The sequence below is a fragment of the Carcharodon carcharias genome, chromosome 15 (genome assembly GCF_017639515.1).
Source record: "Carcharodon carcharias isolate sCarCar2 chromosome 15, sCarCar2.pri, whole genome shotgun sequence".
Classification (NCBI taxonomy): domain Eukaryota; kingdom Metazoa; phylum Chordata; class Chondrichthyes; order Lamniformes; family Lamnidae; genus Carcharodon; species Carcharodon carcharias.
In genome coordinates, this window is record NC_054481.1 from 75,147,578 (window position 1) to 75,291,756 (window position 144,179).

At 45.8% G+C, this 144,179-nt stretch overlaps 4 protein-coding genes across 4 annotated transcripts; 3 read left to right on the forward strand and 1 right to left on the reverse strand.

Annotated features, from left to right (window-relative positions):
- The first annotated feature begins 15,615 nt into the window (after positions 1 to 15,615).
- LOC121288390 (hemoglobin subunit alpha-2-like) lies at positions 15,616 to 71,662 on the forward strand. The gene is made up of 5 exons (XM_041206943.1): positions 15,616 to 15,693; positions 18,356 to 18,501; positions 18,806 to 19,013; positions 53,708 to 53,821; positions 71,498 to 71,662. The coding sequence occupies exons 1-5, from the start codon at positions 15,616 to 15,618 to the stop codon at positions 71,645 to 71,647; spliced, it is 696 nt and encodes a 231-aa protein (XP_041062877.1). The 3' UTR covers positions 71,648 to 71,662.
- Positions 36,387 to 37,851, reverse strand: LOC121287787 (hemoglobin subunit beta-like). The gene is made up of 3 exons (XM_041205710.1): positions 37,691 to 37,851; positions 37,257 to 37,449; positions 36,387 to 36,748 (listed from the first exon to the last, which is right to left on the reverse strand). The coding sequence occupies exons 1-3, from the start codon at positions 37,780 to 37,782 to the stop codon at positions 36,620 to 36,622; spliced, it is 414 nt and encodes a 137-aa protein (XP_041061644.1). The 5' UTR covers positions 37,783 to 37,851; the 3' UTR covers positions 36,387 to 36,619.
- A 40,729-nt stretch (positions 71,663 to 112,391) lies between the features above and the next one.
- Positions 112,392 to 113,681, forward strand: LOC121287782 (hemoglobin subunit alpha-like). The gene is made up of 3 exons (XM_041205705.1): positions 112,392 to 112,550; positions 112,848 to 113,055; positions 113,358 to 113,681. Exons 1-3 carry the CDS (start codon positions 112,447 to 112,449, stop codon positions 113,481 to 113,483), a joined length of 438 nt encoding a protein of 145 aa, XP_041061639.1. The 5' UTR covers positions 112,392 to 112,446; the 3' UTR covers positions 113,484 to 113,681.
- A 24,669-nt stretch (positions 113,682 to 138,350) lies between these two features.
- Positions 138,351 to 139,825, forward strand: LOC121287872 (hemoglobin subunit beta-like). Its single transcript, XM_041205864.1, has 3 exons — positions 138,351 to 138,512; positions 138,753 to 138,945; positions 139,445 to 139,825. Exons 1-3 carry the CDS (start codon positions 138,421 to 138,423, stop codon positions 139,571 to 139,573), a joined length of 414 nt encoding a protein of 137 aa, XP_041061798.1. The 5' UTR covers positions 138,351 to 138,420; the 3' UTR covers positions 139,574 to 139,825.
- Positions 139,826 to 144,179: the final 4,354 nt, after the last annotated feature.

Here is a 144,179-nt window from a genome sequence, read left to right on the forward strand (position 1 = left end):
ATGCATTGGTCTTAATTTTCCAAAATTCCCTAGATTAAGGGAAGTTCCCATTAGATTGGAAGATAGCAAATGTAACTCCATTATTCAAAAAGGGAGAGAGACAGTAATTGGGAATCTACAGGTTAGCTTAACATCCTCCATAGGAAAAATGTTAGAAGCTATTATTAAAGAAGCTATAGCAGAGCACTTAGATAACATCAAGCTCATCACACAGAGGTAACATGGTTTATGAAAGGGAAATCATGTTTAACCAATTTATTAGAGCTCTTTGAGGAAGTAACATGTGCTTTAGATAAAGGGGAACCGGTGGATGTACTGTACGTAAATGTCCAGAAGGCATTTGTTAAAGGTTATTGTGGAAAATAAAAGCTCATGGTATAGGGGGTAACATATTGGCATGGATAGAAGATTGGCTGACTGACTGGAAGCAGAGAGGAGGCATGAATGGGTCTTATTCAGATTGGCAAGACTAACGATTGGTGTGCCACAGGGATCAGTGCTGGGAACTCAACTGTTTAAAATTTATATAAATGTCTTGGAGGAAGGGGTGGATTGGATGGTTGCCAAATTTGCTGATGACACAAAGATAGGTAGGAAAGTGAGTTGTGAAGAGGACATAAGGAGGTTACAAAATGATATAGATAGATTAAGTAAGAGGGCAAAGATCTGGCAAATGGAGTATAATGTGGGAAAACGTGAAATTGTCCAATTTGGCAGAAAGAATAAAAGAGCTGAATTAAATATAATCTAAGTGGTGAGAGATTGCAGAGCTCTGAGATTCAGAGGGATCTGGATGTCCTAGTGCATGAATCACAAAAGGCTAACATGCAAGTACAGCAAGTAATTAGGAAAGCCAATAGAGATTTATCATTTATTGCAGGGGAAATTGAATATAAAAGTAGGGAGGTTATGCTTCACTTGTACAGGGCACTTGTGTGGCCATATTTGTAGTACTGTCTACAGTGTGGATCACCTTATTTAAGGAAGGATGTAAGTGCATTGGAAACAATTCAGAGAAGGTTTACCAGACTAATACCTAGAATGGATGGGTTGTCTTAAGAGCAAAGGTTGGACAGACTAGGCTTGTATCTGCTGGAGTTTGGAAGAGTAAGAGGCGACTTGATGGAAACATTTAAGACCCTGAGGTGTCTTTACAGGGTGATGGGAAGAAAGTGTTTACTCTTGTGGAAAAATCTAGAACTAGGGGTCACTGTTTTAAAATAAGGGGTGGCCCACTTAAAATTGAGGTGAGATGAAATTTTTTTCACTCAGAGGGTCATGAGTCTTTCAAACGCCCTTCCTGAAAAGGTGGTGGAAGCAGAGTCTTTGAATATTTATAATGCAGAGGTGGATCGATTCTTGGTAGGCAACGGGGTGATAGGTTATCGGGGGCAGGTGGGATGCAGATTTCAGATTACTATCAGATCAGCCATGATCTTATTTAATGCTGGAGCAGGCTCGAGGGGCTGAATGGCCTACTCCTGCTCCTTGTTCATAAGTTTGTAACTCTCACACACACACTCTCACATCTTCCTCAGGCTCATATGCTCTCGAGCTCGCATCCCCATCCTGTCCATGGCTCCGCTTACCACACAAACATTCCACGCAGTGCCATGCATCCAGTTCACACTCTCTCCATCTGTTTTCATGCAGGAGAAGCTGGCTCACATCAGCAGGGAGAGGTCCCAGGCCAGGGGTGGAGTGGCTCACATTAGGCCCCTCACTCACTTTGGGAAGCTTGCCAGCGTACTGACTGGTGAGGATGTGGACTGTGCCTGCAGTGACAGTGAGATCGGCGGCGAACACCCATGTGAGGATCCTGCACCACATCATCCCTCTCTCAACACAACTAAGAGTGCTCTCTCTCTCCTGCTTCTGACTCTGCTGCCATGCACTAATTATCTCTAACAAAAGTACAAATTCCTGAAAAAACTCAGCAGGGCTGGCAGCATCTAACACAGTTAAAATTTCGAGTCCATATGACTCTTCAACAGACCTAAGTAAAAATAGAAAAGGGGTGAAATATAAGCTGGTTTAAAGGTGGGGGTGGGAAAGGTAGAACTGGATAGAGGGTCAGTGATAGGCGGAGATAGCCAAAAGATGTCATAGACAAAAGGACAAAGAGGTGTTGAAGGTGGTGATATTATCTAAGGATTGTGCTAATTAAGGGTAGAAAGCAGGATAAGCAAGGTACAGAAAGCCCTAGTGGGGGTGGGGTGAAGGGAAGGGATCGAAATAGGCTAAAAGATAGAGATAAAACAATGGATGGAAATACATTTAAAAATAATGGAAATAGGTGGGAAAAGAAAAATCTATATAAATTATTGGGGAAAAAAAGGGGGATCAGAAACGCACCCCAAGTGACCAACACCTTCAGCCAGCCAGTCCCTCAGCTCCATCCACATCCTCACCTCCAGCCAAGAGGACACCGCCTCCATTGAAAAGCTGGAAATAAGCAGCCCAGAAGATCCATCACAGCGCTTACCCACCCCCTCAACCAGCGCAGAGACACGCACCTCGGTGAGATCTAGATCTAGGGCAGGCACAGGTTCACAATCTGGTGGGCACCGCACGGACACATGTCCATAGCAGGAGGCAGGTTCGTGTGAGCTCCCTAGTACTTGGAGGACTGCTGGGGAAGAGGCATCTGTGAAATCTGAGTCAGATGGTGAGCTTCTAGGTTTGGCATTCCAACTCATCTTGGAGCGTAAGCAAAAGGTATGGGAACATCATGTAGAGTGGTTGGAAGCCTTCAGCAGAGAGGCACACGAATCGGCTAATAAAGGCAAGTATCCCATATGCCTTCTTAAACACTTTATCTACATGCCCTACTACCCTCAGGGATCTGTGGATATGCGCACCGAGGTCTCCTCGATCTTCAATGCTTTCCAGGGTCCCACCTTGCCTTGTTAGCCCTCCCCAAGTGCATTACCTCACAAGTTTCTGGGTTGAATTCCATTTGCCAGTGCTCTGCCCACCTGACCAGTCCATTGATAGCCTCCTACAGTTTACAGGTTATCCTCCTCACTATTTACCACCCTACCAAATTTCATGTCATCCATGAACCTCTTCACCATACCCCCTGTAATTAAGTCCAAATCATTTATGTACACCACAAACAGCAAGGGCCCCAGTACTGAGCCCTGCGGGACCCCACTGGAAACAGACTTCCAGTCACAGAAACATCCCTCTACCATCACCTTCTGCTTCCTGCATCTCAGACAATTTTGGATCCAACATGCCACTTTGCCTTGGATCCCATGGGCTCTTAATTTCTTGACCAGCCTTGCTAAAGTCCATGTAGACCACATCAAGTGCATTACCCTCATCAACACGTCTAGTTATCTCCTCAAAAAATTGGATCAAATTTGTCGAACACGACATTCCCTTAACAAATCCATGTTGACTATCCCTGATTAATCCGTGTCTCTCCAAGAGCAGATATATTCTGTCCCTCAGAATTCTTTCCAGTAACTTCCCCACCACCAAAGTTAGACTGACTGGCCTGTAATTTCCTGGTCTATCCCTTCGTCCCTTTTTTAACAATGGGAAAACATTTGCAGTCCTCCAGTCCTCTGGCACCTCACCTGTGGCCAGAGAGGATTTCAAAATTACTGCCAAGGCCCCTGATATCTCTTCCCTTGCCTCCCTCAATAGCCTGGGATACCTCTCATCTGGGCCAGAGGATTTATCCACTTTTAAGGCCACTAAACCTGCTAGTACCTCCACTCTATGTTAATTTACTCTAATATTTCACAGTCTTCCACCCTGATGTCTATACCTGTATCGTCCTTCGCTATTGTGAAGATTAGTGCAAGGTAGCCATTGAGGACTGTACCATGTCTTCTGGGATCACACACCTCTATGGTCCCTAATTGCCCCTTTCCCTAGTTATTCCCTTGCCCTTTGTATATTTAAAAAAACAATTTGGGTTTTCCTTTATTCTACCCATCAATGCTTTCTCATGCATTCTCTTAGCTTTCCTAATTTGCTTTTTAAGTTCCCACCTGCATTTTTATAACCCTCTAGGGACTCTGCCATATTGAGCCCTTTGTATCTGCCATAAATTCTCTATTTTTTTTAATCTTAACCTTCATGCCCCTTGACATCCAGGGTTATCTGAACTTGGTCCCCACCCTTTGTCTTTACGGGAAGATATTTGCCCTGTACTGTCGCTATTTCCTCCTTGAATGCCTCCCACTGCTCTGACAATTTTATCTGCAAGTAGCTGCTCCCAGTCCATTTGGGCCAAATCATATCTCATCTTAGTAAAATTAGTCTTATCCTAATTTAGAACTTTTATCCCTGGCCCAATCTTCTCCTTTTCCATAACTATCCTAAAACTAACTGAGTTAGGTCACTATCTCCATAATGCTCCCCCCACTGACACATCTTCCACCTGCCCAGGCTCAATTCTGAATATTAGGTACAGGACTGCCCCCTCCCTTGTTGGGCTGTCTATGAACTGGCTAAAAAAGTTCTCCTGGATACAACCTAAGAATTTTGCTCCCTCCCTCCCTTGCACACTAAAACTATCCCAGTTAATATTTGGGTAGTTAAAATCCCCTGCTATTCCTATTATTACTGCCTTATTATTCTTACACTTCTCTGTAATTTGATTACATATTTGATCCTCTATCTCTCCCTGACTGTTTGGGGCCCTATAGTACACACCCAACAGTGTGTTTGCCCCTTTTGTGTTTGTTACTTCTTTCTACCCTTATGGCTTCATTTAATGAACCTTCCAAGATATCGTCCCTCCTCACTTCTATAATTGAATCTTTGATCAATTTTGCAACCCCTCTCCCGCTTCCTCTTCTATCCCCCTCTCTACCTTGTCTGAATATCCTATAACCAGGAATGTTGAGCTGCCAATCCTGCCTTCTTTTAGCCAAGACTCGATCATAGCAATGATATCATACTCCCATGTGCCTATCTGTGCCCTTAGCTTGTCTGTCTTACTCCTCAGGCTCTTTGCATTAAAATATAATCCATTTAACCTTGCCAAACTCACTCCTTTCTTATCTTGTCTATGTTTCCTCTGCCTTCCAGACTCACTTCCTAGTATTTTAACTTCTAATTCCATCTCAGCTTCTCTCCCCTCTGAACTACTTTTTAGGATCTCATCACCCTGCCAATTTAGTTTAAATCCGCCCCAACTGCATTGACAAACCTCCCCGCGAGGATGTTGGTCCCGTTCCTGTTCAGATGTAACCCATCCAACTTGTACAGGTCCCACCTCCCCCAGAAGCAGTCCCAATGCCCCAGGAATCTAAAGCCTCCCTCTTGCACCATTTCTCCCGCCACGCATTCATCTGCTTTATCCTTCTGTTCCTATACTCACTGCTGCGTGGCACAGGGAGTAATCCGGGTATTACTACTTTGAGGTTCTGATTTTCAATTTCCTACTTAACTCCCTAAAGTCTGCTTGCAGGACTTCATTTCTCTTTCTTCCTACGTCATTGGTCCCAACATGGACCACGACCTCTGGCTGTTCACCCTCCCCCTTCAGAATGTCTGCAGCCTTGACCCTGGCACCCGGGAAGCAACATACCATCCTAGAGTCATGTCTATGACCACAGAAGCGCCTGACTACTCCCCTCACTAACAAATTCTCTACCACTATTACCCTTTCACACTTCTTCTTCCCACCCTGAGCAGCTGGACCACCCACAGTGCCACGGCCTTGGCTCTAGTTGGCCTCCTCAGAGGAACCGTCACTCTCACCGTTTTCCAAGGCCGAAAAAAAGTTTGTGAGTGAGATGCACTCGGAGGATTCCCTCACTACCTGCCTGGTCCCCTTCTTCTGTCTGGCAGTCACCCATTCCCACTCCGCTTGCACTTCCTTAAGCTGCAGGGTGACCACATCCTGGAACGTGCTATCCACGGACCTCTCAGTCTCGTGAATGCACCGACTGCTCCCAGCTGCTGCTCAAACCCCAAAACCCAGAGTTCCAGTTGCTCCATTCGGAGGCACGTCCTGCACATGTGGTCATCCAGACCACCTGGAACGTCTAGGATTTCCCACATAGTGCAGGATGTGCAAATCATGGGACTGAGCTCCCCAGACATATCTTATCAAAATAGAATATGGACCCTTGCTTTTATTTAACCCTTACTCCTACTTGAGTGTAGGCTAGATGCTAGATCCTTTAGATAGACTAGATCCTCTAGGTGCTGCTGACTGCCTGTCCCAGGGATCTCCTCTCACACTCTTTCTAGGTGCTGCTGACTGCTTATCCCAGGGTCCTCCTCTCACATTCTCCTCTAGGTGCTGCTGACTGCCTGTCCCCGGGTCCTCTTCTCACACTCTCCTCTAGGTGATGCTGACTGCCTTTCCCAGGGTCCTCCTCTCACACTCTCCTCTAGGTGCTGCTGACTGCTTGTCCCAGGGACCTTCTCTCACATTCTCCTCTAGGTGCTGCTGACTGCTTGTCCCAGGGACCTTCTCTCACATTCTCCTCTATGTACCTGCTGACTGCTTGTCCCAGGGTCCTCCTCTCACACTCTCCTCTAGGTGCTGCTGACTGCCTATCCCAGGGTCCTCCTCTCACACTCTCCACTAGGTTCTGCTGACTCCCTGACTCAGGGTTCTCCTCTCGCACAATCCTCTAGGTGCTGCTGACTGTCTGCCCCAGGGTCCTCCCATCGCATTATCCTCCAGGTGCTGATGACTGCCTGTCCCAGGGTCCTCCTCTCACACTCTGGCAGTAAGTCCCGACTTCTGCACAACACACCTGTCAAGACATGTTCTGCATCGATGTGTTTTCCCATTGATGTGGGCAGACAATCCACTGTAGGGGGATGATTCCGGTGAGCTGGGATATAATGATATGCCGATGTATAACAATGAGGCTCCCGATGGCTGGAAACGCGGCCTGCCACTGACAGGCAGAGCGGACGATTGCAACCTGGTTTCACGATGTCGTGAAACTAATTTTTGGCCTTCTCGCCATATTGCCCACTCGCTGCCAAACACGACCGACGCCAACAGGCGTGGAAAATTCCTCCATCTGTCTCTTTCTGCTCAGGCAATCTCCTGACCTGGTCAATAATTTGTCTTCAATTCCATGAGCTATAACCTACACTGTCTTTTGTGGGACTTAATCAAATATATCTCCAGATAAATAAAATCCATAGATATTCCCCTGTACACTACTCTCAACTACCAAAAACCTTAATCAGGATTGTCTGCTATGACCTTCCCTTTACAACCCCATGCTGGATCTCTCTCATTAGCTGACAATTTATAAGATGTTCAGTCACTCTATCCTTCATTATATACTCTGCTAACTTCCCGACAATAGGTTGTAGACTAACTGATCTAAGTAACTGATCTATAATTCCCTGGTTTACCCCTGGCACTTTTCTTAAATAACTGAGCGACATGCATAATTTTCCAGTTTAAAGGAATGGTGCCTAAACTGAGAGAACCTGGAAAAACCTCTTCATCTTTAACAATAGGCATTTAGTGTTCATTCCCAACTTGGTGCATCCGGGATCCACTGTTCAGTCTGCATTCCCTTAACCTCTCCCTCCTTATGAAATCACCTAACCATATTCTTAGCCATTTCCTCAATCCTGCCATCTCACAAGGTCCCTCTACTCCCATTGTGTCAATCACAGATAAGGCCTTTTCTCATCATTTGCTTGTAACCCTCTCCACTCACAACCCCATTCTCCCTCATCCCTCACTTTCTTCTGTGTTCTTCCCTGGAAAAGTGTCTCCCTAAGTTATTTACAACAGCACTTCAAATTGCCAAAGTCATTAGCAACTCTCCCAGCTCATCTTTCTTGTCTTGTCTACAACTTTGACAAGGCTGACCTCACCATCCTCCTGTAATTCATTCCCACCCCATTTCCGCAGCTACTGATCTACTCAATCACACTCTCATCTCAACCTCTCATGGCATTGAAGAACTCTGAAGAAGAGTCATATGGACTTGAAAAGTTAACTCTGTTTCTCTCTCTACAGATGCTGCCAGACCTGCTGAGCTTTTCCAGCATTTTCTGTTTTCATTTTGATGTCCTTGTCCCCATTCAAACTATTCTCTCTCACCAGGACTTTCTCCATGGTATGGTGCCATATCATCTCCCTTAAGTCCAAGGAATGCCAACTATAATGTTTACAGTGGATTACTGGTTTATCCATTCATCACTGAGCTTGTTGTGCTCTCCTCTGCCAAAAATGTTCTCTATTCTCAGATCATCCTGCAATGCAAAGATTAACCCCAGCTTAGACTTCTCACACCACTACAAACTATTTTCTGAAACCCCTGTTTTCTGTCCTTCCTATTGTCATCTCCAACAACAAATGAGAAAACCCATGGACTTCTCTGTCATTAAGATTGAATCCATGTGTTCAGCTGCCTCTACCACTCCCTCCCTTTCCCAATCCCATTGTTCTGTAAAGGGTTAATAGAATGGATAGGCTAATCTATGGTGCACATGCTGATGTGGCACTGACACAGCATGGGTGAAGAACTGTGTGGAACAGACGGACAGCCCTGAGGGAAGAAGTGTCTTCCCAATAACTCACTATGTACATACTGTAACTAGTGTAAATAAACTCATTTTTTAAGTAAATATCCTGGTATGTCTGCAGCTCTTCCTTGCTAGAATCCTGGCCTAGCACCTTCTACAACACCCACCAGGCCCAAACTTCCCTTCAGATTCTCCCCTACCCTAGATCTGAACTTGCATCTTTCTCTAATTTCCTTCCTAGTTCTGCCCATTGTCACCCCAAGCTCATCTTGCCCATAAGACCCACTTCCTGCTCCCTCGTTCTGATTCTCATCAAAGTGTTGACCAACCTACTCCCTATCTGGGCCCCTTCGTCATCTGCTATTGCTATCAACTCTCTCTCCACAGTTAATGTTGCTTTCACCTTCCAATCTGCCAGCAGTGCCTCCTCCTCAAAATAGCTACCCTTGATCCCTCTTTACTGGCAAATTACCAGCCCATTTCCAAACTCCCTTGGCAGAATTTTCTGCCTGTCGGGCGGGCCCAACCCAACCTCTGGTGGGTGGGGAGCCCAGCGTGACATCCGGCAGGAAGCACTATGCGCTTCCTGTGCAGGTGGGGGAGGTGGGGATTCCCCAAAAGCGAGAGTGCGTTCTTTCTACACATGTGCACGAAAGAGCACATATCTCCCTGAGGCTAAGATTTGCCTCAGGGATATTGCTGACAAGTCTAAAAATTTCCTAAAATGTCCACCTCATGTGACAATGTCACATGAGATGGGACGTGTTCATAATTTACATTATAAGCTTATTAAACTCTTTAAATCCCTACATGAAACCTCATCCTGCCGGTGGATGAGGTTTCATGTTTTTTCTATTTGCCACCAGGGCTCCTGGCCGACTCACCAACTTTAAGGTTGGACAGGCAGGTCCTTTAATTGGTTAAATGATCCTGTCAATGGCCTCAATTGACGATTGACAGGTCGGCGGGCCCGCAGCTGATTTTCCTGCGCCCCCACCTTCCTGTAAATTTAAATAGGGCGGGGTGACATTGGGGGTTCCACCCGACGTCATCCCGCGTCATTTTACGCGTTGGCAAGCGGGCCTCGCCCCTGCTCGCCGACGACAAAATTCTGTCCCCTATTTCCAAAGTCCTTGAATGTATTGTCATCTCCCAAATTTATGCCCACTTTTCCTACATCAATATGTTTGAATTCATTGAATCAGAATTCGGTTCTTGCCACAGGACTGAAATTAGCCTTTCAAATGACATCTTATGTGACTGTGACTGTGGTAACGTATCATTCCTTGTCCTTCTTCACCTTTGATCTGGGTGACCATACTATCCTTCCCCAATGCCTGTCTTCTACCATTGCGCCGGTTGGCATTGGCTTCACCTGGTTCCAAATCCTATCATAGACAGAGAATCACCAGCAACGAAGTCACTTCCTGTTCCTGCATAGTTAACTCTAGAGTTCCTCAAGGCTCAGTACTTGGGGTCTTTAATTTCTCCTTTACGTGAGGCCTTTCTGTGGCATCATCTGACAACACATCAGGTGCCACACGTACATTAACAAAATCCAGCTCTAGCTCAACACTGCATCTCTTGACCCCTCCACTGCCTTTGATTTGTCACTCTGCTAGTTAAACATCTAGTACTGGATGAGCAGAAATTTGCTCCAATTAAATATTGGGAAGGTCAAAGCCATTGTGTTTGTATCCCCCTCCAACATACTCAGTTCACTAGCCATCAATTCCATCCATCATCCTGACAACTACCTGAGGCTGGGCCAGGTCATTCACAGCCTCGGAGCACTGTTTGATCTGAACTGAGCCGCGGATCCCTCATCATCTTCATCACCATTTGGGGGAGGAAATCTGCCACCCTAACCTGATCTGGCCTACATGTGGTTCCAGACCCAGAACACTGCCCTCTGAAACGGCCTATCAAGCCACTCAGTTGTAACAAACTGCTACAGAGAAATCTAGTAAAAGAAGATCGGACGGACCACCCGTAAGCACCGGAAATTTCAAACGCCCAGTTGACCCTGCAAAGTTCATATCAATAACATCTGGGAACTTGTGCCAAAATTGGGAGAACAGTCCCATAGACTAGTCAAACAACAACCTGAGATAGTTTTAGTCACAGAATCATATCTTACAGCCAATTTCCTAGACACCTGTATCACCATCCTTGGTATGTCCTGTCCCACCAGCAGGGCAAACTGACCAGAGGTGTTGGCACAGTGATATACAGTCAGGAGTCATCAACATTAACTCTGGACCCCATGAAGTCTCATGGCATCAGGTCGAACATGAGGGAGGAAACCTCCTGCTGATTATCACCTACCGCCCTTCCTCAGTTGATGAATCAGTGCTCCTCCATGTTGAACACCACTTGGAAGATACATTGAGGGTGGCAAGAGCACAGAATGTACTCTGGGTGGGGGATTTCAATGTCCACCATCAAGAATTGCTCATTAGCACCACTATTGACTGAACTGGCCGAGTCCTGAAGGACATAGCTGCTAGACTGGGTCTGCAGCAGGTGGTGAAGGAACCAACAAGAGGGAAAAAAAACTACTTGGCCTTATTGTCACCAATCTACTTGTCACATCTGTCCATGACAGTACTGGTAGGAGTGACCACTGCACAGTACTTGTTCAGACAAAATCCAATTTTCACACTAAGGATATGCTCCATTGTTTCATGTGGCGCTACCACTGTAATAAAAGGGACAGGTTCATAACAGATTTAGCAACTCAAAGCTGGGCATCCAAGAAGTACTGTGGGTTATCATCAGCAGCAGAATTGTATTCAGCCACAATCTGTAACCTCATGATTCAGCATATTCCTCACTAATATTGCCATCAAGTATGGGACCATCCCTCATTCAAAAAGGACTGCAGGAGACCATGCCAGAAGCAGTACCAGATAAAAATGATGTGCTACCTGGTGAACCAAAGCACATGACTACATGTATGTTAAACAGAGGAAGAAACATACCATAGACAGGGATTGGCGATCCTACAACTAACAGATCAGATCAAAGCTGCACAGTCCTGCCGCATCCGGTCATGAATGGAATCGGATACTCAACAACTAACGAGGGGAGGAGGCTTCACAAAACATCCTTATTCTCATTGATGTGAGAGCATTGACGTCAGGGCAAAGAAAAGAACAAGCACTTGCAATAGCCTTCAGCCAGAAGTCCTGAGTTAATGATCCATCTCCCCCTCCTCTTGAGGTCCTCACCATCATAAATTCCGTCTTCAACTAATTCAATTCACTCCATGTGCTATCAAGAAACAGCTGGAGGTATTGGATACGACTAATGCAAGGGGCTCTCAACAACATTGATAGTGGAGGAAGTGAAATGAAGAAAGGGAATACACTTAGGATCAAAGGGGAAACATTAAATTGAAAAACAGGAAATTACTTTGAGAAAATTAATTCTCCAGGACATCTCTGCAGGAGTTCCTCAGGGTAATGTCCTCAGCCCAACCATCTTCAGCTGCTTCATCAATGACCTTCCTTCCATCATAAGGTCAGAAGTGGGGATGTTCACTGATGATTGCACAATGTTCAGCACCATTCGCAACTCCTCACATACTGAAGCAGTCCATGTCCAAATGCAACAAGACCTGGACAATATCCAGGCTTGGGCTGACAAGTGGCAAGTAACATTCACGCCACAGAAGCATCAGGCAATGACCATCTCCAACAAGAGAGAATCTAACCATTGCCCCTTGATATTCAATGGCATTACTATCACTGAATCCCCCACTATCAACATCTTGGGGGTTATCATTGACCAGAAACTGAACTGGACTAGCCATATAAATACTGTGGCTACAAGAGCAGGTCAGAGGCCAGGAATCATGCGGTGGGTAACTCATCTCCTGACTCCCCAAAGCCTGTCCACCATCTACAAGGCACACATCAGGTGTGTGATGGAATACACCCCACTTGCCTGGATGAGTGCAGCTCCCACAACACTGAAGAAGCTGGACACCACGAAGGACAAAGCAGTCCATTTAACTGGCACCACATCCACAAACATTCACTCCCTCCACCATTGACACACAGTGGCAGCAGTGTGTACCATCTACAAGATGCAGTTCAGGAATTCACCAAGGCTCCTTCAACAGCACCTTCCAAACCAATGAACGCTGCCATCTAGAAGGACTTGGGCAGTAGATAGATGGATACACTACCATCTGGATGTTCCCCTCCAAGCCACTCACCATCCTGACTTGGAAATATACCACCCTTCCTTCACTGTTGCTGGGTCAAATTCCTGGAACTCCCTCCCTAACAGCACTGTGGCTGTACCTACACCACATGGACTGCAGCGGTTTAAGAAGGCAGCTTTCCATCGCCTTCTCAAGGGTAATTAGGGATGGGCAATAAATGCTGGCCTAGCCAGTGAAAACCACGTCCCATGAATGAATAAAAACAAATGTCACTTAGTGTGCTGTTAGAACCTCAGTTATCCCTGAAACCGCAAGGTTTACTTTTTGCAAGTCTCGATCTTATTCATTGTTAAAAGTTAATGGGGATGATTTGCCCTGGGTACCTGAGATTCTAAAGAGCTACCAAGAAGGCCAAGATACAGTCTTAAACTGAAACGCTGATTTGACACAGATTTGGCACAAGTTATTTTGGTTAAAGAGTTGAAGTTTACTCTAAGAATGGCCACCCAGGTTGGGATATTACTGCTTCATAAGTTGACTGCACTCCATTCAATTCACATGTCGCACTCCATTCTCTTAGGTTCAACCCCAAATTTGTTATCAAAAATGCTCCCGAGGATGGTGCTGTTATTGTCTGGCATACTGACCTCTACCTCGCAGAGACTGAGCGCCAACTCGCAGACACTTCCTCGTACCTCCCCCTGGACCATGACCCCACCACCGAACATCAAGCCATTGTTTCCATGGCTGTCACTTGCCTCATCTCCTCTGGAGATCTTCCCTCCAAATCTTCCAACCTCATAGTCTCCTAAACATGGACAGCCCGCTTGTACCTCTTCCTCAAAATCCACAAACAGGACTGTCCCGGCAGAACCATTATGTCATCCTGTTCCTGCCCCACGAAACTCCTTTCTTCCTATCTTGACTCCGTTCTCTCTCCCCTTGTCCAGCTGCTTCCTATCTACACCCATAATTCCTCTGATGCCCTAAGTCGTATCAAAAATTTCCAGTTTTCTCGTCCTAACCATTTCCTCTTCACCATGGATGTCCAATCCCTCTACATCTCCATCCCCCACCGGGATGGTCTGAGGGCTCTCCAATTCTTCCTTGAACAGAGGCTTGAACAATCCCCATCCTCCACCGCTCTCCTCTGTCTGACTGAACTTGTGCTCTCACTGAACAATTTCTCCTTAAACTTGTCTCACTTCCTCCAAATAAAAGGTGTGGCCATGGGTACCCACATGGACCCCAGTTATGCCTGTCTCTTTATGGTGCATGTGGCACATTCCTTGTTCCAGTCCTACTCAGGCCCCCTCCCACAACTCTTTCTCCAGTACATAGATGACTGCTTCGGTGCTGATTCATGCTCTCGTCTGGACCTGGAAAAATTCATTAGTTTTGCTTCCAGTTTCCATCCCTCTATCACCTTCACGTGGTCCATCACCGATCTTCTCTTCCCCTCCTTGACCTCTCTGCCTCCATTTCAAGAGATAGGCAGTCCACCAATATTCATTACAAGCCCACCGACTCCCACAGCTAGCTTGACTGCAGCTCCTCACACCCCGCTTCCTGTAAGGAGTCCATCCCATTCTCCCACTTTATTCATCTCTGTTGCACCAGTACCAATGATGCCGCTTTCCAAAACGTTCTCCTGACCTGTCTCCCTTCTTCCTTAACCAATGTTTCCCACCCACTGTGGTTGACAGGGCCCTCAGCCATATCCAACCCACCTCCCGCGCCTCTGCCCTCACACTTTCTCCTCCCTCCGAGAACCATGATAGGGTCATCCTCGTCCTCACTTTTCATCCCACCAGCCTCCGCATTCAAAGGATCATCCTCCGCTATTTCTGCCAACCCCAGCATGATGTCACCATCAAACACATCTTCCCCTCACCCCCACCTGTCAGCATTCTGTATGGACCGTTCCCTCTGGGACACCTTGGTTCAATCCTCCATCGCTCCCAACATCTCATCCCCTTCACACAGCACCTTCCCATTGCAGAAGGTGCAACACCTGCCCCTTTACCTCCTCCCTCCTCATCATCCAAGGGCCCAAACACTCCTTTTAGGTGAAGCAGCGCTTCAGACTGGGTGACCGCGTTGTGGAACACCTTGGGTCTGTCCGCAAGCATGACCCAGACCTTCCTGTCACTTGCCATTTCAACACACGACCCTGCTCTCATGCCCGCATGTCCATTCTTGGCCTGCTGCAATGTTCCAGTGAAGCTCAACGCAAACTGGAGGAACAGCACCTCATCTTCCGATTAAGCACTTTACAGCCTTCCGGATTTAACACTGAGTTCAACAACTTCAGACCATGAACTCTTCACCATCTTCACCCCCTTTTTAATCCCCGTTTCTTTTTTAAATTCATTTTTATTTTTTATCCACTTATTTTCATTTTTATTAATTTATTCATTGTCTTATCGCCTTTTTTAAATCCCCTTTTTATCCCTTTTTCCTTTCTTTTTCCCCAGCCACTGCCCCCTCCCCACACCCTATCCCCAAAAGGGCCATCTGTTCCTTGTTCCATGTTGTTCTTTGACAAAGTGCTTACCCTTGTTCTGCTATTAACACATTCTGCTTTCTTACCTGTAAGCAACTATCAGCACCTCCTTTAGTCCTTACTGCTACCATTGACACTCCTGTTGTCTTTTGTCCATGACACCTTTGTCAGTCTCTCCTTAGCCCCCATCTATTTCTGGCCTTCTATCCAGCTTCACCTGCTCCACCCTCTTAAACAGTATAATTTCCATCACATTTCTACTTCTCTTTAGCTCAGAAGAAGGGTCATACGGACTTGAAATGTCAACTCTGTTTCTGTCTCCATAGATGCTGTCAGACCTGCTGAGTTTTTCCAGCATTTTCTGTTTTTATTTCAGATTTCAAGCATCTGCAGTATTTTGCTTTTAACACAAATTGTCTGATTGTGCTCATTAACGAGGCTCTGTGGCACAATGGTGGCCAACACTTCAACTAACAGCAACCAGCTGTTTGGGAGTAAACTGGCTGTGGATTTTGAGCACAATTTCAAGGTTAAATCTTGCGCTGCAGCTGGAGGTTTGAAGAAGATTTTTAAATACATTGGTAGTCATCTGAAACATTTGATCAAGTCTTCAACAATAATCTATCAACACTTATTCCAGAAATTATCTGAGGACATCACCCTGAAAGAGTAAGGGCTGTGCGGCTCTCTGGATAATTCTAAAATATAAGGTACAACAAATAATTGGAAGGACCAAAGGAATCTGTCAGTGGATTGTGATAAAATGGTGGAATGAGCAACAAAATGGCAGATGGAGTTCAGTGTATGTAAGTGTGCGGTGGTACACAATGGTTAAAAAGGAAAAGTGTGTACTTTGATGGGAAGCAAGATGGGTGAGGTCAAAGAGTAGCCTGGTCTGGGCAGTAACGCTCATAAGACATTTAAAGCAGCACAAAAACTTTAAACCCTGAATTCTTTTAGCTTTTCATGTCAAGGTACAGTCTACAAGAGTCGCAATCTCATGGTAAATCTGCACCGAATCTTAGGGAGACTGCTGTTGGCACACGGTGTACATTTTTGGACTCCAAATTATAGGAAAGATGTTGAGGCAGATTCATTTGGATGCGACAATGTCTGGCAGCAGGAAATATAAATACAAAGAAGGTCTTTGAAAATTGAAACTGTTTTCATTTAAGCTGTGAAAATTAAGAGGTGACTTGATTGAGTTACTTGTCTAACTAACTTCTCTAAGACTTTTCATAAAGTGAATATCTACCATTGGCATGACTGAGGGGAGAAATTATGAAGAACTATGATATAAATGGGGCATGTGGACACTTAAGGGTTGTGAGGTGATATTGCTGATTTTAAAGGGTCAATTTCTTTTAGCAAAAGAATCAATAGCCAAAAGGAATTGACTTAAAATAATTGTTAGAAGAATTATACAGGAGTTGAAAAAGTACTTGTTCACTCAGAGGGAGAGTGGGGTTCTGGAACTTTGATGAGCCGGAACCTAAAAGGTTATGGACCAAGAGTGGGTTTACACTGGATAGCGCTGTTTTGGCTGGCATGGATACAATGGGCCAAATTGTGGCACTCCTTCTGTACCAGAAATATTTCTACATTTCTATGAGAGATCATCTAGACAATGACAAGTAATTGTATCTTTTGCAGAACCAGAGGACAGCCCGGGCTTGAAAGGGGGTAATTTCCAAATTAATCTGCAGAAACAATATTTCAGTGAGTGAGTGATTAATCCAATCGAAGAGGCTCTTCGTGAAATGCTGCAAGCTGTTAGAATTCATTCATTCAAAGGTAAAACTAGATCGATCAATTTCAGAAATTAACATGTTGGGATCCAATATGTGAGTAATTAGAAAAGTAGTGGGGTAAGTATAGAACAGTTGGCAGAAAAAAGGTGATTTTGGACTTTGCTTCCCAACCTTTTCCACCACGGAGTTTTTCCTCACCTCATGTCTAGGTGCATTGTGGGTAGAGATTGATTGATATGAATTGTCGAATATCATTATATTGTACAACTTCCTAGATCATAGAAAACAAACCAGAGGGGCATTAGCAATTGTTAGAAGAGAAATGACCATGTTCTCTCTTCATTTCTAACCAATTTAGGATTTACCTCCTCCCAAATATCCTTCTCTTTTGTAAACACAAATGAGAAGTCCTTGTTCAGCATCCAAGCTTCTCCAATAACCTGCCGGTAACTCAGTATCAGCTCCTCTCAAGAGGAGCCACCTGGTGTTTAATCATTCCTTCTTAGAGATTATTTGTAGAATATTTTACTGCTCTTTAATATTTCAAGATACTCTTCTCATAATTAGTTAGGCAGAGAATGAGCATTACCCATAATGTTAACATCAAGCTGTGTGATGAATGCTGTTTGACAAAGCCCTTGGTTATTTAGCATCTTCTAATATTGTGGCTGAACACAGTCTAAAAAGAGCAGATGAATCCACTGGAGTAAAAGAGAAATGATGTGGTATTTAATGTTCGCTGATGAACAGGCATTAAAATGAAATACAGCAACCAAAATGACATTTTAGGCCAGAGTAATGATTTATATATAGAGAGAAGAGTTGTGTGTCTTTTTTGTTTGAAGCAATCGGTGACATTTGCCACAAAATAATTGTGTTTCTGACAAGTGTCCCCTTTAACAATGAAGATACCACAAAAAGATTGGCTCACAACAAACTAAAAAGGGTTGTGAGTTAAGAATATTATTCTATTTTGACAGTAAGTAAAAGTGAATATGTCCAGTGGTGCTCAGCAGTGTTTGCTGCGGAGGTAGTAATCCAAACATTGAATGTCCTCTGATTGCAATTAATTGTTCACGTTATAATTAGCACTAACTCACACTAATTGCCTACCATCTGTTTTGCTATACATGCCATATTTGTATTGCTCCATTATAGTGTATTTATTAACACAATAATTTAAATCATTGAAACTTGTTTCAAATGAAATGTGCAGAAGGTGGAGTTTGGTAGCATTTCTCAAACTCGGGTTATCTTTGCTAACAGTTGCAAATGGAAGTGATCGTTGGTTCTTTCTCACTCGATGTTGCATCTTATCATTGCCTTTGCAATAAATCCAACAAAACGAAAAGGAGACCAGCAGCCAATCAGATAAATGGGGACTGGAGGGCGGGCCTAGGAGAAATGCAATAAAAACAAGCGAAAACCGACTACGGACAGCTCGAAAGTGTTAAGACTGGAAGAGTAACGAGAGCAGTAACCATACCAAGCAAACAATTCAGTGCAGCCGACAGGACTGCGCTCGCTCAGGTCGGCAAGGTTTTGTCGCAGCATGCGGAAGCTTTCGGTGCAGAATCTTTGGCTAGGTAATTTAGTTAGATTTGTATTCTGTTCAATCCATTTTTGACGGGAATCTGTGATGATGAATATTTGATTTATTTTGTTCTAGAATCATGAGGTAAATGAAACGAAAATTTCTACATAAAAGCAACAACTTTCTAAAGCAGTGTTTGGTGGTTTTAATACGAACTAACATGAATCTTCCTGAGATTCCTTTTCCTTGTATTCCAGAAGAAACTTTAAATATTAGAATTGGGATACTGGGTTTGGATTGGGCTAGGTATTGCAGGTTTCAAAAATGGAATAATGGTTTGTTTTATGTTCCTAAAGGTTGATTGGAACTCATCCTGCATCCAAGATTTATTTCAGTGAGTTCACTGACTACAGTGCTGCCGGCTCTCGGGTCAGAGTCCACGGTGCTAAAGTACTCGGAGCTGTGGCCAAAGCGATTGGGCACTTGGATGATCTGCATACTCACCTGGAACCGCTTGCCGCCAAACATGGCCATGAACTTCTGGTGGATCCTCAAAACTTCCCGGTACGTATCCACTTCACAGATTCTTACTGGTGTCCATCTGACCACTCTGATGATCAGAACTGTAACTGGACATTTCGATTGCTGCATTTCCAATGGAAATGTCAGTCTGTAAATACTTCAGGCCTGTACACATTTATGGCGGTAAAAGTATAAACGTCCGCTATTCATTTCTCTTTTTAAAAATGGGGAACAGCTTCTGACCAATACTCCATCTGGGGTGCACACTCCAAATCAGGAACTCCACAAAAATAGAGGGAACGTTGTTTCCAATTCATTTTCTCTTGATTTTTTTTTTACTGATATGTGCTACATGTATCTTGATAACCGTGGCCTGCCACCTGGATGATTTCGGTCCTGCTACCCACTGTGCTCTGGACAAGTTGCTTACTCTAATTTGCCGAGAACTGAGCTCCCAGTATCGTTAGAAATGTAGCAGAAAGCAGTTTGATTCACATCCTTCAAACCTCTGTGCACCTTCCCTGCAAGGCAATAAATCCTCGCTCTTGTAAACAAACTTGATTTTGCTGTAGCTCCCACTGTTTAATCTAGTTTGCATATTTCATCAGTTTTTTTCCATTTTCTAATTGTTACTGAGGAACAATAAACATTTGCTTTCATCAATGATACCTAGTCTGCTGCGTGTGATTTACATAAACACATTGCATTTAAGAATAAAAAAAACTTGTAGAAATAAGTAAGAATGAGGGAGACAAGTGCAGCCTGTACCTGAACTTTTACATGACAACTTAAGTGGGAAGAACAAATAGTGAAGTAAAGACATTTTAGCAACTATAAAGCCATTGGTGGTCTTGCATTCGGAAATGAACAGATTCATAGCAGTACTTCATTCAATCAGAACTAAGAGTATTTCTGTTTTATGTGATCTGTACACAGAAACCAATGTAATAAAAGCTACCTTCATAACAAGGATAACATTTTAAATTTGTTCTTTGTTTAAAAAAAATAATTAAATTAACTATTACCAAGTTTGCTTAGATTAAAATTTAAAATGTTAACTTACTTGGTGCTTCATGGTTTACCAGTAGTTCCATTAGAGCATTTCTTTTCTTTGATTAAGGGTTCATCCACAAACCTCCCATGGCAATATCCAGTTGATTCATATTTCAGTCTCTATTCTCTGGGAATCTATCCCAGCTGTTCAGCATTCTTTCTGTGAAGAGAACACCCTGATATCACTCCTAAACTTCTCTTTCAGAACTTTCAGCCTGTGTTCTCCTTTCCAGGTGAAAGGTCTGAGGAACACTCTGGTACAAAATATCAACACTCGGAGTCCAGATGCAAGGTTCAAGTAGTCCCTTTATTACACATGCAGGGAGCAAACGCTGGGCAATCCAGTTGCTTCTCCACAGAAGTTCAAATGAGCAGAGTTTATTTATTTTTTACTTTCAGTTACAGCTTAATGGTATTAGACAAAGGCCACAGCACAAATGATTCCATCCCACCCTCCCCCGCTAGGCTGATAATTGTATTCTTGTATAGTAATTGCAGTGCAGAGACTAAGCATTGTCCTTTTGGGAGATAGCAAAGAATATGTTTGTTCTGGACAAAAGGTTTTCAAGGGCTGACTGGATGTGGTTCGAGGCCATTAGACAGTGTGAAATGGCCTTCCTCATTTCACAGAATCACAGTGCAGACAAGGCCACTTGGCTCATCAAGTCTGCACTGACACGTGGGAAACATGTGTTTCTACTTACCTAATCCCATTTACCAGCACTTGGCCCATAGCCTTGAATGTTATGACATGCCAAGTGCTCATCCAGATACTTTTTAAAGGATGTGAGGCAACCCGCTTCCACCACCCTCCCAGGCAGTGCATTCCAGACCATCAGCACCCTCTGGGTAAAAAATGTTTTCTCACATACCCCCTAAACCTCCTGCCCCTCACTTGAACTTATGCCCCCTTGTGACTGACCCTTCAACTAAGGGGAACAGCTGCTCCCTATCTACCCTGTCCATGCCCCTTATAATCTTGTGCACCTCGATCAGGTCGCCCCTCAGACTTCTCTGCTCCAACGAAAACAACCCAAGTCTATCCAACCTCTTCACAATTTAAATCTATCAGCCCAGGCAACATCCTGGTGAATCTCCTCTGCGCCCCCTCCAGTGCAATCACATCCTTCCTATAATGATCGAGATATCCTGTGTCCCCACCTGTGTGTGTCTCCCATTTCCTAACTGCAAATTTACAGCTGAGCCTTTTGTGCAGATTTTTAGCTTTCATGTAAGGCTGTGATTGTGTTTGATTTGGTGCCCGAGCTGCTTGTCCTGGCTGGCACTTCAAAGTAAATCCAAATTTTCTGCATCTTCAGTCTCCCCTTTTGGGTGCGTAACCGTTAGGTTAAGCTGGCCAATTAATCTGCGGCCGATGGTTCTGTCACGGATCCAGTGGTACCGATCTGAGCAAGTCCTATGGTCCATGGCATCACCCGGACCTCTCCCCAAGTTTTTAAGCTTACTAATGCCCGAGATTCCTGTCATTCTGATGGTGCGCGGCCACCAAGACGGGAGGCTGGGACGCTACTACATTAATATTGTGTTGTGTCCCAGCAGCCGTTCTTGCTCCCTTACCATTATTTTTGCCCTATGCCTAAGGGCTTCCTTCTTACAGATGCGACATGCTGCAATTCCTCACGCCAATGCTAACACTAGCTGCACTGCGACGAGTATATGAGAGATTATTCTTATCCAGGGGTGTATATCCACATTCAGCCCCCAGTCCCACACTTAATCCCACCATGTCAGATCTCTCAATTGTTCTTCCATATCATTCATTAGCTGTTTAAACACTGTCCGTAACACGTGGTACTGTATCATCACCTTTCATAAGTCACCTTTAATCTTTGTGAGACTTTCAGGAAGGTGGTGATTTGGGGCCTGCTTAGGTTCCTTATACTGTTCCAGGGTATCATGGAGTGTGTCGGAGGTGATGACTGAGACCTGACCCCTTTGTTGGATGTACACCATTCACGTGTGTCCGATAGTAACTGGGAGCCAGGTTTAAAGCAGAAGCTGGGGGTGGTGATGTTGCAATGGAGGCTCTTGTATGTGTATGATTACTCAGTAGGTGTTTCACAGTATTTCCCCTTTCCCTTGTATAGAGCAGGTGTGATGGTTTTCTCTGTGAGTAATTTCTAACATACAACCCTCCGTTCGGTTGGATCCACATTCGTCCAGCCCCCCCAGTTCTGACTGGATGGGGGCAAATCGTGAGGGTACCTTTCCTCCTGCACCCGCTCAGTGATACCCCGTAAATGATGTCATTTTTGCATTTGGCATGCATGTCTATGGGGTAGTACCGGAGGAAGTCGTTGTCTCAGATTAACCCAATGTTCTCCACTTGGTACTGAGGATACGGGTCCATGTCTGCGGTGATTGTAGGGATTGCCAATACCTTGCCTATCACGTTCATTTGGTTTTTGGTGCACTTCTGAATCACCGGATAGCCCCTGGACATTCCTTTCAATGTACAGGCATCAATGACGCCTGGGTTCTTGGCCATCACCCACAACCGGGCACTGTTGATCCAGCCCGGTTCCTCCATCCTTTGGATCTGGGCCAGATTGTGCCTTAATTACCTGATCATCCACTGGCCGTAAGCATGGCACAGCTGGCTTTTTTGGGTGCTGTCCTCTTTTCGTTCCTCCCTTTCTATTAATTGGCTGATAGTTTTAGCATGGCTCTCTATGACGTGTACACTTTCCAATAGAGATGCCACACTCTTGCCCCGTTGGGCCCCTGCCATTTCACCGCCCCTCGCTGCCTCATGACCCCTTTAAGATTTTTGACCTCGGAGTTGATTCCTTGAATGTCGAGAGAGTTTACCAGGGAAGTCCCTGTGTTCAACCCTGTCAGTACATTGTTAACTAACCCTGTCTTCTGGTAGTGGAAAGCAGCAGGTCCCCTGAATCTAATGGCGCCCGTGGCATCAACCGCCTGATTAATCACAGCCTTTCTCAGTCATTTGTATAGTTTTCGTCAGGGCGCTTGGTTACTGCAATACTCAGGCAGTTGTACACCTGCCAGCTTCACAATTACTGGTACAAATTCATGTTTAACGTTATCACACATTAGTTCACCGTCCATATATAGTACCAGTCCATTCTGTGGCCCAGGGGTCATGTCTGGGCAAGATAGTCTCTGTGGTGTCATTGAGTCCTGTGATAGCGGGGTGGTGTCAGTCAACGGGTCTGCCATTGTTGTCAACTCCGCGTGTTTGTGCCTCAGGATCCAATGCCAGGTATCTGTCAATCCCAAGTCCTCCTCCCCGTGACAGTGACCCCAGTTGTTGTTGTCCAGGGATGTGAAGGTAAATTGCGAAAAACCTCTCACCCATTCTATCAGGACCTGTGCCCCCTTCGCATATGTCCAGGGTCCGTCTGATCCATCGCTGATCTGGAAGCATGTTGGGCCCTTGTTTTCCCATCGGAGTTCCATTCCCATATGTGAGCTCTGCCCTAGGCTCTCTCCATCGCTCATTCCAATGGATAGTTGCATAAACCCAGTGCCACACTTGAAGGGCATTGACCTTTCCATTGTGACATTCACACCTCCTTTCACGCAATATCCGTTGCTGACATTCTTGTAGTATAAGCCCATACCGGCCGCTGCTTCACGGTTTACATTCTGTATGCTGGTGGCTGCGATAGCCAGGGCCCTGGTAATGATTATTGACACCCAGCTTTTTCCATCTTGGTGTGGAGGTTACCCAGTTATTGTCATTTCTGTAATGAAGCATATTGCTGGTGATCACCAGGGGTTAGGTCGTATATAAGAGGCAGCTTTCTCCTTTTCACCCCTCCTTGTACACAGCCCACGGTGACCCTCCCCGTAGTTGTGGATTCCCCCTTTGTCTTTCGGATAGCCAGTCCTCCAGATTGGGAATGAATCCTAAACCACTTGGCTAACACAGTATGGACTGCTCGTTGTCCGGTTTCCTCCCACTGCCCAGTAATTCAGTCTTTCTTACTCACATCATACCTTTACAGTCGATTCAACTTACCTTTTCCCTTCATATCGACGCAGGCACATGACTCGCTGGTCAAAATAATTTTGTACGGTCCAGTCCATTTTGGGGCAAAACCTGGTTGGCTAGGGGTGATTTGAACAAACACCATGTCTCCAACCTCAGCTGGTGATGACAGGTTTCCCCCCATTTGTCCTCTCTTCTGAATCCCTGATAGCCTGTTGGTTTTTCACTTCCTCTTATTATACCTTTAGCTGTCCATACAATCGCTTAAAATAGTTTTTAATTTTATCTCTGATGGGTCCCATATCCTCGCTTCTGGTGCCTATACCCCCTGGCAGGTGCATAGCCCTCCCGGTCATCAACTCATAAGGGGTTAACCCAGTTGTCCTGTTAGGGGCAGCCCTCAGTCACATCAATATGCAGGGGAGCACATCCACTCATCCCCTTCCAGTTGCTGTGATTGCCTTTCCAATAGCGTTTTTTAATGTGCAGTTGATATGTTCTACCCATCCCTGAGCTTTGCGGATGGTAAGGTAAGTGAAATTTCTGTTTTACCCCGAGCAGCTCACATGTCCTTTTCATAACACTGCCCGTAAAATGCGTTCCTTGATCCGAATCAATCTGTAAAGGGATTCCCCACCTTGGTACTACTTCAAAAGCGAGGATCTTTGCCACCATGGTGGCGCTGCAGTCCCTGGCGGGGAAAGCCCCCAACTATCTAGTGAACTGGTCAATTATGATCAGGCAGTATTTCTTTTCCATGCTGTCGGAAGGGGTCCCATAAAATCTATCCGTAGGTTTTCCCACGGGCCCTTGGGACACGACTGATGTGATAGCCTTACTTTGATTGGTTTGCCAGGGTTATGCTGGGCGCAAATGTTGCATCTCTGATAATACTTGGCTACATCCCTGCCAATGCCAGCCTACCACCAGTCCTGAAGCTGCCTACTGAGCATACTGCCCCGTCCGCTGTGGTTTGGTTCGTGATACAGTTTCAACAGAGTATATTGTATACAATTCGGGGCCATTGCTAACAACCTTTTCCTCCAAATTCCGTCCTTTCCAGTGGTGGCCCCTACCCTTCTCCATTTTTCCTTCTCCTTGGGATCTGTATCTGCCTGTAATTTCTGCACATTCATCTCCTCTGGGCTATATGCAGCACCCAGACTATGCACGATTCCTCTTTCTCGGCTGCCTCTTAGGCCGCTGCATCTGCCAGCATATTACCCCTTTGTTGCTGGTTTTCCACCTTCCTATGCACATGTATTTTAATAACTGCTGCCTCTGCAGGCGCCAGAGCTGCTTCCACTAACTCTCATACTACATTCTCGTGCCTTATGTGCCCCCTTCCTGAGGTGATGAATCCCCTCCTATTCCAGGCTGCCATGTAATTGTGGACTACCGGGAATGCATACCAGCTGTCAGTATACACATTCACCCTCTTGCCGTTAGCCGCTTTGAGGGCCTCTGTAAGGGGAATCAGTTCGGCTACCTGAGCTGACAGGGCCCCTTCTAATCCGTCTTTTAGGATAGCCTCTTCGTTCTGGTCTACGACTGCCCACCCAGTCTGAAATTGCCCATTTATGTATCTTCTAGATCCATTCTCATAGAGGATCAAATCTGTGTTTTCAAGCAGTTTCATCTGAGATACCCCCCTCCACCTTTTGGTCTAATCTCATCTGACATTGGTGTGGTTCTCCTTCAGATATCAATCCGTCTGCTGAATTAACTTCAGTATCCCTTATAGTCTGTACTGCCTTATCTTTTGGCAGTAACACAGCTTCCCATGCTGCCTGTCTGGGGTCTGTCACTGCTTTCAGTTTCCCAGTGTTTAACAACTCCACTAAAGTATGCTGGGTGTGCAGTCTTGTTTATCCAGACATGGTGACAGTTTCACACACCTGGACTGCCCACGCGGCACAGTCTAGCGCTGCCATGCACCTAGCCAGTCCCTTCGCTACAGGGGGCTGCTGAGTGGAATAATATGCTACGGGTCTCATACTTTCTCCTCGTTGCTGTGTCACTGCTGCTTTGTAAAAATCCCCATCAGCTGTAAACGTGGAATGGTTGGGACATGTTGGGTAGTGTGAGGGCCGGGGCTGACATGAGACCAGCCTTCAACTCTGTATACGCTGTCTCTTGCTCTCGTCCACATTCGATCTTTTCTATCCTGGGCTTTCCTCCCTTTACTCAGCTCTGTATCGGCGTGGCCGTTGCTGCAAACTGGGGTAGGAAGTTGTGACAGTAATTGAACAGCCCCATGACCTTTCGGACCCCACTTATGTAGTGGGGAGAGGCATGTCCGTGATGGCCATTTTCCTGTCCTATGGTAGAATCTTGTTTCCCTGACAGATCTCGTGTCCTATTTACCTAACCAGTGTTTGCCCTACTTGCGCCTTTTTGGGGTTTACTTTTAATCCAGCATTTTTCAGTGTCCTTAAGACAACCAGGAGAGCTCCAATGTGGCCCCTTTTTGATTCTGATGCTATTAGGATATCATCTACATATTGTAAGATTGTACTGCTATAAGACTCTACGTTGCACTGACTCAGCTTCTCACTCGTGACCCGATGGAAGATGTTCGGGCTGTTGTGGAATCCCTGTGGGACCCTCGCCCAGGTAAACTGTCTCCCTCCCACTGTGAAAGTGAATTTATCTTGGGATTCCTGGTCCAGTGGTATTGACCAAAATCCATTGGCTACGTCTAAAGCTGTAAATATTTTATGTTCAGGTTTTTACAATTAAAGCACACCTCGGGTTTAGGGATGGCTGTCGCAGTGTCTCACCGTTTCAGTGGGGTCTGTAACCTCCACTGCCAACACCTTTATCTTAGATTTCCCCATGTGGTTATCTACCCAGGTGGCCCATCTTCCTTGCTCAGCATATCTGTTCTTGTCTGCTAGCCTGATGTCTAGGATTGCCTGGTGTACAATCCTTGTACAATTTCATAAACTGTACATCATCTCGGTTCAGCGCAGATCGTACACCCCCATAGTTACAATATGCCTCAAACTTCTGATTGGCATATTCATGGGCACCCTCACCCTTTTCTTGTTTTACTCCAGTCACTATATTCCAATTAACTGGGGCTTGCCCTAAGACTAGCGCTATTTCTGCTTGAAAGACTCGGAAATCGGCTTGCTGCTGTGCCTGGACTGCCTGGATGTCTGGGCACCAGGGGCACATACTCTATCTTAATTGGGGCCATGAAACATGGGGGTGGTGATTCCCAACCCACTTCCCATTGTTCCTCAAATCCTGCTGTCTGTTCCACCAGTCCGTTCCAATCTACATTATCTGCCTATTGTGGAGCTACTGGTGGCTGTGTTAAAGCTGGTGAAAGTGACATGAGATGTTTTTGCTGGTACTAGCTCTTCATTTTGGGATTTGTTGGCCAATATTCTATTTACTTTCTTAATTAATTCTACATGTTGTCTTAACATTAGGATCCATGCTTTATCATCTTTGTCTTTTTTCTGATTATCCCACCATTTTCCCTGATGAGTGGGTGAGTCAAATGGGTTCCAATTGTTCTTTATCATTTTGCCTATCAATTTCTTATTTTGTCAGCTAAATGCTGTGTCAGGGATCCCTCTGGTCCCCACTCGAGTTTGTTACTACCGGCCATCTCTGGGTAATACGTTCAGGGTATAGTTGTTGTCAGCGGTACGGTTCTTATCTGGGTCCTTTCTGACCGAACTTGTTACTTGCAACTAATACCGGATGTGATTATAACAATCTATAATACAAGTGTTTCTACACCACCCTTACCACCTCTTGAACTATTGCCTGGAGCAATGGTTTCGGATATGCGGAGCACCTGACACTTCCTGGGTTCGGACGAAGTCGGATTCAGTATGAATAAAAATGTACTCACGCTGTGACTCGTCCTGGTTCCCCATTGGTGTGGTGCATCTTTTGTACCCTGCTCGCAGCGCCAATTGAAAGGTTTGAGGAATACTCTGGTACAAAATTTCAACACTTGGAGTCCAGATGCAATATTCAAGTGGTTCCTTTATTATGCATGCAGGGAGCAAACGCTGTGCAATCCAGGCACTTCTCCACCAAGGTTCAAATCAGCAGAGTTGATATATTTTTACTATCAGTTACAGCTTAATGGTATTAGTTAGACTAAGGCCACAGCACAATGAGCCCCCCCCCCCCCCCCCCCCCCCCCCCCCCCCCCCCCCCCTCCCCCCCGGTGGGTTGATAATTGTGTTCTTGTGCAGTAATTCCAGTGCAGAGACTGGGTATTGTTCTTTTGGAGACAGCAAAGAATGTATGTTTGTTCTATACAAATGGTTTACAGGGGCTGACTAGATGTGGTTCAAGGCTCTCAGACAGTGTGAAATGGCCTTCTCCATTTCTTTACCAAGTCATCCTGTGTCCCTGCCCGTGTGTGTCTCCCACTTGCTAATTGCAAATTTACAGCTGAGCCCTTTGTACAGGTTTTTAGCTTTCATGTAAGGCTGTGATTGTTTGTGTATGCTCTGGTGCCTGAGCTGCTGGTCCTGGCTGGCACATTTAAATAAATCCAAATTTTCTGCATCTTCACAGGCAAGTAATTTATTTCTGGAAGGCAGGTTAAAATGTTTGGGGGCCTGTACATGGATTTGACAATCGGCTTAGCTGAGAATTTCTTATAATCACAGTGGATCCAAAGGTAGTGCAAATTGTCATGTGTTGGAACAAGCAGCAGGAACTGTGAAGTTTTCAGAAAATTAGTTCACCACAACAATGACAGGCCTCATCCAGCTCCCAAAGCCCATCTATGTGGCCCTCAGAGCCAGTTTTCAAAATGCTGGTCAAACAGATAAATTGGAGTAGAAGATTCTGTGAGGAACTACTCCTCCAATTACTGTCCGCTCCTCTCCCACATTTGCTGCTGGTAGGCTCACTTGTGAGAGAAACAGCCTGTTATTGGAGGAGCAGCAAACACCAGTGGTGGTAAGTTTGCTGGGGAGAGATGAGAGAGAAAGAGTACCATATTTGGTGAGAGTGCCAGAGCTCCTGGAAGGAGAGGCTGCCAGGGACTGGGAAAGATAGGCTGGCTGTGAGGCCCAGGAGTAAGATACTGCAGAGCCCAGGGTCATTGGAGCAGCAGAGGGAAGATACTGGCTGGCTTGTGAGAGATTGAGTGAATGTGTGTGTGTGGGAATGAGAGAGTGAGCGTGTGTGTGTGTGTGTGTGTGTGTATGAGAGAGTGAGCATGTGTGTGTGTGTGTGTGTGTGTGTGTGTGTGTTTGGAAGTGAGAGAGTGAGTGAGTGTGTAGGGGAATGAGAGAGTGAGTGAGACAGTGAAAGCATGAGTATGTGTGGGAGTAAGTGCATGTGTGTTTGGGGGTGGTTGAGAGAGTGTGTGTGAGAGTGAGAAAGTGAGTGTGTATGAGAGAGAGAGAGAATGTGTGTGTGGGAATGAGAGAATGATTGAGTATGTATGTGAGGGGGATGAGAGAATGAGCGTGTGTGGAAGTGAGAAAGTGAGAGTGAAAGAGAGTGTGTGTGGGAATGAGAGAGTGATGGAGTGTGTGTGGGAGACAGTGATTGAGCATGTGTGTGTGTGAGTGAGTGAGTGTAGGGGGTGTTGAGAGAGCAAATGTGTGTGGTAGTGAAAAAGTGAGAGAGAGTGCGTATGTGGGGATGAGAAAGTGAGTGAGTGTGTATGTGCGGGAGTGAGTAAGCGAGTGTGTGTGAGAGAGAGTGTGTTTGTGAGAATGAGAGTGCGCGTGAGTATATGTGTGTAGGGGTGGGGTGAGAGAGAGAGTATGTGGCTGCCTTATTCCCAGTCTCAGGTTTCTCACCACTCTCATCACCATACACACACTGTTTATTAATTACTCTTTTTTAATTTAGCAATTTATTGCTTTATTTTTGCTCAGCAATTGTTTCTTTTTTTAATGCCACAACTATTTTTGAAATTCATGTTTAAAGTTGTGCCAAACTTTCTGAAAAGTGCTCATCGGCCCTTTGAATGAGAGAAAAAATGGAATATGTCCCCCCCAACCAAGTGAAAAGGTTGGACAAGCTTGGTTTATATGCTGCCTTCAATATCATAAAACATCCCAAGGCATTTCACAGAGCGATTGTAAAACAAAATATGACACCGAGCCACAACAGGAAATATTGGGACAGATAAAGAAAAGCTTGGTTAAAGAGGTAGATTTTAAGGAGCACCTTAAAGGAGGAAAGTGAGGTGGAGAGGCAGAGTGGTTTAGAGAGGGAATTCCAGAGCTCAGGGCTGAGGCAGTATTCAGTACCTTCACAGTAGAAAACAAAAGTCACATCACAGAAATAGAGATTAATCTAGGAGTGAAGAAATTTCGGTAGTTATTGTCTGAAGGGGCTTGACATGGTAAACACTGAGAGCTTGTTTTCCGTGGCTGCGAATCTAGAACAATGGGGCACAATTCTAGATCAGGGCATTCACACTTATATGAGGAGAAATTTTTTTCATTCCAAGGATTGTGAATCTTTGGAATTCTCTGCCCCAGAGGGCTGTGCAAGCTCCATCACTGAATATATTTAAGGCTGAAATAGACAGATTTGTGGTCTCTCAGGGAATCAAGAGATATGGGGAGCAGGCAGGAAAGTGGAGTTGATACTGAAGATCAGCCACGATTGTACTGAATGATGGAACAGGCAGTATTGTCTGCACCTGCTCCCATTTCTTATTTTCTTAGGCATGAGAAGCCACAGCCAACCATGTCCAGCTGCTTCATCAATGACCTTCCCTCCATCATAAGGTCAGAAGTAGAGATGTTCGCTGGTGATTGCACAATGTTCAGCGCCATTTACAACTTGTCAGATACTGAAGCTGTCCATGTCCAAATGCAGCAAGACCTGGACAATATCCAGGCTTGGGCTGACAAGTGTCAAGTAACATTCACTCCACACAAGTGCCAGGCAATGACCATCTCCAACAAGAGAGATCTAACCATCACCCTTTGACATTCAATGGCATTACCATCACTGAATCTCCCACTATCAACATTCTAGGGATTACCATTGAACTGGACTAGCCACATAAATACTGTGGCTACTGGAGCAGGTCAGAGGCTGGGAATCCTGCAGTGAGTAACTCACTTCCTGACTCCCCAAAGCCTGTCCACCTTCTACAAGACACAAGTCAGGAGGGTGATGGAATACTCCCTACTTGCCTGGATGAGTGCAGCTCCAACAACATTCAAGAAGCTTGGAACCATCCAGGACAAATCAGTCCGCTTGATCCAATAGCATTCACTCCCTCTGCCACTAACGCACAGTGGCAGCAGCATGCACCATCTGCAAGATGCACTGCAAGAACTCACCAAGCCTCTTTAGACAGCACCTTCCAAACCCATGACAGCTACCATCTAAAAGGACAAAGGCAGCAAGACACATGGGAACACCACCACATGGAAGTCCCCCTCCAAGTTACACACCATACTGATTTGGAAATATATCACCATTCCTTCACTGTCACTGGGTCAAAATCCTGGAACTGCCTCCCTAACAGTGCTATGGGGTAGCTACACCACATGGACTGCAGCGGTTCAAGGAGGGAACTCACCACCATCTTCAAGGGCAAATAGGGCTGGGCAATAAATACTGGCCCAGCCAGTGACGTCCACATCCCATGAATGAATTTAAAAAATGGCAGAGCCATTAAAATCAGGGATACTCAAGAGGCCAGAATTAGAGGAGTGTAGATATCTGGAAGGGTTATGGGCTGACGGAGATTACAGAGATAGCGAGGTGTGAGGCCATGGAGGAATTTGAAAACAGGACTGAGAATTTTAAGATCAGAATTTGCTTAACTGTGTAGGTCAGGGAGCACAGGTTTGATGGGTGATTGGGACTTGCAGCAAGTAATGACACAGGCACAGACAAAATCAAATATGGAACTGAGGTTACAAACAACCTGGTTCAATGTCAGTCAATTGCCAGGGAGAGGGATTTGTACTAATTTTTAATCTTTGAGAGATAGTTGATATTATCACTGTGAAACTTCTGACAGCCAGTTTCTGTCCCCGATACTGAAGCGCTTGGCGCCAAAGTCAAAGATGGGGAGAGGACATCTTCACCACCCCTGTCGCCACCACCCAACCACCCAATGTATGGGCCAATATTAGTCGAAGCCTCCAGCTCTGCACCCTCCCTCGCACCTAAGACAGGCCCTGGGAATGTTTAGGCCTCATCAGAGTGAATTTAACCTCAGACTCATGTGTGGCCACAGGATCAACGCCAGCATTACCTATGGGCATTGGTACACTCACAGGCATGGGGACAAGCATGGACTCAATCATGGACCAGTTTGCATTTTCAAAGGGACTCGCCATGATGTTTTTAGTTTTACGTCCCACCTTCCTTCCACATAGACCGACTTCAACAGAGGGTTGAGTTGGGGTAGTGAGGGAGATGCAGTAGTGCCAGGCTCTACTGCCTGAGTGGTATGGGCAGCCTGGGAAGCAGAGCAGTTTTTCCAAACATGACCCATTTCCTTGCATGTTGGCACCACACACCGTCTGTTGTCCAGAAGACAATGGATAACCCCCACTCCATCATCTCCCCTCGTGCATCTCCATGAAAACCTGGAAGGAGAAGACATGTCGAGGCTTGCATCCCTGAACCCAAGTAAGATCGTCACTGTCCCTGACATCATCTCACCCGGTTAGCGAAGGTTGTAAAGGAGGAGCTCACTCACGGCAAATGGTGGCACATTAGAAATGATGACGCTCCATTCAGTGGCTCCAGAGGGTACACCAGTAAGAATGTCCTGCTCATCACGAGGCCCCTTTGGAGGGCCAGGTGCACTTCAGGAAGAATATGGCCTTCCTGTGTGTTTTTGAATAAGCAGCAATAGCTGAGGGGCCGACAGCCAGAACCATGGCTTTCACGCATGCCTCAAGCATTTGTAACCAACTTCAGCTATAAGTGGAGAATGGATGATCCATCTCAGATTCTTCCACAGTCCTAAGATCACAGATGTCAGTCTTCAACCAATTCGATTCACTCCACGTGATATCAAGAAAGGGCTGAAGGCACTAGATACTGCAAAGGTGATGGGCCCTGACAATGTTCCAACAATAGTACTGAAGAGTGGTGCTGCAGAACTTGTCGTGCCCCTAGCCAAGCTGTTCCAGTACAGCTATAACACTGGCATCTACCCAGCTATGTGGAAAATTGCCCAGGTATGTCCTGCCCACAAAACCGGGACAAAACCAACCAGCCCAATTAATGCCCCATCTGTCTAATCTCAATCATCAGCAAAGTGATTGAAGGAATCATCAACTGTGGCATCAAACGGCTCTTGCTCAGCAATATCCTGCTCACTGATGCTTGAAAACAATGTTTTCTGCCAGGACCACTCAGATTTTTTTTTAAATTCGCTCTTGGAATGTGGGCAAACCTGGCAAGGCCAGCATATGTTGCCTATCCCTAATTGCCCTTGAACTGAGTGGCTTGCTCAGCCTATCCAGAGTGCAGTTAAGAGTCAACAACATTACTGTGGATCTGAAATCACTTGTAAGCCAGGCAGGGTGAAGATGGCCGATTTCATTCCCTAAAGGACATTAGTGAACCATTAGTTCCTGACCTCATTACAGCCTTGGCCCAAACAGGCACAAAATAGCTGAATTCAACAGCTGAGGTGAGAGTGACTGCCCTTAACATCAAGGCAGCATCTGACTAAATGTGGCATCAAGGAGCCCTGGCAAAATTGAAGTCAATAGAATCAGGGGGAAAACCCTCCACTGGTTCGAGTCATACCTAGCACAAAGGAAGATGGTTGTGGTTCTTTGAGGTCATCATCTCAGTCCCAGGAGCTCCTCAGAGAAGTGTCCTAGGCCCAACCATCTTCAGTTACTTCATCAATGACCTTCCCTTCAACTTAAGATCAGAAGTTGGGATGTTTGTGGATGATCGCTCAATGTTCAGCACCATTCACGACTCCTGAGATACTGAAGCATTCCATGTCCATATGCAGCAATATCTGGACAAATTGGGCAGGTAAGTGGCAAATATTGCCACAGAAATGGCAGGCAGTGACCATTTCCAAGGACAAAGAGTCCAAATTCTTCCAATTAAAATTCAATGGCATTGCCAAATATTCCACTCTCAATATTCAGGAAATTGCTATTAACCAGGAACTCAACTACACCAGTCATGTGGCTATTAGAGCAGGTCAGGGGGCAGGTATTCTACAGTGAGTGACTCACGTCCTGGCTCCAGAATCTTCTCTACAACCTACAAGCGGAAGTCAGGAGTGTGATGGAATAGTCTCCTATTGCCTGGATGAGGACAGCTGCAACAAAACTCAAGAAGCTCAACACCATCCAGGACAAAGCAGCCCATTCACCAGCAGCCAATCCAACAACTCTGACAGAAATGTGTAGAGCAGACAAATGCTGATGTCAATCAGTGTGCAAGTCTATTTTGTGACTGAAAGTGCCATTTTGGAGCCCCACGATCCAGCTAACACCTTCTCTTAACGTTGCAGTGTTAAGCAGCATGACCGATTCCCACACAAGTGCTATTTAAATAGATCATTCACTACTTACAGGTTGGTTGTCTGTTTATTTCTTCTGGCTGCTGCTGCAATGCCACTTGTTTTTGCTGCTTTCCATAGTGTTACAAGTTGCAAAAGTGCACAGAGAGCGGTTTGGGCAATGTTGAAGGACATTTTGCTGACTTCAGGGCTAAAGCACAATCCAATTGCTCACAGATATGGCTGCACTAGTAGGCCTGGTCTTTCTCTTGGAACTGAGTATAACTGGGAGAATGAGTGGAAACCATTCAGAACAGGAGAAGCTGCTGGAAAAGGGAATCGATGGAGGAGGAGAGGGCTCTTAATGGAAGGCCATATCAATAGAGGGTGCTCAGGGAGCAACTTTCCTGTCTGAACGTCAGCAACAACCAATGTTTGACACATCTGCACTTTTACAAGGGAGTTGTTACAGAAATATGTCAACTGCTGAAGTCACAAATTCAAGCTCAAGTTAAAGAATACAATTTCCCCTGACATGTCCCCTCATGTGACACTGCCACGTGAGTTGGTACATGTCCATCACTTTTTAAAAAACTTTAAGTTTTTACAAAACCTACATGAAATCTCATCCCGCTGGTGGATGAGGTCTCATGCTTTTTCTAATTCCCATCAGGGCTCCTGGCCTGCCCGCAAACCTTAAGGTTGTTCGGGCAGGTCCGTTAATTACTTAAATGACTCTGTCAATGGCCTCAGTTGGCCATTGACAGATCGGCGGGTGCGCAGCTGATTTTGCTGAGCCCCCACCGTCCTGAAAATTTAAATGGGGTGGGGTGACATCGAGGGTTCTGCCCGATGTCATCCTGCGTCATTTTACACGTCGGCATGCGGGTCCCGCCCCCTGCTCGCCAACAGGAAAATCCTGGCCAAGGAAAACATGACTCTGTCACATGAGCAAGCACTTGATAAAAATTAGTTTTAACAGTTTATATATTTCTTTAAATCACTGGTCGAAACATCCTGGCCCTAAATAAGGTTTCGCAAGAAATGAAAAGGCCGCTTGACCTATTTGCCTCTTAATTGCTGGCGGGTGTGCTACCGCCTCTTACACGTGCCAACCGAGTGAAATATCGCGAGAGTGCGCAATGACGTCGGGACGCTTGCCTGATGTGGGAAGAACTCTGCCCTTGAATTCAGGAAAGTTTGTTGCCCACAAATGCCTACAGCATTCCAGCTGAGGCCTGACCAATGATTTATGAAGTTTTAGCATGATCGAGTTCACTTTCTATAATATTCCCCTCTTTATAAAGCTGAGTAACCTGTAAGCTGTTTTTAACTGCCGAATCAACTTTTTCTGTCACCTTTAGGATTTAGTGTATATGGACACCAGGGTTTTTTGGCTCAATTACATTTTTCAGAATTGTGCCATGTAATACATACTGTCACTCCATATTAGTTCTCCTCACATGTGTCAATTCACACTTCTCCATATTGACCTCTACCTACCATGCTTCTGTCTATTTCACCATTTCAATCTGAAGCCTAGAAAAACCCTTATCAGCGTCAACCTTGATCAATCTTATGGTGAGGTGGGGCACAGTCGTATTGTCTATGTCCCTCACTATCGAATCCCCTATGATTGCTGCATTTTGACTCTTTCACCCCCGTGAACAGTCCAATCTCAAAGGGTGCAGAGGAGGTTTGATTCCTATTGGATTCCGCCAAGAAGTCATCATTCTCTTTGATGTACTGAAAATTAACTGATGAAATGTTGATTAAAATTATTAGTTTTATTTAATACATTACGTGTGGAGATTTCAGAACTGACAGAGAAATGGATCCTGAATTTTCATCTCACCATGTTACCTCATGTGTCCTTCTGGATTACAATAAAATTAAATGCAGAATTCACATCTGGCAAATGTCAGGTTAATATTGATTCTTTATTGTTGTTCTAAGCAATTGAAGGAAAATACATGGAGATATTTTCAGGAATTTGAGTCAAAATTAGCATATAAAGAGGAACATTGTTTTCAAGAATACATCAGTTTTATTTGAACATAACTTGTTATTTATTTTGTTTTAGGTGTTGATAAGGGAACATTTTCATCAGTTGCATTTCTTGATCAAAGCTGAAGGGTTTATGTCATCTTGGATTTAATGGTACTGCTTGGATATAGCATCGACCACCACCTTAAAAAATTTATCCCAAATTGCATGGATGTGAGGGGTGAACTTGTCCTTCTTGGACAAAGCCAGTTCGATAATGATGCAGTCAGTCAGCAGCTATGAGAAAACAAAGATCCATTATCTAATTTGAAAAAAAATGTGTGCTAATAGGTTAAATTTAAAATTTAAATTTAAAATTTAAAGCACCAAAAGATTTTGTCAGAAAATATTAAATGGGAAAGTTAATCACTCCAGGAAAAATCTCTGCATGCATGGAACAATGAAATCAAATATTCATTAAGATCAGCTTGTAATCTTGTTAAAACATTGTACGAGCCAATGAGAAGATGTGAGGACAACCTAGAACCAGTTGATGTATTTAAGTTTTGTGAACCTGTGCACTCCATGTCCAGAGTTATGGCTCCACCTGACTTTGTAGCAAGAGAGTGAGACTCTCTTTTTCATTGGAAACCAGGTAACCCCAAAGCAATACTTTCCCTCTTTCAGGAAGTCTCAGTCTACTTTATTTCATTGTCATGTCAACTCTAATTCTGGAATTAGCTTTCATTTACAGCATAACTTTAGTAAAAATGGAACATATATTTAAAAAAGATTAGTTTCTTACATGGAAGCTTCCAGCATCCACATGCAACTCATCAGCGTGCTTGCTGCTGAGCACCTTAAACTGCGACTTAACATCATCCAAATGGGTGACCGCAGTATCCAGAGCACCAGACACTTTAGCTGCATGTCCTTGAACAGTAAATCCAGGCCGCTCTTTAAAGTAGTGTGAAGTCCAGGGATAGGCATGAAACATCCTGGAGGGAAAAAGCATAATAATTCAAATTAACATCAAACAATAGATTGAATTTAAATCTCAAATCGAATCAATGAATCATTTGAAATAATAAAAAGTTAAGCTTTACATCAGTTTGACTGGAACTTCAATGAAACCTTTAATACTAATTCCCTTACCACGTAGCAATAAACACCCATCACCACAACATTTGTGCAAAGAATAATGAATTACATTGAAATCAAACTGTATTCACACTATACCTTCCAAGGGCACTGGATATAATTTTGATTTTATCGATACTGCCCCATGTGTGGGTGATTTCCTCTTTCTCTCCTTGAGTCCAGTGCACCATTTTGCCTGTTAATATCTCACCGCAGTAGCTCGTACAAAAAGGCTGTGTTGATCTGCAGTTTCTGTCTGATTTTTATAGTCTGCAATAGGGCATGTCCCAAAGCAAAATCCCAATATAATAGGCTGACTGATTGGTAGGTGGGACTCTCTTCCCTATCGCTGGGCATCACTCTTCTGTGTTTGAGTGTTAAGATAAACACATGTTAAACATTCAGTCCTTCCTGCCTCTCTTGTGTTCACTCATTCCAAAGAGTAGTTGTACTATTTTGCTGAATAATATGTTAACAAGAGGGCCAGAGAGAAAAGTCATGGGCCTTATTGCTTCTCCCTCATTCCATCTGCCTGTTCCTTTAACCCTCCCCCTCAGTCATGCATGACATTTTTTCCCTGTTCAAGATTCACTAACTAATTTACCAAACAATCACAGAAAGGAATGATAACGCACATTGTTGGCATCTGGTTACAAATATCCTCTGATATATATGCAGCATGGGTCATTAACATTAAGGCAGTGTTAGTTTGTATGCGTCCTATAGGTGATGCCACTAGGACCATTAAACAAACCAGGGACAATACAAATTTTACTGTATCAGCTTCATGTAATATTGTTAATTTGACAGGAAAATATCCCATTGGTTATTTATAACACTGTGCAGGTGATAACATTGATATCTATGACTGCCTCAGCCCTCAATGAAATGTTCTGCACATTGCAACATATCAACACGCTGATAGGAAATTCATATTTGGGGGAAAGATTCAATACTTGCAACCCAGTTAAACTGCACAAGATCTTTTCCTTTCTGTAGAGGTTGAAGGCTTTCTCCCATCTGGGTGCCCATAACCTCTGAGCTCCAGAGCAGTGTACCTGGTGGGTACCCCAAAGATGCTCTGGAGAACTCCCCAGGCAGTTCCCAGGTAAGGATTGCACGGCAATTGACCAGGAAGTTCAGACTTCCAATGGGCAATTGCCCTGCACCGGGAACCATCCAATACTCTGATTTAAGTCACAAAATTTTGGATGGTTCCAATTGTCATACAACAATAGTTAGCCAAAAAATTTAGGCCACTTCTGGCTTCTGGGTAACTATTGTTCTGACCCTCCTCAAACTCCCTTGGGCCCCTGACTACCCCCACCCCCCTCTACACCACTCTGACCCCCACGGGATCATCCTCCACACCCCCAAGTGACCCCCCAGCTCCCCAACTACTCCCAACCTGTTCGAGCCCCCCCATCACCCCTCTGATCCCCCATTAAACATCCCTTTTCCAACCCCGCAACCCCCACAGGACACCCTAACTAAACCACCCCCAACTTCACACTCCCGACAGTACCACACTGACTGCACTCATCAACAGCACACCACACCATGCTTGTGCACTCCCCGTGATTGCACACTCCCCCCAACAGCACCCTCCCCACCCCTGACTGCACCCCCTGACTTAACTCCCTTTGATAGCAGCTGCTCGAATACACACCCCAAGCCTGCACCATCCCCACTTCCCACCCCCAACTTCAGCCTCCTCGAGTGCACCCCTTGACTGACCACCCCTGAATAAACACCCCACCCTGACCACCAACCCCCACCTCCCCACCCTTAGCACTGACTGTCCAATCCAAGCCCCTGACAACCCTATCACTGACAACTAATGATACCCCACCCCCCTCCCCAAACCTGCCCATTTACCTTACAAACTTAGCTTCTCCCTGGTTTGAGAGTGGCTGGGGCTTTAAACCAACATGATTAACGGCATCTAGTGACTTAAAAAAGGGGGCACGGCCTTCCTGCATCCAACTCCGTAGCCCTCAACTGAATCTCTCAGGAGCGCAGTGCCCTATGCAGTTCCCACCCAGTCTGCGTCAGAAAGTCTGGTGTCAAAGGATCATCTGGATTTCAGTGAAGGAGAGGAGGAGTGAAGTGGCAGTCCAATTGGAATTTCCACTCCGTGCAAGTTCAAGTCCATTATTTCATAGAAGGGGCGCAATTGGATTCTATTTTATCAGTAATGTCACACAATAGAAAGAACAAATTATTCCTGAGCAACAAACTGGCATAATTGTATAAAACAATTCTTCACTGTTAGTGAGAAATGTTGGAGCCCTCAGGTGCCTCTCTGCGACACATCCTTTAAGAAGCCAGAGGACAAAGACTGAATGGTTTACAAAAGTTTTTGTGTTTGCTTGGTCAGCAAGTCTGGAGACTCTACTGTTTGCTGGTTCTCACCACAATATATTTTCAATATCTCCTCGCAACATAGCCTTATCACCATGGATGTAAGCGTCCCAGATTTCCACAAGGTGTGGTGCAGACGGGAAAATGTATGTTTTTCCCACCGGCCGGAATGGTGGGTTTATGCCAATCCCAATCCTGCCTCATTAATCATGCATTCCTGGGAAACACGCTGTTTCAATGGTGGGTGGGCTCTCATTTGCCTGCCATGCCTCACCCAGCCATTTCATCATTCCAGACGCCACGACCACTTGGCCCCAAAAGGCAAAAAGTTTGCAGGCCCCAGGTTTAGTGACACATCCCTCGAACACCTTTCGGATGCAATGGAAACCTGCCATGATGTGCTCTACTCTCGCTCCAGCCGCAGGGTGGGCAGCACATCACTAACCTGGCTTGGGAGGCAGTGGCAGCGGTGGTTAGTGCCAATGCCCTGCAAAAGAGGAAAGGCACCCAGTGCCACAAGAGGGTGAATGATGTCCTCCATTTTTTCAGGATAGGTTACTCTACTGACCACTCTTAACTCACACTCACAAACCCATCACACATCCCAGGGACCTTGCTCATTGTCAGTTCAAGGACATCACCATTCATTCTCTCACACACACCTTCATTGTCCTCATCCTGTCCATGGGGCCACTTACCACACATGCCAGGCATGCTTATAATCTGGCCTGGCAGGCATCCCGCTTACTCTCTCTCCATCTGATTTCATGCAGGATAAGCTGGCACACAACAAGAGGGACAGGCTACAGACTGATGGAGGAATGCCTGAAATCAAGGTCTTAATGCACTTTGAAAACAGAGCCAACCAGTTGGTCTGGACTCTGGACCAGGTGAGGTTGGCGCTGCTGTAACATGTGAGGATCCAGCAGTGCAACTTCCATCAGACAACCATGCTGTGAGTGATGTGTCCTGTTTCACAGGCCACTGCCATGCACTAATTATCTCCCCTTGCTTCTGCAGGCACATCTGGGAGATAGCTAATGGCCCAGGGCCTCCAATCAAGCCCCGAAGAAGAATTTGAAAAAGAATCTGAAGGCACCCTCTCTGAAGTCCCGTTACAGCGCTCACCCACACCCTCCACCAATGCAGAGACACACACCTCGGTGGGACCGAGCTTTAGAATATTTTCGGGATCACAATTTGGTGAGCACATCGCACTGTTTGATACGCAGCAGGAGGCGACAGGGAGTTCCCAGGTCTCTGGCACTTGGAGGACTGCTGGCGACCAGAGATTTGCTGAGTCTGAGACAGATGAAGAACCTCTGGACTTGATCAGATCTCAGTTGCTGGAGCTTGGGAACATCAGGAAGGGATGTCCGCGGCACTCATCAGATTGCAAGGCACAATGGAGGAGTCCCTCCACCTTCAGGCTGAGATGATAGCGCCAACATGCCAACACACCAAGGTCAACACTGGTAGAATGGCAGCCACCATGGAGATCTTGGTTCTGGACATCGTTCCTGCATTGCTGCGCAGGCTGAACTCCATCGCTGATGCCATATTTGGCCTCCAAAAGTGTGTACACAGGAGGGGTGCCGGGCAGCTCGATGTCACTTCAGTTACTCCTTCCCCTCAAGCGGTCAGCCAAGGACTGTCGGACACCTATAGGGAGGAGGACCAGCAGCTCGACACTCTGGGCCATCCATCCAGGTGACTCCATTATTGTCTGGCTCATCCAAATCCCCTTTTCCTGTGGCCAGAGCAGCTCCAGCTCCACAGTTCCAGGAGGGTGCCACTGCCACACAGCAGGGCCCTGAAAGCAGGGCGGGGACCTCCAGGTCTCAGCCCTCCATAGGACACCTGCCAAGGTTATCACAGACAGAGCTTAGCAGTCAGCAGGCTGCCTCCACCTCCACTGTGGATGTTGGAGGAGCACCAAGACATACAACAGGGTTAGGAAGGTTAAGAAGATGTAGTTGCACAGCCTGAGTATGGATGTTAAAAACTTGTACATACTGTTCACTGCTGTAATTAAACTCTCAAGAGTGTCTCCCTGCCTATGGCTCCTCATTCTAATGATCAGTGTTAGTGTCACTCAGATGTGAAAACTTTCTGCACAAGATAAAGTCAGGTGTCTCATTCCAGGGCCTCTTCCTTGTGCTCTGTGCTGCCTTCAGAGTAAAGTCATGGTCCAGCCTCACACTCCCTGATACATTACTGATGCCTGCACCTCGATGGTGCTGGTCATTGATGTCAGAATGTGGTGGGCAGGCGTCACAGAATTCCGTCATTCTCTCTGTTTGCCCTCAGCACCTTTAAGGTGGGTCTGGCCCCCATCTTTTCAGCATCTGTGACCAGTGACACTGTGCTCCTGAAGGGCTCAGGTGCTGAAGGCAGACAAAGGATCAGGTGCATTTAAAGTTTCATGGCTGCATCTCCATGATATGACCCTGATCATAGAGCACAAGCGACATGCCCTTGGCCAGACAGGAGTCAGACATTCTCAGAGACTATGTGAAGATCTATGGAGTGTCCTCACTGGATCTCAGCATCATCCTCCTGCCATCGAGCGACTGTTCGGCCCTCCTTTCATCCCTATCAAAGGAACTTTATCACAGAATGTATGTGTGCTCTCGTCAGCCAGAATGGGGTCAAACATTCACAGATGTAATGTAATTACCTATGGCATCTCCTCACTGCATGTCATCATCATCCTCCACAAATCTAGCAGCTATGAGGGCCTCCCGAGCATGCCTGCCTTGTCTGGCCAGTACAATGGCCCCATCGCCTTCATCATCGCCTTCGAGAATCACCTCACCCTTATACCCATTGACATCCTCCTCATTGGAGGAGACCTCCAGCTCCTCCATCTCCTCCTCAGCCAGCTCCTCTCCCAGTTTCAGTGCTAGGTTGAAAAGGGTGTGGCAGGCGATGATGATGCGTGACACGCCCTGCGGACTGTATTGCAGGGCTCCACCAGACCGGTCCAGGCACCGGAACCACATCTTCAGCATCCTGATGGTCTGCTCCACCAAGTTGTGAGCTGCTGCATGAGCCTCATTATAGTGTCGCTGTGCTGCCGTCTGAGTCTGCCGCTCGGGTGTCATCAGCCATGGCCTCTTTGGGTCGCTCTTGTCCCCGAGGAGCCAACCCTACAGCTTCTGTGGACCCTGGAAGACATCAGGGATCTGAGACCAACTGAGAATGTAGGAGTCATGGACGCTCCCTGGGAATTGTGCACAGACCTGCAGGATTTGGTGCCATGGGGTCGCACACCAGCTGCACATTCAGCAAGTGGAATTCTTTGCAGTCAATGTTGTTGACCGCTTGTTGCCACAGAGATCTGAGCATCAAGTGAGTGAATTTGATGGCATCTCATATCTGTGCAGGATGGCACCTGAGTTGTGGGCAAATCCCAGTGCTCTTGCATCCTGATTTTCCTGGTCCCAGGCAAAATGCAGTAACTTGTGAGTCCTTGGCGAAGGTGACATCTGTGATCTCATGGATGTATTTGTGGGTGGAGACTTGCGATGTCCCACAGAGGTCATCTGTAGAGCACTGAAAGGAGCCACTGGGGTAGAAATTGAGCACAGCTGTCACTTTCACAGCCACTGGCAGTGGTTGCCCTCCATGTCCCCATGGCACCAAATCCTGCAGCAGCTGGCAGATGTGACTAACCAGCTCCCTAGACATGCACAGTCTTCAGCGACATGGGTTCTCTGTCATCTGCAGGTAGGAGATGTAGAGTCTGTAAACCCTGGCTCTAGCTAGGTGCCGACCAGTGACAGCTCACTGTGACTCTTCAGTGGTATCTGCAGGTGCCCCAGCCACCCCTTCTTCCAGAGGGTGCTGCTTCTCCCTCTGCGCAGCAGGTAACTCCGTCACTCTCTCCTCCTTCGTCTTCTCTCTCTGTATGCTGTGAGGCGTACACCTAATTCAACAGGCTCCATGTTCCTGATGTGCTCCTCCTGCAGGATGAAAGAGAGATGCCTGGGTTAGCTTGGTTATACTAAGAATCCCTCTCGGTTCAGTCTGAAGGCCTCTTAATGTATCCCGGAGAGTGTTAGCAACCATTTGGGCGGCCAGAGTTTAGTGCACTACATGGCTGCCCGAAACCACACCCACCCCTGCACCACTCCACCTGACCAATTGGCAGCAGCTTTGCCCATTGGACTGCATGCTGTGCTCTCAGCTCAGGCACAGACATTCTCCTAACCCACACAGCAAGGCTGCACTGTTAGCTTGAACCATGGGGGAGACTGGTCCAAACCGGGATGATGACATTGTAAGGAGCTGTGAGCACCTCTACCAGTGACTGCTCCATGGCCAGCTTTAGCAAGGTGATTGTACAATGTGCCCAGTCATCCAACTGTTCTGCTGTCAACTAAAATGATCAATAGTTTGCAGTCTGTGCCGGGTGGGGGCGGGGGGGTGGTGGTGAAAATTTCAGGAGCATTTGGTGGCACTTTCATGCCTCTGCGTTGCTTGTGTGGGCAGGTAAGCTAGAGGCCCGACTCCAAGCATGTTAATGTGCCTACGCGTTACCTGTCCCAGCTGGGGAGGAATGGTCCTTGTACAAACTTTATACAAGGTTTCCCTAATGCATCCCTCCTCACCACCTCGCACGTGCTTGTGCACTACCATCAACTGCAGTGCAGCCCTTGCCCCCCAACAACTCGCCTCAGCCGCAGGGCACCCTTGTCCCCCGCAACTCACCTCAAATGCAGGGCAGCCCTTGTCCACCCCAAGCCTTCTCAACCTTGAATTCCAACAGATGACCCTGGTGAGTGCTGCATGACCTTACTGTACACTCTCCTCTGGGATCCCCTCAAAGTGCAGCCCGCCAAGTGCACACCTTATATATGCTGTTGTGAAATGGGTTGGTGTGTTTGGATGATCCAGTGTGGGGGATGATTCAGGTGGGGATGACGTGCAGATATAGTACAATGAGCTTCCCAGCATTTGACAGTGGAAAACACAGCCCACCATTGACAGACAGAGCAGACGATTACAAAATGGTTTCATGATGTCATGACTCCTATTTTCGGCCTTCTCGCCATATTCTCCACTCACTCCACTGAACATGCTTGACACATACAGGTGTGGAAAATTCCACCCCATATTTCATACCTGAAAAAATTCATCATAAGCACCAAGATAGAGGGGGGTAACAGGTCAGTATATAAAAGGACAAGACTTGTGTCAATGGGAATCGAGAATCCTGTGCAGTGTAAAACAGATTATTGATTCACTATGAGCCTATTACACACTCCTGTCCTGGCAACTTCACCCCACAAAGCCCACTTGGTAAACTTCCATTTCCAACAAAATTAACAGAACTCCAGCCTCTGTTTGAAAGTTAATTATGGATCAGAAATGCCATCTATTGCAGCTCATCTCATCCATCTAAATGACATGTGAACTTACATATTAAGAGCAGGAGCAGGCTATATGGCCCCTCGAGCCTACTCTGCCACTTGATAATATTGCCTACATTAGACCAGTGACTACAACTCAAAAGCACTGAATTGGCTGCAAAGTGATTTGGAAGATCATGAATGGTGCTGTATAAATGCAGTTTCATTACGTTTGCATGCAGTTGGCAGAGTGACTGTAGCAACAGTGAAATTGGAGGCCCAATGCTGAATCTCTAAGGATAAATAATCACAGAGCAATCAACTGATGTGAGGAAAGTGGCTATAAAGAAATTACTACTTTTACAAAACAATACAATTCTGTAGCTAATCCAACCTTACCATTCTGACATTCCTGGCACCAACCTACAACACACCACAAATGGCATCTGCCCATTTTACGCTGATGACCCTATCCCCATGATTTGTCAATCAAACATGTACCAGCAGCTAAGGAAAAATGTACATTTAATTGTTGATCTGAATTTTTCAGTGAAGAATGATACATGGTGCAGAAGTTCAGTGCAGCCTTAACTCAAGAACTGGATTGTTTCCCCTTCCCCCAGAAGCTGTATTACAAATTGTGTTGTACATTGTAAATTTACAGACTATCTGGGGTGAACATAGGATGGAGATTTGTAAAACCTTTCTGTAAGCAATTACCTACTGACAAATAGGGGTTTCATTCCCAGACTTTGCAAGAGTAATAAAATGGGTGATAATGAGTCAATGCCCTGTTTTGTATCACTCCTGGTTTTTATTTTCTTATATTTATTTTGATGAGGCCCAAGATTCTCAAACCTCTGGTACATCAACACAATATGTCATCAGAATTGTGCCTACTTTATGGCATAATGACAATTAAATGGCTATTTAAAATCAAAAAATAATTTTGAGAAGTGTACAGAATTTAAATTTGTGGTACTAAACCTCGAAGTTGACCCCCACCCCTAAAGGGCATGAACCATGGCTCTTTAAAAACCTGGCATCAATCCATAAACATTCCAGAGGACTAGGACATGCCTATTTCCATATTAGAGCCGGCCAGGTCAGGAGTGCCAGGTGCAGGCTTTTGACAGGAACCATTAAAGGCACTTCTGAAAATCAGACAGCCCGAAAATAGGGTGGGAATCGGGAACTGCCCACCACTTTTAAAGGGCTCCCAAGTCATCCTGACTTGATCAAAACTCAGGCTGTAATTCATAGTCAGGTGTGTGATGGAATACATCTCCACTTGCCTGGATGAGTGCAGCTCCAACAACACCCAAGAAGCTCGACACCACCCAGGACAAAGCAGCCCACTTGATTAGCACCCAATGCACCACCTTAAAGATACACTTTCTTGACCACTGACATGTAGTGGCAGCAGTGTGGTCTATCTACAAGACACACTGCAACAATTTCCAAACGTTCCATCAACAGCACCTTCTAAACTCGTGAACTCCACCACCTAGAAAGACAAGGCCAGCAGGTGCATGGGAACACCACCACCTGCAAGTTCCACTCCCAAGTCACTCAACATCCTGACCTGGAACCTTTCCATTCCTTCACTGTCACTGGGTCAAAATCTTGCAACTCCCTTCCCAATTGCACTGTGGGTGTACAAGAAGACAACTCACCACCACCTTCTCAAGGGCAATTTGGGATGGGCATCAATTGTTGGCCTAGCCAGTGATGCCCACATCCTGTAAAAGAATAAATAAATAACAACCCCTCAAAATCAGCTTTCACAAATCTATTAACTTTGCTTTGTCAAACTGATACCCTTCTCTATTATCCTATTACATTATGGCCACTATTGCCTGATATTTCCCTATTTTTACTTCTCTTATATGCTCCACTTCATTCCTCTTTATAAGATCCAATAGAGAATTTTCTGATGTTGGGCTTTCCACGTATTGGGTTAGAAAGGAATTCTGTAGGAGCAGTGTAGGAACTCCATCCCCTTATCCCTATTATCCAGCTCTTCTGTCCAATTAATATAGAGGATACAAGTAACATCCCAGAAGCATCTCTCAACCAGGAACTGGAAGTGGGGAAGGAAGTCAGGAAAATCACAGTCACCAGAGAAGTGTTACTGAGTAAATTGTTGGAGCTGCGGGTGGACAAGTGCCCGGGTCCTGATGGACTTCATCCTAGAGTCTTAAAAGAAATGTCTGGTTAGATAGTTGATGTTTTAAGTTTCCAAAACTCCCTAGATCCGGGGAAGATCCCATTGGATTGAAAGAAAGCAAAAGTAACCACATTATTCAAAAAGGGAGGGAGACAGAAAGCAGGAAACTACGGGCCAGTTAGCCTAACATCTGCTGAAGGGAAAATGTTAGAAGCTTTTATTAAAGAGGTTATAGTAGGGCACTTGGATAAGCTCAAGCTCATCAGGTAGAGTTGACATGGTTTTGTTAAAGGGAAATCGGGTTTAGCCAACTTATTGGAAATCTTGGAGGAGGTACCGTGCTGTGGATAAAGGGAAGCTAATGGATGAACTGTACTTGGATTTCCAGGAGGCATTTGATGAATTGCCACAGCGTAGGTTATTGTGGAAAATAAAAGCTCATGGTGTAGGGAATAACACATTGGCAAGTATTGTTTGGCTAACAGGAAGCAGAGAGTTGGCATAAATGGGTCTTTTTCAGCAGGTTAGCAAGATGTAATGACTGGTGGGCCACAGGGAACAGTACTGGGGACTCAACTGGAGGAATGGATGGGATGTTTCTCAAATTTACTGATGACACAAAGATAGGTAGGAAAGCAAGCTGTGAAGAGGACATAAGGAAGCTACACAAATACATAGATATGTCAAGTGATTGAGCAAAGATATGGCAAATGGAGTATAATGTGGGAAAATGTGAAATTGTCCATTTTGGGAGGAAGAATAAAAGAGAAGCATACTATCCAAGTGGTGGAAGACTGCAGGGTTCAGAGGGATCTGGGCGTCCTAGTGCATAAATCGCAAAAGGTTAGCACGCAGGTACAGCAAATAATTAGGAAAGCTAATAGAATATCATTTATTGCAAGAGGAATTGAACACAAAAATAGGGAAGTTACGCTTCAGTTGGACAGGGCACTAGTGAGACCATATTCGGAATACTGTGTATAGTATTGGTCACCTTATTTAAGGAAGGATGTAGATGTGTTGGAAACAGTTCAGAGAAGGTTTACCAGACTAATACCTGGAACGGGTAGGTTGTCTTATGAGAAAAGGTTGGACAGGCTAGGCCTGCATTCACTGGAGTTTAGAAGAATAAGAGGTGACTCGATTGAAACATATAAGATCCTGAGGTGTCTTGACAGGGTGGATGTGGCGAGGATGTTTCCTCTTGTGGGAGAATCTAGAACTAGTGGTCACTGTTTAAAAACAAGTTATTACCCATTTAAAACAGAGATGAGATGACATTTTTTCACTCAGAGGGTCGTGAGTCTTTGGAACTCTCTTCCTGAAAAGATTGTGGAAGCAGAGTCTTTGAATATTTTTAAGGCAGAGGTGGATAGATTCTTGGTAAGCAAGGGGGTGATAGGTTATCGGGGGCAGGTGGGATGCAGATTTCAGGTTACTATCAGATCAGCCATGATCTTATTAAATGGTGGAGCAGGCTTGAATGACTTAACGGCCTACTCCTGCTCCTTGTTCGCATGTAGTAGTTGAAATTTCCTATGATTACTCTTTTAACGCTCTCAGTACAGAATACAATAACAAGGAGAATGCAGGATCCATAAAGATTGAGAGTTAAAGGAACAGGAGCGGGATCTAACATTAGAAAGGAGAAACAAGGAGCTATATTTCCCACTTTGAGGTGCCATTTCCCGACATTGCAATCCACTCCAAAATGGCCCTGTCCCCCAACATGTTTTCACCCCCCTAAGTCAGGCTTAGGGCAGCTGCCTCCCCAAGTGCGGCGGAGGTATAATTCCTGCCGGAAATGGTGTCAAGTGCAGAGGTGGCTTCACCCCATCTCAGGATTGATAAAAGGGCTGCCTCAACAACCATCTTGGTACGGGCTAGACTTCAAAGAAAAATAATTGTTGTTTGGTTGTTCAGAGCTTGAGTTTTGCTGATAGAAGAGACATGTCTAATCTTTTCATCTTGCACTCATCAGGACACTCACAAGATTACCAATATCAGGGAAAATAACAATTTATACTGTAAATAAGAGAGTGCTTAGCTCTCACAAGCATCTTTGTTGGGTTCCACGAGAAATTTATCTTTGATAGAATGACACCTAACCTCGCATCCCTCGTATATTTCTGATACATGGATGATACATTTTCTATATCTAAATCCGTAGCTGCATGTAACAATTTCCTAACATATCTTATTGGGCTCCATCCTGTGCTCAAATTCACCTTAGAAATGGAGCAGTCAAATGAACTCCTTTTCCTTGATGTACTAGTTGAGAAATTTGCCGGGGGGTTCTCTACCACGGTCTACTGCAAACCGACCTTCACTGATCACCATTCGTGTTGAGATCCTTACAATTCCAAATGCTAAAAGATTGGTCTTATCAGTAACCTCTTAAATAGAGTCTGAGCCATTTGCTCACCATGCAAGATTGATGCATCAAAGGCATCAAGCATGCCAATAGTTACCCTGATCAGATCATCTTGCACTATCATGCAAACCCATGAAAGGGCATAAGGCCATCAATTTCAGCCCTGAAAAGTGCTCTGTATACCTCAGATTACCCTGGAATGACAAGGTTCTCAATAATTTGAGCAACATGTGAAGCTAGCTTTTTCACGCCGCTACTATGCAGTAGCAACACAAGTGGCATTTGCCACTAACAGGATGCTGCTGTCAAGCCAAAAAGCTGTCCTGCCTATCACACAAATGAATAATGTGTTTGTGAATTCCAGTGCCAGTGTGATGCAAGGTATGTGGGCCACATGTTCCAAAGACTGGTGGTTTGTATCAGACAGTATGTCCCAGCTGCCATTCACAATGGGCAGGGTACAGACCATACCCAACCAGCGCGTGCTTGCAAAACTCAAAACACAGCGTGCAACATTAGACATGATTCCACGATTGGACATTTGCTAAGTAGTCCTCAGTGTGCTAAGAATTATGCTGACAACCAACTTAAGATTGTCAGTCAGGCTCACATTGTGGCACACTTGTGTGTACTGGAAGCTACATATATTAATACACAGGGCCCTGTTCTTTGCAGACAGAAAAAGCATATACACACATTGCGTCTGTTTCAGTTAAACAAAATAAATGACAGCCATTCGCTGATTCATTTCTCAGGGAAATGTCTTGACCGATCCGGGTCAAGCTGCCTGGTTTAAATTTTTCAAACAATGCTTGGCACTTAACTGTCAGTCACCATCAGTGGTGAATTCTCCATGGCAATGCCACTTGCCAACCTATCGGTACTGCCTCCAGTTCTGGACGTCATACTTGAGAGGAAGAACGTGAAGGCACAGGATGAGTACAGAGGAGATTCACAAGAGTGATTCCCGGGATGAAGAGCTGTAACTATGATGATAGATTGGAGAGATCGGGACTTTTTTCCTTGGAAAAAAGAAGGGTGAGATGTGACTTTTTGGAGGTATTCAAGATCCTGAGGGGTATGGACAGGGCAGATAGTGATAAAATCTCCCTACTCAAGTGAACATCGAGGACAGATTCAAATTAATTGGCAAAAGGAGCAAATGTGATGTGAGGAAATTTTTTTTCACCCAGAGGGTGGTTAGAACAATCTTCCTGAGAGGGTGGTGAAGGTTCAATCGAGATATTCAAAAGGGAATTGGATTGCTACCTGAAAAAAGAGAATGGACAAGGTTACAGGGATAAGGCAGAGGAGTGGGACTATGTGGAATGCTCTTTCAGGGAGACAGTGCAGACTCGATGGGCTAAATGGCCTCCTGCAACATAAAGGTACTGTGATATTCTGTTACAAAAGTATAAGAATTTTCATAATATTATTCTGGTTTATTGTGAAGTAGGTTTATGGGTGTGAGAGTAGATGGTTCTGTCTGTGTGATTTAATTACATTTGGAGTCAGGTAGGCTGCAAGCTTGAAATTATCAAAAGGAGCTTGGTATAGAAATATACTTGAAATGCAAATGAGTTAACATGGATGGAGTCTTAGCATGTAAGGTAAGAAGAGAATTTGTATTTTTAGAAAAGTGAAGGGGTTGTTTGGATTTCAAAGGGATGTTAGGATGTTTATATGTAGCCAGTTTAGCAAGGCTAAGCAGTGTGTTTATTTTCCCAAGGTTACTGACAATATTGGCAACATCAAAGATTTTTACAGTATGGGAAAGGTAAAGTTCCAAAGACATATGTTTTAATTGAATTTACATATTAAAGAAAGCGAAACATATATAATGGAGAATGAAAGTCTATGTTGAGGGCCATGAAAGATCTAATGGGAGTGTGTGAAATAACCTTCAGGAAGCCTCCAGCCATTTGTGCATAAGTCTGCTCTATCCAGTAACTATAGTTGAAGACAAGATTTTGGAATTCCACTGTCAAGGAGGTACTGCAGTAACTTGTTGGCTTTTTAATAAATTTAAAATCCATTTTGGACAGTTGACTTAAAAGGGGCGTACAGTTGGCAGTCAGGTTAATTAGGAATTTAGGATTTGTTATAGTATTAAGTAATTGCAGTCTTATTTATGTGCTTTAAATCTTTTGTTAATAAATATTTTAGTTTCTTTCTTAAAAATCTCTAAAGATCTTAGTGGATTTGTTGCTTCTGAATTCAGTGCACACATCTGCTTGTAATAAATACAAATTGCAAAACCATTGTGATAGCATGGCCAAGTTTCCCTTGTGTATTTGGTCTGCCTGGCACACATCAGCTGCCATGTCATAACAACTGTGATTAGTATATTTGTGAGTGACCTGATAAATGCAAGACGAAAAGCTTAGACAGTCTCTTTTTTCAGCAATACTCAAAGAAGATTGTAGAGGAAGTGATTGAAAACACTGCATCAAGTGGCTGAACTTTGATGTGCAAGTACCATTGCTGATGTCATTGCTGTCTGATGTATTGTTGCTATGTGAAAGTTGGTCCATTATGAAGAGTCCTTTAGTGACCTCCTAACCCATTTAGGATCCATTTCTGTCCTCCTCTACTGCCTGTGGTGTCCTAGATCTGAGGACTCTGCTTGACCAGCATTTTGCTGCTGTTCCCTGAAATCTCTGCATTCTGCCAAATGAACATGCAGCAGCTCACAGCACAGTTCTGCAAGTGGGCATAGAAACCCAGCTCAGGTCCTTAACCCCACATTCAGATCTTCACTCTACTACCCCTCACAACTCCCCCCTGTCTGCAATCTCTACAATCTGAGGCCAGACATTGAATAATCCCTTGGCTACTCCCAATCCTGCCTCATGCCATGGCATGTGTGCCCTTCAAGGAGCTCTGGCCCCTTACATAGTAGCCTTTCAGTTTCAATCCATGCTGCCCTGGCACTCGTACAATGGTGAGGCAACAAGCCTGTTAAACACCATCCCCTCAATATCATAGCATCTTCTCAAGTTATTCATGCACCACACACTTGGAGAAAACACATAGTGACCCATGTATCCCTTCCAATCCAATAACTGGATGGCTGAAGGAGATGGCAGCGGGGAGATCTGGGACACGCTGATGCTAAGATTATGAACCAAGGTCTTGATCTCCTGGTGGTACTCTTGCTGCCTGGCTGCAAGCAAGCTAACCCCATCATAACCAAGAAGGCATAGACACAGATTGCAAAGGTGGTCAGTGCCTTGAAGGAGTATCCAGGTGCAATGCCACAAACCCTTCAGTTACCTGCTGAACTCTGTCAAGGTTACTGGGACTCCCGTCTACTCTGTGGACCCCTTGGATCACAACATGCAGCAAGAAAATCACCTGGGGGACACAACCTCAGAGCAGTTTGTGTCCAGACCACTGACTCAGCAACTGCTGTTAACGTATATGGGCTGCCAAAAAGGAAATGTCATTTCAAAGCAGGGGGTTTTCCATGTACGACTGAACCGCTTCATCACCCTCTCCCTCTTGTCCATGCAGGAGAAGCGAGAACACGACATCTGAAAAAAGTGAGAAAACCCAGAGTGGAAGCCAATGCTGCTCTCAGTATTGTCCATGGGTGGGTGGCAGCGAGTCTGCCCTTACAGGTGCAAAGGGCTATGGAGGTGGCTCTCTAAGGAATATTGTGGCATTGGTTGTCATGGTGATGGATTTTGGTGAATGATTGTTTTCTGGGTAAGCATGGCACTGAATCTGTGAGGAAAGCCTAGTCTTACGGCATGCTGTGAATTGGGTGCAGTGTTCAGAAACATCACTGAGGGATGATGAGTGTCTACATGAATTCCTATACTCAGCTTCTGTTGTTTCTCTCACAGGTCCCAGTTGTGTGGTCCCACCCCCAGGAGCCACGGATTGCCTCAGACAACAAGAAAAGAGAAGCCTTTCTCAAGCATTGTCACACCAGACTAGTTCACCAAGCAAAAGCTCAGGTACTTTCACGTTGATGATTCCTTGTGAAGTTTCAGATTCAGGGACCCTGGATGAGGAACACAGCCCTCATATGCAGGAGGAGGTGTTAGCAGCAGTGGCAGCTGTGGGCCGTCCAGCATAGTGTACATGGCTCTGTATCTGGAGTGAGTGCAGAGCGAGGGGCCCTGAACAGGAGACTCTCGCAGGTGGCCCAGCGGCTGGAGGACATGCAGCTGAACCCCAGCAGCAAATACCTTCAAGCCAGCAGGACAGCACACCAAGGGCTGAGGAATCTTCAGAGGAGGATGAGGATCCCATGTAGTTTGTTGGAATCTCACCATCCCTGGTGTCCACAGTCCCCTCTGTCAAGGGGGCATCTATGAGCCAGGGCCAGTTGGCTCAGATTGAGTTAGCTTGGCATTGTGGTGTTCTGCAGGGATCAGTGCTGGGACCTTTGCTGTTTGTAGTATTACATAAATGATTTGGAGGAAAATGTAACTGGGCTAATTAGTAAGTTTGCTGTCGACACTAAGGTTGGAGGAGTTGCAGATAGTGAAGAGGATTGTCAAAGGATACAAAGGGATATAGATCGGTTGGAGACTTGGGCGGAGAAATGGCAGATGGAGTTTGACAAATGTGACGTAATACATTTTGGAAGGTCTATTATAGGTAGGAATTGTACAGTAAATGGCAGAACCCTTAAGTGCATCGACGGGCAGAGGGGTCTGGGTGTACAGGTCCACAGGTCACTGAAAGTGGCAACGCAGGTGGATAAGGTAGTCAGGAAGGCATATGGCATGCTTGCCTTCATTAGCAGCGGCATCGAGTATAAAAGCTGGGAAGTCATGCTGCAGCTGTATAGAACCTTGGTTAGGCCACACTTGGAATATTGTGTGCAATTCTGGTCGCCACATTACAAGAAAGATATGGAGGCATTGGATAGGGTGAAGAGGAGGTTTATCAGGACGCTGCCTGGTCTGGAGGTTATTAGCTATGAGTAGAGGTTGGAGAAACCCGGATCGTTCTCACTAGAGCGACGGAGATTGAGGGGCGACTTGATAGAAGTTTACAAAATTATGAGTGACATGGACAGAGTAGATAGTCAGAAGCTTTTTCCCAGGGTGGAAGAGTCAATTACTAGGGGACATAGTTTTAAGGTGAGAGCAGAAAAATTTGGAGGAGACGTGCGGGGAAAGTTTTTTACACAGAGGGTAGTGAGTGTCTGGAATTCGCTGCCAGGGGAGGTGGTGGAAGCAGGTACGAAAGTGGTGTTTAAGAGGCAGCGTGACAAATACATGAATAGGATGGGAATAGAGGAATACGGACCCCGGAAGTGCAAAATGTTTTTGTTTAACAGGCAATATGATCGGCGCAGGCTTGGAGGGCCGAAGGGCCTGTTCCTGTGCTGTACTTTTCTTTGTTCTTTGTTCTTGGTGACCAAGATGCCATCCCTGAGACTCAACATCTCAATCCCACAGTTGGAGAAGATTTGAATGACATGCATGACCTGACCTGCCTCAATGCTCCAATCTCAGACCTGGAATACTCATTAACAATAGATTGCTCGTAATTAGAGACTGGATGCCCTTTGGCATGCCATGAAAAACAATTCTGAAAAGCACATGAAAGTCTTTCATTAATGGAGGCCATATAAGAAGCACCTGTGCCAAATTTCACATTCCTGTTTGTTAATGTTGAAACGCAGTGACTGTGATGCTAAGCCAGTGACTCCACATTTCCCTGTTACAGCACAGCAACAAGTATGGGTTCAGCCCAGAATCAATTTAATCTTGTGGTGCCAACAAGTTAGAGGATGCCCTTTAGTCCAGCAGTGCGCTCCTCCTACACTGCTTCAGACCCCTCCCATGCAGATTTGCTCCTACTTTTGATTTATAGCTGCACCATTAGTTTGAGTGTGCAAGATGGTGGCTCTGTGCTATTGCTTTGAGACCAGCTTTGACCTGCGCTCTCTCACTGTCTGTGTCTCAGAAATGTACTTGGAACTTCACAATGTGATGGTAGAGCTCCGTCCTGTTATTATCCAGCCTCCCCCAATACTGGATCCCATTGCAGTTGTGGTCAACATTCCTACCCTCCCCCTGTGATTATCAGGGGGAGGGTATGTGCCCATGCCCCATGCTAATCTCTACCCTCCCTATCTAGAGGCTGTGTGCACGGACACCTACAAAGGAGATCTCCCCCCACCCCCCACAAAAATGCTTCACATAACCTCCCCCCCTCCTTTATTATATATTCCCCATATACAGGCTGCAGATGCCTCCCATGACCCTTACCTTCTCATCTGCAAACCAGTAAAAAGACAGACAAGTCAATGGACATGCACTGTGAAAGTGCCCTACACACCAAGCTGTGCATTATCCCAATTGAGCACATAGCCCTTGCCCCTTCCTGGAGCGGGAATACAATGTGCATGCCATGAGTGGCCATACAGATTGGCCTGCTGCACCCCATCACTGTCTCTACTTTCTGACTTCTGACTGGGAACCCAAGGGCATTCTCTATTCTCTGACTCTGACCTGCTGGACCCTGACCAAGGACTTTGAATTTCAATGAGTTCCCTATTGCCTTCATGACTGATCAGTACACTGTTTCCCTTCCCAACAACCCCCCCACCTTCACCTATCCCTGTTGTGTTACATTAACACAACCCCTCTTTCCTATTCTGGAGTCTGTGTGCATCCCCTCCCAGACATACATGTGGTATCCCATCCACCCCCTTGTTTGTCAGATTTTCAGCTTCCCATGTTGGGTTCCAGCTTCCCACTCCTCAGTCTCTCCTCTGTATGTCAGCGTTCCCCCGCCTCCTCCTCCACCCACTTGCAATGCCTTCCTGCTCCTTTGCCCCCCTGTGTTCTCACTTCCGTCTGCCCACTTGCAATGCCCTCCTGTCCCTTTGTTCCCTGTTTGTTCCTCCTTCCCCCTCCTTTGCAACGCAGTTCTGCCTCTTTTCCCCTCACCATGTGTTCCCCTCCCCCCCATTCCCTTGCAATGCCTTCCTGCTCCTTTGCCCACTGTCTGCCTGTTATCCTTCAGCACCCTCCCACCGGTCGAAATACTGGTCTCTAAGCGCTCAGCCCTGTACAGTGCTGTCCCACGGGACAATGGAAGCAGCCATTAGGAGCAGACCAATCCTGCACTCCCAGCAGTGTGGTGTTCCACTGGCCTTGTAACTAGACTGGGACAGCACTGCGGCAGATGAGCTAGGAATGTTGCACTCACCTCAAAGTCATGAGCAAGGTGAGGCCCTAGCACTGCACACCACCCTTTTCCAAATGTGATTCTGACGGGCTTCATTTCCTGCCGGCATGACGCAAGATTGGGAGGTGCCACCTGATTCTGGCAAGCAACGTACTTAATGAGCATTCATGAGATGGTAATGAATGCAAATGGTGGTTAATGTCACTAATCAGCGGGATACTGGACCCACCATTAACCTGCCATTGGGAGAATGGCAAACTATTTTTCATACCAGCGGGATTCCACCAGATTCCCCACTCCCGCCCATCACGGAATCAGCTGCAGGCAGGATGGGAGAATTCTGCCCTGAGTTTCTGAGCAGTTGAATAAATATGAACTGATCAGAAAGAGCCTGACTGGTTTTGTTAAGTGTAAGACTTGCTTGATTAACCTGTTTGAATTTTTTGAGAAAGTCACTAATGAGGTAAATAAAGGACACTCAATTTATATTATCCTTATGAACTTTGCGAAGACATTCAGTAAGGTTCCACACAAGAAATTAGGAGAACAAATGAGAGTGTGAGGATTTCAAGATATCTTTTTGGCTGGATGGCGGGTAGTGGAGTTGGTCGGGTGGGAAAATTTCCCATGCCCAACTGTGGGCAGGGCGGGTGCTGGTAGGGAAGGTGGAGTCAGCAAGATCAGGGCCAGAGTCAGGAGGGTGGAGAAGGACACAGGCCATGATCAGGAGAACTGTGAGAGGGTCAGCAAGATCAGGCCAGAGTCAGGATAGGTGGGAAGGCAGGATTGGGATTTGACTGTTGCTGGAGTGGGAGTGGAATCAGCATGATTTGGGCTGGGGAGTGGCAGACATCACAGTCAGGCCTGGAAAGGCTGGGTAACAGACAGTGCTAGACTGCCCAGTACTGAGGATAAAAATAGGTTACAGTGAAGGTTACATCCTCGGGTCATGACTGACAGCCTTTTGGAAGGGCCTCCTAAGTTACCTGATTTGGGCCAGGTTGCCTGATCCTGATAGCCTAACCTTGCCCCTCACTCTCTCTCATGCCCCTCAAAGGGGCAGGGTAGGCTTTGGCTGGAGTGGCAATGTCAAAATTGAAGTCAATAAATATATCAATTTGTGGGATAGCATCAGAAAAGAGATTATTATAAAAAGCCAACTTGTTCACTAATATCCTTTAGGCAGAGGGTCTCTCAGCCCTGCTCAGACTGACATAAGTGTGATTCCAGTCCCACAATGTATTGGTTACTGTTAATGCTTGTGAGGGGATTCTCACAAAGAATTCGATTAAGAACAATTGGCTCCAAAGAACTTGCTGCTAAACACCATCATGGGATTATCATCTCCACAAAGGATCGAGCTTCTCGGACAATCTTTGTCTGGATCATTGTTGAGAATAATTAAGAGACCACCTGTCACCACCTGCACAGAGCACCCAGAGATAGGTAATGAAATGTACTGGACAGTAACATTCAAATTTTCATGACAAGTTTAGACACCTTAACCTTTCAATTACTTGTTAAATTATGTTTCTGCTATGGGGAGGCAGTGGCATAGTGGTTTTGTCACTGGACTAGTGTTCCAGAGACCCAGGGTAATATTCTGGGGACCCGTGTTTGAATCCAACCCTGATAGATGGTGAAATGTGAATTTAATAAAAATCTGGTACTAAAAGTCTGATGATGACCATGGGCAGAATTTTTCCCACGCTGGGTGGGCTTGGCGGGAGTGGGTGGGGGCAGTTGGGAACCTGACTGCCACCTGCAATCGGGTCCGCACCGCCATTTTACATGGGTGGGCCAGTAAAGGCAGCCCAACATGTGTGTCTCCAGGGTCAGCATGAAGGAACGGGTGGGGGGCAGGAGCTCAATGTTTGCAAGGTCCAATGAAGACCTGGTGGCCTATTCAAAAACCCTGCTGGCAGCCATGCGAAGGCTGCCATTGACTTTGCAGCACTGCAGAACAGGGCAGGTGGGAGGGCTGGTCGGCGGGGCAGTTGGTCCCCGTGGTTTTCTGACGAGTGTCTCACCGCCCTCCTGGAGGAGGTGGCACCACGCAGAGATATCCTTGTCCCAAGGGACAGGAGGACGAGGCCCCCCACCTAGCCAAATATGCCTGGGAGAAGTTAGCATCCAGGGTGAGCTCCCATGATGTGGTGAGGTGTACATGGGTGCTGTGCCGTAAACACTTTAATGACCTCCTGCAATTGGGAAGGGTGAGTACCATGTTGGATTGGGTCACAGCACAGCAGCTAGAGCAGTCCCCCACCACCACCCACTCTCTCCCCCCCCCCCCCCCCCCCCCCACCAGACCTCAGAGGTCTTAGAGTGTGAGCGGGAAATGTCAATGAGGCAGCATCTGGGCAAGGGGGTGAGCCCTGGATGCTTGGAATAAGTGTCTTGCAACTCCAGGGCCACAACTCGGATGTGCCCTGTGAGGTGTCTCTCAGGTGGGATTGGCCAGGCTGCAATGGTGCTTCAGGTACAGGGTGGACTAATCAATGCTACTCCATCCTTTCAGGAGAAGACAGCCCACAATAACACTGAGAGTCTGCAGACTGGCTGAAGACCGCCCCACCTTCTAATCTTGACCAGATACGAGGAGGAAGTACTGGAGCTGGAGAGGCGCCATGTGCCTAGGTCAACCAGCTGTGGTGAGGTTGGGGTGTCACAGGGAGGTAAGAGTGCAATGCACTGAGGTCAGAATGTCTGTCATAGCAAACATTCCACTGTTGTCTCTATATTGATGTGGGCCTCTACATGGAATCCCCATTGATAATGGAAAGACGAGGACACCCTGATCTGAGTGCCAGGCATGCACAGTAACAGTGTATCTACTTCAACTAATCACATGTCCTTGTTCTTCCTTTCAGGCTCAGCAGAACAACCTCAGTCTCAGGAGCCTGAAGGGCCGCCGCTCACCCCTGAGGGCACAGAGGATCTAAACACACCTGCGTCACAGCCTCTCAGCCAGGCAGGCGTCAGCGCAGATACCAGCACTTCGGCAGGAATTAGATTGGCGGATAGTATCTTGGTGCGAAGCAGTGAGGGCACTTCACACTCACTTGAGGTGCAGGCGGAGGCAGAGAGTGCCCAGGGCGCCAGCAGTCGGAGGACTGCTGGGGACCAGGAACATGCTCGGTCAGTGGCTGGAGTTGTCCCTGAGGCAGCAGATGCTGGAAGTCCAGCAGCGTGTGCGGGAGGGTCTGACGGAGATACATGAGGGTATGCGTGCCATGGTCTATGTTGTGGAGAAGTCCTTGTGGAGCGTGAGCAATGGAATAACCCTCATGGCCGAGCGCTCTGCCTCCTCCGTTGAGAGTGGCGACTCTCATGGATAGGCAGCTCCATGAGCTCAATCAGGGTTTCCTGGGGATGCACTCGGACCTGCAATCCCTCACACAGGCAATGACCTCATGTGGTCAGTGTCAGTGTGGGAGATGGATGAGACACCCAGTAACCCAGCTTGGTGGCTGTCCAACACTGGTGAGCAGGGATGTCCACAGCGACCTCACGGTGCACGATCTGCCTGTCATCTCTGCGGGCTCCTCTCAGGGCACTTCAGATGATGGCAGCAAACATCATACCCCTCTGCCAGTGACCGTGGCATCCCATGAGGCTGCGGCAACTGGGGAGATGCCAACTGTGGCACTGGCCACTCCCTCCCAGTCGGGGCCAGCACAGGCTCCACTGGCCAGAGGACGACCACCAAGGTCAACAAGGCCAACAAGACAGCAGGGTCAGCAGGCTGTCTCCAAAGCCGATGCCAGTGAGGGGGGAGCACCAAGACATAGCACTTGCAATCATAAACTTAAAGTACCTTAAGCACAACACGGACTTATAACTGGTGATATTTGTTTCCTCCACCTTTACATTAAATGTTCATTGGTGTGATGGATAACACCTATCAATTTAATTTATATTATGTATGCCAGGTACCATATCATTAAATGTGTTTTCATACAACAAGCCTTTGGGTGTTTCATTAGTTCTGCAGGCGCAGGGTAACCCATGATGTTATGAGTGACTTGTTGGTCATTGAACTTTATTGAAATGGCACATAGTGCAACTTGTTCAACAAGCAAGTGTTCCTGTCAGAGATCAAGTATGGACCCTGCAGCCCTGGCATGCGATGATAGTTCTTATTTGGTAGGCTAGCTGAAGGAGCATCGGATCAAAACGTCCCAGGTATACCTGCCTCCCTAGAGGTTGCCCAGGTCGATGTCTACGTAGACGTTCTCTTGAGTGTGCTCGTCCCCTGACTCACTACTGGACTCATCGTCTGCTGCCAAAACAGCTGCGTCTACATCTTCTTCCTCCACTGCGTCCCTCCTTTCCAGCGCCAGACTGTGGAGAATGCAGCTTGCAACCACTATCAGTGACACAAGATCTGGGGTGTATCATAGTGTGCTCCCTGAATGGTCCGGGCATCAGAAGCGCATCTTGAGAAGACCGATGGTTCTCTCTACAACTGCACTTGTGGAGCTGTGGTTCCTGTTATACCACTGCTCGGTCTCTGTTCTTGGATGACAGAGAGGCATCATGAGCCACTTTTGAGGGGATAGCCTTTGTCACCCAACAGCCATCTATCCAGTCGAGCTGCAGTACTGTAATCCTCGGCACTTGGGAGTGTCTGAGGATGTAAGCATCGTGAGAGCTGCCTGGGTACCTTGCACAGACTTGTAGAAGCTGCATCCTGTGGTCACACACAATCTGCACCTGGCTGACCCGCTGGTGCCTTGATAGTCACATGTGGGCTGTCAATGGCACCCTGGACACAGGGGAACCCAGCAATCGCTGCACAGTCTCTGGCTTACTCAGCCTGGCTGGTCTCGTCCCAGCAGTAGTGGATGAAAGCCAATGCACACCTGAACAAAGTGTCTGTCACCTGCTTGAAACAAGTGTGGACAGTTGATTGGGAGACTCCACAAAGATCACCCAGCGACCCCTAGAAAGAGCCGGAGGCATACAAGTTAAGGGCCACCATGACCTTCAGCGCCATTGGCATGGGGTGTCCACCCACACAATTGGAGCTGATCTCAGGGCCAATTATTTGACAGTTGGACGTCACTGTCTCCCTTGAGAGGTGGAGCCTCCTTCGGCGTTGCACCTCGGACATATTGAGGTAGCTGCATCGTTGTCTGTATACCCTGGCAGCAGGATAGTGGCGTCTTCTCTGGCCCCTTCCGAAAGGCCCTCCCACACACACCCTTCTCCCTCCAGAATCACTCATTGGCCAGCTGCTCCCACTGCGGTGACAGAGGACGAGGGTGAGTGGGTCACAGGCAAAGGGGTCTCAGAGACAGTGGACAGACTCTGAGTTTACTGAATGGGTGACCCAGGAGTGTCCAGCTGCTGCCCTTCCTCCGTTCGGGTGCCTGGGGCCCCGGCCTGATTCCTTGAGGGGAAGGGACAGCTGGAGGGATGTCAAGGTGCCCCATCTCCCTCTCATGTTGCCACTGCAGGAACTCACCCATAGCTCCCGTGATGCAGTGCAGGTCTGTACACATCTCCACATTCTGCTGCACCAGAGTCTCCAAAGTGTCTGCCATCCTCCCTATAGAGACCTCTATATGCACACATGTGGGCACAACTTCATCAGAGAGCAGGCAGATGCAATCCTCGACTCGCGTGCCACTCTGTTGAGGGCTTGCATCAGCTCCTTGTGATGTTCCCCCACCTTCTGCTGACTCTCCTGGATGATTTAGAAGGCCGAATCCAAAGGCTCGTCAGCTGACTCGGACCTCACAGATGCCTCTTCCCCAGCATCCCTCTGAGTGCCGGAGAGCTCGGCTGAACCTGTCTCCTCCTGCTGCGGACATGTGTCCGTGCGGTGACCACCAGATTGTGAACCCGAGCCTGCTCTAGATCTAAGTCCCACCGAGGAGAGGAGTGTGTCTCTGTGCTGGTGAAAGGTGTGGGTAAGTGCTGTGATGTGTCTTCCAGGCTGCTTATTTCCAGCTGTTCCATGGAGGAGGTGTCCTCTTGGCTGGAGGTGAGAACGTAGATGGAGCTGAGGGACTGGCTGGCTGAGGGTGTCAGTTGCTTGGCAGAGCTCCCTGTGAACCAAGATAAAGATCATCAGTGCATGACGGCAGAGTCAGAAGCAGGAGAGAGAGGGCACTCTCATTCGCATTGAGAGAGGGATGATGTGGTGCAGGGTCCTCATGTGGGTGTTCACTGCCGACCATACCGTCACTGTGGGCATGGTCCACATCCTCACCAGTCAGCACGATGGCACACTGCTCAAGTTAGTGAAGGGCCTAACGTGGGTCTGGATCCTCCCCCTGTTGATGTGAGTGGAATCCTGAGTGGAAAAAGATGGAGAGACTGTGAGCAGGATGCATGGTACCACATGGAATGTTTGTGTGATCAGCGGAGCCATCAACAGGATGGGAATTCAAGTTCGAGAGGGTATAATAAAGGCAAAATACCATGGTGTCCCATAGGGACCATTCCCTTGGGGACACCCTGGTCCACTCCTCCATCACCTCCAACATCTCAACCCCCTCCCATGGCACGTTCCCATCCAACCGCAGAAGGTGTAACACCTGCCCCTTTACTTCCCCCCCTCCTCACCATCCAAGGGCCCATAAACTCCTTTAAAGCGAAGTAGCGCTTCACTTGCATTTCCCTCAATTTAGTCTACTGCATTTGCTGCTCCCAATGTGGCCTCCTCTACATTGGAGAGACCAAACGCAGACTGGGTGATCACTTTGCGGAACACCTTCGGTCTGTCTGCAAGCATGACCCAGACCTTACTGTCACTTGTCATTTCAACACACCATCCTGCTCTCATGTCCATCCTTGGCCTGCTGCAATGTTCCAGTGAAGCTCAACGCAAACTGGAGGAACAGCACCTCATCTTTCGATTAGGCACTTTACAGCCTTCCGGACTGAATATTGAGTTCAACAACTTCAGATCATGAACTCTCTCCTCCATCCTCACCCCTTTTTTTCGAATATTTATTTTTAAATTTTTATATATATATTTTTCCCACCTATTTTTATTATTTTTTTTAACTTATTCATTGTTTTATCCTCACCTTTAAGCCTATTTTGATACTTTTTTCCCCACACCTTCCCCTCCCCCCACCCCACCCCCACTGGGGCCATCTGTCACTTGCTCATCCTGCTTTCTACTCTTAATGTAGCCATTAGCGCTTCCTTTAGCCAGTACCAACACTATTAACACCCCTTCAATCTTTTGTTTATGACATCTTTTGCAATCTCTTCTTTGCTTCACCTATCACTGGCCTTCTATTCAGCTTCACCTGTTCCACCCCCCCGTAAACAGTATATATTTCACCATTTTTACTTCTTTTTAGTTCTGAAGAAGTCATACGGACTTGAAACCTTAACTCTGTCTTTCTCCCTACAGATGCTGTCAGACCTGCTGCGTTTTTTCAGCACTTCTTGTTTTTGCTCGAGAGGATATGAGCCTGATGGAGATGTGAGGGTGTGTGTGAGAGTTCGCGATGTTGTCCCTTGAGGTGTGAGATCCCTGTAGATATGATGGGTTTGTGAGTGTGTGAATTGAGAGTGATGAGAAGAGTGAGTTACCCTGGTGGAACAGATGAGACCATTCATTCTGTAGCGGCACTGGGTGTCTGTCCTCTTTTGCAGGGCATTGGTGCTAAGCTCCGCTGCCAGTGCCTCCCAAGCTGGATTGATGATGCCGCTGCCAATCCTGCAGCCAGAGTGGAGGTGGAGGACATCACGACAGGTCTCTACAGTGTTCAAAATCTGCTCGAGTGGCACGTTACTGAAGCAGTGGGCTGCAATCTTTTTGATTTTGGGGCCATCAGTTTTCTGTGTGGCAGTTCTGGACTGGAAGCACTGAGAGTTGTGCGCGTGAATGCATTTTAAATGTGGCACCCGCTGTGATGAAGCGGCGAGGTGATGTCATGACAGGCGAATGAGAGCCCGCCCACCATGGAAACAGTGTGTTTCCCAGGAATGCCTAATGAATGCGGCAGGTTTGAGACGATATAGCGTGAGAAGCCGCTATCGCAGCCGACGGGTAAAACGGTGTTTTACCCACCCACTACTGCACTTAGTGCAAATCTGGGACAATTCCGCCCTTTGCGTCATCAGCAAATTTAGCAACCATACCTTCCGTCGCTTTACCCAAGATATTTATATATATTTTAAAAAGTTTGTGTTCCCAGCACTGATCCCTGTGGCACACCGCTCAATACATCCTGCAAGCCAGAAAAGGACCCATTTATACCAACTCTCTGTCTCCTGTTAGCTAGTCAATCTTCTATCCATGTCAATATGTTACCCCCTATATCATGAGGTTTTATTTTCTGCAAAAACCTTTGATGTGGCACCTTATTAAATATCTTCTGAAAATCTAAGTACACTACATCCACCAGTTCCTCTTTATCCACAGTATATTTTATTTCTTCAAAGAACTCTAATAAATTGGTTAAACATGATTTCCCTTTCACAAAACCATGTTGACTCTGCCTGACTACCTTGAATATTTCCAAGTGCCCTGCTATCAGATACTTATAACAGCTTCTAACGTTTCCCCTGTGGCAGATGTTAAGCTAATTGGCCTGTAGTTTCCTGCTTTCTGTCTCCCTGCCTTTTTGAAGAAAGGAGTTGCATTTGCTATTTTCCAACCTAATGGAACCTTCCACAAATCTGAGGAATTTTAGAAAACTTAAACCAATGCATCAACTATCTCACTAGTTACTTCTTTTAAGACCCTAGGATGAAGTCCATCAGGGCCCGGGCACTTGTCAGCCCGCAGCTTGAACAACTTTCTCGGTACCATTTCCCTGGTGATTGTAATCTTACTTAGTTCCTCCCTCCCTTCCATTCCCAGATTTACAGCTATTCCTGGGATGTTACTTGTATCCTGTATAGTGAAGACCGATGCAAAATACCTGTTCAATTCATCAGCCATCTCCTTACTTTCCATTATTAACTCCCCAGACTCACTTTCTATAGGTCCAATGCTCATTTTGCTTACTCCTTTAATTTTTTAAATATCAATGGAAATTCTTTTATCTGTCTTTATATTTCTAACTGGCTTTCTTTTGTACTCTAATTTTTCCTTACTTATCGATATTTTGGTCATTCTTTGCTGTTCTTATATTCTGTCCAATCTTCTGACCACCCACCTTTGTACAATTATATGTTTTTTCTTTAAGTTTGATACTGCTCTTTAAGTTTTTTAGTTAACCATGGATGCTAGGTTCTCCACTTGGAATTTTTCTTTCTCATTGGAATGTATCTATTCTGTATATTCTGAAATGTCCCCTTAAATATCCGCCACTGCATCCCTATTGACCTATCCCTTAACCTAATTTGCCAGTTCACTTAGGTAGCTGTGCTTACATATCCTCATAATTGCCCTTACTAAAGTTTAAAATACTATCTAAGACCCACTCTTCTCTCCCTCAAACCAAATGTAAAATTCAATCGTATTATGTTCACTGCTACTTAGAGATACCTTCCCTATGAGGTCATTAATTAATCTTATCTCATTGCACAATACCAGCTCTAGTATAGCCTGCTCTCTGGTTGGTGTCAGAATGTGCTGTTCTAAGAAACTATCTCGAAAGCCTTCTATGAATTCCTCATCTAGGCTACCTTTGCCCATCTGATTTTCCCAGTCTATATGCAGATTGAAATTCCCCATGATTAGCGCTGTACCTTTCTGACAAGCTCCCATTATTTCTTCCTTTATATCTCATCCTGCTGTATGGTAATTGCCTGTACACCACTCCCACTAGTGACTTCTTGCCTTTATTATTTCTCATCTCTACCCAAACCATATCTTGATTCCTCAACTATGGTCATCACTCTCTAACATGCTAATGCCGTCATTAATTAACAGAGCCACCCTTCGACCTTTTCTTAGCTTCCTGTCCTTCCGAAATGTCATTTACACTTCAATATTCAGGTCCCAATCTATGTCATCCTGCAGCCATGTCTCTGCAATGGCTATCAGGTTGTACTTATTTATAGCTAGTTGTGCTATCAGTTCATCTGTTTTGTTTCAAATACTACATGCATTCAGATAGAGAGCCTTTCATTTGTCCTTTTATTATTTTCATAGCCTCTAGCCTTATCTGCTGATTCATTCTTAGACTTGTGCTCCCTGTAATTTCTTTCCTTTCCAATCATGTTTTGTTTATCATTTCCCACATTAATACCTTTCTCTCTTGCCTTTTCTCTACTCTTTGATTTACCACATTGTTCAAATTCAATCCCTTGTCCCCACTATTTAGTTTAAAACCCCCTCTACTTCCCTGGTTATGCAGCTTGCTGGAACACTGGTCCCAGCACGGTTCAGGTGTGGACCATCCCGAAGGTACATCCCCGACTTTCCCCAGTATTGATGCCAGTGCCCCACGCACTGGAACCCACTTCTCCCACACCAGTCTTTGAACCATGTATGTACCAATGCCAATTTTCACATAGCTCTGGTAATAATCCAGAGATTACCACCTTTGAGGTTCTGGCTTTATAATTTAGTGCCTAGTTCTTCTTACTCCCTATCCAGAACACCTTTCCTAGTTCTAGCTATGTTGTTGGTACCTACACGGACCACAACAACTAGATCCTCCCCTGCCCACTGTAAGTTCCTCTCCAGCACTGAGCAGATGTGCCAAACCCTGGCCCTGGGCAGGCAACATAGCCGCCTGGACTCTTGCTCCTTGCTGCAGAGAACAGTGTCAATCCCCCTCACTGTACTGTCCCCTACTCCCACTACATTCCTTTCTGCTCCCCTCACTTGAATGGCTTCCTATACCACGGTGCCATGGTCAGTTAGCTCATCCACCCTGCAACCCCCACACTCATGCAAACAAGCTGAGAGAACCTCAAACCTGTTGGACATTTGCAGAGGCCCACACTCCTGCCTCTGGGTCCTCTTACCTGCCTCACTTGCAGTCTCACCCTCCTATCCCTGACCAAATAAGAAGACCCTATCCTAAGTGTTGTGATTGCCAGGGACTTATCAGCCCACAGCTCCAACAATTTTCTCAATTCCACTTCCCTGGTGATTGTAATTTTACCGAGTTCCTCTCTCCCTTCCATTTCCTGATTTACAGCTATTTGTGGGATGTTACTTATATCATTGATAGTGAAGGCAGCTTATCCACAGCTTAGCAAATTACCGGTTCAATTCATCTGCCATCTCCTTATTTTCCAATATTAACTCCCCAGACTCACTTTCTTTAGGATCAATGCACATTTTGTTAACTCCTTTCTTTTTAAAATATCTATGGAAACTCTTGTATCTGTCTTTATATTTCTACCTAGCTTTCTCTAGAGACCCAACCTATCAATCCTTTCCTGATATGTATACCCAAACATTTCTGGTATCCTTTCTGGTTACTCAAGCCTCTCCACCATTTTCTTACCTTTCCTATAGACCTTTATAAGCTGGTTTATTCAGTGGCCAGTCCTGACCGTCTTGCAGCAGTGGCAACTGTAATAATGACCCTCCAAGATGAATTGATGCCTGTAATTCATTCGATTTGTTCCTTATGCTCAGTGCATATATAGAAAGATTTATTTGTGCCACCTGCACTAAACCATCATTTTGCTCCGATGTTTTATTTATCTCTATCCTGGTGTGAACATTTTATATCTTTTAGTTTTCCTATTTTTCCCCTTGCCTGTGGCTGGCTGAGGAACAATTTCTGGCTGCTGTTGTACTCTCTTCCCTTTTGTTTGTTTTGTAACTATTATTAAGTCTCCCTTTCCCTGTGTTCTCTCCCCTTCATTTATTAATTTAATGTCCTTGCGATGAGCCCTATTTATCCATTCCTCTGGGACTGTGATCCCAACTGGGTTAGGCTGAGCATGTACCAACAGTTCCTTCCTGTCCCATTAATGGTGCCAGTGTCCAATGAATGGGACTCCTCTTTCCCATATCAATCCTTCAGCTACGTGTTCACCTTCCTTATCTTCTTATCTCTACACCAATTTGCATGTGGTTCGGGTAATAATCCAGAAATCATAATCCTTAGGTCCTGTCTTTCAATTTTGCTCTTAGTTCCTGGTACCCTCCAAAAAGGACCCCTTATTTACTCTTCCTATTGTTGCTGATCCCAACTTGGATCACAATGACTGGATCCTCCCTATTCCTCTCCCAAGAACCTTTAAATCTGGAATTAAAAACTGAAAATACTGGATATACTCAGCTGGTCAGGCAGCATCTGTGAAGAGAAAATCAGGGGTAACAGTCCAGGTCGATGACATTTCATCCAAACTGGTAAAAGTTAGAGAAGTGACAGATTTACAGCAAGTACAAAGATAGGGAAAAGATGGAGGAGACAAAAGAAGGAAAGGTTCGCGATAGGGAAGAAGAAAGGAGGAATTAAATGACAAAAGTTTGATGGTGCAAAGCAAAAGGGGGATGGTAATGGCACAAAGTGTGTCTGGAGAAGGTATTAATGGGAGATACAGAATCATCACCCACAGGTGCCATCCAAAATCAAACAAAACTAAAACAAATAAGAGCAGAAGTTGTGACCCTCAATGCTAGAAACCAGTCCAATGAAGCTTTATTCCACTCGCTCTAAAGCATTACATCCTTCCTTAGGTAGCAAGACCAAAATTGTACACAGTTCTCCAGGGCCTGAATATTTCAGTTGGTGGGCAGGCTCGATGAGAACGGGCAGGGGCAGTTGCGGAGCCGATCGCCGCCCACGATCGGCTCCACGCTGCCATTTTATGCAGGTGGGCCAATTAAGGCCCATCTCGCGTAAGGCGTGAGCAGTAATGCTCAACGTTAACTGTGCGGGCAGGGGGAAGGTGAGAGAGTCGGGGCCAGCGCTCTTTCACGCATGCGCACGAAAGATCGTTTCGATCTCCCTGAAACACGGAGCTGCCTCAGGGAGATTGAAGAGCTTTTGAAATAAATGGATTGAAAATTTAATTAAACATATCCCCTCATGTGGCTGTGTCACATGAGCTGGGACATGTTCTCATATTTCAGAAATTTTGTTTATTTAATTCATAAAAGCTTTAGGAAACCTCATCCCGCTCGTGGATGGGGTTTCCTAAAAAAGGTGAAGGCCGCTTGGCCTTTTCGCCCGCTTGCCAACCTTATGGTTGGACGGGCAGGGTAAACAATGACCTTAATTACTTCCTTATTGGCCATTTAAATATTGGTGGGTGCACAGCTGACTCCAGAGCACACCCTCGAATGAAACATCGTGAGACAGCGCGATGACATCAGGATGCATGCCCGACATCATCGCGTGTCATTTACGCGCCAGCATGTTGATCCACCCCCACACGCTGACTGAAAAATTCAGGCCCAGATATACAATTGAGGCAAGACTTCCTTATTCTTGTACTCCAATCCCATCCATAAAGGGCATTATACAATTTACCTTCCAAATTGCTTCCTGGATGGCCTTTCTGTTTCACATACAGGTACCTAAGTCCCTCTGAAATTCCACCAACATTCAATAGTTTCAGATAATTTAAAAATATTGCTTTTCTATTCTTCCAAAATGAATATTGCCACACTTCCACACATTAATACTCCAACTGTCACCTTCATGCTCAATTATTTAACCTGCCTATATCTCTTTGCAGACTCATCTAGCATTCCATGATCTTCTCAGATATGCTATGTCCTGTTTCATCATCTAGGTTATTCATAGTGTTTAAAAATAACTGAGATCCTTGTAGCACCAAATGCAGCAAAAATGGTATGCCAACCTGAAAATGATTCCTTTATTCCTTCTCTCTGATTTCTGCCCTTTAATCAATCCTCCACTGATGTTAGTAGATTACTCTCAAACCCCGGTGTAAGAATCTTTATTGTGCCACCTTATCAAATGCATTTTGAAAATCCAATATATTAAATCCACTGGTTCCTCTTTATCTATACTGCTAGTTCCAAAAATTTCTAACAGATTTGTCAAGCATGATTTCCCTTTCATAAAACCATGTTAACTCTGCATATTATGATTTTCTAAGTGTCCTATTACTGCTTCTCTAATAGCAAAATCCAACTTTTTTCTAATGGCTGATAACAGATATTCAGTTCGCTTTTTCTCCCTCCTTTCTTTCTTGAATAGTGGCGTTACAGTTGATAATTTACAATCTACTGTGACCATTCTTAAATCTGGGGAATTCTGTAAATTTTAAATCAACCCATCCACTATCTCTGTTGCTTTTAGGAATCTAGGATATAGGCTAGCAGTTCCAGGGGATTTGTTAGCTTTTAGTCCTACATTACATTGTACTAACTGCTCTGTATCTTTGTGTGTTTTGCTGGATAATTTCTAAATATTCAGCATTTTAATGTAAAGAAAATGTTTTTTTACACTAATAACCAATGACAATTGTGCATAATATGAAAGCAGACAGAAATATTTGTAATACCGTTTTAGCTTATTGCAAAGAATAAAGAAGATTTTTTGGGATCTCAGGGGCACAGAGATGGGGAGCACAGTCTATCTGAAGACCTCATGTTTTTGGTGTGTCAGTTTATCTGTAGCTTTAAAAGTCGTGGGACAGCGGATATCCAAAACAGCTTTTTTTTAAACGATGATTGCCAAGAGAAACAAAACAGTTCAGAGTCCTGGCCAACTGTATACTGGATATTGAAGGCAAATGGCTATCGTCTAGTACAATGATTCAGCAAATTTCAGCTCAGCATCTACTGCTGAGTCATCTAACTCTGACTGATAATGAGCATCTTTGGAGGCTGACTTTGTTTATCAGGTTTGAAGTGATGAACATGAACTTCATAGCTTAGGGCATGTCATGTATACTGGACGTACACAAGTCTGAGAGTGAATGATCAGAGCAAATTCAATTATCGATCATGTTCACATTGTGTCAGCTTGGCATCGCTTTAGCACCATGTTTCAAAACTTACAAACAAGTTTTAGTTGCAGGCTTTAGTTAAATACTCCAAGTACAACATTGGGTTATATTTTACATACCTTTACTGATGTACTTTATGAGGGCGGAGCACATAAAGCAGGGTGCGTCCCTAACCCCACCACCTTTCCACCACTACCCGAGCTACCAAAGTGCCAAAATCGGCAGTCTGTCTATCATATACAAATAAGTAATCAAGGGTCAATTAAGCTTGTTATCAAGCCAACTGACCCTGAGAATAAGCTGCCCACACTATAATACATTTGGCGTGGGCAGTCAGGCTTTTTGAAAAAAAGTTCTTCAAAAGGTGGGGAGGAAGGGGCGGTTCACTCTTTGGGAGCTGCCCTCTGCCAATCGCGCGGCCTTTCTTCCTACCTGTCCACAGCCTTCAACCTACCCCCTCGGCCCTCCCCCGCCTCACTCCCTGACCTATAAAAACCTTCCCTGCCCAAGATCCTGGACTTCCCTCTTCTGGGAATCCATGGGCCTGCTTCCTTCTTCTCCTACAATCCCAGCAGCAGCCACTGATGCGTTTTTGGTGCTGTCGGGACTGTTGAAGCTGCTGGCCAATCAGACTGGCTGACAGCTCCAGAGGGCGGGACTTCCTTCCCAGTGAAGGGTGGAAGTCACACTTGGCCCTCGTTTAGCCGCCCCTCAGTGCATTATGGCTGGGGGGTGGTGTGGATTGGCGTGGAGCATGTTGGCTCCATGCCAACTTTGTTTCCAGAGAATATGGGTGGGAGTGGGGTGGGGGTGGAGGTGTGCCATCTGCCCCTCTGTATTTTTCAGCCTATCATGCCCTGTCCCATCATCTAGGTTATTAATATAGATTAAAAATAACTGAGGTGCAAGCACTGGTCCTTGCAGCATCAAATAAAATGGGATGCCAACCTGAAAATGATCCCTTTATTCCTTCTTTCTGATTTTTGCCCCTTAATCAATCCTCCATTGATGTTAGTAGATTACCCTCAAACCCCGGTGTAAGAATCTTTATTGTGCCACCTTATCAAACGCATTTTGAAAATCCAAAATATTAAATCTACTGGTTCCACTTTATCTACACTGCTAGTTACATCTTCAAAAATTTCCACAAGATTTCTCAAACATGATTTCCTTTACATAAAACCATGTTAACTCTGCATATTATTGTTTTCTAAGTGTCCTGTTACTGTGTCTCTTAAAGCAAAATCCAACTTTTTTCTAATGGTTGATATCAGATAACTATCATTTAGTTCCCTGTTTCCTCCCTCCTTACTTTCTTGAATAGTGGCGTTATAGTTGATAACTTAAAATCCGCTGTGACCATTTTTGAATCTGGGGAATTCTGTAAATTTCAAATCAACTCATCCACTATCTCTGTTGCTTTTAGGAATCTAGGATGTAGGCTAGCAGTTCCAGGGGAATTGTTAGCTTTTAGTCCTCCATTGCATTGTGCTAACTGCACTGTAGCTTTGTGCGTTTTGCTGGATAATTTTAAAATATTCAGCATTTTAATGTAAAGAAAATAGTTTTTACACTAATAACCAATGACAATTTTGCATAACATGAAAGTGGACAGAAATATTTGTAATACCGTTTTAGCTTATTGCAAAGAATAAAGAAGTTTTTTGGGATCTCAGGGGCACAGAGATGGGGAGCACAGTCTATCTGAAGACCTCATGTTTTTGGTGTGTCAGTTTATCTGTAGCTTTAAAAGTCGTGGGACAGCTGATATCCAAAACAGATTTTTTTAAAATGGTGGTTGCCAAGAGAAACAAAACAGTTCAGAGTCCTGGCCAACTGTATACTGGATATTGAAGGCAAATGGCTATCATCTAGTTCAATGATTCAGCAAATTTCAGCTCAGCATCTACTGCTGAGTCATCTAACTCTGACTGATACTGAGTATCGTTGGAGGCTGACTTTGTTTATCAGGGTTGAAGAGATGAACATGCGCTTCATAGCTTAGGGCATGTCATGTATACTGGACGTACACAAGTCTGAGGGTGAATGATCAGAGCAAATTCAATTATCAATCATGTTCACATTGTGTCAGCTTGGCATCGCTTTAGCACCATGTTTCAATACTTACAAACAAGTTTTAACTGCAGCCTTTAGTTAAATACTTCAAGTAACTTAGAGGGCAAGTTCATTACAGCACAACAAAGGTACAACAAATATTAGAAATAATCCTACACTATCTCAGAATTATGGACAATTGCATGGAAGTTTTAAAATTATCAGCATCTTCCTTCAATTTCACATTGGTCACCTTTGAGCTGGGATGTTTCACGATCTCCTTTCAGAGTTACACTTTATTCTTTCCCTTGCAAAAATATACTTTAAATGAAATGCAGCAATGTTAATATATGTTGTTCAAAGTGGGACAGTTACCAAGGCATCAATTTATTCCAGAAAAATGGTGACTGCTTGGGCAACCTGCAGAGAAGCAACAGTTAGTGTGCAAACCAGGCATATTCTTTTGACGGGAAAAAGGAACTCTAATATTCTCTGGATGAGAAGAGAAATAAAAATTAAAAAGAAGCAAATAAAGGTGCTTACGACTAATGTCACAAACTGGATTCAGTTAATAATAACCAGGAAGGTCATACAAAGGATCGAATTGAAAAGGTTCCCCAGAGACAACGAGAGGTTACAAGCAAATTTTATCTGGCAACATTACATTGAACCCTAAACATTTTCTAAAACATAAGTTCATGTGGTCGACAAAGGAAACATTGGAGCTACAAAGGACCTAAAGAGAAATCTTAATGTCGAGACACAGAACGTGGCTAAGATAAAACATCTATTCTGTTTTCAGAAAATAATTAGATGATGTGAAAGTTGCACTGAAAGAGAAGGGAGAATTCATGCATAAGACAGTAATAGAAGGATAAGATTGTTTAAAATCAGTCTCTAAGGAGCAATACACACCAACTAATCAACTTACAACTTTCCTGTGATGTCACACTTTGATTTTTGTTTCCAAACATGGCTCTGACTGTCCACAGGCTTAAACCACTCTCTCTTGTACTTTGATAGTCCTGAACTCTCGCTCTCGCTTGTACTTTGATAGCCCTGAACTCTCGCTCTCTCCAGTACTTTGATAGCCCTGAACTGTCTCTCTCTCTCATACTTTGATAGCCCTGAACTGCTCTCTCCTGCATTTTGATAGACCAGAACTCTTGCTCTCTCTTGCTGCTTTTATGGCCCTGAACTCTCACTCTCTCTTGTACTTTGATAGCCCTTAAAACATGGGCACCATAAAAGCAGCAAGAGTTCGGTGCCAATATAGGTGGAGAGAGTTCAGTGAGAGTTCAGGGCTATAAAAGTGACGAGAGTTTGGTGAGAGAGGCTATAACAGCGACGAGAGTCAACAAGAGTTCAGGCCCCAAAAGCGGGTGGAGCACAAGGTTCAAGACCATAGAAGCAGCAAGGAGTGAGAATTCAGGACCATAAAAGTACAAAAGAGATATTGAGAGTTCCAGGCTATCAAAGTGCGAGGGAGGGTGAGTGTTTTGGGCTACCAAAATGCGGGAAGAGCAGTTTTGGGCTATAAAAGTGCAAGAGAGAGTGAGAGTTCAGGACTATTAAAGTACAAGAGAGAGCGGTTCAGGCCTGTGGACAGTCAGAGCCGTGTTTGGAAACAAAAATTGAGGTGTGACTTCACAGGAAAGTTATAAGTTGATTGGTTGGTAAGTATTGTTGCTTAGGGCCTGATTCTAAACAATTGGCAAATTAAAAAAGGATATAAATATTAAGCAGCAATAATAGATAACGTGAGTAGCTGGTGAGTATTATCTTGTCTTTTATTTCTTAGTAAGCTTTATTACGAATAAGCTATGTTAAATATTAGTAGCATTTATCGGTGTTAGCAAGGTTTAACAGTTGTAAGGTTTACCAATATCAGTAAGGTGTATTAGTATCAGTAAGGTTTTTTAGCAGTAGCAAGGTTAACTAATAATTAAAGAAATGGCAGGACTGCTCCAATCTCAAGAGTGCACATCCTGTGCAATGTAGGAAGTCCAGGATCCTTTCCATGTCCTGAATAGGGGAGGCGGTGGCATAGAGGTATTGTCACTGGACTCATATTCTAGAGGCCCAGGGTAATGCTCTGGGGACCTGCTTTCGAATTCCACAGCAGCAGATGGTGTTAAAAGAAATCAGGAAGTAAACGTTTGATGATGACCATGAAACCATTGTCAATTGTTGCAAATTCCCAACTGGTTCACTAATGTCCATTAGGGAAGGAAATCTGTCATCCTTACCTGGTCAGGCCTACATGTGACTCCAGACCCACAGCAATGTAGTTGACTCTTAAATGCCTGAATTAGGGCAATTAGGGATGGGCAATAAATGCTGGCCTAGCCAGTGATGCCCACTTCCCATGAACAAAAAGATATATAACCATTTGTGCAGGTAGTGTCATCAGCTGCAGCAGCGTGAGCTCTGGGTTTCAGAATTTGTGCAGCAGTTGGTGCTGCTGTGGTGCATCCATAAGGCTGAGAGCTTTGTGGATAGCACATTTATAGATGCGGTCACCCAGCAGCTTTAGAGTATACAGCATAAGAGGGAATGGGTGACCACCAGACAGTCAAAAAGAAATAGGCTTGTACTGGTATTGCAGGATTCCCCTGATCGCATCCCACTCTCCAACCCATGATTCAGTTCTGAATACTGATGAGGGTGATGGTTGATCTGGGGAGTGCAGCCAGAGCTAAGTCCATGGCACTATGGGTGACTCAGCTGTACAAGGGGTATAAGAAAGACTGGCAGAGCAACAATGGTAGGTTCTTTAATTGTTAGGGAAATGGATAGGCATTTCTGTGGTGATTGACATTAATCCAGGATATTGTGTTTCTTCCCCGGTGCCAGGGTCAAGGTTGTCACTGAGCAGCTGCAGAGCACCCTGTGTGGGGAGAGTGAACAACCAGCAGTCCTGGTGCACATCGGAGCCAATGACACAAGTAGAAAGAGAAATGTGGTCCTATAGTCAGAATTTAGTGAACTAGGTGGGAAATTAACCAACAGGGCCTCAAAAGTAGTAATCACCAGATCACTCCCAGTTCCACGTGCAAGTGAGTATAGAAATTGAAGGATAAAGCCAGTGAATGTGGAACTGGAGAGATGGTGCAGGAGGGAGGGCTTTAGATTCCTGGGATATTGGGACCGGCTTTAGGAGAGATTGGACTTGTACAGACCAGACAGGTTTCGCCTAAACAGAGGTTGGATGGAGTTCCTTGTGGGCAGTTTGCTAGTGTTGTTGGGGAGGATTTAAACTAACTTGGCAGGGGCATGGGAACCAAAAGGAAATATCAGGGAGGAATACCAAGGTGCACAGAATACTGGGAGAGATAGACAATACTAGAATAGGAATAGTTAGTTAATAGGTGGGACCAGAATAAAGGAGAAAGTAATAAAGTCTAAATCAAGGTCAATGTACATGCCTTTGAATTCACGGAGTGTGGTAAATAAGATTGGTAAGCTACAGGCGCAGATTGCCATGTGGAAATATGATGTTGTGGTGATAACAGAGACCTGCCTCAAAGAAGGGCAAGACCAGATGTTAAATATTCCTGGATACAGGTGTTCAGGAAAGATAGGAAAGGAAGAAAAGTGGTGGGGGGTGGTGGCAGTATTGGTTAAGGAGAGCATTGCAGTGCTGGAGAAAGAGGATGTCCCAGAGGTGTCAAGGATAGAATCTATTTGGCTAGAGCTCAGGAACAAAAAATGTGCATTTACATTGCTCAGTGTAGTCTATAGGGCACCAACTAATGGGAAGGATGTAGGGGAGCAAATTTGCAGGGAAACTACAGAGAGGTGCAAAAATTATAGAGTATAATGGGGGACTTTCAATATCCAAACATTGACTAGAATTATAGTAGTAAAGGGCAGAGAGGGGCAAGAGTTCCTAGAATGTGTTCAGGAAAATTTTTCCACAGCAGTATGCTTCCAGTCCAATGAGGAAGGAATCACTGCTAGTCCTGGTTCCTGGGAATGATCAGGTCTCAGTAGGAGAACATTCAGGAGACAGTGATCATTATATCATAAGGTTTAGGCTGACTATGGAAAAGGACAAAGAAGAATCCAGAGTAAGAATAATTAACAAGGGAAAGACAACTTCACTGGGGTAAGAACAAATTTGGGCTGAATAAATTGGAGTCAAAGGTTGGGAAGAAAAATGTAGCTGAACAACATGGTTACCTTCAAAGAAGAGATAATTCAGGCACAGTCCAGGTATACGCCCTTGAAAGGGAAAGGTAGGGTAAACAGGTCCAGAGCTCCCTGGATGACAAAAGAAATAGAAATTAAGTTAAAGAAGCAATGTGTGCTTATGACAGGTGTCAGGTAGAAAATACAATTGAGAACCAGGCTGAATATAGAAGGTTAAGAGGGAAGGTGACAAATAAGAGAAACAAAGAGGGAGCATGAAAAGAGACTGGCAGCTAACATAAAAGGGAATCCGAAAGCCTTCCATAGGCATATAAATAGTAAAAGGGTAATAAAAGGAGGAATGGGACTGATTAGGGCAAAAAAGGGGATTTATGCATGGAAACAAGGGGCATGGCTGAGGTATTAAACAAACACTTTGCATCATTCTTTACCAAGGAAGAAGATACAGCCCTTGCTCACACTCCATCTGCCTTTATGCAGGATAAGATCACGCACAATACAAGGGAGAGGTCCCAGATGGGGGGTGGAGTGCCCGACATCAAAGTCCTGAGAGTTTGAGGATTGAGTGACTGACCTGGCCAGAGACGACATTGACTATGCCTGCACTGATGGTGAGGTTGGCAGCACACACCCAAGTGAGGATCCTCCATCAGCTCATCCCTCAGACAGCCATATTGTAAGTGATTTGTCTTGTTTTAGCGTTGCCTACCATGCACTCGCCTTTCTCGTATAGGCACATCTGGAAAACGCCCAACAGCATCCAGAAAGTCTCATCTCCAGTCCCGAGAACACCATGGATGAGGAACTAGAGTAAAGCACCAAAGAAGACCTGTCACAGCGTTCACCCACACACTCCACCAGCACAGAGACACACATCTCCATGGGACCCAGTTTCAGAGCAGTTCTGATACACAGCAGGCAGCCACAGGGATTTCCCAGGTTTCTGACACTCAGAGGACTGCTGGACGCCACAGTTCTGCCGAGTCAGAGTCAGCTGACGAGCCTCAGGACTTGGTCCAGCTTGGTTGCTGGAGCTGCAACAACAGTCAAGGGAATTTCAGGAAGGGATGTTGTAGTTATTGAAGACATAGCTTTTCTTAATGCTTTTGAGGGGTCACATGATGGTTCTTGACGAATGAGCCCTAAGCGCAGGGAATTGGGGAGGGCCGGGGGGAGCAGAGCTTTCTAGTCGGGACCTGGTTCAAGCTGGTAGCTTCTGAAAGCCTTCCTTGTAATGAAGCTATCTGTTTTAAGTAGAAACCTGTCCAGTACATCAAATCGTTACATTCAGCGATGAGGATGGGATAGCTCCGACGCTGCACTGCACCTTGTGAATGTGAGCCTATCAATTCTTAAGGAAAGAGAGAAAAGTATACTCACCAGTCATGCCACTCTTTGGCAGAATCGACCTTCATAATGCGATTATGGAAGACTGGAGCCGATACGTAGATATTTATTCCGTGGCAAACAAAATTATCGTGGAGGTGAAGCAGAAGGCAATTCTTTTGAGTGTCTTTGGTAGCAAGACATATAACCTCATCTGCAGCTTGACGGCCCCGAACGCGCCCAATTCTAAGGGCAGGATTTTATGCATTGGCGAGTGGGAACGGGGACTGGGCCTGCTCGCCAACGTGTAAAATAACGCATGATGATGTCGGGCGGAACCCCCAACGTTACCGCGCCCCATTTAAATGTTTCAGTAGGTGGGGCTGCAGCAAAATCAGATGCATGCATGCCGACCTGTCAATGGCCAATTGAGGCCATTGAGAGAGTCAATGAAGTAATTCAAGGACCTGCCCGTCCAACCTTAAGGTTGGAGCCCTGGCGCCAATTAGAAAAAGCCTGAAACCTCATCCACAGGCGGAATGAGGTTTCATGTAGGTTTTTAAAAATTTTAATAAATTTTTTGTAAAAATTATGGACATGCCCCAACTCATGTGATATTGTCACACGAGGGGACATGTTAGAGAAATTTTATTTTTTTAACTTTATATTAAAATTTTATTTTATTTTTCTATTTTTCGCTTTTTTACATTTGGAGCTGATCTTCCTGAGGCTGCACATCGATTCTGGGTTTCCCCCCACCACCCACACAGGAAGTGCAATGCGCTTATTATGCAATATTTCATGTGTGAACAGGTGGAGTTCCTGAGCTGTTAAGGAAATATGAGTGTGTACTTTGTGATGAATTGAGCAAGTTAAAAGGCTTGCAAGCAAAAATATATGTAGATTCTCAGGCGGCACTCCATTTCTGTAAGGCCAGAGCTGTGCCTTATGCCCTTAAGGAGAAGGTGGATGCAGAATTCAAAAATTTGGCATAATTCAGCCAGCCCAATTTTCGGAGTGGGCAGTGCCCAAAGTCCCAGCAGTGAAACCTGACCAAACTATACGCATTTGCGGGAACTACAAATTGACTGTGAACAAGGCAGCCAAACTAAACAAATATCCTATCCCGAGGATAGATGACTTGTCCACAAAGCTACCTGGAGGCAAATCCTATACCAAGCTGCACATGTGCATGCATACCAACTGTTAGAGCTGCACGTCTAAAGGGTGTGTAACCATCAACACGCACAATATACTCGCCTACCCTTTGGAGTATCGCCTGCATGTGCAATCTTCCAAAGGACAATGGAGAGTCTTTTGCAAGGATTTCCCAGACTAGCATTCTGAGCACAGGGTCAATGGAAGCCAAACATTTAGCCAACCTTGAAGAGGTTTTAAGAAGATTCTTATATGAATGAATAAAGAGAAATGTACATTCCAAGAGCCTGGAATCACTCATCTGGGTCACAGGGTGGATGCCATGGGGTTGCATCCAGGAGACGAGAAAGTTGGGCAAGCAAAGAGGCTGTCCAGTGTAACCGAACACAAGGGCAGGATTTTTGGGTTGTCAGGCAGGCACCGCGGGCAGGCTTGGGAGCGGCTGTGAAATGGTCCACTGCCCACGATCGGACCCCCAGCCGCAATTTCATGCTGGCTGGCTGATTAACGGCTGAGAAGATCAGCGCTGCTGGGGTAGGGGAGGGAGGAGGGCAAGCGCAAAGTCTGCGCATGCGTGGGGAGTGTGCATACTGAAAGCTCCCTGAAGGTAGGGAGCTGAAGAATTTTAAACCAATGAATAAAGGTTTTAAACATCTGGAAAAAATGTACACACAGTGGATTCACTCACCTCAACGTGTATATTTGAAAGTGCTGTGCATCCCTTCATCTCAGGATTCATCCAGGTCACAGATGCTAATTCCAAATGGCATTTCCTAGCAGGCAATAGAGGCTTCGAGCAGTCTCTGGAAGTGCACATGGTTGCTTTAGATAATGTTTAGGGGAGCAATGGGATAGGAGCGAAGGTGCACTGAAGCTGAAGTGTGCTCTTTATTAGCAATGATGCGGGCCCTTGAGGGCTTCATGGTATGTGTGCACTGTGGCCTTGACAAGGGCCAGGGCTGGCCAGGAGGGCACAATGTCAGCAGTAAAGAGGAGGCATTTTAATGTGCGGCAGGTGAATGTTTGATGTCATCACGCTCAAGCGGTCCACATCCATGTTAAGCTGTAGATGGTTGCGGCCCAGGATCACTCACTGAGAGTGCTAGATATCAGTGTGATTTGGAAGAATGTAGCACCGGTGAATGAGTCATCTCTAAATGGATTCACAGCAGTAGAACATCATCGGCTACCTTGTCCAAACGTGAATGACCTGATTCACCATCAATGTCACACAGGGTGCGTAGTTCAAGTTGCTTCAGATGATCTCCTTGAGGAACCTTGTCACATTGAAGGTAGACAGCTACGAAATCACTGAGGATCGACTGACAGCTCCTGGCTCTTCTAAGTTGCCATTGCAACTGGGATGCTGGAGAGGTGCTTGAAGAAGCAGCAACTTCTGATGTATGATGTCGGGACTCCTCCTCCAGTCAGTACCTCAGCTCAGCAAGGACACATGCTGCCAAAGGTCATCATCTGTCAAAGAATCAGGACAATATGAGCCTGAGGTGTAACTATTCACTGTCATATTGAAGTGCATGGGTGAAATGTAAGGAATAGGAATGCTGGTGTTCATGTTAGCCCATGATCGAGGGCAGTTGCCCAAGATGTCAACTCGTCATCCTCCTTGTGGAATCTGTGACTATGTCGGCCGCACATGCACACCTGCCTCGTTTGGCCCACGTAGCTCCTCCATCTCATCTTCAGGCAAGTCTTCCCCACTTTGCAATGCTTGGTTGTGCAGTGCTCAGCAAGCCACGATGATCCATGATACCCTCTAGGGAGTGTGCTGGAGCGCTCCACCAGATCAGTCCATGCATCAGAATTGTAGCTTTAGGATTCCTATGATGAGCTCCACCAATGCTTGGCTAGCACCATGAGCTCATTGTACCTTCTCTCTGCAGGAGATTGAGGCTGCCGCACGGGCATCATCAACCACGTCCTTTGCGGGTACCCTCTTTCACCGAGAAGCAAGTCCTGGATCCTGCCTGATCCCTTGAAGATGTCTGGAATCTGTGAACTACTCAAGTTGTATGAGTCATGGATGCTTCCTAGGTATCTGGTGCAAACCTGCGTAATCAGCTTCTTGTGGTCACCAGGATGTATATTGAGCGAGTAGTAGCCTTTCTGATTTCTGTATTGCAGCGCCTGTTGCCAGGGAGCTTTTATAGCCCCATGAGTGCAGTCGATGACATCCTGCACCTGTGGGAATCCGGAAATCTCAGCAAAGCCCTGGCTTGTTTGATCTCTGTCGAAGTTGAAGTAATTGTGGGACTGAGGGAAAAAGGCCTCTGTGATCTCAAGAATGCATTTGTGAGTGGACACTTGAGAGATCCCCCAGGGACGCCCCAGTGGAGCACTGGAAGGAGCCACTGGCGTAGGAGTTGATTGTGGCCGTTACTTTCAAAGCCACTGGCAATGGATGTCTCCCCAGTTCCCTTGGCAACAATTCTTGGAGAAGTTGGGAAATGTGAGTCACCAGATCCCTGGACATGTGGAGCTGTCGGCAACACTGGTTCTTGCTCATCTGTGGATAAGACATACGGGGTTCTGTACCCCCTCGGTCTTGCGAGCTGCCTACGGACGATGTGTCTGTGAGCCCCATCCCCTCCTGGATTTTGATTTTTGAGGGTTTTGCTCCTCCCTTTGGTGATCCAGGTGCCTGTGCTGCAACCTTCTTCTTCTCTCCTGCCTGTAAGTGATTATGCAGCAGTAAAAAATCCAGGCCCCATCTTCTCGATGGTTACCTCTCTGCAGCATCAATGAGAAACAGACAAGTGTCAGCATTAATCTCCAAGGGTCCTTTTCTGTCAATGACTCATCAGTGAATGTGGGTTCAAGGGCTTTGTTCCCATGTCAGAGAGTACTCAACACTGAAATGATGGCTGGTGCAGAGTACTTTTCAAAGTTCCCCCTCGCCCCGCCCTGCATGACCAACTGCTATGACATTGCTTTGGCAAGGCACTTGGATGTGTTGCTTTCAGCCCAGGTGCTGGGAGCCTCATTCACTGCCCTCTAATACTGCACTCTTGTGAATAAACATGAGGGTAAATGTTCATTCAGAGAATGAGATTATCTGAGGGGGCCTATGATTTCTGTTCAGTGAATCGTCCGGCATCAACTTTCTAACAGGCTCCTGGAGCTTGTTCATTTGCCCAATTGCTCTGGAGTTCGTTATCACTCTGGGGAAATTTCATGTTGTGAATAGGGGGTTAAAACAAGTAGATCGATTAGTCCCACTTTGTGGGATTAGTCACGCATGAATGGACATCATTGCTTCACTTTCCTGATTCCCTGCACCGTCATTGAAAGCTTCCTAACGTGTCTGAGCTGTGCCTCTCCCCTCACACGGGAATGCACAGTTCAGTTGGGTGTCCCTTTAATTGCTCCCCCCCCCACCCCCCACCAACCAGTGCATGCACCTGCCCTCCAATCTGCCCTCAGAGCCCTCACCAGCAGAGATTCTCCTCATTTTAACTTTGTACTGCGCCATCGCTGCAGGTTAGAAGATGGTGGTGCTGAGCTCTCACTGCCAGACCGGCCTGGACCCTCCCTGTGTGAGTGTGGAAACCCCTCTCATCCTGCTGGAGGAGCTTCATGTTCAGGTTTCCCTCCCCACCACACCTCTCAATCCTCCACCTGTATCCCTCGATCCCATCGTGTTTCTGCTGCATGTCCCTGAACATTTTGAGTTGCATGCACCTATGGCCAGTGTAGACCTCACCCATCCCCATCTTGAGGCCAATGACACTGTTCAACTTGATGCAAGGTGGGCAAATGATCCTCAAAGTCGCAAGAGAATTGCAGCTTGCCAAGTGTGGTTGCTTATATAGCTTTGTAAAACATGCGGTTCTAATTGCACGCTGATGTGCCCAAATGATCCAGTGTGAGGGGTTGATTCTGGTCAGGTGACATTATATTGACATGAAAAAATATTGAAATGATGTTCCTGGCGTGCTGCAGTGGGAAACACAGCCTGCCAGTGGCAGCTGGAGCATACAATCACAGCCTGCTTTTATGACACCATCAAACCAATTTTTGGCCTTCTTGTGATATCTTACGCTTCCGCCCACCATGACACCTGCCACAAACAGGAGCGGAAAATCCCGTCCAATAATTCAGTACAAAATTAATAGTCACACAGACCAATGAAGGTTAAAGCTAGCCTGAATCTCTCAATGGAAAATCATGTTTTACTAACTTGCTGGAGTTTTTTGAAGAGGTAACAGTGGGGGCTGATGAGGGCAATGCTGTTGATGTGGTGTACATGGACTTCCAAAAGGCATTTGATGCAGTGCCACACAACAGACTTGTGAGCGAAGTTATAGCTCATGGAATAAAGGAGACAGTAGCAACATGAATACAAAATTGTTGTGACAGGAAACAGCAAGTCGTGGTTAATGGATGTTTCTCATGCTGGAGGATGGTTTGTACTGGAGTTCCCCAGGGGTAGTGTTGGGACCCTTACTTTTACTGACATATATTAATGACCTTGGTGTACAGGACACAATTTCAAAGTTTGCGCATGATATAAACTTGGAAGCATTATGAACTGTGAGGAGGATAGTATAGAATTTCAAAAGGACATGGACAGGTGGGTGGAATGGATGGACAGGTGGCAGATGAAGTTTCAATGCAGAGAAATGTGAAGTGATTCATTTTAGTAGGAATAATATGGAGAGACAATATAAAACAAAGGGTACAATTCTAAAGGGGGTGCAGCAGCAGACAGACCTGGATATATGTGTGAATAAGTCATTGAAGGTGGCAGGACAGGCTGAGAGAGCGGGTAATAAATCATACAGTATCCTGGGCTTTATTAATGGAGGCATAGAGTACAAGAGCAAGGAGGTTATGTTGAATTAAAAGCAAAAGATATTTTTTATTCAGTCATGGGATATGGGCATTGCTGGCCTAGCCAGCATTTATTGTCTATCCCTAATTGCCTTTATTCAGAGCGCATTTAAGGGTCAACCAAATTGCTGTGGGTCTGGAGTCACATTTAGGCCAGACCAGGTCAGATTTCTTTCCCTTAGTGAACCAGATGGGTTTTTACAACAATTGGCAATGGCTTCATGGTCATCACCAGACTTTAAATTCCAGGGCCAGAATCATCTGTTTGGCGTGCAGGGGCGGGCCTCGCACCCCGACGCCTAAAGTGATGCACGGTGATGTCGGGCATGCGTCCCACTGTCATCACATGTCATTCTGATCTTCCGTTCGGCAGAATCGCACCGGAACCAGCTGCGCTCCCGCCGAACTGACAAAGGCCTGTTAAGGCCATTAATAAACTAATTAACCCTATTGAGAAACCTTAAGGTCGACGGGCAGACAAAGAGCCCAGACGGCCTTTGCATTTTTTATTTTTATAAAGGTTTCATTAATTAAATAAAAAAATTTATGAAAATTCACAAACATGTCCCAGCTCATGTGACACTGTTTCATGAGGGTACATGTCTGAATATTCTTTTTTATTTTTTCCAAGTTTAAAACTTCAGTTAATCTCCCTGAGGAAGCTCTGTGCCTCAGGGGAGTTTCTGCACTCTTTCATGAGCATGTTTCCAGGCGCACGTCACGCTGGGTGGGCCTTAATTGGCCCACCCATGTAAAATGGCGACACAGCCAATCGTGGGCAGCTGCCTGCATCCACTCCCAACTGACGGGGAGAAAACTCCCCCCGCAGATTTTTATTGAATTCAAATTTCACCATCTGCCATGGTGGGATTCAAACCCAGGTCCCCGGAGAATTACCCTGGGTCTCTAGAAAACTAACCCAGTGAAAACACCACTATGGATGAGGGGGGATCTGATTGAAACTTACAGGATACTGCAAGGCCTGGATAGAGTGGACGAGGGGAAGATGTTTCCATTAGTAGGAGAGACTAGGACCCGAGGGCACAGCCTCAGAGTAAAGGGAAGACCTTTTAGAACAGAGGTGAGGAGAAACAGAGATGAGGAGGCTAACTGGGTAGAATTATTTGATGAGTTAGCAGAGACGATTGCTCAAGGTAATGCAGTAGATATTGTATAAATGTGTTTTTGGAAGCCATTGGGCAAAGTAACCAGAGGCCATTAACCAGAGGTCATAGATTCAAAATTATTGTCAAAAGATACTGTTTGGATTTGTTTGCGGACTAGTAGGGAATGTGCCTCATTCAAAGGCACTCAATGCTTGTTCAAAGGACCTAGCATCAGGAAAGGGGGCCCACTGAGAGCCACATCCTTATTCTCTACTTTGATCCCCTCCTCCCCCATTCACTGGCAAACCCTCCTGCAACCCATTCCCGCTCTCACATACCTTTCTCCAGGGATCCAACTATAATCCCTGCTGAAAGCCCAAGGGGAGAATTTTCCTTATGTCAGGTGGGCCAGTCAGGAGCGGGCACAGGCGGGCGCACTCTGCCCACCAACTTTGAGTACAGTAACATCATTGAGTCCCTCACAGCATGGATCCCTCGCTGGATGCAACAGCAGATTCACCCTGAGAGGGTTGAACTAGGATGTGTTCTGCATCCACAGCATGTGTGACACTGACACCCAGAGTATAGAATGGGGGTGAAGGTCAAGGGTCTGCACCTAGGCAGAGTGCTGGAACTGGGAAGCATCACAAAGTCAGGGTGCTAACACGCTGGGAGGGGAGCTTCCTGTTGGCGGTGCACCAATCCATTTTCTGGTGCTTGTGCATGTGCCACATGTGACGGAGGCAGCATTTGGCCAATGTGGGGGGGTGGTCAGACCTGGCTTGTTTGGGTGAGTGTGCGGCAGCTGTGGGGTGACAAAGAGCTGGAGTCCTACAATGTCCCACTCTAGCTGGGTTGGCAGGGATGCGATGGGAATTCCGGTGCAGGCTGGACTAATCAATGCTCCTCTCTCCTTTTCAGGAAAAGACTGTGCACAATGCATCAGAATGAATGCAGACTGGCGGAGGGCAGGCCCAGTTGGCCATTCTTACGGCTTTCGAGCAGCAGGCCATGGATCTGGAGAGGCGCTATGCCCCCAGGTCCACCAGTGGTGGTGAGGCTGGGGTGCCACGGGGAGTTATGTTTGGCGAGCAGTCAGGTGTGTCACAGAAGCCATGGCACTGCTGAATGCTCCGTGATTGGAGTTAGCAACATGGATTGACCATTGATTATGGAAGGATGAGCGCATAATTATCCAGGGGAGCAGCATGCAAGCTGACATTGTCTGCACTGTAACTAATCAAATGTCCTTTTTCTTCCTTTCAGCATCACTGCAGCAGGGCCGGGAGGAGGAGACAGAAGGCCCACCTCTCACCCCTGAAGCCCCCGAGCAAATCCACTCACCAGCGTCACACCATCTCTGCCAGGCAAGCACCAGCGCAGATAGTAGCACCCCAGTGGGGATTAGATCTTCAGCTGGTGTCCTGGGGCATGGTAGTGAGGGCACTTCACATTTGCTTGCGGTGTGGGCAGACAAAGTGTGCCCAGTGCGCTGGCAGACGGAGGACTGCTGGGGACCAGGCACATGCTCGGTTGGTGGCTGATGATGTGCCTCTGGAGTTGTCTGTGTGGCAGCAGACGCTGGAAGTGCAGCAGGGTATTCGGGAGGATCTGGTGGAGATACATGAGGCTATGTGTGGCATGATGCCCAGGTTAGAGGAGTCCACGCGGAGCATCACCGATGCAATGAACCTCATGACTGAGCGCCATGCTACCTCCATGGAGAGAGTGACAACTTTCATGGAGAGGCTCCTCCAGGAGAATGATCAGGCCCCTGGGGTTGCGCTCAGACCTGCAAGCCCTCACAGCGGCATTGGCCACAGCTGGTCAATGCCAGTGTGGGAGATGGTCTGGGCACCAAGTATCCCAGCTCAGTGCCCATCCATCTATGGGAGGTCTGAAGCGACCTCACATTGGCTGAGCAGCTGCCTGTCGGCTCTGCCAGCTGCTCTCAGGGCACTCTGGATGAGGGCAGTAGCTCCTCCGTCACTCTGCCAGTGACCATTGCATCCGATGAAGCTGCGACAACTGGGGAGATGCCAGCTGTGGAACTGGCCGCTCCCTCCCAGGCAGAGCCATCACATGCTCCAAGGGCCAGAGGACGTGCGCCAAGGTCATCGAGGCCAACAGGACGGCACAGTGAGCAGGCTGTCTCAGGTGCCAGTGCCAGCAAGGGGACAGCACTTAGATGTAGCACCCGTCAGCGTAAATTTAAGGCATCTTAGGCACAGCACAGGTTTCTCACTGGTGCTTTTATGTTGGCCCATAGTACTTAGTCAAAGACTTGGTGTGATGTCCAACACTGTTTTTGTTTTGCCCCACAGAAGTCATTTCTCGTTATTTTGACTCCCTTCTCTCTCCCCTTGTCCAGTCCCTTCCCACCTACATCTGTGTTTCCTCTGACACCTTACGTTACATCAACAATTTCCAGTTCCCTGGCCCCAACCGCTTCCTCTTCACCATGGACGTCCAAGCCCTCTACACCTCCATCTCCCACCAGGATGGTCTGAGGGCCCTTAGTTTCTTCCTCGAACAGAGGCCCGAACAATCCCCATCTACCACTACTCTCCTCCGTCTGGCTGAACTTGTTCTCACACTGAACAATTTCTCCTTTAACTCCTCCCACTTCCTCCAAATAAAAGGTGTGGCTACGGGTATCCACATGGGCCCCAGCTATGCCTGTATGCCTGTGTCTTTATGGGGTACGTGGAACATTCCTTGTTCATGTCCTACTCCGGCCCCCTTCCACAACTCTTTCTCCGGTACATCGATGATTACTTCAGTGCTACTTCATGCTCTTGTTGGGACTTGGAAAAATTTATTAATTTTGCTTCCAATCTCCACCCCTCCATCATTTTCACGTGGTCCATCTCTGACACTTCCCTTCCCTTCCTTGACCTCTCTGCCTCAATCTCTGGTGATAGACTGTCCACCAATATCCATTACAAACCCACGGACTCCCACAGCTACCTCGACTACAGCTCCTCACACCCCGCTTCCTGTAAGGACTCCATCCCATTCTCTCAGTTCCTTTGCCTCCGTCGCATCTGTTCTGATGATGCTACCTTCAAAAACAGTTCCTCTGACACGTCCTCCTTCTTCCTTAACCGAGGTTTTCCACCCACGGTCGTTGACAGGGCCCTCAACCGTGTCCGGCCCATCTCCCGCGCATCCGTCCTCACGCCTTCTCCTCCCTCCCAGAAACATGATAGAGTCCCCCTTGTCCTCACTTATCACCCCACCAGCCTCCGCATTCAAAGGATCATCCTCCACCATTTCCGCCAACTCCAGCATGATGCCACCGCCAAACCATCTTCCCTTCACCCCCCCGACGGCATTCTATAGGGATCGTTCCCTCCGGGACACCCTGATCCACTCCTCCATCACCCCCTACTCCTCAACCCCCACCTATGGCACCTCCCCATGCCCACGCAAAAGATGCAACACCTGCCCCTTCACTTCCTCTCTCCTCATCGTCCAATGGCCCAAACACTCCTTTTAAGTGAAGCAGCATTCCACTTGCATTTCCCACAACTTAGTCTACTGCATTCGTTGCTCCCAATGCGGTCTCCTCTACATTGGAGACCAAACGTAAACTGGGCAACCGCTTTGCAGAACACCTGCGGTCTGTCCGCAAGAAAGACCCAAAGCTCCCTGTCGCTTGCCATTTTAACACTCCACCCTGCTCTCTTGCCCACATGTCTGTCCTTGGCTTGCTGCATTGTTCCAGTGAAGCCCAACGCAAACTGGAGGAACAGCACCTCATCTTCCAACTAGGCACTTTACAGCCTTCCGGACTGAATATTGAATTCAACAACTTTAGATCTTGAACTCCCACTTCCATCCCCACCCCTTTTCCGTTTCTTCCCCCTTCCTTTTATTTTTTCCAATAATTTATATAGATTTTTCTTTTCCCACCTATTTCCATTATTTTTAAATCTTTTATGCCCTGCTAGTCTTTCCACCCCACCCCTACTTGAGCTGTACCTTGAGTGCCCTGCCATCCATTCTTAATGAGCACATTTGTTTAGATAATATCACCACCTTCAACACCTCTTTGTTCTTTTGTCTGTGACACCTTTTGATTATCTGCTCCTATCACTGCTTTCTTGTCCCTACAACCACACCACACACACCCCACTTCTCTCCCCCGACCTCCCCCACCGCACCCCCCCACCCCCGCACCTTAAACCAGATTATATTTCACCCCTCTCTTTGTATTCACTCAGTTCTGTTGAAGAGTCATGGGGACTCGAAACGTCAACTCTTTTCTTCTCCGCCGATGCTGCCAGACCTGCTGAGATTTTCCAGGTAATTCTGTTCTTGTTTTGGATTTCTAGCATATGCATTTTTTTTGTTTTTATCACCATTTTTGTTTTGTTTGATGAATTTGCTTCTGTTTACTCAAGAAATTTTGACATGTTGCCATGCCCCAGAATTATTCCTTATTTCTGCATGTTAATGGGAAGCCATGATGTTATGAGTGAGCTGTTTGACATTGAACTTTATTCACAAGCGCCTTAGTTAATGTTATTATCCAGGCTGATTTACCACTCAGGTATCGAATATGGAGCCTGCAGCCTTGGTGTGTGTTGAAGGTTCTTTAGATTAATACCCGGGTGTCCCTGCCTCCCTGGAGTATGCCTGGGTCAGCGTCTACCCCCTCAGTGTTCTCCTGTGCGTGCTCATCCTCAGACTCACTGCCGGGCTCATCGTGTGCATCCGGAGCAACTGCGTCCACATCTTCATCGTCCACAGCGTCCCCCCTTTCCAGCAGCAGATTGTGGAGAGCACAGCAACCACAGTTAGTGACACAATCTGGGAGCTAGAGTGCGCCAGGGATCGGAAGCGCATCTTGAGAAGACCAATGGTTCTCTCCACCACACCCTTGTGCAGGCGTGACTCCTATTGTACCAACTATCTAAAAGTGACAACTGTCCTCAAATTCTATGCCTCCGGCTCTTTCCAGGGGTCTGCGGAGTCTCCCAATCAGCTGTCCACACTTGTGTCAAGCAGGTGACAGACACTCTATTCAGCAGTGCATTGACTTTCATCCACTACCACTGGGACGGGGCCAGCCAGGCTGAGCGAGCCAGAGTCTTTGCAGCGATCGCTGGCTTCCCCTGCGTCCAGGGTACCATAGACTGCACACATGTGGTCATCAAGGCGCCAGCGGGTCAGCCGGGTGCCTTCAGCAACAGGAAAGGACTCCACTCCATGAAGGCACCGGGCTCAACTGCTGGCGCCTTGATGGCCACATGTGTACAGTCTATAGCACCCTGGACACGGGGGAAGCCAGCAATGGCCGCGAAGCCTCTGGCTCGCTGTATCTGGCTGGCCTCGTCCCAGTTGTAGTGGATGAAAGTCAATGCACACCCGAATAGAGCTTCTGTCACCTGCTTGACACAAGTGTGGACAGCTGATTGGGAGACTCCACAGAGATCACCCACCGAGCCCTGGAAGGAGCCAGAGGCATAGAAATTGAGGGTAGCTGTGACCTTTAGAGCCACTGGCATGGGGTGTCCATCCACACAGTTAGCGGAGATCTCAGCCCAATCATCTGACAAATGGAGGCGACTGTCTCCCTTGAGAGACGGAGCCTCCTTCAGCACTGGACCTCAGGCATATTGAGGTAGCTGCTTCGCTGCCTGTATACCCTGGCAGCAGGGTTTTGTCACCTTCTGCGGCCCCTTCCGCCTTGCACTTCCTCTTGGCCCTGCACCCCTTCTGCCTGTTCCTCTCCTCTCAAAGGTAGCTCTCATGGAGGCTGAATGTGGGACTCCTGGCCTCCTCTGCCTTTTGGCCCTCTCTTCCTCCTCAGAGGAGGTGCCTCCAGTGGAGAGCACAACTCCCATTCTCAGGCTAAGGAAAGGCTTCCTGAAAGCTGCAGGACACAGAATGATCTTTACTGTAGAGTTCTGACCAAGGCTTTTACCCCTGTCCTAGCCGCTGGTATGAATTTTAAAGTCTTCCCGCTCACTCAGGCAAGTAAAAGTTACTTTCACACTTAAATACCTCAAACATCACATTCGCGACCCCACTCACCCCTCTTATCCCACCCATGGATGAGGTTTATACAAATGTCTCCTACCCGCCTGCCTGTTGCTCCCGTGCAACATCCTGAAGATCGCACAGGCTGTGAAAAATCAAGATCACTTGTTGCCTCAAGGGCCTTAACTGGCCCGTTAATTAATGGCGGACATGCCTCCGAACTCATAGGGCGCCCTCCTTCCCAACTTTTGTGATGGCGCGTGCTGACACCAAGACGCTCACCCGACGTCGCCATGCGTCATTTTACCTGGGGGCGTGCGGGGCCGCTGCCGCAGGCCAATGGGAACATTCTGGCCCAAGTGTATTACTGGCAGCACCTTTGTGGACATCGCAAGTGGCTTCCGGTAAATTCAATTACCTGTCCATTATCTTAACTCTTTGGGTAGAATTGATCCAGGTTTGCACTAAGTTTGGTAACAGGCAGGAGAAAGGATGTTTTACCCGTCGGCTGCTAACGTGGCCTTTCATGCCGTACCGTCCCAATCCCACCTCATTAATTATGCATTTCCAGGAAACACGCTACTTCGATGGCGAGCGCGCTTTCATTCACCCACCCCGCCAACACCTCGCTGCTTCATCACACCAGGCACCACATTTAAAGTGCAGCCGTGCACACACTGCTCAATGCTTCCAACCCAGGACTGCAGACGTGCACTGAAGATGTGGCCCCAAAAGGCAAGAGGACTGAAGCCCCCCAATTTAATGATGTGTCCCTCGAGTGCCTTTTGGATGCAGTGGAGGCCCGCCGTGATGTCCTCTACTCCATTTTGGATGAAGACCAACAAACAAGGTCACCAATTCAGCATGGGAGGTGGTGACAGTAGTGGTCAATGCTAATGCCCTGCAAAAGAGGACAGCCAATCAGTGCCACAACAGGATGAATGATTCATCCATTCCGCCAGGGTAACTCACTCTTCTCATCACTCTCAACTCACACACTCACAAACCCATCGCATATCCACAGGGACCTCACTCCTCAAGGGACAACAGCACTTGTGCAATGAGACGGGAGTCATTAATCAACTCATAATGATGGTGCTCCCTAGGTAGCAGTGACAATAACATGATTGAATTTTACATTCAGTTTCAGGGAGAGAGGAGTGGGTCTGAGACTAAGTTTTAAACTTAAATGAGGGCAATTATGAGGGCATGAAAGCTGAGCTGGTTAAAGTGAATAGAGATGCAGTGGCTAATTTTTAAGGGGATATTTCAGAATGCACTGAATAGATACATTCCAACGAGTAAGGAAAAGTTCAAGGACGGGCACACCATCCATGGTTAACTAGAAAGATTAAAGATAGTATCAAACTTCAAGAAAAAGCATATAATTATACAAAGATAGATGGAAGGCCAGGAGATTAGAGAGAATATAAGGAACAGCAAAGAATGACTAAAAGACTAATAAGGAGGGAAAAATTAGAGTATAAGAGAAAGCTAGCCAGATAGTAAGAGTTTTTATAAATATTTAAAAGAGAAAAGAGCTAACAAAGTGAGTGTTGGTCCGATAGAAAGTGAGTCTGGAGAATTGATGATGGGAAACAAGGAGGTGGCAGATGAATTGAACAGGTATTTTGCAACAGTTTTCACTATAGAGGATACAAGTAACATCCCAGAAGCAGCTATAAACCAGGAAATGGAAGTGGGGAAGGATGTCAGGAAAATTACAGTAACCAGAGAAGTGGTAATGAGTAAACTGTTGGAGCTGCAGGCTGTCAAGAGCCCAGGTCCTGATGGACTTCATCCTAGTGAAAAGAAGTATCTAGAGTGATAGCTGATGCACTGGTCTTAATTTTCCAAAACTCCCTAGATTCGGGGAAGTTCCCATTAGTTTGGAAGATAGCAAATGTAACTCCATTATTCAAAAAGGGAGAGAGACAGTAATTGGGAATCTACAGGTTAGCTTAACATCTGCCATAGGGAAAATGTTAGAACCAATATTAAAGAAGCTATAGCAGGGCACTTGGATAACCTCAAGGTCATCACACAGAGTCAACATGGTTTATGAAAGGGAAATCATGATTAACCAATTTATTAGAGCTCTTTGAGGAAGTAATATGTGGTTTGGATAAAGGGGAATCAGTGGATGTACTGTACGTAGATGTCCAGAAGGCATTTGTTAAAGGTTATTGTGGAAAATAAAAGCTTATGAAATAGGGGGTAACATATTGGCATGGATAAAAGATTGGCTGGCTGACCGGAAGCAGAGAGTAGGCATGAATGGATCTTATTCAGATTGGCAAGACTAACGATTGGTGTGCCACAGGGATCAGTGCTGGGAACTCAACTGTTTAAAATTGGTATAAATGACTTGGATAAATGGGTGTTATGGATGGTTGCCAAATTTGCCAATGACACAAAGATAGGTAGGAAAGTGAGTTGTGAAGAGGTCATAAAGAGGCTACAAAAAGATATAGATAGATTAAGTAAGAGGGCAAAGATCTGGCAAATGGAGTATAATGTGGGAAAATGTGAAATTGTCCATTGTGGCAGAAAGAATAAAAGAGAAGCATATAATCTAAATGGTGAGAGATTGCAGAGCTCTGAGCTTCAGAGGGATCTAGGTGTCCTAGTGCATGAATCACAAAAGGCTAACATGCAAGTACATCAAGTAATTAGGAAAGCTAATAGAGTGTTATCATTTATTGCGAGGGAAATTGAATATAAAAGTAGGGAGGTTATGCTTCAGTTGTACAGGGCACTTGTGTGGCCATATTTGTAGTACTGTCTACAGAGTGGATCATCTTATTTAAGGAAGGATGTAAATGCATTGGAAGCAGTTCAGAGAAGACTAATACCTGGAATGAATGGGCTGTCTTAGAGCAAAGGTTGGACAGACTAGGCTTGTATCTGCTGGAGTTTGGAAGAGTAAGAGGCGACTTGATGGAAACATTTAAGACCCTGAGGTGTCTTGACAGGGTGGATGTGAAGACAATGTTTTCTCTTGTGGAAAAATCTAGAACTAGGGATCACTGTTTTAAAATAAGGGGTTGCTCATTTAAAATGGAGGTGAGATGAAATTTTTTCACTCAGAGGGTCGTGAGTCTTTGGAACTCCCTTCCTGAAAAGATGGTGGAAGCAGAGTCTTTGAATATTTTTAATGCAGAGGTGGATCAATTCTTGGTAGGCAACGGGGTGATAGGTTATCGGGGGCAGGTGGGATGCAGATTTCAGATTACTATTAGATCAGCCATGATCTTAATTAATGCTGGAGCAGACTCGAGGGGCTGAATGGCCTACTCCTGCTCCTTGTTCATAAGTTTGTAACTCTCACACACACACTCTCACATCTTCCTCAGGCTCATATGCTCTCGAGCTCGCATCCCCATCCTGTCCATGGCTCCGCTTACCACACAAACATTCCACGCAGTGCCATGCATCCAGTTCACACTCTCTCCATCTGTTTTCATGCAGGAGAAGCTGGCTCACATCAGCAGGGAGAGGTCCCAGGCCAGGGGTGGAGAGGCTCAAATTAGGCCCCTCACTCACTTTGGGAAGCTTGCCAGCGTACTGACTGGTGAGGATGTGGACCGTGCCTGCAGTGACAGTGAGATCGGCGGCGAACACCCATGTGAGGATCCTGCACCACATCATCCCTCTCTCAACACAACTGAGAGTGCTCTCTCTCTCCTGCTTCTGACTCTGCTGCCATGCACTAATTATCTCTAACAAAAATAAAAATACCTGGAAAAACTTAGCAGGTCTGGCAGCATCTGCGGAGAGGAATACAGTTAACATTTCGAGTCTGTATGACTCTTCAACAGAACTAAGTAAAAATAGAAAAGAGGTGAAATATAAGCTGGTTCATGGGGCGGGGGGGGGGGGGGGGGGGGGGGGGGGGGGTGGTGGCTGGTGGGACAGGTAGAGCTGGATAGAGGGCCAGTGATAGGTGGAGGTAACCAAAAGATGTCAAAGACAAAAGGACAAATAGGTGTTGAAAGTGGTGATGTTATCGAAAGAACGTGCTAATTAAAGGTAGAAAGCAGGACAAGCAAGGTACAGATAGCCCTAGTGGGGGTGGGGTGGGGTGAAGGGAAGGGATCGAAATAGGCTAAAAGGTTGAGATAAAACAATGGATGGAAATACATTTAAAAATAATGGAAATAGGTGTGAAAAGAAAAATCTATATAAATTATTGGAAAAAAAAGGGGGATCAGAAACCCACCCCCACTAGGGTGATCTGTATCTTGCTTGTCCTGCTTTCTACCCTTAATTAGCACATTCCTTAGATAATATCACCACCTTTAACATCTCTTTGTCCTATTGACTATGACAATTTTTGGTTATCTTCTCCTATCACTGGCCCTCTATCCAGCTCTACCTGTCCCACCCCCACTTAAACCAGCTTATATTTCACCTCGTTTCTATTTTTACTTAGTTCTGTTGAAGAGTCATACGGAATCAAAACATTAACTGTGTTCCTCTCCGCAGATGCTGCCAGACCTGCTGAGTTTTTTCAGGTATTTTTATTTTTGTTTTGGATTTCCAGCAACCGCAGTTTTTTGCTTTTAACTAATTATCTCTACTTTGGGTCAGAGAGCTCTGCCAAGTGACCAACACCTTCAGCCAGCCAGTCCCTCAGCTCCATCCACATCTTCACCTCCAGCCAAGAGGACACCTCCTCCATTGAAGAGCTGGAAATAAGCAGCCTGGAAGACCCATCACAGCGCTTACCCACACCCTCCACCAGCGCAGAGATACGCACCTCGGTGAGATCTAGATCTCGAGCAGGCACAGGTTCACAATCTGGTGGTCACCGCACAGACACATGTCCGCAGCAGGAGGCAGGTTTGTGTGAGCTCCCCAGCACTTGGAGGACTGCTGGGGAAGAGGCATCTGTGAATTCTGAGTCAGATGGCGAGCTTCTAGGTTTGGCCTTCCAAATCATCCTGGAGCGTCGGCAAAAGGCGTTGGAACATCACGTAGAGTGGTTGGAAGCCTTCAGCAGAGTGGCACACGAATCGGCTATTAAAGGCAAGTAGATAAAAACAAAAAACTGCGGATGCTGAAAGGCAAGTATCCCATATGCCTTCTTAACCACCTTATCTACCTGCCCTACTACCCTCAGGGATCTGTGGATATGAACACTGAGGTCCCTTCGATCTTCAATACTTTCCAGAGTCCCACCTTGCCTTGTTAGCCCTCCCCATTATCTCACATGTTTCTGGGTTGAATTCCCTTTGCCAGTGCTCTGCCCACCTGACCAGTCCATTGATAGCCTCCTACAGTTTACAGGTTATCCTCACTATTTACCACCCTACCAATTTTCATGTCATCCACGAACCTCTTCACCATACCCCCTATAATTAAGTCCAAATCATTTATGAACACCACAAACAGCAAGGGCCTCAGCACTGAGTCCTGCAGGAACCCACTGCAATCAGACTTCCAGTCACAGAAACATCCCTCTACCATCACTCTCTGCTTCCTGCCTCTCAGACAATTTTGGATCCAACATGCCACTTTGCCTTGGATCCCATGTGCTCTTACTTTCTTGACCAGCCTTGCTAAAGGCTATGTAGACCACATCAAATGCATTACCCTCGTCAACATGTCTGGTTATCTCCTCAAAATATTCAATCAAATTTGTCAAACACAACCTTCCCTTGTCAAATCCCTGCTATTCCTGATTAATCTGTGTCTCTCCAAGTGCAGATATATTCTGTCCCTCAGAATTCTTTCTAGTAACTTCCCCATCATCAAAGTTAGACTGACTGGCCTGTAATTTTCTGGTCTATCCCTTCCTCTCTTTTTTAACAATGGGACAAAGTTAGCAGTCCTCCAGTCCTCTGGCACCTCACCTGTGGCCAGAGAGGATTTCAAAATTACTGCCAGGGCCCCTGATATCTCTTCCGCTGCCTCCCTCAATAGCCTGGGATACATCTCATCTGGGCCAGAGGATTTATCCACTTTTATGGCCACTAAACCTGCTAGTAATTCCGCTCTATGTTAATTTCCTCTAATATTTCACAGTCCTCCACCCTGATGTCTATTCCTGTATTGTCCTTTCCTATTGTGAAGATTAGTTAAGGTAGCCATTGGGGACTGTACCCACGTCTTCGGGGTCCACACGCAGATTACCTCTATGGTCCCTAATTGCCCCTACTCTTTCCCTAGTTATTCCCTTGTCCTTTATATATTTAAAAAAACACTTTGGGTTTTCCTTTATTCTACCCACCAATGCTTTCTCATGCACTCTCTTAGCTTTCCTAATTTGCTTTTTAAGTTCTCCCCTGCATTTTTATAACCCTCTAGGGACTCTGCCATATTGAGCCCTCTGTATCTACCATAAATTCACTATGTTTTTTAATCCTAACCTTCATGCCCCTTGACATCCAGGGTTCTCTGGACTTGGTCCCCACACTTTGTCTTTACGGGAATATATTTGCCCTGTACTGTCGCTATTTCCTCCTTGAATGCCTCCCACTGCTCTGACAATTTTATCTGCAAGTAGCTGCTCCCAGTCCATTTGTGCCAAATCGTATCTCATCTTAGTAAAATTAGCCTTTTCCCAATTTAGAACTTTTATCCCCGGCCCAACCTTCTCCTTTTCCATTACGATCCTAAATCTGCCTGAGTTAGGTCACTATCTCCATAATGCTCCCCCCACTGACACATCTTCCACCTGCCCAGGCTCAATTCTGAATATTAGGTACAGGACTGCCCCCTCCCTTGTTGGAGCTGGGACATAATTTATATTATAAGCTTATTAAACTTTTTAAATCCTTACATGAAACCTCATCCCACCGGTGGATGAGGTTTCATGTTTTTTCTATTTGCCACCGGGACTCCATGCCAATCTGCCAACCTTAAGGTTGGACAGGCAGGTCCTTTAATTGGTTAAATGATCCTGTCAATGGCCTCCGTTGGTGATTGACAGGTCGGCGGGCCCGCAGCTGATTTTGCTGCGCCCCCACCTTCCTGAAAATTTAAACAGGGTGGGGTGACGTCGGAGGTACCGCCTGGCATCATCTCACGTCATTTTACGTGTTGGCAAGAGGACCTCGCCCCCTACTCGCCAACGGCAAAATTCTGCCCCCTATTTCCAAAGTCCTTGAATGTATTGTCATCTCCCAAATCTGTGCCCACTTTTCCTACATCAATATTTTTGAATTCATTGAATCAGAATTCGGTTCTTGACACAGGACTGAAATTACCCTTACAAATGACATCTTATGTGACTGTAACTGTGGTAACCTATCATTCCTTGTCCTTCTTTACCTTTGATCTGGGTGACCATACTATCCTTCTCCAATGCCTGTCTTCTGCCATTGCACTGGTTGGCATTGGCTTCACCTGGTTCTAAATCCTATCATAGGCAGAGAATCACCAGCAAAGAGGTCACTTCCTGTTCCTACACAGTTACCTCTAGAGTTCCCCAAGGCTCAGTACTTGGGCTCTTTAATTTCTCTTTTACGTGAGGCCTTTCTGTGACATTATCTGACAACACATCAGGTGCCACATGTACAATAACAAAACCCAGCTCTAGCTCAACACTGCATTTCTTGACCCCTCCACTGCCTTTGATTTGTCACTCTGCTAGTTAAACATCTAGTATTGGATGAGCAGAAATTTCCTCCAGTTAAATATTGGGAAGGTCAAAGCCATTGTCTTTGATTCCCCCTCCAACAAACTCAGTTCACTAGCCATCATCTCCATCCATCATCCTGACAACTATTTGAAGCTGGGCCAGGTCATTCACAGCCTCGGAGCACTGTTTGATCTGAGCTGAGCCGCGGATCCCTCATCATCTTCATCACCATTTGGGGGAGGAAATCTACCACCCTAACCTGATCTGGCCTACATGTGATTCCAGACCCAGAACACTGCCCTCTGAAATGGCCTATCAAGCCACTTAGTTATAACAAACTGCTACAGAGAAATCTAATAAAAGAAGATCAGACGGACCACCCGCAAGCACCGGAAATTTCAAACACCCAGTCGACCCTGCAAAGTTCCTATCAATAACATCTGGGGCCTTGTGCCAAAATTGGGACAGCAGTCCCATAGAGGAGTCAAACAACAACCTGAGATAGTTTTAGTCACAGAATCATATCTTACAGCCAATTTCCTAGACACCTGTATCACCATCCTTGGTATGTCCTGTCCCACCAGCAGGGCAAACTGACCAGAGGTGTTGGCACAGTGATATACAGTCAGGAGTCATCAACATTAACTCTGGACCCCATGAAGTCTCATGGCATCAGGTCGAACATGAGGGAGGAAACCTCCTGCTGATTACCACCTACCGCCCTTCCTCAGTTGATGAATCAGTGCTCCTCCATGTTGAACACCACTTGGAAGATACACTGAGGGTGGCAAGAGCACAGAATGTACTCTGGGTGGGGGATTTCAATGTCCACCATCAAGAATTGCTCATTAGCACCACTATTGACTGAGCTGACCGAGTTCTGAAGGACATAGCTGCTAGCCTGGGTCTGCAGCAGGTGGTGAAGGAACCAACAAGAGTGAAAAAAACTACTTGGCCTCATTCTCACCAATCTACTTGTCACATCTGTTCATGACAGTACTGGTAGGAGTGACCACTGCACAGTACTTGTTCAGACAAATCCAATTTTCACACTAAGGATATGCTCCATTGTTTCATGTGGCGCTACCACTGTAATAAAAGGGACAGGTTCATAACAGATTTAGCAACTCAAAGCTGGGCATCCAAGAAGCACTGTGGGTTGTCATCAGCAGCAGAATTGTATTCAGCCACAACCTGTAACCTCATGATTCAGCATATTCCTCACTACTATTGCCATCAAGTATGGGACCATCCCTCATTCAAAAAGGACTGTAGGAGAGCATGCCAGAAGCAGTACCAGATCAAAATGATGTGCTACCTGGTGAACCAAAGCACATGACTACATGTATGTTAAACAGAGGAAGCAACATACCATAGACAGGGATCAGCGATCCCACAACTAACAGATCAGGTCAAAGCTGTACAGTCCTGCCGCATCCGGTCATGAATGGAATCGGATACTCAACAACTAACGAGGGGAGGAGTCTTCACAAAACATCCTTATTCTCATTAATGTGAGAGCATTGATGTCAGAGCAAAGAAAAGAATGAGCACTTGCAATAGCCTTCAGCCAGAAGTCCTGAGTTAATGATCCATCTCCCCATCCTCTTGAGGTCCTCACCATCATAAATTCCGTCTTCAACTAATTCAATTCACTCCATGTGCTATCAAGAAACAGCTGGAGGTATTGGATACTACTAATACCAGGGGCTCTCAACAACATTGATAGTGGAGGAAGAGAAATGAGGAAGGGGAATACACTTGGGATCAAAGGTGAAACATTAAATTGAAAAACAGGAAATTACTTTGAGAAAATTAATTCTCCAGGACATCACTGCAGGAGTTCCTCAGGGTAATGTCCTCAGCCCAACCATCTTCAGCTGCTTCATCAATGACCTTCCTTCCATCATAAGGTCAGAAGTGGGGATGTTCACTGATGCACAATGTTCGGAACCATTCAAAACTCCTCAGACACTGAAGCAGTCCATGTCCAAATGCAACAAGACCTGGACAATATCCTGGCTTGGGCTGACAAGTGGCAAGTAACATTCATGCCACAGAAGCGTCAGGCAATGACCATCTACAACAAGAGAGAATCTAACCATTGCCCCTTGATATTCAATGGCATTACTATCACTGAATCTCCCACTATCAACATCCTGGGGGTTATCATTGACCAGAAACTGAACTGGACTAGCCATATAAATACTGTGGCTACAAGAGCAGGTCAGTGGCTAGGAATCATGTGGTGAGTAACTCACTCCTGACTCCCCAAAGCCTGTCCACCATCTACAAAGCACAAGTCAGGAGTGTGATGGAATACTCCCCACTTGCCTGGATGAGTGCATTTCCCACAACACTGAAGAACCTGGACACCACCCAGGACAAAGCAGTCCACTTAAGTGGCACCACATCCACAAACATTCACTCCCTCCACCATTGATGTACAGTGGCAGCAGTGTGCACCATCTACAAGATGCACTGCAGGAATTCACCAAGTCTCCTTCAACAGCACCTTCTAAACCCATGACCGCTGCCATCTAGAAGGACTAGGGCAGTAGATAGATGGAAACACTACCACCTGGAAGTTCCCCTCCAAGCCATTCACCATCCTAACTTGGAAACATACCACCCTTCCTTCACTATCGCTGGGTCAAATTCCTGGAACTCCCTCGCTAACAGCACTGTGGCTGTACCTACACCACATGGACTGCAGCGGTTCAAGTAGGCAGCTCTCCATTGCCTTCTCAAGGGTTATTAGGAATGGGCAATAAATGCTGGCCTAGCCAGTGAAGCCCACATCCCATGAATGAATAAAAACAAATGTCACTTAGTGTGCTGTTATAACCCCAGTTATTCCTGAAACAACAAGTTTTACTTTTTGCAAGTCTCGATCTTATTCATTGTTAAAAGTTAATGGGGATGATTTTCCCTGGGTACCTGAGATTCTAAAGAGCTTCCAAAAAGGCCAAGATAGGGTCTTAAACTGAAACGCTGATTTGACACAGATTTGGCACAAGTTATTTTGGTTAAAGAGTCGAAGCTTACTCTAAGAATGGCCACCCAGGTTGGGATATGACTGCCTCATAAATTGACTGCACTCCGTTCAATTCACATGTCACACTCCATTCTCTTAGGTCCAACCCTGACTTTGTTATCAAACATGCTCACGAGGATGGTGCTGTTATTGTCTGGCATACTAACCTCTACCTCGCAGAGACTGAGCGCCAACTCGCAGACACTTCCTCCTACCTCCCCCTGGACCATGACTCCACCACCAAACATCAAGCCATTGTTTCCAGTGCTGTCAATTGCCTCATCTCCTCTGAGATCTTCTCTCCAAAGCTTCCAACCTCATAGTCTCCCAACCCCGGACAGCCCGCTTGTACCTCTTCCTCAAAATCCACAAACAGGACTGTCCCGGCAGAACCATTATGTCAGCCTGTTCCTGCCCCACGAAACTCCTTTCTTCCTATCTTGACTCCGTTCTCTCTCCCCTTGTCCAGCTGCTTCCCATCTACACCCATAATTCCTCTGATGCCCTAAGTCATATCAAAAATTTCCAGTTTCCTGGTCCTAACCATTTCCTCTTCACCATGGATGTCCAATCCCTCTACATTTCCATCCCCCACCGGGATGGTCTGAGGGCTTTCCACTTCTTCCTTGAACAGAGGCTTGAACAATCCCCATCCTCCACCGCTGTCCTCTGTCTGAATGAACTTGTGCTCTCACTGAACAATTTCTCCTGAAAGTTGTCTCATTTCCTCCAAATAAAAGGTGTGGCTATGGGTACCCACATGGGCCCCAGTTTTGCCTGTCTCTTTACGGTGTGTGTGGCACATTCCTTGTTCCAGTCCTACTCAAGCCCCCTCCCACAACTCTTTGGTACATCAATGACTGCTTCGGTGCTGCTTCATGCTCTCGTCTTGACCTGGAAAACTTCATTAGTTTTGCTTCCAATTTCCCGCCCTCTATCACCTTCACGTGGTCCATCACCGAACTTCCCTTCCCTTCCTTGACCTCTCTGCCTCCATTTCAAGAGATAGGCAGTCCACCAATTTTCATTACAAGCCCACCGACTCCCACAACTACCTTGACTGCAGCTCCTCACACCCCGCTTCCTGTAAGGAGTCCATCCCATTCTCCCAGTTTATTCGTCTCTGTTGCACCTGTACCGATGATGCCACTTTCCAAAATGGCACTCCTGACAAGTCTCCCTTCTTCCTTAACCGAGGTTTCCCACCCACTGTGGTTGAAAGGGCCCTCAACCGTTATCCAACCCACCTCCCACGCCTCTGCGCTCACAATGTCTCCTCCCTCCCAGAACCATGATAGGGTCATCCTCGTCCTCACTTTTCACCCCACCAGCCTCTGCATTCAAAGGATCATCCTCCGCCATTTCTGCCAACACCAGCATGATGCCACCATCAAACACATCTTCCCCTCACCCCCACCTGTCAGCATTCTGTACGGACCGTTCCCTCTGGGACACCTTGGTTCAATCCTCCATCGCTCCCAACATCTCATCCCCTTCCCACAGCACCTTCCCATTGGAGAAGGTGCAACATCTGCCCCTTTACCTCCTCCCTCCTCATCATCCAAGGGCCCAAACACTCCTTTTAGGTGAAGCAGCACTTCAGACTGGGTGACCGCTTTGCGGAACACCTTCGGTCTGTCTGCAAGCATGACCCAGACCTTCCTGTCACTTGCCATTTCAACACACCACCCTGCTCTCATGCCCACATGTCCGTCCTTGGCCTGTTGCAATGTTCCAGTGAAGCTCAACGCAAACTGGAGGAACAGCACCTCCTCTTCCGATTAGGCACTTTACAGCCTTCTGGACTTAACACTGAGTTCAACAACTTCAGACCATGAACTCTTCTCTCTCTTCACCTTTTTAATCCCCTTTTCTTTTTTTAAATTCATTTTTATTTTTTATCCACTTATTTTCATTTTTATTAATTTATTCATTATCTTATCCCCTTTTTTAAATCGCCTTTTTATCCCTTTTTCCTTTCTTTTTCCCCAACCACTGCCCCTCCCCACACCCCATCCCCAAAAGGGCCATCTGTTCCTCGTTCCATGTTGTTCTTTCACAGAGTGCTTACCCTTGTTCTGCTATTAACACATTCTGCTTTCTTACCTTTAAGCAACTATCAGCACCTCCTTTAGTCCTTACTGCTATCATTGACACTCCTGTTGTCTTTTGTCCATGACACCTTTGTCAGTCTCTCCTTAGCCCTCATCTAATTCTGGACTTCTATCCAGCGTCACCTGCTCCACCCTCTTAAACAGTATAAATTCCATCACGTTTCTACTTCTCTTTAGCTCTAAAGAAGGGTCATACGGACTTGAAATGTCAACTCTGTTTCTCTCTCCACAGATGCTGTCAGACCCGCTGAGGTTTTCCAGCATTTTCTGTTTTTATTACAGATTTCCAGCATCTGCAGTATTTTGCTAAAGGGAAAAAAACAAAAAAACTGCGGATGCTGGAAATCCAAAACAAAAACAGAATTACCTGGAAAAACTCAGCAGGTCTGGCAGCATCGGCGGAGAAGAAAAGAGTTGACGTTTCGAGTCCTCATGACCCTTCGACAGAACTTGAGTTCGAGTCCAGGAAAGAGCTGAAATATAAGTTGGTTTAAGGTGTGTGTGTGGGGGGCGGAGAGATAGAGAGACAGAGAGGTGGAGGGGGTTGGTGTGGTTGTAGCGACAAACAAGCAGTGATAGAAGCAGATCATCAAAAGATGTCAACAACAATAGTACAATAGAACACATAGGTGTTAAAGTTAAAGTTGGTGATATTATCTAAACGAATGTGCTAATTAAGAATGGATGGTAGGGCACTCAAGGTATAGCTCTAGTGGGTATTTTTTTTATATAATGGAAATAGGTGGGAAAAGGAAAATCTTTATAATTTATTGGGAAAAAAAAAGAAGGGGGAAACAGAAAGGGGGTGGGGATGGGGGAGGGGACTCACGACCTAAAGTTGTTGAATTCAATATTCAGTCCGGAAGGCTGTAAAGTCCCTAGTCGGAAGATGAGGTGTTGTTCCTCCAGTTTGCGTTGGGCTTCACTGGAACAATGCAGCAAGCCAAGGACAGACATGTGGGCAAGAGAGCAGGGTGGAGTGTTAAAATGGCAAGCGACAGGGAGGTTTGGGTCATTCTTGCGGACAGACCGCAGGTGTTCTGCAAAGCGGTCGCCCAGTTTACGTTTGGTCTCTCCAATGTAGAGGAGACCACATTGGGAGCAACAAATGCAGTAGACTAAGTTGGGGGAAATGCAAGTGAAATGCTGCTTCACTTGAAAGGAGTGTTTGGGTCCTTGGATGGTGAGGAGAGAGGAAGTGAAGGGGCAGGTGTTGCATCTTTTGCGTGGGCAAGGGGTTGTGCCATAGGAGGGGGTTGAGGAGTAGGGGGTGATGGAGGAGTGGACCAGGGTGTCTGCTTCATGCTCTCGTCAGGACTTGGAAAAATTTATTAATTTTGCTTCCAATCTCCACCCCTCCATCATTTTCACGTGGTCCATCTCTGACACTTCCCTTCCCTTCCTTGACCTCTCTGTCTCAATCTCTGGTGATAGACTGTCCACCAATATCCATTACAAACCCACCGACACCCACAGCTATCTCGACTACAGCTCCTCACACCCCACTTCCTGTAAGGACTCCATCCCATTCTCTCAGTTCCTTCGCCTCCGTCGCATCTGTTCCGATGATGCTACATTCAAAAACAGTTCCTCTGACATGTCCTCCTTCTTCCTTAACCGAGGTTTTCCACCCACGGTCGTTGACAGGGCCCTCAACCGTGTCCGGCACATCTCCCGCACATCCGCCCTCACTCCTTCTCCTCCCTCCCAGAAACATGATAGGGTCCCCCTTGTCCTCACTTATCACCCCACCAGCCTCCGCATTCAAAGGATCATCCTCCGCCATTTCCGCCAACTCCAGCATGATGCCACTACCAAACACATCTTCCCTTCACCCCCCTTATCGGCATTCCGTAGGGATCGCTCCCTCCGGGACACCCTGGTCCACTCCTCCATCACCCCCTACTCCTCAACCCCCTCCTATGGCACAACCCCTTGCCCACGCAAAAGATGCAACACCTGCCCCTTCACTTCCTCTCTCCTCACCATCCAAGGACCCAAACACTCCTTTCAAGTGAAGCAGCATTTCACTTGCATTTCCCCCAACTTAGTCTACTGCATTTGTTGCTCCCAATGTGGTCTCCTCTACATTGGAGAGACCAAACGTAAACTGGGCGACCGCTTTGCAGAACACCTGCGGTCTGTCCGCAAGAATGACCCAAACCTCCCTGTCGCTTGCCATTTTAACACTCCACCCTGCTCTCTTGCCCACATGTCTGTCCTTGGCTTGCTGCATTGTTCCAGTGAAGCCCAACGCAAACTGGAGGAACAACACCTCATCTTCCGACTAGGGACTTTACAGCCTTCCGGACTGAATATTGAATTCAACAACTTTAGGTCGTGAGTCCCCTCCCCCATCCCCACCCCCTTTCTGTTTCCCCCTTTTTTTTTTCCCAATAAATTATAAAGATTTTCCTTTTCCCACCTATTTCCATTATATAAAAAAAAAACCCACTAGAGCTATACCTTGAGTGCCCTACCATCCATTCTTAATTAGCACATTCGTTTAGATAATATCACCAACTTTAACTTTAACACCTATGTGTTCTATTGTACTATTGTTGTTGACATCTTTTGATGATCTGCTTCTATCACTGCTTGTTTGTCGCTACAACCACACCAACCCCCTCCACCTCTCTGTCTCTCTATCTCTCCGCCCCCCACACACACACCTTAAACCAACTTATATTTCAGCTCTTTCCTGGACTCGAACTCAAGTTCTGTCGAAGGGTCATGAGGACTCGAAACGTCAACTCTTTTCTTCTCCGCCGATGCTGCCAGACCTGCTGAGTTTTTCCAGGTAATTCTGTTTTTATTTTGCTAAAGGGACCATTTTCTTTTAGCAAAAGGATCAATAGCAAAAAGAACTGACTTAAAATAATTGTTAGAAGAATAACACAGGAGTTGAGAAAGTACTTGTTCACTCAGAGGGAGGGTGGGGTTCTAGAAATTTCTACCTGAAAGGATGGTTAGAGGCAGAAGACGCCAATACATTTAAAACATACTTCGATGTACACTTGATGAGCCGGAACCTACAAGGTTATGGACCAAGAGTGGGATTAGACTGGATAGCACTGTTTTGGCTGGCATGGACACAATGGGCCAAATTGTGGCACTCCTTCTGTACCAGAAATATTTCTACATTTCTATGGGAGATCATCTAGACAATGACAAGTAATTTCATCTTTTGCAGAACCAGAGGACAGCCCGGGCTTGAAAGGGAGTAATTTCCAAACTAATATGCAGAAACAATATTTCAGTGAGTGACTGATTAATTCAATGGAAGAGGCTCTTCAATGAAATGCTGCAAGCTGTTAGAATTCATTCATTCAAATGTAAAACTAGATCAGAAATTAACATGTTGGGATCCAATATGTGAGTAACTGGAAAAATAATGGGGTAAGTATAGAATGGTTGGCAGTAAAAAGGTGATTTTGGACTTTGCTTCCCAACCCTTTCCACCACAGGGTTTTTCTTCACCTCATGTCTAGGTGCATGGTGGGTAGAGATTGATTGATATGAATTGTCGAATATCATTATATTGTACAACTTCCTAGATCATAGAAAACACACCAGATGAGCCTTAGGAATTGTTAGATGAGAAATGACCATGTTCTCTGTTCACTTCTAACCAATTCAGGATTTACCTCCTCCCAAATATCCTTCTCTTTTGTAAACACAAATGAGAAGTCCTTGTTCAGCATCCAAGCTTCTCCAATAACCTGCTGGTAACTCAGTATCAGCTCCTCTCAAGAGGAGCCACCTGGTGTTTAATCATTCCTTCTTAGCGATTATTTGCAGAATATTTTACTGTTCTTTAATATTTCAAGATACTCGCCTCATAATTAATTAGGCAGAGAGTGAGCATTACCCATAATGTTAACATCAAGCTGTGTGATGGATGCTGTTTGACAATGCCCTTTGGTTATTTAGCATCTTCTAATATTGTGGCTGAATGCAGTCTAGAAAGAGCAGATGAATCAACAAAGAGAAATTATGTGGTATTTAATGTTTGCTGATCAACAGGCATTAAAATGAAATACAGCAATAAAAGTGACATTTTAGGCCAGAGTAATGATTTATATATAGAGAGAAGAGTTGTGTGTCTATTTTGTTTGAAGCAATCGGTGACATTTGCCACAAAATAATTGTGTTTCTGACAAGTGTCCCCTTTAACAATGAAGATACCACAAAAAGATTGGCTCACAACAAACTAAAAAGGGTTGTGAGTTAAGAATATTATTCTATTTTGAGATTAAGTAAAAACGAATATGTCCAGTAGTGCTCAGCAGTGTTTGCTGCAGAGGTAGGAATGCAGACATTTAACGTCCTCTGATTGCAATTAATTGTTCACCTTACAATTAGCACTAACTCACACTAACTGCCTACCATCTGTTTTGCTATACATGCCGTATTTGTATTGGTCCATTATAGTGTATTTATTAACTCAATAATTTAAATAATTGAAACTTGTTTCAAATGAAATGTGCAGAAGGTAGAGTTTGGTAGCATTTCTCAAACTCGGGCTATCTTTGCTAACAGTTGCAAATGGAAATGATCATTGGTTCTTTCTCACTCGATGTTGCATCTTATCATTGCATTTGCAATAAATCCAACAAAACGAAAAGGAGATAAAAACAAAAAAACTGCGGATGCTGGAAATCCAAAACAAAAACAGAATTACCTGGAAAAACTCAGCAGGTCTGGCAGCATCGGCGGAGAAGAAAAGAGTTGACGTTTCGAGTCCTCATGACCCTTCGACAGAACTTGAGTTCGAGTCCAGGAAAGAGCTGAAATATAAGCTGGTTTAAGGTGTGTGTGTGGGGGGCGGAGAGATAGAGAGACAGAGAGGTGGAGGGGGTTGGTGTGGTTGTAGCGACAAACAAGCAGTGATAGAAGCAGATCATCAAAAGATGTCAACAACAATAGTACAATAGAACACATAGGTGTTAAAGTTAAAGTTGGTGATATTATCTAAACGAATGTGCTAATTAAGAATGGATGGTAGGGCACTCAAGGTATAGCTCTAGTGGGTTTTTTTTTTTATTTTATATAATGGAAATAGGTGGGAAAAGGAAAATCTTTATAATTTATTGGGAAAAAAAAAAGAAGGGGGAAACAGAAAGGGGGTGGGGATGGGGGAGGGGACTCACGACCTAAAGTTGTTGAATTCAATATTCAGTCCGGAAGGCTGTAAAGTCCCTAGTCGGAAGATGAGGTGTTGTTCCTCCAGTTTGCGTTGGGCTTCACTGGAACAATGCAGCAAGCCAAGGACAGACATGTGGGCAAGAGAGCAGGGTGGAGTGTTAAAATGGCAAGCGACAGGGAGGTTTGGGTCATTCTTGCGGACAGACCGCAGGTGTTCTGCAAAGCGGTCGCCCAGTTTACGTTTGGTCTCTCCAATGTAGAGGAGACCACATTGGGAGCAACGAATGCAGTAGACTAAGTTGGGGGAAATGCAAGTGAAATGCTGCTTCACTTGAAAGGAGTGTTTGGGTCCTTGGACGGTGAGGAGAGAGGAAGTGAAGGGGCAGGTGTTGCATCTTTTGCGTGGGCAAGGGGTTGTGCCATAGGAGGGGGTTGAGGAGTAGGGGGTGATGGAGGAGTGGACCAGGGTGTCCCGGAGGGAGCGATCCCTACGGAATGCCGATAAGGGGGGTGAAGGGAAGATGTGTTTGGTAGTGGCATCATGCTGGAGTTGGCGGAAATGGCGGAGGATGATCCTTTGAATGCGGAGGCTGGTGGGGTGATAAGTGAGGACAAGGGGGACCCTATCATGTTTCTGGGAGGGAGGAGAAGGAGTGAGGGCGGATGCGCGGGAGATGGGCCGGACACGGTTGAGGGCCCTGTCAACGACCGTGGGTGGAAAACCTCGGTTAAGGAAGAAGGAGGACATGTCAGAGGAACTGTTTTTGAATGTAGCATCATCGGAACAGATGCGACGGAGGCGAAGGAACTGAGAGAATGGGATGGAGTCCTTACAGGAAGTGGGGTGTGAGGAGCTGTAGTCGAGATAGCTGTGGGTGTCGGTGGGTTTGTAATGGATATTGGTGGACAGTCTATCACCAGAGATTGAGACAGAGAGGTCAAGGAAGGGAAGGGAAGTGTCAGAGATGGACCACGTGAAAATGATGGAGGGCGGGACACCCTGGTCCACTCCTCCATCACCCCCTACTCCTCAACCCCCTCCTATGGCACAACCCCTTGCCCACGCAAAAGATGCAACACCTGCCCCTTCACTTCCTCTCTCCTCACCGTCCAAGGACCCAAACACTCCTTTCAAGTGAAGCAGCATTTCACTTGCATTTCCCCCAACTTAGTCTACTGCATTCGTTGCTCCCAATGTGGTCTCCTCTACATTGGAGAGACCAAACGTAAACTGGGCGACCGCTTTGCAGAACACCTGCGGTCTGTCCGCAAGAATGACCCAAACCTCCCTGTCGCTTGCCATTTTAACACTCCACCCTGCTCTCTTGCCCACATGTCTGTCCTTGGCTTGCTGCATTGTTCCAGTGAAGCCCAACGCAAACTGGAGGAACAACACCTCATCTTCCGACTAGGGACTTTACAGCCTTCCGGACTGAATATTGAATTCAACAACTTTAGGTCGTGAGTCCCCTCCCCCATCCCCACCCCCTTTCTGTTTCCCCCTTCTTTTTTTTTCCCAATAAATTATAAAGATTTTCCTTTTCCCACCTATTTCCATTATATAAAATAAAAAAAAACCCACTAGAGCTATACCTTGAGTGCCCTACCATCCATTCTTAATTAGCACATTCGTTTAGATAATATCACCAACTTTAACACCTATGTGTTCTATTGTACTATTGTTGTTGACATCTTTTGATGATCTGCTTCTATCACTGCTTGTTTGTCGCTACAACCACACCAACCCCCTCCACCTCTCTGTCTCTCTATCTCTCCGCCCCCCACACACACACCTTAAACCAGCTTATATTTCAGCTCTTTCCTGGACTCGAACTCAAGTTCTGTCGAAGGGTCATGAGGACTCGAAACGTCAACTCTTTTCTTCTCCGCCGATGCTGCCAGACCTGCTGAGTTTTTCCAGGTAATTCTGTTTTTGAAAACGAAAAGGAGACCAGCAGCCAATCAGATAAATGGGGACTGGAGGGCGGGCCTAGGAGAAATGCAATAAAAACAGGCGAAAGCAGACAATGGACAGCTCGAAAGTGTTAAGACTGGAAGAGTAACGAGAGCAATAACAATGCCAAGCAAACTATTCACTGCAGCCGACAGGACTGAGCTCGCTCAGGTCGGCACGGTTTTGTCGCAGCATGCGGAAGCTTTCGGTGCAGAATCTTTGGCCAGGTAATTTAGTTAGATTTGTATTCTGTTCAATCCATTTTTGACGGGAATCTGTGATGATAAATATTTGATTTATTTTGTTCTAGAATCATGAGGTAAATGAAACGAAAATTTCTATATAAAAGCAACAACTTTCTAAAGCAGTGTTTGGTGGTTTTAATACGAACTAACACGAATCTTCCTGAGATTCCTTTTCCTTGTATTCCAGAAGAAACTTTAAATATTAGAATTGGGTTTGGATTGGGCTAGGTATTGCAGGTTTCAAAAATGGAATAATGGTTTGTTTTATGTTCCTAAAAGGTTGTTTCTAACTCATCCTGCATCCAAGATTTATTTCAGTGAGTTCACTGACTACAGTGCTGCCGGCCCTCGGGTCAGAGTCCACGGTGCTAAAGTACTCGGAGCTGTGGCCAAAGCGATTGGGCACTTGGATGATCTGCATACTCACCTGGAACCGCTTGCCGCCAAACATGGCCATGAACTTCTGGTGGATCCTCAAAACTTCCCGGTACGTATCCACTTCACAGATTCTTCCTGGTGTCCATCTGACCAAACTCTGATGATCAGAACTGTAATTGGACATTTCGATTGCTGCATTTCCAATGGAAATGTCAGTCTGTAAATACTTCAGGCCTGTACACAAATTTATGGCGGTAAAAGTATAAACGTCTCGTATTCATTTCTCATTTTTTAAATGACGAACAGCTTCTGACCAATACTCCATCTGGGGTGCACACTCCAAATCAGGAACGCCACAACAATAGAGGGAACGTTGTTTCCAATTCACTTTCTCTTGGTTTTTTTTTACAGACACTTGCTACATGTATCTTGATAACCGTGGCCTGCCACCTGGGTGAGTTCGGTCCTGCTACCCACTGCGCTCTGGACAAGTTGCTTACTCTAATTTGCCAAGAACTGAGCTCCCAGTATCGTTAGAAATGCAGCAGAAAGCAGTTTGATTCACATCCTTCAAACCTCTCTGCACCTTCCCTGCAAGGCAATAAATCCTCGTTCTTGTAAACAAACATGATTTTGCTGTAGCTCCCACTGTTTAATCTAGTTTGCATATTTCATTAGTTTTTTCCATTTTCTAATTGTTACTGAGGAACAATAAACATTTGCTTTCATCAATGATACCTAGTCTGCTGTGTGATTTACATAAACACATTGCATTTAAGAATAAAAAAACTTGTAATAAGGGAGACAAGTGCAGGCTGTGCCTGAACTTTTACATGACAACCTCAGTGGGAAGAACTTTAGTGATGTAAAGACATTTTAGCAACTATAAAGCCATTGGTGGTCTTGCACTCGGAAATAAACAGATTCATAGTACTTCATTCAATCAGAACTAAGAGTATTTCTGTCTTATGTGATCTGTAGACAGAGACCAATGTAATAAAAGCTACCTTCATAACAAGGATTACATTTTAAATTTGTTTTTTAAAAAAATAATTAAATTGATTATTACCAAGTTTGCTTAGGTTAAAATGTTAACTTACTTGGTGCTTCATGGTTTACCAGTTGCTCCATTAGAGCATTTCTTTTTATGATTAAAGGTTTACCTACAAACCTCCCATTCCAATATCCAGTTGATTCATATTTCAGTCTCTATTATCTGGGAATCTATCCCAGGTTTTCAGTATCCTTTCTGTGAAGAGAACACCCTGATATCACTCCTAAACTTCTCTTTCAGAACTTTCAGCCTGTGTTCTCCTTTCCAGGTGCAAGGGCTGAGGAACACTCTGGTACAAAATTTCAACACTCGGAGTCCAGCTGCAAGGTTCAAGTAGTTCCTTTATTGCACAGGTGGGGAGCAAAAGCTGGGCAATCCATTCTTCTCCACAGAAGATCAAATGAGCAGAGTTAATTTTTTACTATCAGTTACAGCTTAATGGTCTTAGACAATGATAAGACAATGATTCCCCCGGTTGGTTGATAATTGTGTTCTTGTACAGTAATTGCAGTGCAGAGACTAAGCATTGTCCTTTTGGGAGATAGCAAAGAATGTATGTTTGTTCTGGGCAAAAGGTTTACTGGGGCTGACTGGATGTGGTTCGAGGCCATCAGAGAGTATGAAATGGCTTTCCCCATTTCACAGCATCACAGTGCAGATGAGGCCATTTGGCCCATCAAGTCTGCACTGACACGTGAGAAATACCTGACCTACTTACCTAATCCCATTTACCAGCATTTGGCCCATAGCCTTGAATGTTATGACATGCCAAATGCTCATCCAGATACTTTTCAAAGGATGTGAGGCAACCTGCCTCCACCACTCTCCCAGGCAGTGCATTCCAGACCGTCATCACCCTCTGGGTAAAAACGTTTTTCCTCACATATCCCCTAAACCTCCTGCCCCTCAACTTGAACTTATGCCCCCTTGTGACTGACCCTTCAACTAAGGGGAACAGCTGCTCCCTATCTACCCTATCCATGCCCCTCATAATCTTGTACACCTCGATCAGGTCGTCCCTCTGACTTCTCTGCTCCAATAAAAACAACGCAAGTCTATCCAACCTCTTTTCACAACTTAAATGTTTCAGCCCAGGCAACATCCTGGTGAATCTCCTCTGTGCCCCCTCCAGTGCAATCACATCCTATAATGATCGAGATATTCTGTGTCCCTACCTGTGTGTGTCTCCCATTTCCTAATTGCAAATTTACAGCTGAGCCTTTTGTACAGGTTTTTAGCTTTCATGTAAGGCTGTGATTGTCAGTTTTTGCTTTGGTGCCTGAGCTGCTGGTCCTGGCTGGCACTTTAAAATAACTCCAAATTTTCTGCATCTTTAGTCCCCCTTTTGGGTGCGTAACCATTAGGTTAAGCTAGCCAATTAATCTGTGTCCAATGGTTCTGTCATGGCTCCAGTGGTATCGATCCGAGCAAGTCCTATGGGCCCTGGCAAAACCCAGCCCTCTCCCCAAGTTTTTAAGCTTACTAATGCCCGAGATTCCTGTCATTCTGGTGGTGCGCGGCCACCAAGACGGGAGGCTGGGACCCTACTACATTAATATTGTGTCCTGTTCCAGCAGCCGCTGTTGCTCCTTTGTTTGTCCTATGCCTAAGGGCTTCCTTCTTACAGATGCGACATGCTGCAATTCCCCACGCCAATGCTAACACTAGCTGCACTGCGACGAGTATATGAGAGATTATTCTTATCCAGGGGTGTATATCCACATTAAGCCCCCAGTCCCACACTTGATCCCACCATGTCAGATCTCTCAATTGCTGTTCCGTATCATTGATTAGCTGTTTAAACACTGTCTGTAACACGTGATACTGTTTCATCACCTTTCATAAGTCACCTTTAATCTTTGTGAGACTTTCGGGAAGGTGGTGAATTAGGTTCCTTATACTGTTCCAGGATATTGAGGAGTGTGTTGGAGGTGATGACTGAGACCTGACCCCTTTGTTGGATGTACACCATTCACGTGTGTCCGATACTAACCGGGAGCTGGGTTTAAAGCAGAAATTGGGGGTGTGAAGTTGCAATGGAGCCTCTTGTATGTGTATGATTACTCAGTAATTGTCACACAGTGTTTCCCCTTTCCCTTGTATCCTGAGCGGGATACGCCTTGGTCATTCCTTTCAATGTACAGACATCAATGACGCCTGGGTTCTTGGCCATCCCCCACAACCGGGCACTGTTGATCCAGCCCGGTACCTCCATCCTTTGGATCTGGGCCAGATCATCCACTGGCCGTAAGCATGGCACAGCTGGCTTTTTTGGGTGCCATCCTCTTGTCGTTCCTCACTTTCTATTAATTTGCTGGTGGTTTTAGCATGGGTCTCTATAACGTGTACACTTTCCAATAGAGATGCCACACTCTTGCCCTCTTGGGCCCCTGCCATTTCACCGCCCCTCGCTGCCTCATGATCCCTTTAAGATTTGTGACCTCGGAGTTGATTCCTTGAATGTCGAGAGAGTTTACCAGGGAACTCCCTGTGTTCACCTCTGTCAGTACATTGTTAAGTAACCCTCTCTTCTGGTGGTGGAAAGCAGCAGGTCTCCTGAATCTAGTGGCACCCGTGGCGTCGGCCACCTGAGAAATCACAGCCTTACTCAGTCATTTGTATAGTTTTCGTCAGGGCACTTGGTTACTGCAATACTCAGGCAGTTGTAACCTGCCAGCTTCACAATTACTGGTACAAATTCATGTTTAACGTTATCACACAATATTTCGCCGGCCATATATAGTACCAGTCCATTCTGTGGCTCAGGGCTCATGTCTGGGCAAGATAGTCTCTGTGGTGTCATTGTGTCCTGTGATAGCGGGGTGGTGTCAGTCAAGGGGTCTGCCGTTGTTGTCAACTCCGCGTGTTTGTGCCTCAAGAACCAATGCCAGGTATCTGTCAATCCCAAGTCCTCCTCCTCGTGACAGTGACCCCAGTTGTCGTTGTCCAGGGGTGTGAAGGTAAATTGCGAAAAATCTCTCACCCATTCTATCAGGACCTGTGCCCCCTTCGCATATGTCCAGGATCCATCCGAGTCATCGCTGATCTGGGAGCATGTTGGGCCCTCATTTTTCCATCGGAGTTCTATTCCTATATGCGAGCTCTGCCCTAGGCCCTCTCCATCGCTCATTCCAATGGATAGTTGCATAAACCCAGTGCCACACTTGAAGAGCATTGACCTTTCCGTTGTGACATTCACGCCTCCTTTCACACAATATCCGTTGCTGACATTCTTGTAGTATAAGCTCATACCGGCCGCTGCTTCACGGTTTACATTCTGTATGCTGGTGGCTGCGGTAGCCAGGGCTCTGGTAATGATTACTGACACCCAGCTTTTTCCATCTTGGTGTGGAGGTTACCCAGTTATTGTCATTTCTGTAATGAAGCATATTGCTGGTGATCACCAGGGGTTAGGTCGTATATAAGAGGCAGCTTTCTCCTTTTCACCCCTCCTTGTACACAGCCCACAGTGACCCTCCCCGTAGTTGAGGATTCCCCCTTTGTCTTTCAGATGGCCAGTCCTCCAGATTGGGAATGAATCCTAAACCACTTGGCTAACACAGTATGGACTGCTCGTTGTTCAGTTTCCTCCCACTGCCCAGTAATTCAGTCTTTCTTACTCACATCATACCTTTACAGTTGCGACCAGTGATTCAACTTACCTTTTCCCTTCATATCGACGCAGGGACATGAATCGCTGGTCAAAATAATTTTGTATGGTCCAGTCCATTTTGGGGCAAAACCTGGTTGGCGAGGGGTGATTTGAACAAACACCATGTCTCCAACCTCAGCTGGTGGTGACGGGTGTCCCCCCTTTGTTCTCTCTTCTGAATCCCTGATAGCCAATTGGTTCTTCACTTCCTGTTATAATACCTTTAGCTGTCCATCCAATTGCTTAAAATAGTTTTTAATTTTATCTCTGATGGGTCCCATATCCTCACTTCTGGTGCCTATGCCACCTGGCAAGTGCATAGCCCTCCCGGTCATCAACTCATAATGGTTAACCCAGTTGTCCTGTTAGGGGTAGCCCTCAGTCACATCAATATGCAGGGGAGAACATCCACTCATCCCCTACCAGTTGCTGTGATTGCCTTTCCAATAGCATTTTTTAATGTGAGGTTCATATGTTCTACCATCCCTGAGCTTTGCGGATGGTAAGATACGTGAAATTTCTGTTTTACCCCAAGCAGCTCACATGTCCTTTTCATAACACTGCCTGTAAAATGCGTTCCTTGATCCGAATCTATCTGTAAAGGGATTCCCCACCTTGGTACTACTTCAAAAGCGAGGATCTTTGCCACCATGGTGGCACTGCAGTCCCTGGCGGGGAAAGCCTCCACCTATCTAGTGAACTGGTCAATTACGACCAGGCAGTATTTCTTTCCCCTGCTGTCGGAAGAGGTCCCATAAAATCTATCTGTAGGTTTTCCCACGGGCCCTTGGGACGCGACTGATGTGATAGCCTTACTTTGATTGGTTTGCCAGGGTTATGCTGTGCGCAAATGACGCATCTCTGATAATACTTGGCTACATCCCTGCCAATGCCAGCCTACCACCAGTTCTGAAGCTGCCTACTGAGCATGCTGCCCTGTCCGCTGTGGTTTGGCTCGTGACACAGTTTCAACAGGGTATACTGTATACAACTTGGGGCCATTGTTAACAACCCTTTCCCCCAAATTCCGTCCTTTCCAGTGGTGGCCCCTGCCCTTCTCCATTTTTCCTTCTCCTCGGGATCTGTATCTGCCTGTAATTTCTGCACATTCATCTCCTCTGGGCTATATGCAGCACCCAGACTTTCTTGGCTGCCTCTTTGGCCACTGCATCTGCCAGCATATTACCCCTTTGTTGCTGGTTTGCCACCTTCCTTTGCTCCTGTATTTTAATAACTGCTGCCTCTGCAGGCGCCAGAGCTGCTTCCACTAACTCTCGTACTACATTCTCGTGCCTTATGTGCCCCCCTCCTGAGGTGATGAATCCCCTCCTATTCCATGCTGCCATGTCATTGTGGACTACCCCGAATGCATACCAGCTGTCAGTATACACGTTCACCCTCTTGCCTTTAGCCGCTTTGAGGGCCTCCGTAAGGGGAATCAGTCTGGCTACCTGAGCTGACAGGGCCTCTTCTAATCCGTCTTTTAGCATAGCCTCTTCGTTCTGGTCTACGATTGCCCACCCAGTCTGAAATTGCCCATTTATGTATCTTCTATATCCATTCTCATAGAGGATCAAATCTGTGTTTTCAAGTAGTTCATCTGAGATGCTCCCCTCCACCTTTTCTTCTAATCTGATCTGACACTGCTGTGGTTCCCCTTCTGTTATCATTCCATCTGCTGAATTAACTTTAGTATCCCTTATGATCTGTACTGCCTTATCTTTTGGCAGTAACACAGCTTCCCATGCTGCCTGTCTGGGGTCTGACACTGCTTTCAGTTTCCCAGTGTTTAACAACTCCACTAAAGTATGCTGGGTGTGCAGTATTATTTATCCAGACATGGTGACAGTTTCACACACCTGGACTGCCCACGCGGCACAATCTAGCGCTGCCAAGCACCTAGCCAGTCCCTTCACTACAGGGGGCTGCTGAGTGGAATAATATGCTATGGGTCTCATACTTTCTCCTCGTTGCTGCGTCACTGTAAACGTGAAACGGTTTGGACATGTCGGGTAGTGTGAGGGCCGGTGCTGAAATGAGAGCAGCCTTCAACTCTGTATACGCTGTCTCTTGCTCTGGTCCCTCTTCAATCTTTTCTATCTGGGCTTTCCTCCCTTTACTAACCCCTGTATCGGCGTGGCCGTTGCTGCAAACTGGGGTAGGAGGTTGCGGCAGTAGTTGAACAGCTCCATGACCTTTCGGACCCCCCTTATGTAGTGGGGCAAGGCATGTCTGCAATGGCCATTTTCCTGTCCTATGGTAGGATCTTGTTTCCCTGACGGATCTCGAGTCCTATTTACCTAACCAGTGTTTGCCCTACTTGCACCTTTTTGGGGTTTATTTTAAATCCAGCATTTTTCAGTGTCCTTAAGACTACCAGGAGAGCTCCACTGAGGCCCCTTTCTGATTCTGATGCTATTAGGATATCATCTACATATTGTAAGATTGTACTGCTGTAAGACTCTACGTTGCACTGACTCAGCTTCTCACTCGTGACCCGATGGAAGATGTTCGGGCTGTTGTGGAATCCCTGTGAGACCCTCGCCCAGGTAAACTGTCTCCCTCCCACTGTGAAAGTGAATTTATCTTGGGATTCCTGGTCCAGTGGTATTGACCAAAATCCATTGGCTACATCTTAAGCTGTAAATATTTTATGTTCAGGCTGTCGCAGTGTCCCACCGTTTCAGTGGGGCCTGTAACCTCCGCTGCTGACACCTTTATCTTAGATTTCCCCATGTGGTTGTCTACCCCGGTGCCCCATCTTCCTAGCTCATCATGTCTGTTCTTATCTGCTAGCCTGATGTCTAGGATTGCCTGGTGTACAATCCTTATACAATTGCATAAACAGTACATCGTCTCGGTTCAGCGCAGCTCCTACACCATAGTTACAATATGCCTCAAACTTCCGATTGGCATATTCATGGGCACCCTCACCCTTTTCTTGTTTTACTCCAGTCACTATATTCCAATTAACTGGGGCTTGCCCTAAGACTTGTGCTATTTCTGCTTGAAAGACTCGGAAATCGGCTTGCTGCTGTGCCTGGACTGCCTGGACGTGTGGGCACCAGGGGCACATACTCTATCTTAATTGGGGCCATGAGATATGAGGGTGGTGATTCCCAACCCACTTCCCATTGTTCCTCAAATCCTGCTGTCTGTTCCACCAGCCCGTTCTACACTACCCTTACCACCTCTTGAACTATTGCCTGGAGCCTAGGTTTCGGTTATGCGGAGCACCTGACACTTGCTGGCTTCGGACGGAGTCGGATTCAGTATAAATAAAAATGTACTCACGCTGTGACTCGTCCTGGTTCCCCATTGGTGTGGTGCATCTTTTGTACCCTGCTCGCAGCGCCAATTGAAAGGTTTGAGGAATACTCTGGTACAAAATTTCAACACTCGGAGTCCAGATGCAATATTCAAGTGGTTCCTTTATTATGCATGCATGGAGCAAACGCTGTGCAGTCCAGGTGCTTCTCCACCAAGGTTCAAATCAGCAGAGTTGATATATTTTTACTATCAGTTACAGCTTAATGGTATTAGTTAGACTAAGGCCACAGAACAATGAGCCCCCCCCCCGCCAGGTGGGCTGATAATTGTGTTCTTGTACAGTAATTCCAGTGCAGAGGCTAGGTATTATTCTTTTGCAGACAGCAAAGAATGTATGTTTGTTCTATAAAAATGGTTTACAGGGGCTGACTGGATGTGGTTCAAGGCTATCAGACAGTGTGAAATGGTCTTCTCCATTTCTTGACCGAGTCATCCTGTGTCCCTGCCTGTGTGTGTCTCCCACTTCCTAATTGCAAATTTACAGCTGAGCCCTTTGTACAGGTTTTAGCTTTCATGTGATGCTGTGATTGTTTGTGTTTGCTCTGGTGCCCGCGCTGCTGGTCCTGGCTAGCACTTTAAAATAGATCCAAATTTTCTACATCTTCACAGGCAAGTAATTTATTTCAGGAAGGCAGATTAAAATGTTTAGGCTCCTTTACATGGATTTGACAATTGAGAATTTCTTATAATCGCAGTGGATCCAAAGGTAGTGCAAATTATCATGTGTTGGTACAAGCAGCAGTAACTGTTAAATTTTCAGATAATTATAAAAACCCAATTAGTTCACCACAACAATCACAGGCCCCATCCAGCTCCTGAAGCCCCTCTATGTGGCCCCGAGAGCCAGTTTTTAAATGCTGGTCAAACAGGTCAATTGGAGTAGAAGATTCTGCGAGGAACTGCTCCTCCAATCACAGGCCACTCCTCTCCCACGTTTGCTGCTGGTAGGCTCACTTGTGAGAGAAACAGCCTGTTATTGGAGGAGCAGCGAACACCAGTGACGGTAAGTTTGCTGGGGAGAAAGAGGTTTTCTTTCAGGATGGGGAGAGACGAGAGAGAAAGAGTGCCATAACTGGTGAGAGTGCCAGGGCTCCTGGAAGGAGAGGCTGCCAGGGAACTGGGAAAGATAGGCTGACTGCGAGGCCCAGGAGTAAGATACTGCAGAGGTGGGACCACACATCTTGGACCTGTGAGAGAAACAAGAGAAGCTGAGTATAGGAGTTCATGCAGACACTCATCATCCCTCAGTGATATTCCTGAACACTGCACCCAATTCACAGCATGCTGTCAGACTAGGCTTTTCTCACAGATTCAGTGCCATCCTTACACCATCTAAAGTGCCCCCGCACCCAGAAAACAATCATTCACCAAGATCCACCACCATGACAACCAATGCCAAAATATTCCTTAGAGAGCCTCCTCCATGGCCCTTAGAACCTGTTATGGGGGATTTGTTGTCACCCACACGTTCCCTCTATCACAACCTGGTAATTTCCATGGCCCTCTCCTCCATGGACAATACTGAGAGCAGCATTGGCTCCCACTCTGGGTTTTCTCACTTTTTTCAGATGTCGTGTTCTCTCTTCTCCTGCATGGACAAGAGGGAGAGGGTGATGAAGTGGTTCAGTCGTACATGGAAAACCTCCCACTTGGAAATGACATTTCCTTTTTGGCAGCCCATATACATTAACAGCAGTTGCTGAGTCAGTGGCCTGGACACAAACTGCTCCGAGGTTCTGTCCCCCAAGTGCTTCTCTTGCTGCGTGTTGTGATCCAGGGGGAACACGGAGTAGATGGGAGTCCCAGTAACCTTGTCAGAGTTCAGCAGTTAACTGAAGGGTGTGTGGCACTGCACCTGGATACTCCCTCAAGGCACTGACCACCTTTGCAATCTGTGTCCATGCCTTCTTGGTTATGATGGGGTTAGCTTGCTTGCAGCCAGGCAGGAAGAGTACCACCAGGAGATCAAGACCTCGGTTCATAATCTTAGCATCAGCGTGTCCCAGATCTCCCGGCTGCCATCTCCTTCAGCCATCCTGTTATTGGATTAGAAGGGATACATGGGTCACTATGTGTTTTCTCCAAATGTGTGGTGCATGAATAACTTGAGAAGATGCTATGATATTGAGGGGATGGTGTTTAACAGGCTTGTGCCTCACCATTGTACAAGTGCCAGGGCAGCATGCATTGAAACTGAAAGACTACTATGTAAGGGGCCAGAGCTCCTTGAAGGGCACACATGCCATGGCATGAGGCAAGATTGGGAGTAGCTAAGGGATTATTCAATGTCTGGCCTCTGATTGTAGAGATTGCAGACAGGGGGGAGTTGTGAGGAGTAGTGGAGTGGAGATCTGAATGTGGGGTTAAGGACCTGAGCTGGGTTGCTATGCCCACTTGCAGAGCTGTGCTGCATGTTCACTTGGCAGAATGCAGAGATTTCAGGGAACAGCAGCAAAACGCTGGTCAAGCAGTGTCTCAGATCTAGGACACCACAGGCAGCAGAGGAGGACAGAAATGGATCCTAAATGGGTTAGGAGGTCACTAAAGGACTCTTCATAATGGACCAACTTTCACATAGCAACAATACATCAGACAGCAATGACATCAGCAATGGTACTTCCATGTCAAAGTTCAGCCACTTGATGCAGTGTTTTCAATCACTTCCTCTACAATCTTAAAAAAAACAAAAAAACTGCGGATGCTGGAAATCCAAAACAAAAACAGAATTACCTGGAAAAACTCAGCAGGTCTGGCAGCATCGGCGGAGAAGAAAAGAGTTGACGTTTCGAGTCCTCATGACCCTTCGACAGTTCTGTCGAAGGGTCATGAGGACTCGAAACGTCAACTCTTTTCTTCTCCGCCGATGCTGCCAGACCTGCTGAGTTTTTCCAGGTAATTCTGTTTTTGTTTTCCTCTACAATCTTCTTTGAGTATTGCTGAAAAAAGAGACTGTCTAAGCTTTTCGTCTTGCATTTATCAGGTCACTCACAAATATACTAATCACAGTTGTTATGACATGGCAGCTGATGTGTGCCAGGCAGACCAAATACACAAGGGAAACTTGGCCATGCTATCACAATGGTTTTGCAATTTGTATTTATTACAAGCAGATGTGTGCACTGAATTCAGAAACAATGAATCCACTAAGACCTTTAGAGATTTTTAAGAATGAAACTAAAATATTTATTAACAAACCAAAAGATTTAAAGCACATAAATAAGACTGCAATTACTTAACACTATAACAAATCCTAAATTCCTAATTAACCTGACTGCCAACCATACGCCCCGTTTAAGTCAACAATCCAAAATGGATTTTAATTTTTTTAAAAAGCCAACAAGTTATCACTGTACCTCCTTGACAGTGGAATTCCAAAATCTTGTCTTCAACTTTAGTTACTGGATAGAGCAGACTTATGCACAAATGGCTGGAGGCTTCCTGAAGGCTGGTTCACACACTCCCATTAGATCTTTCATGGCCCTCAACATAGCCTTTCATTCTCCATTAAAAATGTTTCACTTTCTTTACTATGTAAATTCCATTGTTCCATACGTCTTTGGAACGTTACCTTTCCCATAATGTAAAAATCTTTCATGTTGCCAATATTGTCAGTAACCTTGGGAAAATAAACACACTGCTTAGCCATGCTAAACTGGCTAGTTATAAACATCCTAACATCCCTTTGAAATCCAAACAGCCCCTTCACTTTTCTAAAACTGCAAATTCCCTTCATACCTCACATGCTAAGACTGCTTCCATTTCTATACCAAGCTCCATTTGATAATTTCAAGCTTGCAGCCTACCTGACTCCAAATGTAATTAAATCACAAAGACAGAACCATCTACTCTCACACCCATAAACCTAGTTTACAATAAACCAGAATAATATTATGAAAATCATTATACTTTTGTAACAGAATATCACATTACCTTTATGCGGCAGAAGGAGGCCATTTAGCCCATCGAGTCTGCACTGTCTCCCTGAAAGACCATTCCACCTAGTCCCACTCCTCTGCATTATCCCTGTAACCTTGTCCATTCCCTTTTTTCAGGTAGCAATCCAATTCCCTCTTGAATATCTCAATCAAAACTCCCTCCACCACCCTGTCAGGAAGATTGTTCTAAACACCCTCTGGGTGAAAAAAATTTTCCTCACATCACATTTACTCCTTTTGCCAATTAATTTGAATCTGTCCTCGATTTTCACTTGAGTAGGGATATTTTATCACTGTCTGCCCTGTCCATACCCCTCAGGATCATGAATACCTCCAACAAGTCACATCTCACCCTTCTTTGTTCCAAGGAGAAAAGTCCCGATCTCTCCAATTTATCATCATAGTTACAGCTCTTCATCCCAGGAATCAGTCTTGTAAATCTCCTCTGTACTTATCCTGTGTCTTCATGTTCTTCCTCTCAAATATGACATCCAGAACTGGAGGCAGTACCGATAGATTGGCAAGTGGCATTGCCATGGAGAATTCACCACTGCTGATGACTGACAGTTAACTGCCAAGCATTGTTTGAAATTTAAACCAGGCAGTTTGACCCTTGTCGATCAAGGCATTGCCCTGAGGAATGAATCAGCGAATGGCTATCATTTATTTTGTTTAACTGAAACAGGCGCAATGTGTGTATTTGTTTTTTCTGTCTGCAAAGGACAGGGCCCTGTGTATTAATATATGTAGCTTCCAGTACACACAAGTGTGCCACATTGTGAGCCTGACTGACAATCTTAAATTGGTTGTCAGCATAATTCTTAGCACACTGAGGACTACTTAGCAAATGTCCATTCGTGGAATCATGTCTAATGTTGCACACTGTGTTTTGAGTTTTGCAAGCATGGGCTGGTTGGGTATGGTCTGTACCCTACGCATTGTGAGCAGCAGCTGGGACATACATTCTGATACAAACTGCCAGTCTTTGGAACATATGGCCCACTACCTAGCATCACACCGGCACTGGAATTCACAAACACATTATTCATTTGTGTGATAGGCAGGACATCTTTTTGGCTTGACAGCAGCATCTTGTTAGTGCGAATACGACTGGTGTTGCTACTGCATAGTAGAAGCGTGAAACATCTAGCTTCACCTGTTGCTCAAATTTTTGAGACACCTTGTCATTCCAAGGTAATCTGAGGTACACAGGGTATTTTTCAGGACTGAAATTGATGGCCTTTCATCCATTCATGAGTTTGCATGATATATAGCGCAAAATGATCAGGGCAGAGTAGACATTGACATGCAGGATGCCTTTGATGCGCTCTATATCAGTATCAATCTTGCATGGTGAGCAAATGGCTCGGGCTCTAGTTAAGGGGTTACTGATAAGACCAATCTTTTAGCGTGTGGAATTGTAAGAATCTCAACACGTATATTGACCAGTGAAGGTCGGTTTGCAGCAGACCATGGTAGAGAAACCTCTGGCAGATTTCTCATCCAGTACATCAAGGAAAGGGAGTTCATTTGACTGTTCCATTTCTAAGGTGAATTTGAGCGCAGGATGGAGCCCAATAAGATATGTAAGGAAATTGTTACATGCAGCTACGGATTTAAATATAGAAAATATATCACCATGTATCAGAAATATACGAGGGATACGAGGTCAGGTGTCATTCTATCAAAGATAAGTTTCTCGTGGAACCCAACAAAGATGCTTGTGAGAGCTAGGCACTCTCTTTTTTACTGTATAAATTGTTATTTTCCCTGATATTGGTAATCTTGTGAGTGTCCTGATGAGTGCAAGATGAAAAGATTAGACATGTCTCTTCTATCAGTAATACTCAAGCTCCGAACAACCAAACAGCAATTAATTTTCTTTGAAGTCTAGCCGTACCAAGATAGTTGTTGAGGCAGCCCTTTTATCAATCCTGAGATGGGGTGAAGCCACCCCTGAACTTGACACCATTTCCGGCAGGAATTATACCTCCGCCGCACTTGGGGAGGCAGCTGCCATAAGCCTGACTCGGGGGGGATGAAAACATGATAGGGTACAGGGCCATTTTGGGGGTTGGATTGCAATGTCGGGAAATGGCACCTCAAAGGGGGAAATATAGCTCTTTGTTTCTCCTTTCTAATGTTAGATCCCGCTCCTATTCCTATAACTGTCAGATCTTTATGGATCCTGCATTCTCCTTGTTATTGTATTCTGTACTGAGAGCGTTAAAAGAATTAGAATAGTAATCATAGGAAATTTCAACTACTACATGCGAACAAGGAGCAGGAGTAGGGCATTCAGTCATTCAAGCCTGCTCCACCATTTAATAAGATCATGGCTGATCTGAGAGTAACCTGAAATCTGCATCCCACCTACTCCTGATAACCTATCACCCCCTTGCTTACCAAGAATCTATCCATCTCTATTTTAAAAATATTCAAAGACTCTGCTTCCACCATCTTTTCAGGAAGAGAGTTCCAAAGACTCACGACCCTCGGAGTGAATAAATGTCACCTCATCTCTGTTTTAAATGGGTAACAACTTATTTTTAAACAGTGACCACTAGTTCTAGATTCTCCCACAAGAGGGAACATCCTCTCCACATCCACCCTAATAAGACATCTCAGGATCTTATATGTTTCAATCGAGTCATCTCTTATTCGTCTAAACTCCAGTGAATGCAGGCCTAGCCTGTCCAACCTTTTCTCATAAGACAACCCACCCATTCCAGGTATTAGTCTGGTAAACCTTCTCTGAACTGTTTCCAACACATTTACATCCTTCCTTAAAAAAGGTGACAAATACTATACACAGTATTCCAAATGTGGTCTCACTAGTGCCCTGTCCAACTGAAGTGCAACCTCCCTATTTTTGTATTCAATTCCTCTTGCAATAAATGATAACATTCGATTAGCTTTGCTAATTATTTGCTGTACCTGCAAACTAGCCTTTTGTGATTCATGCGCTAGGACGCCCAGATCCCTCTGCACCTCTGAGCCCTGCAATCTCCCACCATTTAGATAGTATGCTTCTCTTTTATTCTTCCTCCCAAAATGGACAATTTCACATTTTCCCACATTATACTCCATTTGCCATATCTTTGCTCACTCACTTAACCTATTTTTGTATTTCTGTAACTTCCTTATGTCCTCTTCACAGCTTGCTTTCCTACCTACCTTTGTGTCATCAGTAAATTTGAGAAACATCCCATCCATCCCTTCATCCAAGTCATTTATATAAATTTTAATCAGTTGAGGCCCTAGGACTGTTCCCTGTGGCCCACCAGTCATTACACCTTGCTAACCTCCTGGAAAAGACCCATTTATGCCAACTCTCTGCTTCCTGTTAGCCAGACAATACTTGCCAATGTGTTATCCCCTACACCATGAGCTTTTATTTTCCACAATAACCTACGATGTGGCAATTTATCAAATGCCTCCTGGAAATCTAAGTACAGTTCATCCATTAGCTTCCCTTTATCCACAGCACGGTACCTCCTCCAAGATTTCCAATAAGTTGGCTAAACCCGATTTCCCTTTAACAAAACCATGTCGACTCTGCCTGATGAGCTTGAGCTTATCAAAGTGCCCTACTATAACCTCTTTAATAAAAGCTTCTAACATTTTCCCTTCAGCAGATGTTAGGCTAACTGGCCTGTAGTTTCCCGCTTTCTGTCTCCCTCCCTTTTTGAATAATGTGGTTACTTTTGCTTTCTTTCAATCTAGTGGGATCTTCCCTGTATCTAGGGAGTTTTGGAAACTTAAAACCAACGCATCAATTATCTCACCAGACATTTATTTTAAAACCCTAGGTTGAAGTCCATCAGGACCCGGGCACTTGTCCACCTGCAGCTCCAACAATTTACTCAGTAACACTTCTCTGGTGACTGTGATTTTCCTGACTTCCTTCCCCACTTCCAGTTCCTGGTTTATAGCTGCTTCTGGGATGTTACTTGTATCCTCTATATTAATTGGACAGAAGAGCTGGATAATAGGGATAAGGGGATGGAGTTCCTACACTGCTCCTACAGAATTCCTTTCTAACCCAATACGTGGAAAGCCCAACATCAGAAAATTCTCTATTGGATCTTATAAAGAGGAATGAAGTGGAGCATATAAGAGAAGTAAAAATAGGGAAATATCAGGCAATAGTGGCCATAATGTAATAGGATAATAGAGAAGGGTATCAGTTTGACAAAACAAAGTTAATAGATTTGTGAAAGCTGATTTTGAGGGGTTGTTATTTATTTATTCTTTTACAGGATGTGGGCATCACTGGCTAGGCCAACAATTGATGCCCATCCCAAATTGTCCTTGAGAAGGTGGTGGTGAGTTGCCTTCTTGTACACCCACAGTGCAATTGGGAAGGGAGTTGCAAGATTTTGACCCAGCAACAGTGAAGGAATGGAAAGGTTCCAAGTCAGGATGTTGAGTGACTTGGGAGTGGAACTTGCAGGTGGTGGTGTTCCCATGCACCTGCTGGCCTTGTCTTTCTAGGTGGTGGAGATCACGAGTTTAGAATGTGCTGTTGATGGAACGTTTGGAAATTGTTGCAGTGTGTCTTGTAGATAGACCACACTGCTGCCACTACACGTCAGTGGTCAAGAAAGTGTATCTTTAAGGTGGTGGATAGGATGCCAATCAAGCGGGCTGCTTTGTCCTGAGTGTTGTTGAGTTTCTTGAGTGTTGTTGGAGCTGCACTCATCCAGGCAAGTGGAGGTGTATTCCATCACACACCTGACTACGAATTATGGCCTGAGTTTTGATCAAGTCAGGATGACTTGGGAGCCCTTTAAAAGTGGTGGGCAGTTCCCGATTCCCACCCCATTTTCGGGCTGTCTGATTTTCAGAAGTGCCTTTAAAGGGTACGGGCTGGTTCCTGTCAAAAGCCTGCACCTGGCACTCCCGAACTGGCCGGCTCTATTATGGAAATAGGCATGTCCTACTTCTCCGTAATTTTTATGGATTAATGCCAGGTTTTTAAAGAGCCATGGTTCATGGCCCTTTAGGGGTGGGGGTCACCTTCGAGGTTTAGTACCACAAAATTAAATTCTGTACACTTATCAAAATTCTCTTTTGATTATATATAGCCATTTAATTGTCATTATGCCATAAAGTAGACACAATTCTGATGACATGTTATGTTGATGTACCAGAGGTTTGAGAATCTTGGGCCTCATCAAAATAAATGTAAGAAAATAAAAACCATGAGTGATACAAAACAGGGCATTGACTCATTATCACCCATTTTATTACTCTTGCAAAGTCTGGGAATGAAATCCCTATTTGTCAATAGGTGATTGTTTACAGAAATGTTTTATAAATCTCCATCCTATGTTCACCCCAGATAGTCTGTAAATTTACAGTGTACAACACAATTTGTTATACGGCTTCTTGGGGATGGGGAAACAATCCAGTTCTTGAGTTAAGGCTGCACTGAACTTCTGCACCATGTATCATTCTTCTCTGAAAAATTCAGATCAACAATTGAATGTACATTTTTCCTAATCTGCTGGTACATGTTTGATTGACAAATCATGGGGATAGGGTCATCAGCATAAAATGGGCAGATGCCATTTGTGGTGTGTTGTAGGTTGGTGCCAGGAATGTCAGAATGGTAAGGTTGGATTAGCTACAGAAATGAATTGTTTTGTAAAAGTAGTAATTTCTTTATAGCCACTTTCCTTACATCAGTTAATTGCTCTGTGATTATTTATCCTTAGAGATTCAGCATTGGGCCTCCAATTTCACTATTGCTACAGTCACTCTGCCAACTGCATGCAAACGTAATGAAACTGCTTTTATAAAGCACCATTCATGATCTTCTAAATCACTTTGCAGCCAATTCAGTACCTTTGAGTTGTAGTGACCACTGGTCTAATGTAGGCAATATTATCAAGTGGCAGAGTAGGCTCGAGGGGCCATATAGCCTGCTCCTGCTCTTAATATGTAAGTTCATATGTCATTTAGATGGATGAGATGAGCTGCAATAGATGGCGTTTCTGATCCATAATTATCTTCCAAACAGAGGCTGGAGTTCTGTTAATTTTGTTGGAAATGGAAGTTTACCAGGTGGGCTTTGTGGGGTGAAGTTGCCAGGACAGGAGTGTATAATAGGCTAATAGTGAATCAATAATCTGTTTTACAGAGCACAGGATTCTCGATTCCCATTGACACAAGTCTTGTCCTTTTATATACTGACCTGTTACCTGACTCTATCTTGGTACTTATGATCAATTTTTTCAGTTATGAAATATGGGGTGGAATTTTCCACACCTGTATGTGTCAAGCATATTCAGTGGAGTGAGTGGAGAATATGGCAAGAAGGCCAAAAATAGGATTCATTATGTTGTGACACCAGTTTGCAAGCGTCTGCTCTGTCCGTCAATGGCGGGCTGTGTTTTCCGCCATCAAATGTTGGGAAGCTCATTGTACTATATCTGCACGTCATTCCCACCTGAATCATCCCCCACGCTGGATCATCCAAACACACCAACCCGTTTCACAACAGCATATATAAGGTGTGCACTTGGCGGGCTGCACTTTGAGGGGATCCCAGAGGACAGTGTACAGTAAGGTCATGCAGCACTCACCAGGGTCATCTGTTGGACTTCAAGGTTGAGAAGGCTTGGGGTGGACAAGGGCTACACTGCATTTGAGGTGAGTTGTGGGGGACAAGGGTGCCCTGCATTTGAGGTGAGTTGTGTGGAGGCAATGGCTGCACTGCAGTTGATGGTAGTGCACAAGCACATGCGAGGTGATGAGGAGGGATGCATTAGGGAAACCTTGTATAAAGTTTGTACAAGGACCATTCCTCCCCAGCTAGGAGATGTCAGGCGCAGGCACATTAACATGCTTGGAGTCAGGTCTCTAACTTACCTGCCCACACAAACAACGCAGAGGCATGAAAGTGCCACCAAATGCTCCTGAAATTTTCACCACCCCCCCGCCCCCCTCCCCCCGGCACAGACTGCAAACTATTGATCATTTTAGTTGACAGCAGAACAGTTGGATGACTGGGCACATTGTACAATTTCCTAGCTAAAGCTGGCCATGGTGCAGTCACTGGCAGAGGTGCCCGCAGCCCCTTACAATGTCATCATCCCGGTTTGGACCAGTCTCCCCCAGCTAACAGTGCAGCATTGCAGTGTGTGTTAGGAGAATGCCTGTGCCTGAGCTGAGAGCACAGCATGCAGTCCAATGGGCAAAGCTGTTGCCAATTGGTCAGGTGGAGTGGGGCTGTGGAGGGTGTAGTTTCGGCCGCCCAAATGGATGCTAACACTCTCCGGGATGCGTTAAAAGGCCTTCAGACATAACTAAGAGGGATTCTTAGCATAACCAAGCTAACCCAGGCATCTCTCTTTCATCCTGCAGGAGGGGTACATCAGGATCATGGAGCCTGGAGATTTAGTTGTACACCTCACAGCATACAGAGAGGGAAGACAAAGGAGGAGAGAGTGACGGAGTTACCTGGCTGCGCAGAGGGAGAAGCATCACACTCTGGAAGAAGGGACACCTGCAGATACCACTGAAGAGTCACAGTGAGCTGTCACTGGTCAGCACCTAGCTAGAGCCAGGGTTTACAGATGCTACATCTCCTTCCTGCAGATGACAGAGAACCCATGTCGCTGAAGACTGCATGTCTAGGGAGCTGGTCAGTCACATCTTCCAGCTGCTGCAGGATTTGGTGCCATGGGGACATGGAGGGCAACCACTGCCTGTGGCTGTGAAAGTGACAGCTGTGCTCAATTTCTATCCCAGTGGCTCCTTTCAGTGCTCTACAGATGACCTCTGTGGGACATCGCAAGCCTCCACCCCCAAATACATCCATGAGATCACAGATGCCACCTTTGCCAAGGATACACAATTTGTGCATTTTGCCTGGGACCAGGAAAGTCAGGATGCAAGAGCGCTGGGATTTGCCCACATCTCAGGTGCCATCAGGTGCCATCCTGCACAGATATGAGATGCCATCAAATTCACTCACTTGGTGCTCAGATCTCTGTGGCAACAAACGGTCAACAACATTGACTGCAAAGAATTCCACTTGCTAAATGTGCAGCTGGTGTGCAGCCCCATGGCACCAAATCCTGCAGGTCTGTGCACAATTCCCAGGGAGTGTCCATGACTCCTACATTCTCAGTCGGTCTCAGATCCCTGATATCTCCCAGGGTCCACAGAAGCTGCAGTGTTGGCTCCTTAGGGACAAGGGCTACCTGCAGAGGCCATGGCTGATGACACCCGAGTGGCAGACTCAGACTGCAGCAAAGCGACACTATAATGAGGCTCATGCAGCAGCTCACAACTTGGTGGAGCAGACCATCAGGATGCTGAAGATGTGGTTCCTGTGCCTGGACTGGTCTGGTGGAGCCCTGCAATACAGTCCGCAGGGGGTGTCACGCATCATCATCGCCTGCCACACCTTTTCAACCTAGTACTGCAACTGGGAGAGGAGCTGGCTGAGGAGGAGATGGAGGAGCTGGAGGTCTCCTCCAATGAGGAGGATGTCAATGGGCATAAGGGTGAGGTGATTCTCGAAGGCGATGATGAAGGCGATGGAGCCATTGTACCGGCCAGACAAGGCAGGCATGCTCGGGAGGCCCTCATAGCTGCTAGATTTGTGGAGGATGATGATGACATGCAGTGAGGAGACGCCATAGATAATTACATTACATCTGTGAATGTTTGACCCCAGTCTGGCTGACGATAGCACACATACATTCTGTGATAAAGTTCCTTACATAGGGATGAAAGGAGGGCCGACCAGTCGCTCGATGGCAGGAGGATGATGCTGAGATCCAATGAGGACACTCCATAGATCTTCACATAGTCTCTGAGAATGTCTGACTCTTGTCTGGCCAAGGGCAGGTCGCTTGTGCTCTGTGATCAGGGTCATATCACGGAGATGCAGCCATGAAACTTTAAATGCACCTGATCCTTTGTCCGCCTTCAGCACCTGAGCCCTTCAAGAGCACAGTGTCACTGGTCACAGGTGCTGAAAAGATGGGGGCCAGACCCACCTTAAAGGTGCTGAGGGCACACAGAGAGAATGACGGAACTCTGTGACGCCTGCCCACCACGTTCTGGCAACAATGACCAGCACCATCGAGGTGCAGGCATCAGTAATGTATCAGGGAGTATGAGGCCGGACCATCACTTTAATCTGAAGGCAGCACCGAGCACAAGGAAGAGGCCCTGGAATGAGACACCTGCCTTTATCTTGTGCAGAAAGTTTTCACATCTGAGTGACACGAGCACTGATCATTATAATGAGGAGCCATAGGCAGGGAGACACTCTTGGGAGTTTATTTACAGCAGTGAACAGTATGTATAAGCTTTTAACATCCATACTCAGGCTGTGCAACAACATCTTCTTAACCTTCCTAACCCTGTTGCATGTCTTGGTGCTCCCTCAACATCCACAGCGAAGGTGGAGGCAGCCTGCTGACTGCTAAGCTCTGTCTGTGATAACCTTGGCAGGCGTCCTAGGGAGGGCCGAGACCTGGAGGTCCCCGCCCTGCTTTCAGGGCCCTGCTGTGTGGCAGTGGCACCCTCCTGTAACTGTGGAGCTGGAGCTGCTGAGGCCACAGGAAAAGGGGATTTGAATGAGCCGAACACTCCTGGAGTCAACTGGGTGGATTGCCCAGGGTGTCGAGCTGCTGGTCCTCCTCCCTATTGGTGTCCGACAGTCCTTGGCTGACCCCTTGAGGGGAAGGAGTAGCTGAAGTGAGATCGAGCTGCCCAGCACCCCTCTTGTGTACACACTGCTGGAGGCCAAATATGGCATCAGCGATGGAGTTCAGCCTGCGCAGCAATGCAGGAACGATGTCCTGTTGGCCTTGGTGTGTTGGCGTGTTGGCACTATCACCTCAGCCGGAAGTCGGAGGGACTCCTCCATTGTGCCTTGCAATCTGAGGAGTGCCGCGGACATCCCTTCCTGATGTTCCCAAGTTCGCTTTTGCAGCTCCAGCAACTGAGATCTGATCAAGTCCAGAGGTTCTTCATCTGACTCGGACTCAGCAAATCTCTGGCCTCCAGCAGTTCTCCAAGTGCCAGAGACCTGGGAACTCCCTGTCGCCTCCTGCTGCGTATCAAACACTGCGATGTGCTCACCAAATTGTGATCCTGAAAATATTCTAAAGCTCGGTCCCACCGAGGTGTGTGTCTCTGCAATGGTGGAGGGTGTGGATGAGCGCTGTGACGGGACTTCAGAGAGGGTGCCTTCAGATTCTTTTTCAGAGGTTTCTTCGGGGCTTGATTGGAGGCCCTGGGCCATTAGCTGTCTCCCAGATGTGCCTGCAGAAGCAAGGGGAGATAATTAGTGCATGGCAGTGGCCTGTGAAACAGGACACATCACTCACAACATGGTTGTCTGATGGATGTTGCACTGCTGTATGCTCACGTGGTAGATCAGCGCTGACCTCACCTGGTCCAGATCGTTGCCAGCCAGCTGGATGGCTCTGTTTTCAAAGTCCTTTAGGACCTTGATTTCAGGCATTCCTCCACCAGTCTGCAGCCTCTCCCTCTTGTTGTGTGACAGCTTATCCTGCATGAAATCAGATGGAGAGAGTGTAGCAGGATGCCTGTCAGGCCAGATTATAAGCATGCCTGGCATGTGTGGTAAGTGGCCCCATGGACAGGATGAGGACAATGAAGGTGTGTGTGAGAGAATGAATGGTGATGTCCTTGAATGGACAATGAGCGAGGTCCCTGGGATGTGTGATGGGTTTTTGAGTGTGTGAGTTATTGTGGTCAGTAGAGTGACTTACCCTGACAGAATGGAGGACATCATTCACCCTCTTGTGGCACTGGGTGCCTGTCCTCTTTTGCAGGGCATTGGCACTAACCACCGCTGCCACTGCCTCCCAAGCCGGTTTAGTGATGTGCTGCCCACCCCGCGGCTGGAGCAGGAGTAGAGCACATCATGGCAGGTTTCCATTGCATCCGAAAGGTGTTCGAGGGATGTGTCACTAAACCTGGGGCATGCAAACCTTTTGCCTTTTGGGGCCAAGTGGTTGTGGCGTCTGGAATGATGAAATGGCTCGGTGAGGCATGGCAGGCAAATGAGAGCCCACCCACCATTGAAACAGCGTGTTTCCCAGGAATGCATGATTAATGAGGCAGGATTGGGATTGGCAAAAACCCACCATTGCGGCTGGTGGGAAAAACATACCTTTTCCCGTCTGCACCACACCTTGTGGAAATCTGGGACGCTTACATCCATGGTGATAAGGCTATGTTGTGAGGAGATATTGAAAATATATTGTGGTGAGAACCAGCAAACAGTAGAGTCTCCAGACTTGCTGACCAAGCAAACACAAAAACTTTTGTAAACCATTCAGTCTTTGTCCTCTGGCTTCTTAAAGGATGTGTCGCAGAGAGGCACCTGAGGACTCCAACACTTCTCACTAACAGTGAAGACTTATTTTGTACAATTATGCCAGTTTGTTGCTCAGGAATAATTTGTTCTTTCTATTGTGTGACATTACTGATAAAATAGAATCCAATTACGCCCCCCCTATGAAATAATGGACTTGAACTTCCACGGAGTGGAAATTCCAATGGGACTGCCACTTCACTCCTCCTCTCCTTCACTGAAATCCAGATGATCCTTTGACACCAGACTTTCTGACTCAGACTGGGTGGGAACTGCATAGGGCACTGCGTTCCTGAGAGATTCAGTTGAGGGCTACAAAGTTGGATGCAGGGAGGCCATGTACCCTTTTTACATCAATAGATGCCGTTAATCATGTTGGTTTAAAGCCCCCACCACTCTCAAACCAGGGAAAAGCTAGGTTTGTAACGTTAATGAGCAGGTTTGGGAAGGGGGGGTGTGGGGGTGCCATTAATTGTCAGTGTTAGGGTTGTCAGGGGCTTGGATTGGACAGTCAGTGCTAAGGGTGGGGAGGTGGGGGTTGGGTGGTCAGGGTGGGGTGTTTATTCAGGGGTGGTCAGTCAAGGGGTGCACTCGAGGAGGCTGAAGTTGTGGGTGGGCAGTGGGGATGGTGCAGGCTTGGGGTGTGTATTCGAGCAGCTGCCTTCAAAGGGAGTTAAGTCAGGGGGTGCAGTCAGGGGTGGGGAGGGTGCTGTTGGGGGGAGTGTGCAATCACGGGGAGTGCACAAGCATGGTGTGGTGTGCTGTTGATGAGTGCAGTCAGTGTGGTAGTATCGGGGGGGTGAAGTTGGGGGTGGTTTAGTTAGGGTGTCCTGTGGGGGTTGGGGGGTGAGGGTAGGGATGTCTCATGGGACTTCAGAGGGGTAGCCGAGGTGTTGGGGGAGCTTGAAGGGGTTGGCGTAGTTGGGGAGCTGGAGGCTCACTTGGGGGTGTGGAGGATGATTCCGTGGGGGTCAGAGTGGTGTAGAGGGGGGTGGGGGTAGTCAGGGGCCCGAAGGAGTTTGGGAATGGTCAGAACAATAGTTACCCAGAAACTCGAAGTGGCCTAAATTTTTTGGCTAACGATTGTTGTATGAGAGTTGGAACCATCCAAAATTTTGTGACTTAAATCAGATTATTCGATGGTTCCTGGCGCAGGGCAAGTGCCCATTGGAAGTCTGAACTTCCTGGGCAATTGCCGCGCAATCCTTAGCTGGGAACTGCCTGGGGAGTTCTCCAGAGCATGTTTGGGGTACCCACCAGTTACACTGCTCTGGAGCTCAGAGGTTATGGGCACCCAGATGAGAGAAAGTCTTCTACTTCTATCGAAAGGAAAAGATCTTGTGCAGTTTAACTGGGTTGCAAGTATTGAATCTTTCCCCCAAATATGAATTTCCTATCAGCGTGTTGATATGTTGTAATGTGCAGAACATGTCATTGAGGGCTGAGGCAGTCATAGATATCAATGTTATCACCTGCACAGTGTTATAAATAACCAATGGGATATTTTCCTCTCAAATTCACAATATTACATGAAGCTGATACAGTAAAATTTGTATTGTCCCTGGTTTGTTTTATGGCCCTAGTGGCATCACCTATAGGACACACACAAACTAACACTGCCTTAATGTTAATGACCCATGCTATATATATATCAGAGGATATTTGTAACCAGGTGCCAACAAAGTGTGTTATCATTCCTTTCTGTGATTGTTTGGTAAGTTAGTTAGTGAATCTTGAACAGGGAAAAATGTCATGCATGACTGAGGGGGAAGGTTAAAGGGACAGGCGGGTGGAATAAGGGAGAAGCAAAAGGGCCCATGACTTCTCTCTCTGGCCCTCTTCTTAACATATTATTCAGCAAAATAGTACAACTACTCTTTGCGATGAGTGAACACAAGAGAGGCAGGAAGGACTGAATATTTAACATGTGTTTATCTTAACACTCAAACACATAAGAGTGCTGCCCAGCGATAGAGAAGAGGGTCCCACCTACCAATCAGTCAGCCTATTATATTGGAATTTTGCTTTGGGACATGCCCTATTGCAGACTATAAAAATCAGACAGAAACTGCAGATCAACACAGCCTTTTTGTACGAGGTACTGCGGTGAGATATTAACAGGCAAAATGGTGCACTGGACTCAAGAAGAGAAAGAGGAAATCACCCACACATGGGGCAGTACTGATAAAATCAAAATTATATCCACAGCCCTTGAAAGGTATAGTGTGAATACAGTTTGATTTTAATGTAATTAATTATTCTTTGCACAACGTTGTGGTGATGGGTGTTTATTGCTACGTGATAAGGGAATTAGTATTAAAGGTTTCATTGAAGTTCCAGTCAAACTGATGTAAAGCTTAACTTTTTATTAGTTCAAATGATTCATTAATTCGATTTGAGATTTAAATTCAATCTAGTGTTTGATGTTAATTTGAATTTTTATGCTTTTTCCCTCCAGGATGTTTAAGGTTTATCCCTGGACTTTCCGCTACTTTAAAGACCGACATGGATTTACTGTTCAAGGACATGCAGCTAAAGTGTCTGGTGCTCTGGATACTGCGGTCAGCCATTTGGATGATGTGAAGTCGCACTTTAAAGTGCTCAGCAGCAAGCACGCTGATGAGTTGTATGTGGATGCTGGAAGCTTCCATGTAAGAAACTAATCTTTTTTAAATATATGTTCCACTTTTACTAAAGTTATGCTGTAAATGAAAGCTAATTCCAGAATTAGAGTTGACATGACAATGAAATAAAGTAGACTGAGACTTCCTGAAAGAGGGAAAGTATTGCTTTGGGGTTATCTGGTTTCCACTGAAAAAGAGAGTCTCACTCCCCTTTTGCTGCAAAGTCAGGTGGAGCCATAACTCTGGACATGGAGTGCACAGGTTCACAAAACTTAAATACATCAACTGGTTCCAGGTTGTCCTCACATCTTCTCATTGGCTCGTACAATGTTTTACACAAGATTACAAGCTGATCTTAATGAATATTTGTTTTCACTGTTCCATGTATGCAGAGATTTTTCCTGCAGTGATTAACTTTCCCGTTTAATATTTTCTGAAAAAATCTTTTGGTGCTTTAAATTTTAAATTTAACCCATTAGCACACATTTTTTTTCAAATTAGATAATGGATCTTTGTTTTCTCATAGCTGCTGACTGACTGCATCATTATCGAAATGGCTTTGTCCAAGAAGGACAACTTCACCCCTCACATCCATGCAACCTGGGATAAATTTTTTAAGGTGGTGGTCGATGCTATATCCAAGCAGTACATTTAAATCCAAGATGACATAAACCCTTCAGCTTTGATCAAGCAATGCAATTGATGAAAATGTTCCCTTATCAACACCTATAACAATCTCTGTGCTCTTCTTAAAAATAAATAACAAGTTATGTTCAAATAAAACTGATGCATTCTTGAAACCAATGTTCCTCTTTATATGCTAATTCTGATTCAAATTCCTGAAAATATCTCCATGTATTTTCCTTCAATTGCTGAGAACAACAATAAAGAATCAATATTAACCTGACATTTGTCATGTGTGAAATCTTCACTTAACTTTATTATAAACCATAAATACACATGAGGTAACACGGTGAGATGAAAATTGAGGATCCATTTCTCAGTCAGTTCTGAAATCTCCACCTTTAATTTATTAAATAAAACTATTAATTTTAATCAACATTTCATCAGTTAATTTTCAGAACATCAGAAAGAGTGATGACTCCTTGGAGGAATCCAGTAAGAATCAAACCTCCCATGCACCCTTTGAGATTGGACTGTACACAGGGATGAAAGAAAGTGTCAAAATGCAGCAATCATAGGGGATTCGATAGTGAGGGACATAGACAATACCACTATGCCCCGCCTCGCCATGAGATTGATCAAGGTCGATGATCAGGGTTTTTCTAGGCTTCAGGTTGAAATGTTGAAATAGACAGAAGCATGGTAGGTAGAGCTCAATATGGAGAAGTGTGAATTGCCACATGTGAGGAGAACTAATGTGGAGTGACAGTATGTATTACATGACACAATTCTGAAAAATGTAATTGAGCCAAAAAACCCACACTAAATCCTAAAGGTGACAGAAAAAGTTGATTCGGCAGTTAAAAACAGCTTACAGGTTACTCAGCTTTATAAAGAGGGGAATATTATATAAAGCGAACTCGATCATGCTAAAACTTCATAGATCATTGGTCAGGCCTCAGCTGGAATGCTGTGGGCATTTGTGGGCAACAAACTTTCCTGAATTCAAGGGCAGAGTTCTTCCCACATCGGGCAAGCGTCCCGACGTCATCGCGCACTCTCGCGATATTTCACTCGGTTGGCACGTGTAAGAGGCGGTAGCACACCCGCCAGCAATTAAGAGGCCTAGTAAGGTCCTTAATTAATTAATAGAATAAAAGTTTTCACTGCCCATCCAACTGTTTGGTTGCCTGGCAGGCAATTAGGTCAAGCGGCCTTTACATTTTTTGTGAAACCTCATCTAGGGTCAGGATGTTTTGACCAGTGATTTAAAGAAATATATAAACTGTTAAAACTAATTTTTATCAAGTGCTTGCTCATGTGACAGAGTCATGTTTTCCTTGGCCAGGATTTTCCTGTTGGCGAGCAGGGGGCAGGACCCGCTTGCCGACGTGTAAAATGATGCAGGATGACATTGGGTGGAACCCTCGATGTCACCCCACCCCATTTAAATTTTCAGGAAGGTGGGGGCTCAGCAAAATCAGCTGCGCACCCGCCTATCTGTCAATGGCCAATCGAGGCCATTGACAGAATCATTTAAGTAATTAATGGACCTGCCCGTCCAACTTTAAGGTTGGAGCCCCGGCGCAAATTAGAAAAACATGAAACCTCATCCACCAGCGGGATGAGATTTCATGTAGGTTTTGTAAAAATTTAATTAAAGTTTTTAAAAAAGTGATGGACGTGTCCCAACTCATGTGACAGTGTCACATGAGGAGACATGTCCGGGAAATGTTTTTTCTATTTTTAATAATTTTAATAATTTTAATAATTCTATTTTAATAATTAATAATTTTTAATAACTAGGGCCAATCTCCCTGAGGCAGCACTTAGCCTCAGGGAGATGAATGCGCTCTTTCATGCGCATGCGTGAAAGAGAGCACTCTTGGGTTTAAGGCTTCCCCCTGCCTGCACAGGGAACACATAGCACTTCCGTATGGACATCACGCTGGGTGGGCCTTAATTGGCCCACCTACATAAAATGGCGGCATGTCCCCGATTGGGGGCGTCGATCGGAGGCGCGCCCCTGTGCGCCCATACTTCAACAGCCCCCCCGATGGGGGGAAGATCCTGCCCCTTAATTTTTAATTCTTCATTTCTAATGTTTAAACTTTCATTTCCCTGAGATAACTCTGTGCCTTCAGGGACCTTTCACCGAGCGTAACCCTGTGCTTACACAAACTTCAGAGCTTGTGCTCCTCCTGCTCCCACCCCCAGCAGCGCTAAGGCTCCCGGTACGCATTTCATGCTGGCTGGCCTTTAATTGTCCAGTCAGCGTGAAATCGTGGTTGGGTCCCGTCAGTTTCGCAGCCTCTCCCGGGTGCACTGCACCTGCCCGACAAGGTAGAAATCCGCCCCAACAATTTTAGATCAAAACTTCTGCCCCCAATTTGTTTCATTTCTCATTGCTAGCTTTGATTTTCTTCTCTGTTGTTTCTCTCTTTCTTTCCCCCACTTTGTCTTGCTTTTGGCAGCAGCCGTTTACTGTTCTACCATTGACATCTTCCCCAGACACATCTTTTGTTTCTTTACTTGTCCCATTGACATTCTCTTTGGCCTGGCATCATGAATCCATTAGTCATTTAATCTATCCCGTCTTCCAGCCTATCACAGAATTTTCCTTTTGTTCATTTTTCCCCCTCCCCCTTCGTTTGCTTAAAACCTGTTATGTTTCTAATTTTTCCCACTTCCGATGAAAGAATATTGACCTGAAATACTAATTTGGTTTCTCTGTCCACGGCTACTACCAAACCTGTTAATTTAATAAAGTACGTGGGGTCTTAGACTTCATAAATATAGACATAGAATACAAAAGTGGCAAAGTTAGGCTAAAGCTATATAAAGCCCCATCAGGAGCATTGCGTCCATTTCTGGGCACCACATTTAATGAAGGACATGAAGGTTTTGGAGAAAGTGCTGAAGAGATTTCCTTGAATGGTTGCAGTGTTGAGGGATTACAGTTACATGGAGAGACCGGAGATTATGTGTTTGTTCCTCCTTGAGTAGAGAAGGCCAAGGAGAAGTTTGATAAAGGTGTTAAAAGTCATAAAGAGTTTAGACAGACTAACTAAAGGGATATTATTTCCAATAGCTAAAGGATGGATAACCAAAGGGCACAGTTTTAAGGTGATTGCCAAAAAAAAACAGATAACATAAGGACAAACATTTTTCTCCAATGAGTGGCCAAGATTTTGTATAGACTGCCTGATAGAATAGTGGACAGAGGTTCAACAGAAGCCTTCAAAAGGGAGTTGAATAAACATTTGAAGGAGAAAATATTGCAAAGCCATGGGAAAGCAGGAGAGTGGGACTAAATGGGTTCCTTGTCAAAAGAGCAGGCAAAAACTCAATGGCTAAATGGCCTCCTTCATTTCCTGCACTGAATATGAGGCACCTGAACTTCCGGTCGGCGAGCGGGGGTGGGGCCCGCTTGCCGACGTGTAAAATGACACGGGATGACGTAGGGGGAACTGCTGGTGTCACCTCATGTCATTTCCATATTCAGGTCGGTCGGATGCGCGCCCGTCGACCTGTCAACAGCCTATTAAGGCCATTAGAAAACCAATTCAGCTCATTAATGGACCTGCCCGTCCAACCTTTATGTTGACGGGCAGGCCAGGAGCCCAGGCAGGGGCTTGTGAAAAAACATGAAACCTCATCCACTGACGGGATGAGGTTTCATGAGGGTATTTAAATTTTAATGAAAGGTTTAAATAAAAGTTATGGACATGACCCAACTCATGTGACGGTGTCACATGAGGGGAAATGGCTGGGAAAATTTTTAAACTCCTTTATTAAACATTGAAAATCTGATCCGATCTGCCTGAGGGAGATATCAGGGAGATATGTACGGTCTTGCATGCAGATGTGCGAAAGAGCGAATTCTCGGCTGAGGGAATCCCCCCACACCGCCCGCACAGGGACCGCATAGCGCTTTCTGGTGGGCGGTCCTTATTTGGCTGTAAACCCGCCCGCTCCTGCTCTTCCCCCCAAAATGTTGCCCATGATTCCATGATGGAGGTCAGGAGAATTTTGTTCATGCAGAGGGCTATTGGAATCTGAAATGTTCTCCCTAAAAAGGTGGTGGATGCTGATTCCATAAATAACATTAAAAGGATGTTTGAGAGATCCTTAAGGATAAGGGAATTACAAGGTTACAGACAAAAGTTAAGCTCTTCAAAGAGCCAGCACAGACATGATGGGTTGAATGCCCTCCTTCTGTGCTGTGAGTTTCTATAATTCATTCATTGAAGATTGCAGACAATGAACAGTCTAGGCCTAGCCTTGTTTTTGTGTTCATGCAACATGTTACACTGATATTCAAATACCCTGGTAGTGAAGTTAGAAAATTACTAACATTTCTTTTTGGCACACTGTGTAATATCATCAAATGTGACTTTGTGTTTGCATCACGTATAGTATAACTGCTATTCATATCATTTGAATTTTAAGGACTGGATTTTCCTCAGGGTGATGGGTGTTCCAGTTGGGCAGACTTTCCACACACTACTCCTAGAACACCACATGCTCTTGGACCAAGATTCATCACCTGCCTTTGTGGGGTGGGTGTACTCCCAGTGGGTTTTCTGGAGGCAAGAGCAAACTGGCAGTACCACCAGGTCCCCAGGGATATTGAA

Excerpts from the sequence above, each read along its gene's own strand:
- LOC121287782 (XM_041205705.1), top strand. The coding sequence starts at position 112,447 with ATGCCAAGCAAACTATTCACTGCAGCCGACAGGACTGAGCTCGCTCAG. Across the intron at positions 112,551-112,847 it reads GGTGCAGAATCTTTGGCCAG|GTTGTTTCTAACTCATCCTG; the intron begins GTAATTTAGTTA and ends TGTTCCTAAAAG. Across the intron at positions 113,056-113,357 it reads TGGATCCTCAAAACTTCCCG|ACACTTGCTACATGTATCTT; the intron begins GTACGTATCCAC and ends TTTTTTTTACAG.
- LOC121287872 (XM_041205864.1), top strand. The coding sequence starts at position 138,421 with ATGGTGCACTGGACTCAAGAAGAGAAAGAGGAAATCACCCACACATGG. Across the intron at positions 138,513-138,752 it reads ATATCCACAGCCCTTGAAAG|GATGTTTAAGGTTTATCCCT; the intron begins GTATAGTGTGAA and ends TTTTCCCTCCAG. Across the intron at positions 138,946-139,444 it reads TGGATGCTGGAAGCTTCCAT|CTGCTGACTGACTGCATCAT; the intron begins GTAAGAAACTAA and ends GTTTTCTCATAG.
- LOC121288390 (XM_041206943.1), top strand. The coding sequence starts at position 15,616 with ATGGTGGCCAACACTTCAACTAACAGCAACCAGCTGTTTGGGAGTAAA. Across the intron at positions 18,502-18,805 it reads GGTGCAGAATCTTTGGCTAG|GTTGATTGGAACTCATCCTG; the intron begins GTAATTTAGTTA and ends ATGTTCCTAAAG. Across the intron at positions 53,822-71,497 it reads TTCACCAAGCAAAAGCTCAG|TTTATCTGTAGCTTTAAAAG; the intron begins GTACTTTCACGT and ends TTGGTGTGTCAG.
- LOC121287787 (XM_041205710.1), bottom strand. The coding sequence starts at position 37,782 with ATGGTGCACTGGACTCAAGGAGAGAAAGAGGAAATCACCCACACATGG. Across the intron at positions 37,450-37,690 it reads ATATCCAGTGCCCTTGGAAG|GATGTTTCATGCCTATCCCT; the intron begins GTATAGTGTGAA and ends TTTTCCCTCCAG. Across the intron at positions 36,749-37,256 it reads TGGATGCTGGAAGCTTCCAT|CTGCTGACTGACTGCATCAT; the intron begins GTAAGAAACTAA and ends GTTTTCTCATAG.